The sequence below is a fragment of the Schistocerca nitens genome, chromosome 1 (genome assembly GCF_023898315.1).
Source record: "Schistocerca nitens isolate TAMUIC-IGC-003100 chromosome 1, iqSchNite1.1, whole genome shotgun sequence".
NCBI classification, from domain to species: Eukaryota; Metazoa; Arthropoda; class Insecta; order Orthoptera; family Acrididae; genus Schistocerca; species Schistocerca nitens.
In genome coordinates this window covers 733,384,892-733,506,787 of record NC_064614.1, presented here as the reverse complement: position 1 = coordinate 733,506,787, position 121,896 = coordinate 733,384,892, and the positions used below count along the sequence as shown (strand labels likewise).

Here is a 121,896-nt window from a genome sequence, read left to right as displayed (position 1 = left end):
AAGTTTCTGACTTCCAACCTTGCTTCTCAATCCTTCTTAAAAAACCTTAATCCTACTCTCAACATCACCACTGCTGAAGCCCAAACTATCCGTGATCTGTAGGCTGACCGATCCATTGTCATTCTTCCGGCGGACAAGGCTTCCACGACCGTGGTACTTGATCGTCGGGAGTATGTGACTACGTCAGCTTTCAGACAACACCACATACAAAGTTTGCAAAGGTAATCCCATTCCTGATGTCCAAGTGGAGCTTCAAGGAATCCTCAGAACCTTAGGCTCCCTACAAAACCTTTCACCTGACTCCATCAACCTCCTAATCCCACCGACACCCCGCACCCCTACCTTCCACCTTCTTCCTAAAATTCACAAACCCAATCATCCCGGCCGCCCCATTGTAGCTGGTTACCAAGCCCCCACAGAACGTATCTCTGCCTACATAGATCAACACCTTCAACCCATTACATGCAGTCTTCCATCCTTCATCAAAGACACCAACCACTTTCTCGAACGCCTGGAATCCTTACCCAATCTGTTACCCCCGGAAACCATCCCTGTAACCATTAACCATTGATGCCACTTCCTTATACACAAATATTCCGCACGTCCAGGGCCTCGCTGCGATGGAGCACTTCCTTTCACGCCGATCACCTGCCACCCTACCTAAAACCTCTTTCCTCATTACCTTAGCCAGCTTCATCCTGACCCACAACTTCTTCACTTTTGAAGGCCAGACATACCAACAATTAAAGGGAACAGCCATGGGTACCAGGATGGCCCCCTCGTACGCCAACCTATTCATGGGTCGCTTAGAGGAAGCCTTCTTGGTTACCCATTCCTGCCAACCCAAAGTTTGGTACAGATTTATTGATGACATCTTCATGATCTGGACTCACAGTGAAGAAGAACTCCATAATTTCCTCTCCGACCTCAGCTCCTTTGGTTCCATCAGATTCACCTGGTCTGACTCCAAATCCCATGCCACTTTCCTTGATGTTGTCCTCCATCTGTCCAATGGCCAGCTTCACACGTCCGTCCACATCAAACCCACCAACAAGCAACAGTACCTCCATTATGACAGCTGCCACCCATTCCACATCAAACGGTCTCTTCCCTACAGCCTAGGTCATCGTGGCAAACGAATCTGCTCCAGTCCGGAATCCCTGAACCATTACACCAACAACCTGAAAACAGCTTTCGCATCCCGCAACTACCCTCCCGACCTGGTACAGAAGCAAATAACCAGAGCCACTTCCTCATCCCCTCAAACCCAGAACCTCCCACAGAAGAACCACAAAAGTGCCCTACTTGTGACAGGATACTTTCCGGGACTGGATCAGACTCTGAATGTGGCTCTCCAGCAGGGATACGACTTCCTCAAATCCTGCCCTGAAATGAGATCCATCCTTCATGAAATCCTCCCCACTCCACCTAGACAGTCTTTCCGTCGTCCACCTAACCTTCGTAACCTCTTAGTTCATCCCTATGAAATCCCCAAAGCACCTTCCCTACGCTCTGGCTCCTACCCTTGTAACAGCCCCCGGTGTAAAACCTGTCCCATGCACCCTCCCACCACCACCTACTCCAGTCCTGTAACCCGGAAGGTGTACACGATCAAAGGCAGAGCCACGTGTGAAAGCACCCACGTCACGTGATTTACCAACTGACCTGCCTACACTGTGAAGCTTTCTATGTGGGAATGACCAGCAACAAACTGTCCATTTGCGTGAATGGACACAGGCAGACAGTGTTTGTTGGTAATGAGGATCACCCTGTGGCTAAACATGCCTTGGTGCACAGCCAGCAGATCTTGGCACAGTGTTACACCGTCCGGGTTATCTGGATACTTCCCACTAACACCAACCTGTCAGAACTCCGCAGATGTCTCCCAGGACATTATGTAAATTTTTGAAAATATTGTTGTTCTCTGCATTCTACAATGAAGAATCATTCTTTGATTCTTTTCCCCCGTTTTTGCATTAAAATATCCACTGTCAACATATAGTGTGATCAACTGTCGTCTTAATTTCTGCATCTCTTTGCGGAGCTCTTTTACCTCTTCATCAGTACATTGATGCATGGATTTGATTATTTCAGTGGGTTATCATCAATATATTTTTGTCACAAGTAATAATTGTTTCGTATTCTTTTAATCTACATGTGATTTATACTGGATTATTAATGTACTTTGTATGTGGCTAACAATACATAAAACTAATTCATGGCAGTCTAGTGCTTTGCTGCAATCAGAATCCACCCCATACAAAACTTTTACTCTTGAACAATGGAATTTCACTAGCCGATGACAGACATTGTAACCTGCTATTTGTAATTTATTTTAAGCTTTCGAACTCTGCTTAATCTATGGCCTGTGTCGATAAGATTCAACCAATGTTATTTTGTTCAACTGGAATTCTGAATTTCAGAGTGAAAGCGTAATATGAGCACTATTTTTGGCGTGTTCACATAGGCACAAAGGACAATATTGTTATTGCAACAATCTACATGAAAGGAGATTGACATTTGCATACAGGTAACCAAAAAGTGCAAAGTAAGTAAATGGTTCGATATTACCATGGATGTCAAAACCTGAGCATGTGACTGTGGCAACAATGAAATAACACTTGTAGAGCCCTTTTACAGATATGTTACATCAGGCAAGTGCATTTTCATGCCATAAAATATTTAAAGACTTATTAAAACAGCATAATTTATTTATTTTATAAACACACATCTTTCTTTAAAACATATTTGCTGTTATATGCAACAATTAATATTTATGTGCAGGACCAAAAGTGACCTTTTTCACAGAATTTTTAAAATTGTGTTTCTTGTGATGGAGGAGTTTAACATGTTGCAACATTACTCTTGAATCTACAAAGTCTTTCACGCCTGCAACAGAAGAAAAAACAGAATGAGTATTGAGAACCAGGTAGTTACTGCAATTTGATGCTGCTGATTTCTGTTTTACATGTATTCTTACCTCCAGAGGCATACACCATTAAACAGGATTAGTCGCAGATGTTAAAACTTGCATCTGTAAAACAGAATATATGTGAAATAATCAATATAATAAAATACATTTAACATGTTGAATCCACCTGCATGGGAGGGAAAACAAGTCAAATGGCATGAAAGGAAGGGAGTAAAGCAGGGATAAAGCCTATCCCTGATATAAACAACTTCAGCACTGAGCTCACGATAAAGAAAACCAAAAAGAAACTTGGAAAAGGAATTAAAAGTTCATGAAGAAGTGTTTGCCAATGACACTAATTCTATAAGAGACAGTAAAGGGTGTGAAAGATCAGTTTATAAGAATGTAGTCAAATAAAAAATCATAAAATAAAACAAGTTGTAGATGATAGGTTGCCATATAACTGAGGGGGCTGAAAGAATAGTGGACATAAAATGCAGGCTGGTTAAGCAATTCTCCAAAGGACAAATTTATTGATGTTGAATGTAAGTTTAAGTGTTAGGAAGTCCTTTCTGAAAGTATTTGTAAGGAGTGTAGCATTCTAAAACATGGACGATAAAATTTTGGACAAGAAGAAAATAAAAGTTTTAGAAATATGGTATTATAGAAGAATGACAGGTAATATAGGTATATCTAACAACTAATGAAGAGGTACTTTATGAAACTATGGAGTTCAGAAATTTATAACCCAACTGTGCTAAAGAAGCGGCCCATTCTCAGGCATCAAGGAATCAACAACAATGTAATTGAGGAAAGTTTGGCAGGTAAAAATTTTACAGGGAGACCAATATTTTACTACAGTAAACAGGCTTGACTGAAGTACACCGTTTCAAATGCCTGTACATTGCAGTAGCTATGCAGAGATTAACTGATAGACTAGTTTGAAGAGAGGCATCAAACTAGTCTTGAGACTAACGAGTACCCCAGCACCAACGTACCAATGTGTTACGTGTAACCAGGGCTTGATTTGTAAAAAAGACAAGTCTAGTACTCTGACTTTCCAGGAAGTGTTTGTTTCAATTTAGATGTCTTGAAACATTATTTTAACTTGTTTCGTCAGAAGTACTGGCACGGTGTACAGTCACAAATTAAGCACTAAAAGTCTTTGACAATAGAGCCTTTGGGTAACAAAACAATGTGCCAGGGCAATTGCCACACTTTGTAGGCAACCTGGAAAGCTCCTCTTATCAAAAAATCTTATTTTATTTCAGCACAAAACTATGTTCTGTAAGCACTCCAATGTGTTATTGTGATCATACTGTCCACAAAATTACTTACAGCCTTTACCTAATTTTGGACGGACGGACGGACGGACGGACGCACACGCACACACACACACACACAAAACCTCGTTCTGATACACAATCAGTTAACTATTTGGGTACTGCCTGCCACTGAGAATAACACACAATGGGAACATGGCACCAAGTCTTGTGTGCATTGTGACTTGCTATAGAATAGAACAGCATGTACTGCTTTAAAAATAGTTTTCTGTATTCCAACTATGACTGACTTGGTGAGTTTGACAGAAGCAAATATATTTTATCATCTAAACTCCTCAGTGTACTAGTACTTCTGGAATATTATTGGTCAAATTCTACATATATGTGTACATGCTATCAGTAACTTTTTGAACAAGAAGTAATATTGGAAGAAGAAACAGCATTGGTCGTAATTTTGTTTATAGGCACTGGTATCAACAAGCTTAGAGCGAGGCATCATAGAACTTCCAATTTCACATATGTGATCGCTCTAAGCTTGTTGATACCAGTGCCTATCAATTTTAATTGTATATTACAGCACTGAGGATGGTCACTAAGTGACTGAAAATCGATTTTGCGGATAATAAAACAAACAAAAATATGACCAATGCTGTTTCTTCTTCCAATTATATCCATTATCTGGTCGTGGTGCACAGAACACACCATGGAGTCGCCAATCAATAAGTAATATTGCTACAGTGTACTACACATTTCATTTTATTCGGTTGAAACTGCACTAATGACAGATTCTTTTTGTCAGTTTCTTGCTTATAATGGAGATGTGATGCCTGCATGCATTTCTGACAATTTTTCACTTTGGCACCCGTGCTGTTTGTAAAAAATAAAATAAGTCTTCATAAATAGCGAATACTGGAACAGAAGGCTGACAAACCTAGTAGCAAGGCAATACTTTCTGGACTGCCAGTAACCTAGACCATTGGCAGTCATGGGGCAGAAGGATGTATCCACCACTTACAGGGATTCTTCTGGGGTGTCTACTATACCCAACTAGGCATATATTTTCTTCAGCTGCAGATCCTTGGGAACTTTAGTGCAAACTGGCCTTCACCATATCCACTGCCTATCATCCCAACACATCATCAAAAGTAACTTTTTTTCAAAATTACACATGTATTGATGTAATTAAATTGCCCCCCATTTTGCTCAGTGGTGGGTGTCCAGAATGAGTTTGAATATCTTGAGGCATCATAGAACTTCCAATTTAGAAGAAAGGCACTTATCTCCCAAGGCCTGCTGCAACATAGGATCTGACTCAATTGTTGATCAGAAGAGTTAGTGAACAAAATTTGGAGACAGCATTTTCATGAAAATGCTACCTTCCAAACTTTTACCACACACTATGAAAGGGGTCTAGTTTGTCACTGACCTTTAGCAAATGGGAGCTTAGAAACAATTCCCTATAGGTGCATTTTGCAGCTGCAATCCTTCAACAATCAAATGTAAAGCAAGCACACTGTGGCCACCAGTAGTGAAGAGAGGTTTCATTACTTTCCATTCAGATCTTTTAAATGACTAGGTCATTCTGCAAATTAAAAGTCTCATGGTTCTATCTTCAGAGGGATAATCAGTAATTCTGTCAAAAATTAATACCTTTTCACATTAATCTGTAAAGCATTTTCCTTTGCATCCTGTGCTGTAGTTCTCCTCTGCGAATCATAGTGTGAATGACCTTGAACACTGCTCTCTCTGGGTATTTCTGTAAATTGAGAACAAAAAAATGTGTAATGGAATTGGAACTGCTGAAGCGGAGAAAGAAACACGCCGTTTTAAATCATTTAGAAAAAAATTTGTCTGAGGCCTTTAACATACCTGCCTGAGAAAATCCTGAACAATTGTGTGTTCTGAAACTTGTGAACCAATTGCAAATCTCTTCTTCAGTTGCTTCTCAATTCGTCCCAACATCTCATAATCCTCTTCAGTGGTGAAACCTTCAGCACCTGCAAAAAACAACTCTCTTTCTGATGTTGGCATTCGGTCCACACAAATGTGAAACTGAATTCAGGTTATACAAACCTGCCAAACTTCCTGACATTGCTGCATCTAGTGTTGATACTTGAAAAAGCCTTAATGCTTCATCAACATGTGCTTCTGTTGCAAATGGCTGTAACTGCATTTTTGCTAGAGACTCAGAAATTCGTATAACTGCCTCAAGCTGCCTGCAACATTATATTATCAAACTTATTCTAATATCTGTGGGCTCAATTCAAATCATTCTCCAACTGAGGACATACAACACAAACTGTACAGGGTCCCTTAAAAGGTAAGTAATAAATTTAACAAATTACATTTTAAACCACATTTCAAGAACACACATAGCTAAGCACAATATAAACTGTTTCGTAAATAATCACTTAGGAAAGGCAGGCAGAGAGAGAGAGAGAGAGAGAGAGAGAGAGAGAGAGAGAGAGAGAGAGAGAGAGAGAGAGAGAGAGATTATTAATGACAGTGTCTTTTCTAGATTCTAAAGCTGACATCTCAATACCACCCATGTGACTCATGTTGCAGACTATATTTAATACATAAATACAATTACATTCACATGTTGACCATTTGGCAAATTAATATTTACCAAGACTGTCAATTCAGTGAATGATTTCCTGATGATCAAAAGTGAAGCAAGGTTTCTATATTAAATTACAGTACTGATTTATTTTACCTAACAGTAATAGGAATGGACAATCTCTTCTCCGTTTCAATCTCATGTTCACGAGTTCCACTTCGCATCAGTACGTAACGATTTCTTAATTTCTCACCAGCAGCTTCTGAAAGACGAGGTCCACAGTGCCTGCCAACAGAAAAGCAGGCAGATTTTACACAGAACTCTGCAGGTTTGGACAATGTCTTTAGAAATTTGAGTTTTTCAGTACTAATGCCAAATGAAATTTTTCATTTGTCTTGATGTAACCAGCTAAAAGATAAACTATTTCGACCCAGACACACAGGACCGCCAACTCCAGCATCTCGGCCCAAGATGCTAGAGATGGTGGTTCGTTGTGTGTGTGTGTGTGTGTGTGTGTGTGTGTGTGTGTGTGTGTGTGTGTGTGTGTTTACTGATGAAGGCTGTGGCCACAAGCTATATATGTGGGCCTTTTAATCATGCCTGTCAGCAACTTGATGCATCTTTCTTACGGTAAGTAGCGATTATCTTTGCCTACATTGTTTGTATTCCTACCTGGAGTTTCCATTGTTTGAAACTGTTTCGACCCCTTTTAAATTTCATAATTACAAACAATTCTGTTTTTAAAACATAATGCAAAGGGAGAATAGCAGTGCATTGAATATTTCAAACAAATATACACAACGAAGTAGTAATATAGTTTATTGTAGAACCAACGAACTAATCTCATGTGCTGCTTCATTCTGCAATATGTACATCTATAAATACAAAAGAGGGAGATTTTACACTTTTTGTACAAAGACATTACTTAATAGCCAAAGTACGACACCATTCAGATCCTATGTGCCATGTTTGTCCATTGCTTTCTAAATGGTTTTGTTTTTACAAGTACATACAGAAAAGTTCAATGATTTTGTATCTGAGAAAAACGAATCTCTAACATAGTAAAGGGAAGATAAGCTGCCACTAGTGTAAAGGTCATCACAGATCTGAGTCTCTGGTTTATATGTTTCATAACTTGAAAGCCAGTTTTCTAGGCTCAGCTTTACAAACATTTCCATAGACTGTATCATTGAAACACTATCTTTGAGAACTGACAAGGTTTGGATATTCTGGTGTAAGCCATGATCTGCAACTCTTTGCACCCTGTAACCCCAATTGCAGCTTATATGTTGTCTTTAACATAATATGAATTCTTGAAACACTGAGTGCACTTTGCAGCCATTCTTCATCCATTTCAAATGGATGTGTACTTCACAATATGATTGAACTTCCACTGATGAATACACTTCCCTATTCTGTACCTGCTTTCATCTGATAAAAGGTGCTGAAGCAAGAAATGTGTCACACTTTACAATTTCAAATCTAGTTTTAGACAGCATTTTGTATCTATACATCTGTACATACACAGCATTTTGTATCTATACATCTGTACATAAAGTGTTTGTTTTCCAATAGCCATGGACCTTAATAGCCATGGACCTTCCACTAACGTTCAATTTACAGTCAAACGAGCAGACAGTCTGCTCATATTAGTTTGTATTTCAGTATTCCCTTAAAGTAAAAAAATTGATTAATGCAACTGTTCTGAAATATGCTGAACAATTTCAACCAAATTTTGTACATATATGACTCAGTATCTGGAGAGAGAGAGAGAGAGAGAGAGAGAGAGAGAGAGAGAGAGGAGGGAGGGGGTGTAATCTACAACTAGCTATTCAATGTGTGAAAATTGTGATGGTGTGTAAAAATATTGGAAAACAATCACCATTAGTGATGAATTCATAGTTTCTAGGCATCTAAGCTGAATGTTGGCAGTCCCTATTATCACAGCCAAGGTAGACATGAAGCCGACACCCATCACAATACTGCCAGTTTATATGCTCACTAACCCTGCAGATAAAGGGCCTGAAAGAACATATGATGGATTAAAAAGAAATTATTCAGATCGTTAAAAAAGACTGGAAATTGATGGAATAGGGAGAGAAGGAAAAACATTAGAGCATGGGCTGGGTGAAGGAATCAAAGGGAATGCCACCTGTTGGATTTTGTACAGAGCATGATTTAATCATTGGAACACTTGATTTAAGAATCATGAAAAAAGATAATACATGCGGAACAGGCATGAAGACAACGGGAGGTTTCAGAGAGATTATATAACAGCAAGATAGATTTTGAAACCATAGTTTAAACTGCAGAACATTCTAAGACCGATGTGGTCTCCAACTATACTTTATTGGTAGTGAACTGCAGATTAAAAGAGAAGAAATTGACAGAACCAGAGGTTGGTGAGAGTTTAAAGGCTTAAAATGAAGCATCAGGCAACAACTGACGGAGAAAGGAGAAAGAAACAATAGAAAACAAATGGCATGCTTTGAAATGAAACAGTGAAGGCACCATAACCTGAGATAATGAATTGAGAAAAGGAGAAAATTATAAAGATGCAGCAAGTGAAGTAGGCAAAAGTAAGGCAGACATCTAAGAAGGTACATCTAGAGGAAAAATACAGATGCTGCCTACGAGGTGTGATCGAAAAGTAATGGGAATTCTTTAATTTTGCGAGATTTATACACCTGATTTTCAAATTTTTTTGTCCTGTTGGTACACATGTTGCTGAAGTGTTTTAGCAGTGCCAGCTGTTTTGAATATTTAGTTTATTGTTGACAGTCAAAATAGTTAAATATGTTTTTGAGTGCTCGGGGAATTTTTACTTCTGGAAAAGATGGTTCAAAGAATTTGCATTAAATTTTGCTTGAAATGTTGACTGTGGCTTTTGGTGAATCTACTATGACTAAGACAAGATTTTATGAGTGGTTTAAATGTTTCAAAGAGAGTCAAGAAGATGCTGAAGATGACGACCAACATGGATGCCCCAGCACATCAATTACTGACAACAATGTGGAAGAAGTAAGGAAAATGGTTCTGGAAAATAACCAGATCATCATCAGAGGGGTTGCTGATGATGTCGACATAACCTTTGGTTCACGCCAAGCAATTTTTTCAGATGGTTTGGGCATGTAACGAGTAGCAGAAAAGCTTGTTCCGAAATTGTCTAATTTCGACCAAAAACAATGTTGCACAGACATCGCTCAGATATTGGTGGAATGAAGTCAACAACAATACAGAACTTCTGAAGAAGGTTATAACAGCTGATGAAACATGGGTACACCAGCATAACATTGAAACCAAGGCCCAACTGTCCCAATGGCAACTGCCTGAAAAGCCAACACTGAAAAAAATTTGGCACTTTCGATCACATGTGAAGGTTGTTCTCAATGTTTTCTTTGATTACAATAGAACAGTGCATCATGAGTTCCTGCCTTATGGTCGTACGCTCAATAAGGAATACTACCCTGCAAGTTATGTGCTACTTGCGTGAAGCAATCCAAAGAAAAGACCAGAATTGGGGCAAAACCACTCATTGGAAATTGCATCACCAGGATAATGCTCCTCTCACACCTCAATGCTTCTCGGTTAGGTTAGGTTAACATCTTTCTATTCCCAAGGCTGGAGAGAGCCAGGTGTCATTTAGCCACTATTGATGAGATAAAAACAGAATCACTGACAGAATTGTACACCATAAGAGAAGCGATTTCCCGAAGTGCTTCCGAGAATGGAAAGGGCACAGCTAAAAGTGTACTATATCTGAGGGTGATTGCCTTTTAGGGGACAAAGTCGATGTTAATGAATGGAGATTCTTTAAGAAAAACAATAATTCCCATATCTTTCTGATCTCACCTCATATAGCAAAATTAGAGAAATCTTTGGAGAAGAGAAAAGCATTAGTGTGAATACCATAACTCGTACTCTGTGCCAGTATTAAGCAAATAAGCCGTAGCTGAGAGATGGGAGGAATAAACAGAATGGCTACACAAGGGAAATGAACTTTTAAAACAGTTCAGTACAAGTTGATTAAGTAAATGAAGCACGGATGGGATAAATGACACTGCAAGAAGAATATGACAGAGAACTGACAGACCCAAGTCAAAACATGACCCCTGGAGTTGGTGACATTCCCTTGGAATTGAGTTTCTTGGGTGAGGCAAAAATGAAAAGTATTTCACTTTAAGTGCAAGATACATGCCACAGGGGAGATACCCTCAGACTTCAAGAAGACTGTAATAATTCCTACTAAAAAAAAAAAAAAAAAAGTGTATAATTGCTATTTGATTCTGATTTTCTTTAAAATGTATACTTGGTGTAGGCACAAATCAATCCAATTACTGTTCAAACCCAACTAAATTCGATTTTGTTGCTGCAGTTACAGTCTCAGATCAGATCAGCTGACTGCAAATATTTAAATAGTTTTGTTTAAAACCATGTGTACATAAGTCATGCCTAATTGAAAATTCTACTATAGTATGTAATGAGAAAACATTTAGAGCTAATAGATTTGATAACGATGGCACCACTCACCTGAAAGACAAACTTCTAAACATTATAGTAACATATTTTGATTTCAATTAAATTAGGTCAACAGATAATTACTGCTGAAGTTCAAACACACCCAAATTTTGCAATTCAAATTTAGCCACTGTGCTTGTTATATTCCAACTTTAATCACCATACTTTTACTGTTATATGTGGGCCAAATGCACCCTACACTAAGAAATTAAACTATTAATTAAGAATTTGCTAATAACACTGTATAAAAATAGAGTACCACTATTGTTAAACTCAAGTTATATGTGTGAATCAACATGTTAACTTCGATAAAGTAGATGATTTTGTACAAACTTCTTTCAATGATTCTATTTGGGGCTCTGAACGAGTATTATAACTTTTACTACGGAGATACTTATTCATTTCCGTGCCTTTAACAAAACTAGAGCATCTGCACCATTTCTATACTACATTGCCGCAGAGTTCAAAAAGGGCTGACATCATAGTGAGAGTACCATGTTAATGGAACATCCATGTATAGTAAAGTGGTGGTACCTTCTTGCATAAAATGTTTGATGTTAAACTTTATCTGCTCACTGTAATGTTCTTAGTGATAATAAATGTGGAAGAAACCCACATTACTTGAAAACTTGTGCAGTGTATTTCATTAACCCAATTCATGGAATTCAATTTGCAGCTGTTCTACAAGACTTCAATTCAGTGGGCTTAATGTACATTGGTGGTAAGCACTGTTAGAAGCTGACATGTGTGAATGTTACCAAACTACCAGTTTTACTGGCCATGGCTGCAAAATACCTTATTCTTCACAGCAGAATGGAAGCATTGGTAGAGGCCTACCTCAGGTAAAATCATCTGTGTTCAGGAGATGACTTATCTGAGAACATAACTTGGAGAAACTTTAATCTATGTTTATAGCATTAATAGATTTAGGAAAGACTTCTGGCAATACCAACTGACTAGACTCTTAAAAATTCTGAAGATAGCAGGGGCAAAATATAGGTGCAAATGTTTATTTACAACTTATATACAAAACAAACTGCAGTTTTATGAGTATAAGAACATGTAAGAGATGCAGTAGTTGAGCTGACAAGTGATGGATAGGTTTGTATTCATTCCAAAATTTTATCAACCTGTACATTGAAAAAGCAGTAAAACTTTTGAAGTAATCTGATGACACTGCAATTCTCTCATAGACAGTAAAGCACTTGGAAGCTTGGTCAGTTTAAATCTCAAGTGACGCAGGCCTCACGTTTGGGGCACCAAGCTGATAAGGGCACCAGAGATGTCACAATGGTAAGATTTTTATAGAAGACATATCACACTTATGAGGAGCACTTGGAGCACCAAATTCAGGAGTTGTTGGGGGCACCCAAATGAACAATTGGTTTATAGTGAGTATCACTATCAGTAGTGAAAACTGACACAGGGAAAAGTGAAAAACGAGCAGAGAGCCAAATAAAAAGTCTTTTCTGGGGAAAAACGTTATCGGGCTGGCCTTACTCGAAAGATGAATGGATTGGACAGTGTCTTAATAATAAAAATATCAACAAAGCGAAACAGGAATAATGGAATTAAATCAAATGAGATCAGGTGATGCTGTGCGAATTAGAGTAAGAAATGACATACAAAAAGTGTAGATGAGCTATTCTATTTGGGCAGCAAACTAATTGACACTGACATAAATAGAAATGACACAAAATGCACATAAACAGGAATAAGTGTCACGAGTTTCTCAACAACATACTTGTGTCTGTAATGCCACTATAGAAAGCTCAATGACCACATTTATGCTGACATGAGGTTAACAACTGGCAACAGAGGGCAGTAAGCATATTAGAGGATTTAGCAGTGGTAATTGCGGATAGGGTGGGAGTGAGTGGGAAACACTTATCCACAGCCACAATTTACATTTTTCTAGGACACAATTTTAGTAGTATAGTCTACAGGTACGTGAAGTTCCCCCCCCCCCCCCCTCCCAGATTTTAGGGTGTAGAGTACAACATGGTAATAATGGCAAACACCAGATAGGTGAGTCCACATTTTGTTTTTGTATAATCTGTACAGGTGCATGATCAGTTAGTGAATGGTGAAACTGAAGTATTTTTGCCCAGTTCTCAGTAACATAGCTGTTAAAAGTACTAATTTCTCTGTATTCACATTTTTAAGAATATTTTCACACTCCTGCTCTACAATGAGAAAAGTCTTCTTAGTTAACTTATTTGTGAAGTCATTGCCATAATTTATGTCAGTAAGCAGATATTTCAGTTATCTTTGAAAAGACATTACTTTCGTAACTGGAAAAATTTTTACAGTGCCACTGTTGTCAAAATTAAGTTTTGCCAACCAGTAACATGGATAAAAATATAACATTCTGCACTACTTTGTGAATAGCGAGCATCAATACTTACAGGCGACAGTAATTGATAAATTTCTTCATAAGTGCCAAAGGTATTTCTCCATCTGTGTTGTCCTCAGACGTTTGACCTGCATTCATGTGCACATTCATTATGTGCTTAGCAACAGTCTGCAAATAAAATGTGTTATAAGCACTAATATTAGAGAACTATTCCTAAAAAATTGTTTTAGTCTGTAATAAAAATATACAGCCCTTTAACTACAGACCTGATCTCTTGCTTCATTGTGCTCATCTTTCACAATGAAGATCATATCAAATCTTGACAGAATAGTAGGCATGAAATCAATATTTTCTTCACCTTTGGTTTCATCCCATCTCCCAAAAATGGAGTTCGCAGCTGCAAGTACTGAACACCTAGAATTTAATGTGGTGGTAATTCCAGCCTGAAACAATTCCATTAAACCTTTCAAATGAAATAAACTTCTAATGTGTATGAAAATTACACATGTTCTCAATTGTAAATACTCATCAGCAGCTACCTTTGCAATAGAGATGGTTTGCTGTTCCATGGCCTCGTGAATTGCCACACGATCATCTTCTCTCATTTTGTCAAATTCGTCAATACAAACAACACCACCATCAGCGAGGACCATAGCACCTCCTTCCATAACAAAGTTTCTCTAGAAATTGTAAAGAAAATACAGATATATTGAATGGCAACAAGATAACACCAACCTACAATTTAAGTTTTTCTAGTCACCTATTCAATACGATTTATGTTTTAAGAACAGAAACAGGATAAATAGATTATAGACAAATTCTAGACAGCATTAGTTCATTGCTTAGTTGGGTTCAGAGACCACTCAATTGCATGAACATCCGAAGAGATTGAAAGGTATTTGATTGGGAGAAAGGAAGGGGGGTGACAGAGAGGAAGCAGAAGTATCTACATGTATACTCTGAAATACACTTAATAGCCTGTGGTGAAGGGTGCTTCTTGCTCCACTGTTTCCACCCTTTCCTGTTCACAAATGATGCATAGGAAAAACAGTTGTCATTAAACCTCTAAATGAGCTCTTGTATCTTTGATTTTTTCTGTTGTTGTAACATTGTGAGATGTACGCGTGAGAAAGTACAGTAAAAACCCTGTATTAAAGAACCTGCTTTTTAAGAAATTTCTGCCTGAAATGGATTTCCATCGGCCACGGTGAAATTGCCAGTGTTACTGGAATTTCGTTTTAAAGAACCTCACTTTAAGAAAAAGTCAGCTTTTAAGAAAAAAATGTTAAACAGTTTGTAGACTAATGTAGGTTATAGTTGTTGGTCAATAATTTCAAATACAGATTTTTGCATGTAGAACACATCACAGAAAACGTCACTATTAGGTCCTATCAAACAAATTGACTGCATCATGTTGTTTATCGAAGTGCTGAATTCTACACTGTGGAAGTTTTGTCTAGTAGCAAAAGAAGTCTTAAGATTTGACAGAAGCTGAAAATTATCAATGTGATGTCGAAGACAATTTGAACTTTCACCTCTTCAACATGGGGGTGGGAAGGTGAGGATTATAAAATTTCGTGCTATTTTGTTTGTATATATACACTGAAAAATAAGTGGACCTTCCTGAATCCTGAAACACATGGCCATCTGTATTAAGAAGACAGAAATTGCTTCTGAAGGTGAGCAAGTTCTCTCACATAATCTAAAAAGAATAGTACAGGTATTTCATTAGCTCCAAATGCCTTCCCTCTGTTGCCCAATTACAGTTGATTTTCTACTGTGTGATCAATTATTTCACTATCTGCCATTTCAACATCTGTCTCAAGTGTCACATCCTATTTCTTTCTACCTGTACTCTGTGGTAGCTGGAACATGCCACTAAAATCAAATGTGTTTGTGATCTTACAAGGGAATGGTCCAATAAGACATATCAAAACCTAAGCTAAAAATTTTTACATAGGAAGAAGACAACGAACGAAATGCACTGTCAAAATTTTAGCTGCTAAGAGGCACTTAAAGTATTTAAGAAAAGGCTGAAAACTGCCATAATCATAGCGTGCCAGGCAGTGATAGAAATTACACCCTTACTGGCACTGTAGCAACCGCACATGCATAACTAGGCTCACATACAGCCACGGTCGGTGGTACATATTTTAAATAGGAAACACGACACAACCGGATTGTAATTTGTAAAGGACGTTTCAGGTTACTGTTCATTGATAGTTTCTCTGACACTACAGTACACAGTTACTATTATCTCGAATTAGCCATTCAAGTAACATCTATTCCAAATTATCAGTTGCTTTTTACAGTATTGGTAAGTACTGACATTACAGATAAGTTTGAATTAATATTGATTTTGCTTTTGTAAGGAATGCCTGCTAATAGTACCTTTTTTTTCTTCTAGTTTCACAGTAATGTGGAATCCAATTAACGTTCTCAATCTAGGAATGATTAAATATGAAGAATGTGGTTTCCAGTCGAAATCACCTACTTCTCCTGCAGATGTACAAATGTGTCACTTTTTAGTTGATTTTCTTGACACTCATTCGAATGATATCAACATTTCGTGTGAAATTGTTGATATGTTAGAAGAAATAGGGAATAACTGTTATGATTCGAAGAACTGTGGTTTGGACGATGTCATTTCTGAAGAAGAATACCTACCAAGCTTTATTTTTTAAAAAAACCACCACCACCAACCACACCACATACTGCCACAGCTTTCAGCGGCAAAGAAAAGGCAGTGAAATATTCGTTAAACGTTGCAGGGAAAACACTTTTAAGTTACACAGTGTGCAAAGGAGTTTTCGTTTCGTAAAATTGGAGCATGAACTGTACAAATGGAAAATGAATTACATGAAGAAAGAAACATGCGCCAAACGGAAAACCAAAACCATCTGAACGAAAAACTGTTTGCAAGATTTAGAACCACTCGTGAGAGGGAGATCTACAAGACTGGGCCCTCCGAATTTTATCTGACACGAACACTGCTAATTTCCAGGCTTCGTTGACCTGGCTAAGCAGGCTCAACAAATTGTACAGAATAGGAAGTCACAAATTACCAAGTTTATGTTGCATAAACGGGTGGAGAAACTGCCAGTGATAGATAATGCTATAAAGAAATTCGTAGCTGATGTAAAGATGAAACTTGCTGTTATCTCCACAACTGCTCTTTATAACACTGATCAGTCCGGTTTCATGACAGAACTGTGTACACACCGCACGAAGTCAGCTCCCCATCAGTGAATGCAATAACACATCCACATATGAAAATGCCAGTGAAAAGTATGATTGGTTTACTGTTTCCACAACTGTATCTAAGAACCACAAGGCAAATTAGGACCAAAATTAACTTACAGTGTGTGTTCAAAAACCAACAGGGATGAGCATCAAAATCATGAGTAATCGATAGACCAACGTGCGCTGGATGCTATGCGCTTTGTGAAACAAGGTTTTTTCTCCTAAAGAATATGAATTTGGCGCCCCCCACCCCCTTCCTCATAGATACGGGCCCCCTGCGAATGCATGAATCTGGCATCTTGGGCGCGGCAGTAAAATTTTTCCCGGTTGCTCTAGCTGCGACTGCTTACACAGCCAACAGCCACATTTCTGTAGCCAGAAATGGGAAAAGGTACTACTCATATGCCACTCAACTGCGCGTGTACATGAGCCCACTCGTAACTGCTAAAACGAATCTAATGTAAACAGTTGTGGCCTCACGCTCATCAGAGGCAATTTGTTGTTATGAAGCATCTTCCTAAAGCCTTTGACATATTTTGCTGTTGGCAAACGCTTGTATGAGCACTGTGTTTTGTTGTAGTATATGGCACATTTCCTTGCAATTTATGTTTCTTTTTTCTCATTCACGTTTTATTGTTGCAGTATTATTCTGCAGTAGAGGGGTACAGTAATATCCTTTGTTAAGAGTATCGATTCTTAACAGTCAAAATTACAAAAATTTAACTGAAAACTAAAAACAACGAAAAAGTCCTAGGAATTCTAAAAAATTCCCAGGTTTTTCCTGATCTCCTGGTTGTCCTGGGTCGTATACACCCTGCCAGCTCAAAGTCGACACTAATTTGCACTTGCTCTGTGCAGGCGCATGTGGTGTCAAATAGGAGACTGTGCCTCAGCCAGTAAAATAAGAGACTGTGCCTCAGCCAGTAAAATAAGAGACTGTGCCTCAGCCAGTAACATAAGAGACTGTGCCTCAGCCAGTAACATAAGAGACTGTGCCTCAGCCAGTAACATAAGAGACTGTGCCTCAGCCAGTAACATAAGAGACTGTGCCTCAGCCAGTAACATAAGAGACTGTGCCTCAGCCAGTAACATAAGAGACTGTGCCTCAGCCAGTATTGCTTCAATGAACATTACCCTTTATCAATGTTCACCAGAGAATGTGCAAATATTCACATCAAATTTCATCGAAATCCATGATTGTCAAGCAGGAAAATGTTCCTAAATTATGCAATTTGATATGGTATCTCCAGTGTTCAATATCTTACTATCAGAACTGAAACAAAATATTTGACTGCACTCACTGAGGAAGGGTCCCTGATTACAGATGCTGTGAGCCCAGCAGCAGAGGACCCTTTTCCTGATGTGTAAACAGCAATAGGGGAGACACGTTCCACAAACTTCAGCAACTGAGATTTAGCAGTACCAGGATCACCCAGCAATAGTATATTGATATCTCCACGCCGGGTCAAACCATCAGGCATCCGCTTTCTTGAACCTGTTGAGAAGAAAGGCAATTTTTTGATGAAACAATGTGAACAAGAAAATGAAACATCAGCCGAAACTATATATCCAAAAAACAAAGAGGAAGAGAAGTTAGATAAATAGGCCAACTTGAGACACATGAAATGTTATTTAATCCTTCACTGCTAACCACTAAACATTTACTAACAAGCTCCAACAAAATTTTTGTCTGTATCTATCACGTGAAGCTTCTGAACACCCTTCACTAACTGGATTGAAGCTTCTGACTACAGTTATTTCTTACTTTCCAAATTATTTTTGGAACTATCACATATAGGAAACAGAATCCGATGAAAAATTTCTCAGTCACTGCCTATGACACTTTTCACACAAACAAAGTACCGCTGTATAATCTGAAACGAATGTTTCCAACAATTTATAATTATCTTCATCCATCAAAATATTATACACTCCTGGAAATGGAAAAAAGAACACATTGACACCGGTGTGTCAGACCCACCATACTTGCTCCGGACACTGCGAGAGGGCTGTACAAGCAATGATCACACGCACGGCACAGCGGACACACCAGGAACCGCGGTGTTGGCCGTCGAATGGCGCTAGCTGCGCAGCATTTGTGCACCGCCGCCGTCAGTGTCAGCCAGTTTGCCGTGGCATACGGAGCTCCATCGCAGTCTTTAACACTGGTAGCATGCCGCGACAGCGTGGACGTGAACCGTATGTGCAGTTGACGGACTTTGAGCGAGGGCGTATAGTGGGCATGCGGGAGGCCGGGTGGACGTACCGCCGAATTGCTCAACACGTGGGGCGTGAGGTCTCCACAGTACATCGATGTTGTCGCCAGTGGTCGGCGGAAGGTGCACGTGCCCGTCGACCTGGGACCGGACCGCAGCGACGCACGGATGCACGCCAAGACCGTAGGATCCTACGTAGTGCCGTAGGGGACTGCACCACCACTTCCCAGCAAATTAGGGACACTGTTGCTCCTGGGGTATCGGCGAGGACCATTCGCAACCGTCTCCATGAAGCTGGGCTACGGTCCCGCACACCGTTAGGCCGTCTTCCGCTCACGCCCCAACATCGTGCAGCCCGCCTCCAGTGGTGTCGCGACAGGCGTGAATGGAGGGACGAATGGAGACGTGTCGTCTTCAGCGATGAGAGTCGCTTCTGCCTTGGTGCCAATGATGGTCGTATGCGTGTTTGGCGCCGTGCAGGTGAGCGCCACAATCAGGACTGCATACGACCGAGGCACACAGGGCCAACACCCGGCATCATGGTGTGGGGAGCGATCTCCTACACTGGCCGTACACCACTGGTGATCGTCGAGGGGACACTGAATAGTGCACGGTACATCCAAACCGTCATCGAACTCATCGTTCTACCATTCCTAGACTGGCAAGGGAACTTGCTGTTCCAACAGGACAATGCACGTCCGCATGTATCCCGTGCCACCCAACGTGCTCTAGAAGGTGTAAGTCAACTACCCTGGCCAGCAAGATCTCCGGATCTGTCCCCCATTGAGCATGTTTGGGACTGGATGAAGCGTCGTCTCACGCGGTCTGCACGTTCAGCACAAACGCTGGTCCAACTGAGGCGCCAGGTGGAAATGGCATGGCAAGCCGTTCCACAGGACTACATCCAGCATCTCTACGATCGTCTCCATGGGAGAATAGCAGCCTGCATTGCTGCGAAAGGTGGATATACACTGTACTAGTGCCGACATTGTGCATGCTCTGTTGCCTGTGTCTATGTGCCTGTGGTTCTGTCAGTGTGATCATGTGATGTATCTGACCCCAGGAATGTGTCAATAAAGTTTCCCCTTCCTGGGACAATGAATTCACGGTGTTCTTATTTCAATTTCCAGGAGTGTACACCAGAACTGTAACTTTCTTTGAAACTTTGCACAGAGTGCACAGATTTTGCTGTTATTTATCCCCATCAGAATACTTTAAAATGTGTGTACACACACACACACACACACACACACACACACACGTATTGCCCATCGCTGGCCACTACATTCTCTCATCTTTCGGATAGCATACGAATCCCATGGCGGAAGAACTGGGAGTCTTTTGTGGGGATCCATGAATTGATCAATTTTGCACTTGTTCATATGATCGGAAGTGCTGGCCAGCCAGACTGTACGCCACTGATCGAAAAAGATGGTAGTCAGAGAGAGCAATGTATGGAGAATATGGCGCAGGGGGGAGCGGGAGATAGGACTTCTCATTTCAACGTTTCCATGTAAATTTTGACGGGTTTTGCGGCATGGAGTCGAGCACTGACCTGCTGCAAAATTACCTTTATTTTCACAGATGCCTAAGCTTGTATTACACCTATGACCAACCACCCGATCCCCACTTGCCACTACTGCCGTCTATTACAGAACGACGGAAGCGAAGTTGTAAACCTAATATATAATTCACCAAAATGTAAAGATACTGAGGGTATAAAGAATGTATGAACAATCTGATATAAATGATGAACTTCTTTTCCAGGTTTCCCCACAGTTCGGACGTAATTTCTTGGAAATTTCATTCTCAAATTAAGACCAATTTTGAGACTAGGCAACTACTTTTGGTGCGGAAATGCTCTCTTTGCTTGTGCTAGTCTGCACCTTGTATTTTCCCTTTGTCTGTCATATTATTTTGTTTCCATGTAGCAGAATTCCTTCACTTAGCCTACAAATGTGAAACCAGTTTTCATGGCAAGTTTGTTGCTAATCACATTTCTACTTCTTCTGTATATTTTTGTGATTCTTTGGTTCATTCTTAATATGTATTCTGCACTCAGTAGATGGTTCACTCCATTCAACAGGTCCTGCAGTCCATTCTCACTTTCACGATCACAATATCATCATCAAGTATTATTGTTGATACCCTTCCACTGAAAATTTTTATATCACTTCTGAACCTTTCTTTCATTTTCTTCACTGCTTCTTCAGTATAAGGAGAATGGCTGCATACCTACCTTACACCCTTTTTTGTTGTTGTTGTGGTCTTCAGTCCTGAAACTGGTTTGATGCAGCTGTCCATGCTACTCTATACAGTAAAGCTGCATGCCCTCGGGGAAAATTACGGCTGTAGTTTCCCCTTGCTTTCAGCTGTTCGCAATACCAGCACAGCAAGGCCGTTTTGGTTAGTGTTACAAGGCCACATCAGTCAATCATCCAGACTGTTGCCCCTGCAACTACTGAAAAGGCTGCTGCCCCTCTTCAGGAACCACACATTTGTCTGGCCTCTCAACAGATACCCTTCCGTTGTGGTTGCACCTACTGTACGGCTATCTGTATTGCTGAGGCACGCAAGCCTCCCCACCAACAGCAAGATCCATGGTTCATGGGGGGACACCCTTTGCAATCCAAGTAAATTCTTTGTCTTCCATTTGTATTGTTCCTTCCTGGTTTTTGTGTGTATTGTATATTTCATATCTTTCTCTATGGTGTTTAATTAATTTACTGAGAATTTCAAATGTCTTGCCCATTTAAGATGCTGAAAGCTTGTTGTGATTGACAAGGTGTCTTCACAAGTCGTGCACAACTGTCTTTGTGGTGATTTACTTTCCCTAAAGCCAAACTGATCACCACCACCACCACCACCACCACCACCACGTGTTCTGCCCTAGAGCAAGTCTTCACATGTAGCTCTCCAAGCAGTCTTGTCATTTGCTACCCTCTGTTTTCTCATCATTGTTTTCTATCCTTACGCTATCCACCATCTAGTATCATCATCATCATCTTCTTCTTCCTCCTCCTCCTCCTCCTCCATTCACCATTCCTTCCATAGCATCTATCAGTAAACAATCTATTATCAAAAGTGCAAGCCAATCCTATTTCCTCCTCACAATTACCTTTAAAATTTCTCTCTCTTCCTCCACTCTTCCTGACACCTCGTTTATCACTTTGTCTTGTCATTTTATCCCTTCCATCCTCCTCCAAATCACATCTCATTGCTTCCATTCTCCTTTCTTTCTTTTTCTTCAGTGTGCAAGCCTCAGATCCATATAGTACCAAGCTCCATGTAAAGCACTTTGCCAGTCTCTTCCTCAAGTCCCTGTTCTTGTACCCACATAGAAGCCACCTCTCCTCATATTAAATGCCTCCTTGACAATTTCTGTACATGTTTTCACCTCCTTATTGCATCTTATGCCTTCCATAATTACACTTCCCAGATATTTGAAAGCATTATTTTTTTTCTATATCTTTTTAGTTGTTCTTACTTTTATTGCACTTTTCCCCACATTTTATTGAACAGAGAGAGTGGTCTTACCTCACCCCCCTCTCATCTGTGCTTTCCTCTACCATCTCATCCAATTTGTGCTCTTATGTTCTGTTGTAGGTATAGACTCTTATCAGCCTTTTATCTCCATAGTCGACTGCATTCTTCCTTAGAAAGTCCATTAATTTACTCCACTGTTCTGTATCAAAGACTTACGATCCCCAGAGCATAATGGAGCAGCCAACAGTACTGGTGTCAAGGAGCTGTTCTCCTGGAAGATGACAGATTCGCACCCTCCCATTGGCATGATGAAGAAGGTATCATGATTCGTCAGATAATGCAACACACTGCCACTGCACCGAAATGTCCAGAGCCATTGATCACTTGCCCATTTCAGACCTAGTTGCCAATGTCACGGTACTAACATTGGAACACGCATGTGTCGTCAGTTGCGGAGGCCCATTGTCAGGAGTGTGGTACTCTGTGTGTTCAGACACACTTTTACTCTGCCCAACACTACAATCTGATGTTAGTTCCGCCACACCTCGCTGCCTGTATTCCGTATTTCCAGCTTACGACACCAGACATCTGCAATGAGGGGTGGTCGCACAACCCCACGACGTCTGGATGTGGTTTCGGTTTCGCCAAGTGTTGGAAGAGGCTCTCCACAGCACTGTTCAAACACCCTACAAGTCGCCCAATTTCCGAAATAATGGTGCCAAACCTCTAGGCCATCACAATCTGTCCTCTGTCAAACTCAGATAGATCTCACACTTTTTCCACTCTACACACAGACAGCACACTCACAGATACTAAATGCACTGTGCATACATCTGAGTAGCAGTTGTTCCTTGTCACGTGACACTGCTAGTGCCTGGTAGAGTTTATATCGATAGTAGGTTGGGAGTCATAATATTCTGGCTGATCAGTGTATAAACACTGGAAGAATGTTATATATCCATTCTGCTTTGTTTGACTGGAAGTCTATAAACATTTTTTCAGTCTACGACTTCAATACTTACTTACTTACTTCCTTCTGTCCTCCAAATCAACTCCTACTTCTCTTCTTCCATTGTGTTAGCAGCCAGGTCCTCCCCCTCAGAAAACGTTGTCAATTCTCTTGCCACATACCTGTTCCCCTTCTTGGTTGGCTCTGCAGTCCTTGAAGAACCTTGGCCTCGTGTATCACCTGCCTCCATTCTTCTCTGTCCATCGCCTTCCTTCTCCAATTTCTTATTCCCATCGCCTTTAGATCTTCTTCCACATCGTCCAGCCACCTTTTCCTGGGTCTACCTCTTCTCCTTCTCCTGTCAGGTTTTCCATGAAAGCTTTCTTGACACTCCAAGTTTCTGGCATTCTCTGTACATGTCCTGCCCATCTTATTCTTCCTTGCTTAATTTTAACCACAATATCCATCTGTCCAAAAAGTGTTTGTAGTTCTACATTTGTCCTTACTCTCCAGCCATCTTCCTCTCTCACTTCTCAAAAAATCCTTATCGGTATCTTTCTTTCCCATCTCAATAACCAGTTCTCCTCCTTTAGTGTCAATACCCAGCCTTCTGATCCACATATTACTATAGGTCTTAATATGGTTGTGTATATTTTGATTTTTGTATTCCTACTAACATTATTGGAATTAAATACATTCTGCAAGGCAAAATAGCAACGCTTTCTACTCACTATTCTTTCTTGAATTTCTACTGCTACTTTATTGTCCTCCGTTATTACAGAACCTAAATACTTAAATGTTTTCACTCTTTCATATTCTTTCCCATTCATTACTACTGAATTCTTTTGTCCGTTTATATTGGGCTCCCCCATCACCATATACTTTGTTTTGTTTATGTTTACGTCTAAACCTACTTCTCTTGCTGCTTCCTCTAATGTATCGTAGTTCTCCTTTAGCACCCTAACATTCCTTGCCATTAAAGCTACGTCATATGCTCATATGCTACCACTTGAACTTGTCGATTAAGTATTGTTCCTCCTGGGTTTATCAGCATTTGCCGCATCACCTTTTCAAAAACTAAATTAAATAGCATTGCAAAGATCACATCTCCCTGTCATAGCCCCCTCTGTACTTGGAATTCTATTCTTACTTTACACACTCTTGCTTTCATTGTCATTTCTCTTAAATTGACCAGTTTTAATGGGATTATAAATTCTTTCAGGATCTGTATACTTTTCTTCCTGTGTAGGCTGTCGTACACTTGCTTAAAATCAATGTACAACTGACGTAGTTGCTTGTCATACTCATAAAACTTCTCTAGCACTTGTCTTAATAAAAATATCTTATCCATCATGGATCTGTTCCTCCTAAATCCAGCCTGATAGTCCCCCAATATCCCTTCAAGACTTGAGGCTAAATTTTTACTAAATACCTTATATGTTACTTCCAAGAGAGAGATTCTACAATAATTGCTACATTCTGATTTGTCGCCTTTTTTATGTAACGGGCAGATAAGTCCCATGTTCCAATCCTTGGGCATTACCTACTTTATCCATATTTCCTTTATCAATTCATGGAGTGCCGCCTCCATTTTCTTTCCCCCATATTTTAATAATTTGGCCTCTGTGTCTTCTTCTCCTGCTGTTTTATTATTTTTCAGGCTCTTGATAGCATTCTTCACTTCCTCTAGCTCTGGTACTACTTCCTCTTCCCGATCCTCTACATCTAACTCTGATTCCCATTCTGAGTCCTGTTCCCTTTCATTCTCAATCACGGTTCCTTCTTCTTTATCCCCTTCTTTACCATCAAGCAGTTTGGTAAAATACTTTCGCCACCTTTCCAGGACTTTGCTTTTATCTACAATTATATTTCCATCCTTATCCTTATAGAAAACTGCTCGAGGTTGGAAACCTTTCTTCAAATATCTTTTTCTTTCGTAGAACCTTCTGATCTCTTTATTGTCGCCCATTTCATCCACCTGCTCTATCCTTCTCCTTTCATGCTGCATTTTCTTTACCCTACTAAGCTTATCCACTCTTTTCCTATTTCTCTGTATTCTTCTGCCGCTAACCTCATGTTCCTTTGCAACATTCTCCGTCTCACTTCATTTCTCTTGTGTATTACCATTAAGCATTCCTCATCAAACCACTTAACAACCCTTTTGCGTTGTTCTCTCCCCAGTATCTTTTCTGCAGCTACGCTAACGACTCCCATTTAGTTTCCACATTATCTTCATTCCCAGAGTTTCCCCTGCTTCCAATATCTCTTCTGGTTTCTACCTATATTCTTCCTGTGTTTCCTTCATTTGGAGTCTTTGTATATTATGTTTCATTCTTATCTTATTCCTTTGGTTTCTTACCAAATCTATCTTCTGCCTATATCTAATTCATACTAAGTAGTGGTCTGTGTCTCCACCTACCCCTCTGCAGCTGATAACTTCCATAATATTTGATGCATGCCTTTTGTCTGAGTACGTGATCTATTTGGTTTCTTGTGTTTCCATCTGGTGATACCCATGTATATTTCTTAATATCTTTCCTTGGGTGATAGTTGCTTTTTATTATCATGTTCTTCCCACTGGCAAAGTCTATCAGTTTGAGATCGATTACTGTCATTGTGTTGGCCTTCCTTTCCTATTATGCTTCTATATACCTCTTCTTTCCCTATTTTTGCATTTAGGTCTCCAAGTATTATTTTCACATCGTGTCTTTGAATTTTACCTATTTCTTCTTCCAATTTGGCATAAAATATATCCTTTGCATCTTCATCTGCCTCCTTCGTAGGGGCATAGACATTCACTATTGTAACGTTAAAAATTTTTGCCCTTATCCTTAGAGAACACATTCTGTCACTTATTGCCATAAAACTAATTACATTAGCCTTCATAGACCTATGTAGAAGGAAACCAGTGCCATAAAGGCCTGTATCTCCACCTCTATACATCATTAAATGTTCCCCCAACACTATCATTCCTTGCCCTTTCCATCTAGTTCCTTGTGTTGCTGCTATTTTCCACTTTATACTTATCTAGTTCATTCCCAATTTCTTGTAGTTTGCCAGGCCTCTTGAGCGTCCTCACATTCCAGTTGGCTATCCGAATATCCGTGTTCCTTCTCTTAAACTGCTTTTCTCACCAGGTTGTCAACAGGCAATCCTTGCTGTTCCGAGGCATGTGTATAGTATCTGCAACAGCACTTTTTTCCGGGATGGGGCTGTTAACCTCACGCCCAACCCCCGACTTGGAGGACCTGGATTTTTTTTTAGGGTTTACTCCCCTAGGACAGTTTGCTTCCCTACGCCTAAAGAACCCCCCAGCCCTACGTTGTTGGGGACACTTGGTCTGACTCCTCCATCGATACCAATCCGGCTTACCTGCTCCCCATTGTGTTCAATAGTAGAATCCCTTCTGCATTTACAATGACAACTTTGCTTTTAAATTCTTGGAAAGTTAATTTGACTTTTCAGGGTGCTGAATCCTGCCTTTCGATGATCATTTCCTTTTTTATTTTTTCATATCACACCTGCACAAATTTTCACTTCAACTCCTTTGCATTTTCTAAGTGACTTACATTGCTGCGTTTCCTCCTTTCCTTGTACAGTTTCATATTTCCTTCTTTCACCATTCACCTGAAGTCTTTCTTCTGTCACATGTAATTTCTTCACAATTACCTTTCTTATAAATATAGGTCCACCCAGTATCTATGACTAGTGCTTTTAAAAACGTCTGTTCATTAACGTAGTATCTAAAGCCTTCAAATGTGCACCACAATTGCTCAATAATTCACTGTGCCACTTCCCTGTACCTTGGTTCTTTCTGAGGAGTTTTTTAAACTTCTATTCTTGTTCAACACTAAATTAAAATCAGTATCATCATATCTGCTCCTCGTTATGTCAACCAATCCAACAACAGATTTCAGAATTTCCGTCTCACCATGATGTAATCCAGTTGGTATTTTCCTATGTGCCCTGGACTTTTTGAAGTATACCATCTCCTCTTCAGATTTTTTGAACCGTGTATTTGTTATTGACTGAAGTTTTTGTAGAACTCTCTCATTTCTACTGTCAGATCTGTATTCTCTGTAACTGTGTCCACTATTCCTTCTACCACTATACCGCTCCCCCCCCCCCCCCCACTTTAATTGTTGGTCATCTTCCTTTAAAATCTGAATTATCTACTCAGGTGTCTCATATAATAAATCTCATCATCTGTGTTGATTATGATAAGAATAATCTTATCACTGGAATGTTCACAGTAAACTCACTCTTTGCTCTACTTTCCTGTTCATAACCATTTTCTGCTGCTGTTGGTTATCACCGTACGTTTGCCTTAACAGAAATCTTTATCTTCTTGCCATTTTCCCTAACTGATTCCTACTACATCAAGATTGAGCCTTTGATTTACCTTTACAGATTTTCTAGCTTTCCTAATACATTTAGATTTCTGACAATCCAGGTTCTGACTCCTACAGTGTTATCCTTTAATTCGTTTCTCCATATTTTGCTCAAGGTCACCTCTCCACTAACAGTTCCCTTCCAGAGGTCACTATGAAGGTAATCTGGAATCTTTCATCCATGTAGAGATAATAATGACATTAATCAGATGAGAACAAATCTATAAGCACTGAAAGATTAGGGGTGACTAGTTAAAAGGTGGCCTGTCAAGGGAAGGAAATGTGATTCAAGATACAATAGAGCCGACAACATTTAATTTCACCAGTAATGTCATGCAAGTCATTTATGACAGTAAAATACTGTGAATTGGGATATAAAAATACTTCATGTCATTCCTTTTGAGCAGAATGGAAATGTGACATTTCCGAAGCTTATAACAAAATTAGTCAGACGACTGAACTGCGAGTCCAGAAAGAATAAACTTAAAAACTCAGCAAAAAAGCTAACCTTTGTTTTTCTTTTTAATTAAAGACACTGATAAAATTTCAAGTTTAGCATGTGAATGAAAGGCATTAACAAAGCTTAAAGAATTCTTCTATATATTACACAAATGAAAAGGCCAAAGGGAAAAACCATAAACAAGTAGTCACGATGGTCTGAGGTGGGTCAATATGCAGAAAAAAAGTCAAAAGATAGTAAAACATGGTGGATATTTATTTGCAGGGCATGATGTGTCACTTTGGTTATAGTTTCATAATGAACAACTGCCATGGCACATTACGCAAATCCAATTAAAAACAAAATTAGGTTTTGGAGAAAAAGACCTAAGTTCATTAATAATTAGAAGGGGCTGATTATGATTACGGAAGACAGGAGGTTAAGGCAACCCACCCCTCCCGCACTGACACACATTTCCAATCTCTTACAAATGTTAACTTCTGGTTGGTTGGTTGGTTTAAAAGAGGTCATCAGTCCCTCATTCCAATTAAAATAATTCCATAAGGGTGGGAGTAAAATAATGAAGACATACAAAACACAGCTGGAAGAAAGGAGTAAACCACAACAATGACAGAAGGGCAACAAACGCTAAAAATGGACAACAAAACCACAGAGAGACGCCAAGAAACATGCAGAAGAGATCAAAACAAGAGAGCACATTACCATGGCTGACTGACCATGAGAATAAAATGGAGAAGCCAGCCACTCTGCAACACATTAAAACCTCCACCCTAAAAGCACTAGGGTGGAGGACACAGAGGGACAAAGGACATGCACTAAAACTTACATCAAATGATAAAACCCACCCTCATGAATAAAACGTAAAACTAAAGCTGCTGTTGAGGCACTCTGTCGCCAAACATCGAAGGTAGGGTGCTGGTAAAGTTAAAATTCTACTGCAGAGCGGTTAAAAGTGGGTAGTCCAGCAGGAGGTGGAAAAACGTCATTTGTGAGCCACAGCAACACTAAGGTGGGTCCTTGTGACAAAGGAAGTAATCTTGCGTTAGCCACATATGGCCAACCCTGACCTGGGCCACTGATGCAGTTAACTTCTGCACATTGTTTCTGGTAAGCTGAAATATGTCATATGAACCATCCTTAGGGAAGTTTCAAAGGTTATCATTATGAATGAAGCCCTACCCATCTATTTGGTTTACAACAGAAAGTTGATCAAGCAGCACTTGTATTTTGTCCTATACAATTCTGGGCAATAAGATCATAGACACTTGGCAGAATTTCAGAGGGAAAAATTAAAATATCTTATCTGTCAACTCAAGTTGAGATTACCGGTCACACTTTCAAAACAGATGTTAACACAAGTTTGATAAGATCAAATACACTGCCTTTCAGAAAATTCTTATTTTATTTGGAATGTCTTGTATATTGAGTTTTACAATATCTGTAAACATTTATTAAACTTTGATAAATGTCTGCTATTTGGATCTGCTAACTATATTTCATTTCTTCACACTTACTTGAAACTTAAGATCATCATCACACGACTACCACATTAATGCTAAACTATACTGTGCTTATAACCTGAATTACAAGATCTTAATAATATTTGGCATTCCACAAGCTGATGTTTACTACATACCACCATCTAAAACCTGCAGGAAGTCACAGTACTGGGTTCTTGAAAATGTTAGTTTAAGCATAGTATTAGCATATACTCATATTCTGAATGATTATCTCACATTGTTCAAAATGTGCAGTAACTAATTGAACATTACAATAAAAAAGCAAACAGTGTATATTTAAACCTTGCTTCACAGTTGGTGCCAGCAATATAAAAGAAACGTTTGCTATTATACCACTATGGACTATCAATTGACAGGCTAGCAGATTTATTTATGAATAACTAGAAGTAATGTAGGTTGATTCTTACAAAGAAGGAGACAGCAACCAGCCACTATTAATAATGCTATTTAAGTAAATAGCATTGTAACTGATTTTGAACTTACAAGTTGATCATCAAACGGCTGCCACAAGATTCACAAGATGCACTTTACATAATCGTCAGCTTTCTATTTTTATTCTCCCACTGTAGCAAAATAATTTTGGTGTGCTGGTGCCCTACAGTAGAAAACAATGTTAGAAGCACCGTATGTGAACATAACCAACCTCCAAACGATGTAATACAGAGTAAACAAATATGTGAGGTTAAGTGGTTATAGTACTTACATCGAAAATTCCATGAAACTTTGTTGCAGAGTTGCAGGATTGTATTTCTGAAATATTGCCAAGTATATGCAGAACTTATATGATTTGCATATCACCATATTGTGCAAAGCAACACACACACACACACACACACACACACACACACACACACACACCAAGAAGTATTTGCCACATGTGAAGTTGACACAAAGATGCAGTGTCATAATATTGTGCTATATCCAGGCACAGTGTTTATATAATACCTTGCAAGTAGCATTAACACAAACTGATTACTGCATCTGTCAACTTCATCTGCATTATTATATGCTCATAATGTAAGTTTTATCTGTGTGTTGCAATTGTTCATGATGTTACATTTTTTCTTTATAAACATTCATACTGTGAAATCAAAGTAATCTATATATTGTAATATCTGAGAGAGAACATCTCTGGCACTGTTGTATTTGTGAAACTGCCATCTTTGTGTCAACTTCACATGTGGCAAATACTTTTTAGTGTGTGTGTGTGTGTGTGTGTGTGTGTGTTGATATGCAAATCATGTAAGTGCTGCATATACTTTGCAATATTTCAAAAATACAATCCTGCAACTCTGTAACAAAATTTTGCACAATTTTTGATGTAAGTACTATAACCACTTAACCCCACACATTTGTTTACTCTGTATTACATCATTTGGAGGTTAGTTATGTTCACATAGGGTGCTTCTAACATTGTTTTCTACAGAAGGGCACCAACACACCAAGGATATTTTGCTGCAGTGGGAGGAAAAATCGAAAACTGACAACTATGTAAAGTGCATCTTGTGAATAGCTGTCTGATGATAAATTTGTCAATTCGAAACCTGTTATGGCGCTATTTACTTGAATAGATAGCATTATTAATAGTGGCTAGTTGCTGTCTTCTTCTTTGTAAGAATCAACCTACATTAATTGTACACAACCATGGTCTCACCATGTCAGTTTAGACAAAATAGCAACTAGAAGCTTCTTAATACAGGAAATTCAACTACTATGGAACTAAAAGCAAGCACAAATATGCAGTAAACATGAAAATAAATCTTGAAGTTTTGCAACATTAGATAGTTTTTACACTCACCTCCAAACAGTAAACAAGCTATTGCCTTCTTGATGTCTGCAAACCCAAAGATACTGGGAGCAACACTTCTGGCAATACGCTCATATATATTTGGACTAGCTGCTAAACGGCGGAAGGAGTCTTCTTCCTCTGCTGTCACTGGTTGTGGACTGCTAAAACCAGAACCAGCAGCATCAATCCTGATGCCTACAACACGCAAGTATGGTGTTCTAACACCAACAAGCGCGCGTTCCCTTCCACGACTCTGTCAAAATAAACATACCTACATTTGTACATCATTCATTATCACTTCATTATTGACATATCATTGGAAGATTCCATTAATCTGTATCAGCAAAAATACTGTTGTCAATGAAGGATATTCAATAAATAGTTTTACTACTAATAAATCTCTCTCTCTCTCTCTCTCTCTCTCGTGTGTGCACATGAGAGAGAGAGAGAGAGAGAGAGAGAGAGAGAGAGAGAGAGAGAATCTAAATTAAACTTGTTGGCAGTCTAGTTCCTCCACATTCCACCAGACAGCATTCAATGTCTCTCCTTACCCATACACTACTATCCCTTTTCCTTCCCCACCTCCTCCAGACTGCTGCTTGCATCACAAGTGATACTTGCATTCTAGCTCGAGATGCTGGAGTTCGCAGTCATATGTGCATGAGGTGTGCTTACTTGTGTGTGTGTGTGTGTGTGTGTGTGTGTGTGTGTGTGTGTGAATGGCATGTGTCTCCCTTTTATTGATGAAGGCTGTGGCCGAAAGCTTTACGTAAGTCTCTTAATTCTGCCTGTCTGCAACTTGACGTGTCTCCTTTATAGTAAGTAGACATCTGTCTTTTCCTAGATTGTTAAAAATAGATAATATTGATTTTTGTCAGTCTTCCAGTCACTAAAGCACACATCAAACCTGTTAAGACAATGGTGTGTTGTAGAACAAAAAGAAAGTGTCATCATTAACTGCAAATTAAGAATTATGAAACTGATACAGTTCAGTACAAACAATGCAAGCTCAGAAGTCGCCTTCAACATATAATTTCTTTGAGTACAACAATCCAAGAGTATTTTCCCAAATACATGACCATTTGTCATAAGTAAAACCCTCAAGCAATAGTCTGCAACATGCCACGGTGGAACAAAAATAAGTGATTAAAATGGCATGCACCCGACAGCATCCTCTTGGGTGACTGGATAGTTAAGTGTTACACAATGCTCAGGCAGAGCAGCCATATGAATTGGAAATGTATAACAAAATGCCACACTGCATTGCTGACATCACAGGATGGAATATTGGCGTAGAACTCTTTGAAGTTGCCAAAGTTTTAAAACGGATCTTGTACAACTACTTCATTTTTAATGGAAAAAACTTCAAGCAAAGTAAAGACCTAGCTATGGTTTTTAGCTTGATGCTAAAAACTAAAACATTCTTCTTTATTATTTTGAAAAAAGTTCCTTCCAGAAAATAAAGTTCTGACTAGTCATGAAGTAAAGTATCACAGTTCACAGATGACTACTTTGATGCTACGTAGTCAGTATCCCAACTTGATGGAGTTGAGTCATGGGCACTTACCACAGTATTGCACAAGAAATGTGAAGTATTTCAAAATGTGGCCACACTGAAGGATATTAAGGGTATCACAGGCAGCTAAAGTGATAAATGTGGCAGTGTTTCACTGTATGAACAAAGACTTACAAATTCTAAAAACCATTGCGAGAAGAAAACTCTACTTTGGGCATATAACACACAACAAAAACCACTTATCATAACCAGTACTTGAAATATTACTAGGAAACATGGTCCAGGACACAGAAGATTATCCTGACTAAAAGACTCACACTGGTGGTATGGACTGAGTGCAGAAGTGCTGTCCAGAGAAGGCATGGAAAAAGAGCAGATCACGGTACTTATCGCCAGTGCTCTTGGAGGACCAAGTATTTCAAGAAAAATATGGAAAATAAGCTTTTCATACGGCAATCAATTCTTGTTGACAAGACAGATTACTGGTGTTATGTAGATGACATGATTATTTTGTTCAATGTAACCAAAGAGGAGACGTATGCCCTTCATGGGAAATTCACCGAACAGCATAAAAACATGTAATTCACTACTGAATATGAAAAAGAGTGCGAACTTTATCTGAAATGACAATATGACTCATTCATTTAATGTTTTCCAAAAATGACGGTGGTCGATTTTAAGCTTGTTTTGCGCGTCTACGTCACGCATTCTCCGACAGGCAATGAGCATTCAGAAGTGTTCTGAGCACTCTGCTGTGAAATCCATAGATAATGCGAGCATTAAACATGATCGTAGCAAGTTGTTTAGTGAATTTCTCTTCCATTTGTTGTGAGTTGCCATCACTGATTGTGGTGGTAAGTGATAAATTCTGCATAAGCAAGCGAGGAACACAATTTGCAGGATACACATTTTCTTCAAGCGGAAAGAACACACATGCACATACTGCAAATGTCGCTTGGAATTGCCAACAATGCAATCCCTGTCTGTGCCTCGACATGTGCGAACCACCATCATTCACAGATTGGACTACAGTCTTGTGTTCACAGGCTTTGGAGGGACTCCACCAGATATGACGTGTTAATGGTCAAAGACCACTGTACTCCGCTGCAGAGTGAAAATCTCATTCTACGCAGAGTATAGTTGAGCGGTCGAAAGACACTACCAGGATGGACAATGTTAAACCTTCAGATGAGCTTGTTAACTTTAGTCACTTTCCACAAAGGATTTTCCATTTCCACACCAACAGCCATTAGCATTTTTACCCCATTTATTTTTAAAATTGCTCCAAAAGGATATTAGAATATGAAGAAAACTTATTATTTCCCAGTTATCTTACTCAGCTGGAGTTAAAGACTTACTACATATTTCACATTCATGAAAATGCATTTACAAAAGCCAAACAACTGTCCTTTGTAGTGTAACATTGGATACTTTGGCATAACATGTACCACTCTTCATGTACCACTCTTACTCTCTTAGGCTGATGAAAGGTGCTTGTTTACGTAGTTGGTAAGGATAAAATGTCCCACCCTGGATGTTCTGGTTTTACCTCTGTGCAGATAAAACTTAAGTCACATAAGCTCTGGAAATCAACAAGGCATGACAGCGAATAAGCCTCTCCACCTGCTGTATCAGAGTGCTTGTTCTTTGGATGCCAAAGCTTGGTGGTGCCTTGGAGGTCGCAGAACAATGAGAGGTACTCAAGAATGTAAACCAGCAGAAACAATGAATCATCTTTTTCAAAACTGTCACTCATTTTGATCACTAATGTCATGGTAAGACAAGTGTCTGTCCTCAGCTACAAGATCAGTTCATCCATTATTGTAACTGAAGCTGTGTATGAAAACCAGTGGGCGCAAAATACAGAAGAATTACCGTTAAGCTGTTTACATCATTTAGTAGAGCTCTTTCCCAGCACCAATACAGCACAAGAGAGAGAAGACATCCAAGTGAACTGTCACGTGGTAGTGCACAGCACAACCACACAGGTAATTAACTTAGAGAATGGTGACCAGAAATTACTTACTAAACTGACATACACATATGTTGGGTGACAGATCGTGCTTGAAGAGTAGGACAACATGAGATAGCACCACGAAACACCTCACCAAGTACCATAAGTGTGAATTTTTGCTCTACTAACAATATTTCCTAACACACCAACAAGCAACCATAAAATAATAAGTTACAAATGAATCTCACAAATTTTCTTCACACTTTGGTTTTAGCCTTCAATAGTGTTTACAAATGTTATGCAGTTAACTTTCTTCACACAATGGCAGTCCACTCAACAGATCTGAATGGTAAAAACTGGAACAACTAGGTTCACTCAAATAACGAGTGATCACAAGTTTTGAAACTGTCCCTACTACCATTCGTGATTGTCACGGCACCTTGAACGCATATTTCGCGTGTTTTGTTGTTTGTCCACTTTTACACAGAGAACACACATGCACATATGAAAACCATCACTTATGTAGTATGTGTAGGAAACTTCATAAAAAATGTTTAATGTAAATATTTGCACTTGACAACAAGATAAATTCTCAAAACACTTTTTGCTAAGCTTTGAGTTTTTGCATTGCTAAAATGCTTCTGGTTTAAGTAATGAAACACAGCACAAGTTATAAATTTTGTTTAAATAATAAAACACAGCACCAGTTACGTATTTTTTCACGCGTAGAAAAACGCGTTTTGAGAATTTAACTTCTTGTCAAGTTTATTTACATTACATTTACATTTGAGAAATTTCCTTCACAAACTACGTGAATGATGGTTTTAGGCATAATGGTGGTGGTGACATACCTTATAACCCCAAAAACACTATTACAGAGCGAGAGAGACAGAACAGCACATATGCACACATCACACAAAATACGTGAATATTTGCACTTGACGATGAGAATAAATTCTCAAAAAGCATTGTGCTAAGCATGAAAAAAATAAGTAACTGGTGCAACGTTTCATTCTTAAATAATGAATAACAACTGCATGCTTCCCAAAAACATCAATGACGACGAATGAAATTAGATCAAACATTTCTACTTCCCACACAATTACCAGTTCCAGTTCTGTTAGCAGCAAAGGATGGTGTACAAAATTCAGGTACCCTATACTGCCTAATAAACAAGTCCCTAGGGGGTATTTTGATATCTATTATCTACATATACTACACATACACTACGAAAATGCAAGGCGGGACCAAAAATAACTTTTACCACTTAAAAGTTATTTCTCATATTTTACACCATTTTGAAGTATCTTGAAAAATGTAAAAGTGGTGTTTCCAAGTACGTTTAAAATAATATCCAAAGATTATTTTTGTCTATGTTAGATATTATCACACAACTTCTTATCAGTAACTTACACCTGAATTTTACATTCCAATTTCTTCCATAACTCAGCAAAGAAGCAAGGAATTTAGTACAGACAAAACAAAACATCAACTTTACATAAAATAAGGGAAAGACAACCATTCACCTCTATACCAGACTGAAACGTGGTGCCCAAACACATGTAACAAACAATATTCACACTAGCTTTCGAGGTCTTCTCTTCTATCAAAAGTGAACACATCTAGGCAGACACCAAAATGCAAACTCCTGCGGTGACAGGAGTGTGAGTTTAGGTGTCTGCATCATTGAGTATATGAATATGTGTACTTTTGCTAGAAAAAGAGTAAGAGCTAAAAAGCTAAAGTATCATTTACTTTTACACCTATCAATGCACCACACATCAGTCTGCTGTAGGCGAGTGGCTGTTTTTCCCAAGAATTTACATTATTTTAAAACATCAACTTTCAAACTTAAACTTATACCAGCTTTTGTACATGTACTTGCAACTGTGCAGACACAAATGCAAATATTGCAGCTTTCTAATTTAGATAATTTCAATTTTTTTAATGTTAATGTACAGATTTTCAATGTGAAGAAAGCATGTGGAGTTCAAAGCTGGATGTGATCTTCCACAAATCAAATAATAAGTGTGTGTCCTTTTTGTGACATGATAATTGATAGCACATTATGTGTATTTCCGGTATTTCCGAACAACAGTTCTGAAAGGCAAGCATTAATAAACTTATTAGTTAAACAATAACAAAAAGTTTTTCACGGCAGCCTCAAATTGCACTCAGTAGGTTTTATTGACCAACTTTGCTCTATAATATTGAAAAGCATCACCAGAAACTCTCAAATTTATAGTCTGAACTACAGAGGTTGGCTGATTACATTGCCAACAATGCAATCAGCCAACCACTGCACTTGAAACTGTAAATCCCAAAGATTCTGATGATGCTCTTGCAATATTATAAAGCGAAACCAGTCAATAAAACCTACTGAGTAAGACTTGAGGCTGTCCTGAAAAACTTATTTAAACTGTTGCTGTTTCCCGTGCATGCAATGCCTGCTCTCAATAAATAATAATGAACATCTCCTGTTGTTTCAACAGCAGAGCTAAGAAAGACAGCAGATGCACTTTGTTATCGATGTTATACTGACACATTTAAAAAGCTTGTGGATGTTCCACTACCACAACAGAGATTTGTGCCCTATCAACAAAGCATTTGACAACATTATTTTGTTCACCAGCAATTTAATTTTCTTCTATGGTATTGTAATGATTATACTTAAAGTAATTTTACCTTGGGTTTTGAAACTTTTTTGATGGAGAAGATTCCCAGTACTACGATTCTGTTGCCGGGCACAACTCGCTCACAGAGGTACCTGTATGTGAATTTAGGATAGATTCATTAGTTATAAATACTAACATTGTGTATATTCTATCATTTTAAATTGCCTACACTGCAACATCAGGAAATTCGCATTAAATTGTAAAAGCAAACACAACCTTCCTCTGCAAACAACTGGGGGTACTTGCCACTGTATCAAATGGAGTCATTAAATATGCATCCTGTTTTCTATTATTTCCTCCACCCTTCTGCCACTCATCAAGGCTGTGTCACTAATGTCTACAATATTATTTGGATAGCAAAGTTTTGTTCTGTTCTCTTGTAATAAAATGAGAAGCAAAAACTGCAAAATAAAAATCTATTCACTCGGAGTTGCACATGAAGAGGGAGTGTTTATGCAACATAAATTTGTAAATTCATGCTTTGTTTACATTCTCTGAACAAAAGGTAAATGGCTGAAAAAACATACCACAATAGAACCTACAATCTGGAGTACATGTTCACGTCTCATGGTACTTGTCATTGTAAAACTTTTGAAAACTATAAAGAGACATTGCATGCATCACTTTGTGTATGAGTGGTGTGTGTATGCATTGTATCAATCTGCTTCCTATTCCGGACCCAATAACAGACATTACCATGAAGTTCTTAAATCAAAATTCCAATAATTTCCAGGACTATTATGCTGGTCCTCACTTTGGCTTTCACTTCTACCACGATATCCACATGAAGTATGTGTTAATGGCGTTATGATTCCAAACTTACATAAAAACGAGTCATCACATTCACACTATGATTACTTCTAGTTGAGTCATCACATTCACACTATGATTACTTCTAGTTAACTATTATGATATTCAAAACAAGCTCAAGTTGATGGCTAATCTGCTGTGTGTTCCATACCGAGGCAAGCAAAAGTTGATAGATTCAGCTTCCTAACTTAGTTAAACATGTTCATGTCAAAAAATAAGAAACAATGTGTAGGATAAACAAAATTGACATTTTTTCCAATTTTTCCTTTACATACATGTGCAACTATTTAGCTTATTCTTTTCCACAGCAAGAACTAATGTGCTACAGAATGCAAATATTCATCTCTGTAGTACACACTAACTCCAGAAATATAAAGAAAGTTAATAAATGGAAGCAGCTATGTCCTAAGGTAATAATTCCTCCTCGTGGTCAATCAGATGGCCCCTCGCTCAATTGTCATCAAGATGACAGAATAACAATGGCGATCATCATTTGACCAGGGCAATAATGATATTTGTTTATTGTGGTCAATGCTGTCTTCATGAATTAACTCATCAGTATGAGAGAAAAGACTGCTATGCAATTAAACTAACATAGCTGCAATGCATACCTGTCACAGTAAAGTTCAAGGTGACGTGGCATCTCTCCTTGTGGAATATAATCAGGCAACTCTTGTAATTTCAGAACTTGAAAGTCTACACAGGTGCACTTGTCAGGGACAATGAAGAAAGGATCCAAAGGACACTTTGGACGACCTGCCTGCTCCCTGAAAAAATAATTAGCAACAGATAAGACATATGGCTTAACCCCATAAATGTACAACTTCGGTAGTATTCAACATAAAAGCCTGTCAAGTATATGAACAAACCCACAACAGAACATAGCCATGAAACAATCCTAACAGTACATGTTTAGCCAACTAGCACTCACATGAGACATCTGTGATAGCAACAGACAATTAGATATCACAACATAAAAAACATAATTAAGGTAAATTCACAAAGCACTACATGGCATTTATAGACTTTCTGCAGTGAATGAACGAAAAGTTAAAAAAAAGCAGGAATTTAAAAGGTGTATGAATGAACGAAATGAGAAGAGCACTGGAAAGCTTAACATTAGGGTAAAAAATCATGTTGAACAAGCAAATGACACTCTAGAAAACCACACATTAACAGCTAACTTGGTCCCAATATCCCCAGTTCCACAGAGTAAAATCGCACCAAATTAATTGAAAAAGCTAATTTATCAAAAATTTGAAAGATACTCTCCAGAAGGGTTGACATATATTCACAGAATACGGGCAGTGACATATCAACATTCTTGAACCGAAACTGAATGGATGCAATGGGATTTTCTCACCTCATCTTCCGGCCAATTACAACATATATCTTGCATCAATGCAGAATGCAAATAGTCAGTCTATGCCCACTGGTATCACTCAGATTTACTGAAACTATTCCACACAAATTTTGCAAAGAAAATTGTGGTATCTGTGCTTAAAAAATACATGAAAAATGTCTACTTCACATGTGTAAATTTCTATCCACATTGTTCAGTAAGTTGGAATTGCACTCTATGCAGAGAATTCTAAAAATGCTAGCCCATGGTACATTTGGTTGGACAATAATGGCGAGAATGTAGAAAAACTGGCAAAACATACATGTGTATATCTACTGATAATGTTCTGATATGCATCCAATGTCATCTTTTCTAGCTAATTTGCCTTTACATGTGACACAATGTCTCCACTATCACACACAATACAAATGCTTCATGATTTGCAAAGGGCAACTAACAATAATAATGAATTATAGTGCCAACAGCAAAATTTTAAGACATTCGTAAGCTTTTACCCTACCTATGGTCAGAAGTTTTTAAGCAGTCACCGTCAAGAGTTTTAGAAAGTTCAAATCTGGGGAGAAAATCACCAGGGGCCTGACTGACCTGCCCCTCCTTCCCAAGGCTATCAATCTTCCATCTTCCAAACCCCTGCCCTTTCCAACTACCATGAAGAACTAAAACTTTTAATGTGTCTACATAACATCAAAATTTTCACCTCCTGAAGCTAAGTACTGGCCAGTCGTTCTGGGTGTTTGCAATTTTACAGGTATATACAAACCAGCAAGTCAGCCAAACAACTACATATGTACAAACATATGAAACTTCAAGACCTAAATATTATCACATAAAAAAAATGTCATTTGTGAAAATAAAATAGTTGCATAAACTCACGTATTGCACCGCCGAGGCAATGCATAACCCTCAAGACCTGGTTTAACAGCCAAATGAGTTGTAATACTCTTGCAGGAACGGCACTGTATAGCTATTTGTGTTGCTTTTGCACGAACACCAGATGCCGACACAACAATTCCTGGAATTTTCACCAGCCGTGACACTGTTTCAGACTACAGAAAACAGAAAACATAACATAAAAAGTTATTCACAGCGTAACATAAGATCAAAGTTTTCTTCTCAATCACAACAATAAAAAAGTGCTGGAAAAAGAAACTGTAGATTACAGCAAATAATAAGGGTAACGTGTGTACCGCATATCAAGCATTTTTTTATGGCAGAACCCATGGACTACAATGTTTATTGATTTTATCTTGGAAGTGATAGATGTTGTAAGTATTAAATAACTCAATACTTTAGTTATTTACATATTTATTTATTTGTAATGATAATGGGTACTATAAGCACTCATACACAGTTAGTGATAAATGTTCAGTGCGGTATTCAAACAACAACAGGCATAAATATACAAAGAACAAAGTCCTACACTATAATCTGTAAGACGTGATTGGTACTGACAGTTCACGGAGGCAGACTGCAATGTTGCTGAATGTGGCTTACAGGACTCGCACCCAGTCAGTGACAACTTACAAACTTTCTCTAGCACAAGAAACGAAAGCACTGACAACATGCAGGTCATATTTGTACACACGAATGTATTCACAATTGCTACCTGTAATATATGATCTCAAAAAATTGGGAACTACTTAGTATATAATATGCTGAAATATCAAAAGTTATTTTTAAATTTATCCCTGTTATATGGATGTTCTTTGAGGTCTGAGACTGTATTTATAAGATTATGTGGAATAATTTAAACATAACCTATCAGCTGATGTATAAGTAACTGTATAATGCACCTGATGATGGCAGCATGCTGCCGAAATACATCGGACTAATAAGAGTAAAAAGTTACTGCAGCAGTATAAATTATTCCACATTTATTTGTCAAACTATACAATTGAAATGAAAACCAATTTTGCAAATCATTGAATATTTGCAGTTGTTTCTGTTGTAAAATATTAGCCATATTAATCAGATCTACAAACCTGACAGAATAATTTACCAGTATATTAACAGTTATAATCTGAAGGTGGTACTCACAATATGATAATAGGTCGATGGCATGCTCCCTCCTAAAATTCTTGTGTGGTGTTGTTATGCTAATAGGAAAACACAATCCTCATTACTGTCAGAATAGCATTCAAAATTGTCTTCTTCAGTACAGCTCAAACTATCACTGCTCCCTCCCATATGTATGATTCAATTTTCTAAGCATTCTTCCACTATGCCTTCATTTTTGGCTGTCTCTCTGAGAATACTTGCAGTACTGTTTACAATTTTTGTCCAGGTCTCGCTTACTTGACTGACTGCTGCTAAAAGATTTTCAACTTTGGAGACCATGAATTTTTTATTGTTTGCACCAATGTAATTTTTTATTTGCACCCATAACCCTTTAATGGCACTTATGTGACAACAGTATGGAGGAAGCCCAACAACTTCATGCCTGTGCCTTTTAACAATTTCACCAATTATGTGTACATTGGAAATAATAGTTTCTTTTGTGCCACAATTTCGAGAAATTCTGCCTTCTTCAAACCTCTGAAATCCACTTTTCATCATTTTAGCCACTGAATACTATCACCTTTTTTCATTGCCAAAGTTGGTGTCATCATGAACAATGGAATGATAAGGAAAACTGTCCATGATGATCACTGATGGACTTGTCAGATTCATCATAAGCGGCATCTCTATCCGCTTCTGAAAACCACACTGTTCATCTCTCTGTCGTAATCACCTGAATTTTTTTAGAATGAAACATTAATAGGCACTTCGGCACAAAATTGTCCACTATATCTGCATGTAAAACAATTATTTGGCTCTCTTTTCAAACAGGCACTGCCATGGTCCCCTCAGGTGTTTCATCACTCCAGCCTCTAAGTAATGAATGCCAAGGGTTTATCTATCCACAGTATATTTTTGAATCTCACATCATGATACTGCACAGAAATCTGCACCACACAACTAAGTCTATCCTTTCCATCAATATTTTACGTCTGTTAAACACAGAATAGCTAAAGCTTATGTCTTTCGGCACTGTGCATAATGAAAATTTGTTTCCTTTAGAAAGACCGTCTTTCTGAAGTGACACGAGTAATTTAGACAGAGTGGGATGTTCCCTTTTCTTACAATAGTTATGTATATGACAATGAATAGTGTCATTCTCAAAATTGGCCGAAGCTGCCAGTTGCTTCTTTCTCGGCCGCTTCTTTCCTGGTGTGCTGAACCTTGTTGTACCTCTCTCACTGCCATCTACAATGTATTGTTCTTTCCCTATTGTTAGGAAATGGCTTTTATCTTATTTTCAATGCTACTGCAATCATCTTAACAACTCGAGCAAAAAGTAATAAGGGGAAAAGATAGGGGGCGGAGGGGGGAGAGGGGAAAAGAGAGGGCGCGGCGGGGTGGAGGGGAAAAGAGAGGGCGCGGCGGGGTGGAGGGGAAAAGAGAGGGCGCGGCGGGGGGGAGGGGAAAAGAGAGGGCGCGGCGGGGGGGAGGGGAAAAGTGACGGGGCGGCGGGGGGGAGGGGAAAAGAGACGGGGCGGCGGGGGGAGGGGGTAAAAGAGAGGGGTCGGCGGGGGGAGGGGGTAAAAGAGAGGGGGCAGTGGGGGGAGGGGGAAGAGAGAGGGGGCGGTGGGGGGAGGGGGAAGAGAGAGGGGGCGGTGGGGGGAGGGGGAAGAGAGAGGGGGCGGTGGGGGGAGGGGGAAGAGAGAGGGGGCGGTGGGGGGAGGGGGAAGAGAGAGGGGGCGGTGGGGGGAGGGGGGAAGAGAGAGGGGGCGGTGGGGGGAGGGGGGAAGAGAGAGGGGGCGGTGGGGGGAGGGGGGAAAGAGAGGGGGCGGTGGGGGGAGGGGGGAAAGAGAGGGGGTGGAGGGGGAAAGAGGGGAGGCGGTGGGGGAGGGGGAGAGGGGGTGGGGGAGGGGGAAAAGAGAGGGGGTGGGGGAGGGGGAAAAGAGGGGGGTGGGGGGGAAAGAGGGGGGAGGGGGAAAAGAGGGGGTGGGGGAGGGGGAAAGAGGGGGGTGGGGGAGGGGGAACAGAGGGGGTGGGGGAGGAGAAAAGAGGGGGGAGGGGGAAAGAGAGGGGGTGGGGGAGGGGGGGAAGAGAGGGGGCGGTGGGAATAGAGAGGGGGCGGTGGGGAGGGGGAAAACAGGTGGCGGTGGGGGAGGGGGAATAGAGAGGGGGCGGTGAGGGAATAGAGAGGGGGCGGTGGGGGAGGGGGGAAAACAGAGGGGGCGGTGGGGGAGGGGGGAAAACAGAGGGGGCGGTGGGGGAGGGGGGAAAACAGAGGGGGCGGTGGGGGAGGGGGGAAAACAGAGGGGGCGGTGGGGGAGGGGGGAAAACAGAGGGGGCGGTGGGGGAGGGGGGAAAACAGAGGGGGCGGTGGGGGAGGGGGGAAAACAGAGGGGGCGGTGGGGGAGGGGTGAAAAGAGAGGGGGCGGTGGGGGAGGGGGAAAAAGAGAGGGGCGGTGGGGGAGGGGGGAAAGAGGGGGCGGTGGGTTGGTTGGTTGGTTTGGTGAAGGAGACCAGACAGCGTGGTCATCGGTCTCATCGGATTAGGGAAGAATGGGGAAGGAAGTCGGCCGTGCCCTTTCAGAGGAACCATCCCGGCATTTACCTGGAGTGATTTAGGGAAATCACGGAAAACCTAAATCTGGATGGCCGGGCGCGGGATTGAACCGTCGTCCTCCCGAATGCGAGTCCAGTGTGAGGGGGCGGTGGGGGAGTGGGGGAAAGAGAGGGGGCGGTGGGGGAGTGGTGGAAAGAGAGGGGCGGTGGGGGAGTGGGGGAAAGAGAGGGGCGGTGGGGGAGTGGGGGAAAGAGAGGGGCGGTGAGGGAGTGGGGGAAAGAGAGGGGCGGTGAGGGAGTGGGGGAAAGAGAGGGGCGGTGAGGGAGTGGGGGAAAGAGAGGGGCGGTGAGGGAGTGGGGGAAGAGAGGGGCGGTGAGGGAGTGGGTGAACTTGAGGGGCGGTGGGGGAGTGGGGGAAAGAGGGGGCGGTGGGGGAGTGGGGAAAAGGGGGGGGAGCGGCGGGGGGAGTGGGGAAAAGGGGGGGAGCGGCGGGGGGAGTGGGGAAAAGGGAGATGAGCGGCGGGGGGAGTGGGGAAAAGGGAGATGAGCGGCGGGGGGAGTGGGGAAAAGGGAGGGGAGCGGCGGGGGGAGTGGGGAAAAGGGAGGGGAGCGGCGGGGGGAGTGGGGAAAAGGGAGGGGAGCGGCGGGGGGAGTGGGGAAAAGGGAGTGGGGAAAAGGGAGGGGAGCGGCGGGGGGAGTGGGGAAAAGGGAGGGGAGCGGCGGGAGGAGTGGGGAAAAGGGCGGGGGGAGTGGGGAAAAGGGAGGGGGCGGCGGGGGGAGTGGGGAAAAGGGAGGGGGCGGCGGTGGGAGTGAGGAAAAGGGAGGGGAGCGGTGGGGGGAGTGGGGAAAAGGAAGGGGAGCGGTGGGAAAAAGGGAGGGGGCGGCGGGGGAGTGGGGATAAGGGAGGGGGCGGCGGGGGGAGAGGGGAAACGAAAGAGGGGCGGCGGGGGGAGAGGGGAAATGAAAGAGGGGCGGCGGGAGGAGAGGGGAAACGAAAGAGGGGCGGCGGGGGGAGAGGGGAAACGAAAGAGGGGCGGCGGGGGGAGAGTGGAAAAGAAAGAGGGGCGGCGGGGGGAGAGTGGAAAAGAAAGAGGGGCGGCGGGGGGAGAGGGGAAAAGAGAGAGGGGGCGGCGGGGGGAGAGGGGAAAAGAGAGAGGGGGCGGCGGGGGGAGAGGGGAAAAGAGAGAGGGGGCAGCGGGGGGAGAGGGGAAAAGAGAGAGGGGCGGCGGGGGTGAGAGGGGAAAAGAGAGAGGGGCGGCGGGGGTGAGAGGGGAAAAGAGAGAGGGGCGGCGGGGGTGAGAGGGGAAAAGAGAGGGGTGGCGGGGGTGAGAGGGGAAGAGAGAGGGGCGGCGGGGGTGAGAGGGGAAGAGAGAGGGGGCGGCGGGGGTGAGAGGGGAAGAGAGAGGGGGCGGCGGGGGGAGAGGGGAAGAGAGAGGGGGCGGCGGGGGGAGAGGGGAAGAGAGAGGGGGCGGCGGGGGGAGAGGGGAGGAGAGAGGGGGCGGCGGGGGGAGAGGGGAGGAGAGAGGGGGCGGCGGGGGGAGAGGGGAGGAGAGAGGGGGCGGCGGGGGGAGAGGGGAGGAGAGAGGGGGCGGCGGGGGGAGAGGGGAGGAGAGAGGGGGCGGCGGGGGGAGAGGGGAAAAGAGAGAGGGGCGGCGGGGGGAGAGGGGAAAAGAGAGAGGGGAAAAGAGAGAGGGGCGGCGGGGGGAGAGGGGAAAAGAGAGGGGCGGCGGGGGATAGGGGAAAAGAGAGAGGGGCGGCGGGGGATAGGGGAAAAGAGAGGGGCGGCGGGGGGAGAGGGGAAAAGAGAGGGGCGGCGGGGGGAGAGGGGAAAAGGGAGAGGGGCGGCGGGGGGAGAGGGGAAAAGAGAGAGGGGCGGCGGGGGGAGAGGGGAAAAGAGAGGGGGCGGTGGGGGGAAGGGGTGCGGTGGGAAGTGGGAAAAGAGGGGCGGCGGGGGGAGTGGGGGTGAGGTCATGCATGATGTGGACGGGGGAGGAGTGGTGTGGACAGAAGAGGGGAGATGGGAAAATTCAGTGGGAAAAGGTTAGTGTAAGTTCAGGCAGGGGGATTGTGTGAGCACAGGATATGTTGATGAGAGAATTTCCATCTGTGTAGTTCTGAAGTTCAAAGAAACTTGTGCTGGGAGGGAGTGAAGCACCTGTGGAACTCATTTGTGTTGTGTGCTACATGTTTGGCAAATGGATGTCAAATTTTAGTTTGCCTCAGTTTGGCGGTGGCCACTCATGCAGACGGTTGATTAGATGTCTTGCCCAATAGAATGGTGTACATTAAATTCAGTGTAGTTGGCATTTAACAAGGTTGCTTTCACACTTGGTCCTGCCTGTGATTGGACTGCAGAAAGTGGTGGCTATGGGTGTATGGGTTTTGCACCTGGGATGACAACAAGGATACGACCTATTAGGTGCAGGATTGGGAGTAGGATTGGAATAGCCAAAGGCAATGGAACTCTACTTTGGGGGATGTGGATAGGATATCCCTCATCTTCTCAGGGCACAAGAGGTAATCGAAGCCCTGGTGAACGATGTAGTTGAGCTTTTAGTGCAGAAGCATTTTACTGCACGAGCTACAGAGCCTCCAGATTATTACAAAGTAAGTCTACTTTCCATTAAATTTGTTGTTCGCTTTTACGACTTGTTTAAAAGGAACAACAGCATCCAGTTAACACAGGACAGAGAAACTGACTCTGACCTGCACGCCATTTCATAAAGGAAGTGCATTCCTTAGCAATATATAGAGCACATGACTGTTCTACAGTGGATTGTTTGTCCATGCCACTGAGTCAATCAGAGTTAATTCAACTCAGCATAACATGGTCGAAAAAGAAGCACTATGGAGCTCCACCAACCTTCGGCTTCATGACGACTTTACCTTTCTAAATAACATATTTTATTCATAAATACCTGAAGTGGGACATGTCAAACTGAAAGGAATGCAGGATAGAATGTTCTTGAGTTTGGAGTCAGGATTGTTCCTGAGTCAGCCAATTCACAGTTTCACTGTTCCTACATAGTATTGTGTTTAGAGTTTTCTTCTCACATGCTTCTGTTAAGAAGTGAATAGTATCTGTGTATAACTGTTTGACAAGAGCCTATTATGTCATTGAAAGTGCGTGTGTTATTTATGGAGCATTAGTGACAATGTGGGAAACAGATAGGTTAAAGTTAGATAGAGTGGGAATTAGTGAAGTTCGGTGGCAGGGGGAACAAGAATTTTGGTCAGGTGAATACAGGGTTATAAATACAAAATCAAATAGGGGTAATGCAGGAGTAGGTTTAATAATGAATAAAAAAAAAAAAAAAAAAAGAAAAAAAAAAGTAATTTGGGTCAGCTACTACAAAGAGCATAGTGAACACATTACTGTGGCCAAGATAGACACGAAGCCCACGCCTACTACAGTAGTACAAGTTTATATGCCAACTAGCTCAGCAGATGATGAAGAAATTGAAGAAATGTATGATGAGATAAAAGAAATTATTCAGATAGTGAAGGGAGACGAAAGTTTAATAGTCATGGGTGACTGGAATTCGATAGTAGGAAAAGGAAGAGAAGGAAACATAGTAGGTGAATATGGATTCGGGGTAAGAAATTAAAGAGGAAGCCGCCTGGTAGAATTTTGCACAGAGCATAAATTAATCATAGCTAACACTTGGTTCAAGAATCATGAAAGGAGGTTGTATACATGGAAGAACCCTGGAGATACTGACAGGTTTCAGATACATTATATAATGGTAAGACAGAGATTTTAGGAACCAGTTTTTAAATTGTAAGACATTTCCAGGGGCAGATGTGGACTCTTCCCACAATCTATTGGTTATAAACTGTAGATTAAAACTGAAAAAACTGCAAAAAGGTGGGAATTTAAGAAGATGGGGCCTTGATAATCTCACTAAACCAGAGGTTGTACAGAGTTTCAGGAAGAGCATAAGGGAACAATTGACAGGAATGGGGGAAAGAAATACAGTAGAAAAAGAATGGGTAGCTCTGAGGGATGAAGTAGTGAAGGCAGCAGAGGATCGAGTAGTCAAAAACATGAGGGCTAGTTGAAATCCTTGGGTAACAGAAGAAATATTGAATTCAATTGATGAAAGGAGAAAATATAAAAATGAAGTAAATGAAGCAGGCAAAAAGGAATACAAACGTCTGAAAAATGAGATCGACAGGAAGTGCAAAATGGCTAAGCAAGCATAGCTGGAGGACAAATGTAAGGATGTAGAGGCTTATCTCACTAGGGGTAAGGTAGATACTGCCTACAGGAAAGTTAAAGAGACATTTGGAGAAAAGAGAACCTCTTGTATGAATATCAAGAGCTCAGATGGAAACCCAGTTCTAAGCAAAGAAGGGAAAGCAGAAAGGTGGAAGGAGTATATAGAGGGTCTATACAGCACTGAAAGACCTGAGTCGAAACAAGGCCCCGGGAGTAGACAACATTCCATTCATGCATGGCTGTCACATTTAGCAGCTGCAGCTACGTAAGGCGGGTGACCTTGAACGAGGTTCGCCTGGCTGCCGCTAGGGCTCGCCGGATCGCGCTATAGTTTTAACTAAGCGCGATCCGCTGGTAAGCTCTGTTTCCCGTACCGCCATTGCGGTTTATCAGGGCGCTACTTCCTGCCGCGCCCAGTTAGCTGTTTATTATCTGTAGGAAGTGTGACGTATGGCGCGGCTCTTATCAGTACTTGCAGGCAGCTGAGCCATGTTCTGACGACTATTAGTAGTCTTATATTACGAAGCAGCAGCATTTAATTTAAGTCGAGGCAACTGCATGTTCTAGACAGCCATGCAGCGTTCTTATTCATTATTAATGATTAAAATCATATGTTTATGTGGTTCTGCAGGAGTTCCGACTCCTGGGGAGGTGGGTGGGTAATCTTTTTATTTATTTAATTTTTTAACATAAGTTGGTGGGGGGATCGAGCTATAGTTTTAACTAAGCGCGATCCGCTGGAAAGGTCTGCTTCCGGTGCCGCCATTGCGGTTTATCGTCGGGCTACTTCCTGCCTCGCCCAGTTCTTATCAGTACCAACATCCGCTACTGAGGCAGCTGCAGGCTCATTCGACTCGAGGCAGCCGCATGATACACACAGCCATGCGGTACAGGAGGAGAATGTATAGAAGAAGGAATAGAGTGCCAGTATACTAGAGTGTTGATACGTTTTCAATTACTCCAAATGAAACTGGACAGCAAGAATTACTACAAGGACCCATCACTTTTGTTGCTTGCAAGATCCAATTTTCTTGTACTACAACAGAAGTAGTTAGTGGCAATTCATGGTTAACAACTGCCATCTTAAGAGGTAGTGACAAACCTCTTGAAGGATTGGAGTCCTACAATGAGAGAGACATTATTAGTTATCGCACGTTTGCAGTTGGAGTTATACCCAACAGGAATTATGGAACATGTGTGGTTACAACTGACAAGCCATTTTCACTCTACACAAGGAATCGCAGGAGGATTACTGCAAATGAGAAGTTAAATGTATGGTGCAAGCTTTCTGGAGTGTTAACTAAATATATTGTTGTACAAGGAGGCACTGTCTTATTATTTCTGTTTCATATATTCATGTTTACATGTGTACTTGACGACAATATTATGGAAATGGAAGAGGATGTAGATGAAAATGAAATGGGAGATACGATACTGCGTGCAGAGTTTGACAGAGCACTGAAAGACCTGAGTCGAAACAAGGCCCCGGGAGTAGACAACATTCCATTAGAACTACTGACGGCCTTGGGAGAGCCAGTCCTGACAAAACTCTACCATCTGGTGAGCAAGATGTATGAGACAGGCGAAATACCCTCAGACTTCAAGAAGAATATAATAATTCCAATCCCAAAGAAAGCAGGTTTTGACAGATGTGAAAATTACCGAACTATCAGTTTCATAAGTCACAGCTGCAAAATACTAACGCGAATTCTTTACAGCTGAATGGAAAAACTGGTAGAAGCCGACCTCGGGGAAGATCAGTTTGGATTCCGTAGAAATGTTGGAACACATGAGGCAATACTGACCATATGCCTTATCTTAGAAGAAAGATTAAGGAAAGGCAAACCTACGTTTCTAGCATTTGTAGACTTAGAGAAAGCTTTTGACAATGTTGACTGGAATACTCTCTTTCAAATTCTGAAGGTGGCAGGGGTAAAGTACAGGGAGCGAAAGGCTATTTACAAATTGTACAGAAACCAGATGGCAGTTTAAGAGTCGAGGTACATGAAAGGGAAGCAGTGGTTGGGAAGGGAGTGAGACAGGGTTGTAGCCTGTCCCCGATGTTATTCAATCTGTATATTGAGCAAGCAGTAAAGGAAACAAAAGAAAAATTCGGAGTAGGTATTAAAATCCACGGAGAAGAAATAAAAACTTTAAAGTTCGCCGATGACATTGTATTCTGTCAGAGACAGCAAAGGACTTGGAAGAGCAGTTGAACAGAATGAACAGTGTCTTGAAAGGAGGATATAAGATGAACACCAACAAAAGCAAAACGAGGATCATGGAATGTAGTCGAATTAAATCGTGTGATGCTGAGGGAATTAGATTAGGAAATGAGACACTTAAAGTAGTAAAGGAGTTTTGCTACTTGGGGAGCAAAATAACTGATGATGGTTGAAGTAGAGAGGATATAAAATGTAGACTGGCAATGGCAAGGAATGAGTTTCTGAAGAAGAGAAATTTGTTAACATCGAGTATGGATTTAAGTGTCAGGAAGTCTTTTCTGAAAGTATTTGTATGGAGTGTAGCCATGTGTGGAAGTGAAACATGGATGATAAATAGTTTGGACAAGAAGAGAATAGAAGCTTTCGAAATGTGGTGCTACAGAAGAATGCTGAAGATTAGATGGGTAGATCACATAACTAATGAGGAGGTATTGAATAGAATTGGGGAGAAGAGGAGTTTGTGGCACAAATTGACTAGAAGAAGGGATCAGTTGCTAAGACATGTTCTGAGGCATCAAGGGATCACAAATTTAGTATTGGAGGGCAGCATGGAGGGTAAAAATCTTAGAGGGAGACCAAGAGATGAATATACTTTGCAGATTCAGAAGGATGTATGTAGGCTGTAGTAGGTACTGGGAGATTAATCAGCTTGCACAGGATATAGTAGCATGGAGAGCTGCATCAAACCAGCCTCAGGACTGAAGACCACAACAACAACAGTGACAATGTTATGAAAAGCATAGATTGCTACTTACCATATAGTGCTGATGTTGCATCACAGACATGCATACCGGAAAGGCCAAACAAATAAGCTTTTGGCCAAACAGCCTTCTGTTCATATGCACACATTCATGCAAACACAACTCGCACACACAGTAACTATCTCTAGTCTCAGCAGCCAGAGACACTGGTCATGTGTGCGAGTAGTGTTTGTGTGAATGAATGCATGTGTTGTCTACTTCAGAAGGAGGCCTTTTAACTGAAAGCTTACTTGTTTAGCAGTCTTTTTGATGTGCTTGTCTGTGACTCAACATACACACTATTTGGTGTGTAGCACTCTATCCTTTGTATAATATCATAATATTGTCATTATTACATCCCATATTTTCCATTGTTTGATATCAAGCATTGGTATCGCAGGGCCTGAGTTTGTACTGTAGTGATAACCAGAGGCAGTGTAGCAGGAATACTCAATGTTTCATCTAACAATTCCTTGAGTGACAGTTATATTATTACAAAATTGTTTTAAAACAGATAAAAGACTGTTAGGTACTGTGCATTTGTGTATGGATGCAGGGAGAATTGGCCACTGTCTGAAATCAGATGGAAGCTATGTTGGCCATGGGTTGACAGACTTCAGGCTGCTGCCCTTGGCTGCAGTGGCCTTAGGTGCCCAAGACAGATGCTTTCACACTTTTGGTGCCTTTAGCATTGTCTTGGATCAGTGATTTTGCAGGGACTTCGGATACCAATTTGGTCACCTCACACAGACAGACAATGGTGAACCTTGTCTATTGGGATTGGGTCACACCTTCCCATAAGCTCTGGACAAGCACAGAGGGTGGATTTACTGTGCCCACTCTGATTGCTGAGTCTTGTCTGAGATGTGGAAGAGGCTCCACTGGTGGCAAATGAAGGCACTGGTTGCACCCAGCTGCAAATAGTGGCCGATGTCATCATGAATGATGCCTGCCGCCTTGGTTCAGAGACAATCCTTGGTTCCAACTGGCAGTGAACTACCTTGGTGAAGACAGCTAGCCTCGTGTACATGTTGGCAACAGAGCTAGTGTTTTACAGCATCATTCACAGAATCAATCACAATTCTCTGCTTTCAAGTCAAGTGGAAGGTATAAATGAAAGGCTTAGTTGATTCTGTGACGAGCGTGGGAGTGAATTTCTCAACCTTTTGTTACTTAGTGGAATTGTTGGATCCTCCTTAATATGTCACATGCCACTACACAGGAAGTGGCTACCAGGGTAGCAGAGTACATATGATGTGCACGTGTGGTTTTTAGGATAGGGAAATCTATTCAAAGGCCCAATAAGTTATGATTTCAGACAGGGAAGAATATCTTCCCCATTCATGAAAAAAGCAGCATTCAACATGACAGATCGCAGAAAGAAATGTTAATACATTATTAGTTAACTGCAGGCATATCCACTAAAAGGTTCCACAACTAGTCTCACTTAATGGTAATAACGTCCAAACAGTACAAGGGACAGAAATCTGGCTGAAACAGGATGTTATTAGCACTGAAATTCTGAAGTGGTAAAGTACCAGTAGTTACAAGTGACAAATCAGCAGTTTTTTTTAGGGTAGGGAGGGCAGAAACAAAAATATTCAGAGAAAGGCTGAAAATGGCATTCACATTGATAAAACAGGCAGCAAGAAAGCAAATTTTAATGTACACAATTCATGCAGGCAGCCTCTGACTGAAGCTAGACTCAAAAATTGAGTGGGAAAATTAGGTTCATCCAGTTGTAATTCAGCCAGTGCACAAAATCACTTATCACTATTGCATCAGAATATCCACGTACTAAGGGGTACGCTTCATGAGTTGCTTATTTGCATTGAAGAATTAGAGTTGAGCAAACCAGTTGATATTATCTTCCTCTCTGAACATCTTGCGACCACTGGTATAGATACATTAAATGTTACAGGATTCAAGTTAGCTTCTTATTTCAGTAGAGAAAATATGGAGAAAGGACAAGTTGCCACAATGTCAGAAACTGTTTTTATTTCAAGAATATTGGTATTAATGAACTCTGATAAGAGCTGCAGTTGGTAGCTTGTGCAACAGAAGTAGTACTTCATAATAAGTCCTTAATAATAGCAGGTATATACAGACCGCCTTAGGAAATTTTATCCCCTTCATAAAAAATCTGGAAGCTCTGTTGTCCCATCTCATGATGAAAAACAAGGAAATAGTGGTTGCTGGTGACTAATGTGGATTTATTGAAAAGCTCTGTCACTGAACAATTACTGCCGTCAGTAACAATATCACTCAATCTAGTTCATACTGTGAACTTTGCTACTGTTGTTGTTGTGGTCTTCAGTCCTGAGACTGGTTTGATGCACCTCTCCATGCTACTCCATCCTGGGCAAGCTCCTTCATCTCCCAATACTTACTGCAACATACATCCTCCTGAATCTGCAAAGTGTATTCATCTCTTGGTCTCCCTCTGCGATTTTTACCCGCCACCTTGATGCCTCAGAACATGTCCTACCAACCGGTCCCCCCTCCTTGTCAAGTTGTGCCACAAACTCATCTTCTCCTTAATTCTGTTCAATACCTCCTCATTAGTAACATGATCTACCCATCTAATCTTCAGCATTCTTCTGTAGCACCACATTTCGAAAGCTTCTATTCTCTTCTTGTCCAAACTATTTATCGTCCATGTTTCACTTCCAAACATGGCTACACCCCATACAAATACTTTCAGAAAAGACTTCCTGACACTTAAATCCATACTCGATGTTAACAAATTTCTCTTCTTCAGAAACTCATTCCTTGCCATTGCCAGTCCACATTTTATATCCTCTCTACTTCAACCATCATCAGTTATTTTGCTCCCCAAGTAGCAAAACTCCTTTACTACCTTAAGTGTCTCATTTCCTAATCCAATTCCCTCAGCATCACCCGATTTAATTAGACTACATTCCATGATCCTCGTTTTGCTTTTGTTGATGTTCATCTTATATCCTCCTTTCAAGACACTGTTCATTCCGTTCAACTGCTCTTCCAAGTCCTTTGCTGTCTCTGACAGAATTACAATGTCATCGGCGAACCTCAAAGTTTTTATTTCTTCTCCGTGGATTTTAATACCTACTCCGAATTTTTCTTTTGTTTCCTTTACTGCTTGCTCAATATATAGATTGAATAACATCGGGGACAGGCTACAACCCTGTCTCACTCCCTTCCCAACCACTGCTTCCCTTTCATGTACCTCGACTCTTAAACTGCCATTTGGTTTCTGTACAATTTGTAAATAGCCTTTCGCTCCCTGTATTTTACCCCTGCCACCTTCAGAACTTGAAAGAGAGTATTCCAGTCAACATTGTCAAAAGCTTTCTCTAAGTCTACAAATGCTAGAAACGTAGGTTTGCCTTTCCTTAATCTTTCTTCTAAGATAAGGCATATGGTCAGTATTGCCTCATGTGTTCCAACATTTCTACGGAATCCAAACTGATCTTCCCCGAGGTCGGCTTCTACCAGTTTTTCCATTCAGCTGTAAAGAATTCGCGTTAGTATTTTGCAGCTGTGACTTATGAAACTGATAGTTCGGTAATTTTCACATCTGTCAAAACCTGCTTTCTTTGGGATTGGAATTATTATATTCTTCTTGAAGTCTGAGGGTATTTCGCCTGTCTCATACATCTTGCTCACCAGATGGTAGAGTTTTGTCAGGACTGGCTCTCCCAAGGCCGTCAGTAGTTCTAATGGAATGTTGTCTACTCCCGGGGCCTTGTTTCGACTCAGGTCTTTCAGTGCTCTGTCAAACTCTTCACGCAGTATCGTATCTCCCATTTCATTTTCATCTACATCCTCTTCCATTTCCATAATATTGTCGTCAAGTACTTCACCCTTGTATAGACCCTCTATATACTCCTTCCACCTTTCTGCTTTCCCTTCTTTGCTTAGAACTGGGTTTCCATCTGAGCTCTTGATATTCATACAAGAGGTTCTCTTTCCTCCAAAGGTCTCTTTAACTTTCCTGTAGGCAGTATCTACCTTACCCCTAGTGAGATAAGCCTCTAAATCCTTACATTTGTCCTCTAGCCATCCCTGCTTAGCAGTTTTGCACTTCCTGTCGATCTCATTTTTCAGACTTTTGTATTCCTTTTTGCCTGCTTCATTTACTGCAGTTTTATATTTTCTCCTTTCATCAATTAAATTCAATATATCTTCTGTTACCCATGGATTTCTACTATCCCTCGTCTTTTGTACCTACTTGATCGTCTGCTGCCTTCACTACATCCCTCAGAGCTACCCATTCTTTTCCTACTGTACTTCTTTCCCCCATTCCTGTCAATTGTTCCCTTATGCTCTCCCTGAAACTCTCTACAACCTCTTGTTTAGTCAGTTTATCCAGGTCCCATCTTCTTAAATTCCCACCTTTTTGCAGTTTCTTCAGTTTTAATCTACAGTTCATAACCAATAGATTGTGGTCATAGTCCACATCTGCCCCTGGAAATGTGTTACAATAAAACCTGGTTCCTAAATCTCTGTCTTACCATTATATAATGTATCTGAAACGTGTCAGTATCGCCAGGGTTCTTCCATGTATACAACCTTCTTTCATGTTTCTTGAACCAAGTGTTAGCTGTGATTAATTTATGCTCTGTGCAAAATTCTACCAGACGGCTTCCTCTTTCATATCTTATCCCCAATCCATATTCACCTAACATGTTTCCTTCTCTCCTTTTCCTACTCTCGAATTCCAGTCACCCATGACTATTAAATTTTCGTCTCCCTTCACTATCTGAATAATTTCTTTCATCTCATCATACATCTCTTCAATTTCTTCATCATCATCTGCCGAGCTAGTTGGCACATAAACTTGTACTACTGTAGTAGGCATGGGCTTCGTGTGTATCTTGGCCACAATAATGTGTTCACTATGCTGTTTGTAGTAGCTTACCCGCACTCCTATTTTTTTATTCATTATTAAACCTACTCCTGCATTACCCCTATTTGATTTTGTATTTATAACCCTGTATTCACCTTACCAAAAGTCTTGTTCTCCTGCCACCGAACTTCACTATATCTAAATTTAACCTATCCATTTCCCTCTTTAAATTTTTAACCTGCCTGCCCAATTAAGGGATCTGACATTCCACGCTCCAATCCGTAGAACGCCAGTTTTCTTTCACCTGATAACAACATCGTCCTGAGAAGTCCACGCCCTGAGATCCGTATGGGGGACTATTTTACCTCCGGAATATTTTACCCAAGAGGATGCCATCGTCATTTAACCATACAGTAAAGCTGTGGTTTCCCCTTGCTTTCAGCCGTTCGCAGTACTAGCACAGCAAGGCCGTTTTTGTTAGCGTTACAAGGCCAGATCAGTCGATCATCCAGACTGTTGCCCCTCAACTACTGAAAAGGCTGCTGCCCATCTTCAGGAACCTGGCCTCCTAACAGATACCCCTCTGTTGTGGTTGCACCTATGGTACAGCCGTCTGTATCGCTGAAGCACACAAGCCTCCCCACCAATGGCAAGGTCCATGGCTCATGGGGGGACTTTGCTACTAGGATGTGTAAATGCTCTGAGACTGCTATTGATAGTATTTTTGTAGACAAATCTAGGGAAAAAAAGTCATATCACAAAACCAATAGTAAATGGGCTATCTGATCATGTTTGCAGCACTGCGCCGATGTGGACTCTTCAAGTATTTGCTGCAATAAATAATTATAAAAAGCGTTGTCATTAAGCTGTTTTGAAACATTTACAGTTGTTATAAATATAATCTAAATGTTGTTAAATTAGAGGAAGTGTTAGTGAAGTATAAAATAAGATTAAACGAGGTAAGAAGCGTATTTTTCTTCTCGCGCCTGTAGCACGAATCCTAGGCCAAATTTCACGTGCACGAATCTTAAGTAAGCAGTGAATTGAACTTGTAGGTAAACGTTTCCGGTTGGTATAAATGTAAGTGTTGTTACATTAGTGGAAGTGTTAGTGACGTGTTAAAGAAGATTAAATGGGTAAGAAGTTTATTTTTTTTCTTGTGCCTATAGCACGAATTTTAGGCTTAATTTCACGTGCGCGTATCGTAAGTAAACAGTAACTTCAACTTATATGTAATCACCAGTTTTTTTTTTATTCAGTACTCTTTCAATTTATTTGTATCTGCCTGAATAGTTTCTAGGGTCCTTTGTTTACATTTTAGTCAGTACTTAAATCAGTTTATATGATTTCTGTTTTTACCATGAGTGAGAAGTGTGTGACATGCCGTAGGATCATTAGTTCCAGGGTGTGGTGTGATGGGTGCTGTAGTTTCTTTCCTTGGGGCGAATTTAGTGGCATGGGAAATGGGGACATAACCGAGGCTCACCAGTGGTATTGTAGGATCTGCAGCAGAGATAGGAAAATACTGGAACAGGAAGGGAAAATTGCAGCTCTTCAAGCTGACTTAAGACAAGGCAAGGGAGGATCTGGACATGTTAAAGAGGGAGAAGGGTGAACAGAGGTGGGAAGTGGCAACAGGTAATAGGGGGAACAGTGTCTTAGAGTCCATCAACTGGATAATGTCTTAAGTTCCATGAGGTTTTCTGGAAATGATTATGTATTCACAGAAGTCTCAACACTAGAAAGTTTCAGTGAAATGCAGAACAACCTGCGGAGGATTGATGCTTTGTTTGGGGATTGGCAGCTGATCCTAAACACAAGTAAGTGTAACATGTTGCACATAAGTGGGCAGAAACACCCATTATTGCATATTATGTGATTGCAGAACAGTCAATGGAAGTAGTCACACTCATTAAATATCTGGAAGTGTGCATATAGAGTGATTGAAAACAACCACCATAAAGGCCAGACAGTCTCATTGGAAGAATTGTAGTCAACCTACAAAGACGGTAGCTCACAAAACCATTGTTCATATATGATGATGCATGTGGTTAGGCCAGAAGCCCCATGTGCGAGGAATCCAGCTGCCTAGTCGAAGTCTTTTCAGTTGACTCCACTTCGGTGACTCGTGTATTGATGAGAATGAAACCCTTGTTCATGAAATCTTTCATATTGCTGAGCAGTATCGACAGAGGAAACAGGAGAGCAGTGTGTTTCATTCCACGTTAATATTGTAAGTGCAAAAGCATCAGAGATGTTCATTAAATTCAAGTAGTAGAGACTACAAGAGAGGCATTGTGCATTGTAGTGTAATTTACTGTTGAAAAATGTACATATCCAGAAGATTCCACCAATATACTGTTTCATTCTACGTATGTCTTGCATCACAACTATGAAGATAAAAAAGCTCATACAGAGGCTTACCAACAATTGTTCTCGTGGACCATTTACATGTGGCACAGGCAAATGGAGAAGTGACAGCGGTACACAGAATACCCTGCTACACACCAACAAGTAGCTTGCAGAGCATGTACACTGATGAGCCAGAACATTATACCACCTGCTTAACAGCTTGTTTGTCCGTCTTTGGAACAAAATACATCACTGATTCTGCATATCAGGGATCCGACAGTTTGTTGCTAGGTTTGTGGAGGTACGTGTCATTAGATGTCTATGCACAGGTCATGTAATTGGTGTAAATAACAGGCCACTGATTTGTGTACGTGGTGGTGATGTCCAATAATGACCCAGATGAGTTCAATAGGATTTACATCAGGCAAATTTGGTCACTGAGACATCAAAATGAGTTCATTATAATGCTCCTCAAACCACTTTAGCATGATTCTGTGTCTGAGACATGGACAATTATACTGTTGAAAGATGACATCACTGTTGGGTAAGACATCAAGCATGAAGGTATGCAAGCCATTCGCAGCTGTCAGCATGTCCTCGATTACTACCACCCCTATGCAAACACAGGAATGTCTCCCATATCTTAATACTGCACCCACCAGCCTGCACCCGTGGTGAGCTGCATGTTTTGAGCAGCCATTTGCCTCAATGATGGCATTTGTGCAGATGGCCAATGACTTAGTGAGGGAAAATGAGATCCGCATGAAAAGCCAACAAGTTTTCATTGATCGACTGTCAAATGCCAATGGTCCTGTGCCTGGTGCAATCAAAACAATGTCATTGGCTCAACATGTGAGCATGTATGGGTAGCCTGATGCAGAGTTCCATGTTAAACAATGAATGGTGTGCTCCAAAATACTTATGCGTGCACCACCATTGGGCCCTTTCGGCAGAAATACCAGAGATCACCATCTAGCCTACTTTACAGAGCAGACAAGCCTCCAAACCCCACGTCTGAAGAGCCGTGAACATCCAACCATTTAGCATCTACTGGTAGTTTCTATGTCCTCCTACTTCTTTCTGTAGATGCTCTCAATAGCAGCACACAAACATTCGACCAGCTTTGCCGTTTTTGAGATACTTGTTCTCAAGCTCTGTGCAATAATAATAATCTACCCTAGTCAAACTTTCTTATCTCAATGGATTTTTCCATTTGCAGCCCTTACTTTTGCTAGCATGATCCCCAGTCCATGTTTGCTCCACTTACACACTTTTGTTACCACTTCACATGCCCACAACACCAGCATGCAGCAACCAACGTCGTGTCGGGCAGTGGTCATAATGTACTGTATCGGTGTATGTAGATGTAATAGCAAATAAATTCTGGAATGAAAACTTCCTGGCAGATTAAAACTGTGTGCCGGACCGAGATTCGAACTCGGGATCTTTGCGTTTCGCGGGCACGTGCTCTGCTAGGAAGTTTCATATCGGCGCACACTCCGCTGCACAGAGAAAATCTCATTCTGGAAACACCCCCCAGGCTGTGGCTAAGCTATGTCTCCACAATATCCTTTCTTGCAGAACTAGCACTCCTGAAAGAAAGGATATTGCGGAGACATGGCTTAGCCACAGCCTGGGAGATGTTTCCAGAATGAGATTTTCACTCTGCAGCGGAGTGTGCGCTGATATTAAACTACCTGGCAAATTAAAACTGTGTGCCGGACCGAGACTCGAACTCGGGACCTTTGCCTTTCGCGGGCAAGTGCTCTATCAACTGAGCTACCCAAGCACGACTCACGCCCCGTCCTCACAGCTTTACTTCTGCCAGTACCTAGTCTCCAACCTTCCAAACTTTATAGAAGCTCTCCTGTGAAACTTGCAGAACTAGCACTCCTGAAAGAAAGTTTGGAAGGTGGGAGACGAGGTACTGGCAGAAGTAAGGCTGTGAGGACAGGACGGGAGTCGTGCTTGGGTAACTCAGTTGGTAGAGCACTTGCCCGAAAAAGGCAAAGGTCCCGACTTCGAGTCTCGGTCGAGATAACCCATGCAGCATCGTGCACAAGAGGGTTTAAAGGCACAACAAGGTGGGGGGGGGGGAGTACAGAATTCATATGAGGCATGAGGCTCAGTCAGTGTTCAGATGAAGGTAGTCAGTTTTCAGAGCTGCAGTGGTCAACCAGTTGGTCACGGAAGTTGGTGACAAAAAGATTTTTGGGGTAACACATGGATATGCCTTTCAAGCAGCTCAGGGAATTGCTACAGATTAGAAAGTTCATTATGACCAGGGATTTGACATACCACAGGACTTGAGATATGGCAACCAACACACTGCCGACATTTGGCAGAGCGTGCTTCTAATGTCCCCTTGCATGTGCAAAAGCGTAATCAACCCTGTCATTGACTTTTGACCCACCCGTGTACATGCATAGTGAATTAGATTAATCGTGGAGGATCGAATGATACAGGAGTCAGAAAAGTGTAGGATCAGTGTCATCCTTGTGGCCACAAAAGGGGACCATCCATATCACAGGACAGGGCACAGATCATGGGAGATGTGATGAGGGAGCCCCAGGAAAACAGACTAAAGGAGGCTGTAGGAGGTCCATCAGTAGATTATTGAGTCGGATCCCTGTAATCTACCCAGTTTTGGGCAATGCACAAACAGTCTGAACTGTTGGTTACGGAAAAGAATTGAGTGACACGGGTGAGTAGACATCTGACAGATTGTGCCTGCATAATTAGCCAGAAACTGCTGTGTTCTAACCCATTGCGGTGGGATACCGGCTTCTGCCAGAAGGATGTCAACATGGCTTGTACAGAAGGCCAGTGTGGTTAACAGGATCCAGCAAGGTCATTATGGACAGTGGTGCCAACCCATAGGGAACACATCCATAGTCCAAGTGGGATAAAATCAGCTCTCAGATTTTACAAAAATGCAGTGTGCGCCCCATGAGACATTAATAAAGAAAACTGTGTGCACTTGACTTCTTCATGCAAGCTGCCTTGAGCCGGCAGACATGTGGTAGCTAAGTTAGCTTGTTGTCAAATAAAATAATTACGAACTGAAAAGTTTCAACGACTTCAAGTAACTGATCACCAATATAAATTTCTGGGGGAAGATTCACAGTCCACGATCGGCAAAAATGCACGACTCGTGATTTTGCAGGATAAAACTGATAATCGTGATTCATGGCCTAGTCATGTACTCTCCAGACAGGCCCCCCCCCCCCCCCCCCCAAAGTTGGCGCTAAGAGGTGCAGTGACGCAGAGCCATGGTAAAAAGATAATCCACATATAGAGACGCAGAGACTGCAGAGCCCACTGTATTTATGATGAAATTGATGGTGACAGCAAACAGGGTAATGCTCAGAATCCACCCCTGAGGGGCTCCAATTTTCTGTACATGTTCGTTGCTGACAGTCTAACCTATCCGGGCACAAAGAAGTCAGAGATACGAAATTCTGGATAAAAATGGGTAAACTGCCCCAAAAACCCCACTCATGTGGTGTAGACAGTATCTGATGTCACCAAGTGGTATTGTATGCCTTCAGTATGCTAAAGAACACAGCAATCAGATGTTAGCAATGCGTAAAAGTATTGCGCACTGGATACCAGACAAACCAGATGATATGTGGTGAACCAGAAAACCCGAAACCACTTTGGAGTCATGATGTATGCCCTCTGTCTTCAAGGTACCAACAAATATGGCAGTTGACTATACATTCGAACAGCTTACACAGCCCATTAGTCAAGGAGATTGGCCGGTAGATAATTAACGTATGTGGATCCTTTTCCCAGTTTCAGGGCACGAATAATACCATCCCACCATTGAGAGGGAAATTCTCCTTCCCACCAAATATCATTAAAAAGCCTGAGGATATATTTCATGCTGTCAGTACGAAGATGTTTCAGCATTTGGTTGTAAATTTTGTTGGATCCAGGGGGCATATGTCGATACTCTGCCAAAGTGCTTGGAAACTTCCATTCACTAGAACGGATGTTGTACGACAGAATCGTGTCCATGGAAGGAGTGATGTGAGATGTTTATGGATCAGACAATGAGGATGGTAATTACTGCAAATGGACATTTCGGTGAAGTGTGCTGTAAAACATTCGGCAAGTGTCATGGGATCACTGACAATGATGCCAGGAACCAGCGTGGGTGGAGGATAACCACAAATGCAACGGAGCTCAGTCCATACTTGGGATGATGGGGAGTAGGATCACAAAGATAATACATATTGCTTCCAAAACTCCTGCTTCCTTTTCTCCATGAAAAAAAAAGGCACCTTCGTCCAGAGTCTCTTGAATGCTATTAGAATTATCTGTGCCACTGAAGTGCCCAAGCACTGAAGCTTTCCGAAGGACCAATGTGGACCATATTCCAAATGTCCAAGTGGAGAGTGAGAGAATAACAGGAAAATGGTCACTGTCATACAGATTGCCTTGGACGTGCCACTAAATCAAGGTAAGATACTTGGGCTGCAAACTGTGAGATCAATAGTTCAGTATGTTCCATGGGACACACTGAAATGTGCTGCAGCACCGGTGTTGAGCAGGCAGATGTCCAGTACTCCGAAAGGAGATGTTCTAGCACCCAGCCTCTGCAATACATAGTGTCGCCACCCCACAGAGGTTTATAGGAATTGAAGTCCCCAGTAACTAGAAGGGGGGAGGTAGCTGTACCACTAGCAGCTCATGATAATGGAAAGATCCATCTGGGGTAGATAAACATTACAGATCATCATCTGAACTGAGAGGTAGACACCAACAGCCATGGTCCCTAGTTTAGTGGTAAGAGATACCTGTTCAGTGAAAATATCAGAGCATACAAGGGTACAAACACCACCGGATACTCTCTCAACATTAACACAACTGATACAGTACAGTTTGTAGTTTTTATGAGCAGGGAGATGTGTTGCGGTAAACTGAGTTTCCTGAAGTGCTATGCCAATTACAGCCAGTAAATGAATGAGTTCGGGCAGATGGCAATAGTAGCCGTTACAATTCCACTGAAGGAGCACTGGATTCAGGTCTGAGAAGAAAGTGGCTAATAAAAAAGCTGGATGTGACTGCTTTGTTACCAGGTTGCAGTGCGCCTGATTGTGTAACACATTGTCAAGGTGCACAGGTTCAACCTCTTCAGCAATGAAGCGGAACATCTGAAGCCTCAAGAAGTAGTTTATCTTTCTGTTCGCCCTTCTTAGCCTTGTAAGACTTCGATTTCTGTGAAGATTTCCCCATTTTATATTCCGGGAGTGAAGAGGACTGTCCTTTTCTTGGGCCCGTGGCCTGTGGCTGCTGGTCCTTCTCTTTAGAGGGGGCCATCTTGACAGGTAGCCTCATCCCTGACAATGCTAGATGATGACTAGGACCTCTGGCTACACCGATGGTGTGAGAACCACAGGTGCTACAGGAGCAGGGGGTGTGAGAGCTGACATTCCCTCCCCCAACTGTGGTGCCCTGGAATACAACCAGGGCCAGGAGGTGTCGTGTGATATCTTGTTACCGCATGAGCTACGGACTGTGACACAACAGTCTCATGATTGAGACTGTATTAGTTGAATGAAGTATTTCAAACTTTTTCTTTGCATCTCGATAAGACAGGTGGTCACGTGTTTGATACTCTTGAATTTTCTTCTCCCTCTTAAACAATGAGTATTACAGTGAATGACGAGTGGGCAGTTCTGGACAGTTGACACAATGAGGGGCTGGTCACAAGGGCTACGTTCACGGAATGCCTGTCCCCATGCCCAACAGCTATCCAGACAGTAAGAGGACATATGTCTGTACCTCTGGCACCTAAAACATCTCATCGGAGGAGGAAAATAAGGGCTGACATTATACCTATAAACCATACCTCAACCTTCTCAGGCAAAATGTTGCCATCAAAGGCCAAGATAAAAGCTCCAGTGTCCAAGCCATTATCTTTTGGTCCCTTCTGGATGAGGCGAAAAAAATGTACCCGACTCTGCACTAAATTAATACGAAGCTCTTCATCAGTTTGTAGTGTTAGATCCTGATGGAAGACAAAAATCTTGAATTCAACTGAGCTTGTTAAGAAAAGAAATGGCGACAGGTCTATCTCCTATCTTTACAAAGGTCTAAAGTGCCCAGGATTGGTAGACATGCAACATGTTGATCAACAAACATCCATTTCTCATCTTTTCTATTGCTGCAACCTCCCCAAACTGATCTTCAATATGTTCAACAAAAAACAGTGGCTTCGTTGTAGTGAAAGATCCACTGTCAGTTTGAGTACAAACCAAAAACTCGACAAACTGTCCACTTCCATTTCTCCTTACCAGGCACTTGTCTAAAAGCATGGTCAAAGATGGAAATGATATAAGATTGTAAATCCCTGCTTTAAAAGCACTATTCCTGATTGTTGAGAGAGACATGTTTGTTGGCTACAGTCATGTCTGATCCATATTATTGTGGACCAACCACCCTGATATCACTCACTCCAACTGGAATCTCGCCCTGTGGGTGCCACCTCGCCAAGGCAAAGACCACCTCGCAAATCTACCCAATGCCCAGAGTCTCACATACACTGAAGTTGATAGACGCCTACTCCTCAATTGACATGGGGAGTTTGCAACCCAGGCACCGGCAGTATGGTGATCCCTGCACTGTCAGGAGGCTGCCACCGAGAGGGTACACGATAACCCCACTGTGCTGGATTTCGGGTGCAAACATAGATCCACTCCATTGGTATGGTCAAAATACCAGGTAAAAATGTGACCAATTAAAGAGATTCCTATTGGTCTCCTCTTAAGACAGGCAAGGAAGGACCACTGGTCTATTCCAGCCCCCGACACCGCAGGAGGAAATGTCTTTGAAGCTGCCAGATAATTCGTAAAGGTAGTTCCCTTCTTTTACAGTCCTAACTCTGCCCAGGACATACTCACCTTTTTTGTGCTGTGACAGGAGCATCTTTCATTCTGGTTACCAACTGTTACTCTACCATAATTCTGACAAGATTGTCATAGCTTGGCAGCCAACGTAGATTTTTGTTGACTTGGGCATGACAGGTCCGGTATAGGTTTTATATTGTCTTTCGAACCATGTTGCTTACATCGTGGCAATGGATAAAGCTTTCACAAAACTACACGATGAGCTTTAATTACACGTATTTGTCTGCCTTCTTACAAAATTTGAATCACCCAATTTCGAAACATATAGTGGTGCATGTAAAAAAAAAAAGTGTTTTTTAGTATTTAAAATGTAAAAGATGGTAATTTTTGAAAACAAGTTTTCAATTTTAAAATCCAAATAATACTAGATTTTTGAAAGCAAGTTTTCGATTTTATCATAAGTATGCAATTTTTATTTATTTCAATCACTTAACTGTTTCTGCATATTCAGTTCATGTAAGAATGAATTTTACGTGCTACATTTACCTAGAATTTGAGCTATCACATCTGAACAATAGATAGAGATTCTTAGATAAAAAAATAAAAACATTTCTGTTTATCCTACCTCAGTGCAAAGTTTACACAGATTCATACACGTTTTAATTATAGAAAAGGCATACTTCAGAAACCTTCCAGAAAAATGTTTTTCACGTAAAATCCAAACAGTGCACATACAGATTTTGCCATTAGAGGAGCATTAATTTCAGACAAACATCTTTTGCAGAGGAATTTGCACGATTTGCCTGGGCACCAGTTCTGGTCCACTGCTCAAATCTTGCTTGATATATTGTAAAAAGGCTACAGCACTCCGGTGCTATGATAATTATTACTATCATTTTTTGTAGCAGTAGTAGCAGCAGCAGCCACCAATATGTCTAAGTAATCTATGGAACAAAAAATTCATATTCAATAACCAACAGTCTACTAAGGTCAGAACATTTATTTCCTAGTACCTTCATGTCACGCATGCTAGCAGGATTTGCATCAGAGGACAGTAATATCTGAATATCTTGCACTGCTTCTTCTCCAAGGGGTCTTGGAGCCGTTACTTCATCTGCAATTTCTTTCGCCGCTTCCTCGAACTAAAAATCAAAATACATCTAATACACAGTTTTATGAAAGAAAGAATCACAAAAATGAAAATTATCAACAGTGTACATACAATGGGAAGATGTTCTGTTGGCTGCTTGTACATTTTCTCCGCCAGGGTTTCATCGAAACTTGCTAGATCTTCCAAATTAACCTGGAGCCAGTACTGTCCCAAGTTGTATTGTCTTTTCAATGTGTCTCTGTAGGAAACAAATTTTACTGTACAGCAGGATACAAACAATTATTTTTATTTTAGTAAAAACAACTTTTAAATTATTATTTGGATTCTTCTCTTTGATCCGAATGAACCCAACAGGTTTTATGGGAGGGAGTGAAGGAAATAGAGAGAGAGAGAGAGAGAGAGAGAGAGAGAGAGAGAGAGAGAGAGAGAAGGTGTGCCATATTTAGCAAAACATACTTTGGTGGTTGGAGAGTCAGAAGTTATTCTTCTACATACTGATAGTCTTACAAGGGGTCTCTAACATAAACTGACATCACCAATGGTAGTTGAACTCAAAAACAAGTTGTCCGTAGCTGTTGCACAACAGCCTTCAATCCTTGTTGGAAATTTTACTATGCCTAATAAACCAAACTTGAACAATTCTGCAATTTTGGTTGTCCTTGATCACAACTATCTGAGACAGAAGTATCAACAATGATTTTCAGTCAAGTCTGCATGAATGTATTCAAACTATTTCAAACCGCTTTACGAAACTTCAGATATTTACTGCCAGTGGCAAGTCAGTGGGGTTAACTGTTATCTTCCGAGTTTCCTCTGGAACACTATTATTGTGAATCATTAAAACAGCTATTCAATAGAATATTAACTACATGAAAAGGTCGAAACATAATTATTTGTGTAAACAGCAAGTCCCTCTTTCCTCTAACTGGTTTTGCATTAGACTCGTATTAGCCGATGTTCATTAAGACCACTGCAGGCTACTTCTGCAGTGTCCTTACAACAAATTATGACCAATGTTAATCTACTCACACTGAAGATAAATTATAAGCATTATGTCTACATTATTTTCTAATGAGTATGTTTTAGTGCTTACGGGTGCTCAAAAGCGAGGTTATCAGAGGGTCCTCTTGCCAGAACAAAAAATTATGCATCATACGGCAGTGGCCTATGTGAAGGCGAGTGAGGAGGATCTCGTCCCGTCAACGTGGTTGGAAGGAGGTATGCCATGGCCAAGTTGTGGGCTTTACGACATGGAGCTTAGTGTCAGTTACTTCCAGTCACTCATCCTCCCACTGATGCAAGACAATGGAGCTCAACAGCAACATCATAGCACACAGGGGGATGGCACCCTGAATGACCTGAGGATCCAGACACGCCTCCTTGGCAGCTAGATCCACCCTTTCATTTCCCACAATTCCATGGTGCCCTGGTACCCAGCAGGAAGACATCTCCCTCCCCAGTCATTGCGCGCGCGTGCGTGCACACACACTTATCCACAGAAAACTGAAAATCTGTCTGCAGCCCACTCCTCTAACCACTGTACTATTAGTTGCAACTGATGGAATAAGGATCACTGTACAGGACTCCTTACTGTAGATGTGATACTGTTTATGACTATGACAAAGAGGGTAACACTTACAACACTGCCTGAGGAACACCATTCTCCTGTTCAAATCAATCTGACAGCAAAGCACCAACGCGGGTCCTAAAAACCCAGTGAGACAGGAAAGACCCTTGCACACATAACGAATGCCATCCTACAACACCAACACTTCCCTGACTTTTGGAAGGCAGCCAAGGTCCTGATGTTCAGAAAGCCAGGGAAAGACAACTACCTCCCACAAAATTACTGACCCATCAGTCTGCTGTGCGACCAGAGCAATTCGGCTTTAGGAATCACCACTAAACACTGCTACAACACGAACAAAGCCACAGGGGCCATGTTCCTGGACATTGAAAAAGTTTTCGCCGTCTTTGGCACATCGGCCTTATACGCAAACTAAGTGTAGCTGGTTTCTGGGACGGACTCGTACATCTCATATCTCAAGAACAGATGTTTCAACACTGACATGCAGGGCAAACGTGGTATCCAAGCTGGAGTACCCCAGGGAAGCATCCTAGGGCCAATCTTGTTCAACCTGTACATTAACGAATTCCCAGCAACATAAAACACAACATTAGCCATCTACGCAGATGACACAGCCATCCTTGCGCAAGATTGGAAACCATCGAACATTAATTCACGAATACAGACAGCACTCAGAACTGCCGAGCCTTGGTTGGAATGACGGCGTATTAAAGTAAACGTCAAAAAGTGCGAAGCAGTTCTGTTTACACGCAGACCAAAACTACTGTGCAAACATCAACACAGTAGACAGATAACACTACATACACGCCCAATACGTTTCCGAGATATCTCTGTGTCTAGCCGGACTGGAAACTTACATCAAATAAGTTGCCAACAGAGCGCATGCAAGGCTCAAACTCTACCCAATGCTCAACAGGGAAAGCACAGGGTGTCAAGGTCCATATACATGACACTGATTAGACCTCTGATGACGTACACACCTCCTGTCGGGGGATATGCAGCTTCTACACGCCAGTGCCGCCTACAGATCATAGAGAACACAGTGCTACGAAATCGTTAGCAACACTCCACACTACACACACACACACCATAGATCTTCACAATGAATACCACCTTGAAATCCTCAAGGAAGTATTCAATAAAACACACCTCACGACTATACAGGAACTCAAGACACTCAAACAATCCTTTCATCCTTACTCTGGGAAACAACGATTACAACCACAGGTGGAAGCATAAGTGGCCAAAGACACTACTAGCTAGCAAGCTAACATACACCAACAAGCAACAAACACTGGAAAGCCCCTGCATATCAGCGATGTTGACTGGATATACCAGCTATTATTAAAGCCGACCAACAAGCCACAGCAGGGAAACCGACAAGATCACTCACTGACGCACAAACAAGTCACCAACATCACCCAACACTGCATCCGACATATGACCTATCAGACACAAAAAAAATGATGAACCTAACTATTACAGGTATGCTGATGCTGACCGACAGATCAACACCGGCACCCAGCGACAGCCACCGAGTAACATCACCGCACAACGCCAAAGGGATCGACATGCATGATACCCACTACTAACAAAACCTACCCTTGCATGACCTGTCACAGGCAGCAAGACATCCGCTACTGCTCTTACTACCTGACCTAACTATTGCAGAGATTATTTTCCCTTGGCTCTTGCCTTGGCACTATTTTCCTCTGCCCTTCAAACCACTACACTTCATTCAACTTTTGACTATCTACCTCCAGATGAGTGCGTATTAATGGTTAACCCTAACCAGACGTACGCAAACATCACAGTACCCACATCCTGTGACACCTCACTTTAGTGAGAACTAACCCTTGTGCAGACTCTCCGGGGGACACAACCTTGACGAAGCACTGTCTATGCGGGTGGAGAGGCTTGCGTATCCGGGTGAAGCTGAGGGCAATGTTGTAGGTGGAGGACCTGCTGCCGGAAAGGCCTCAGTTGATGGATCAGACTAAGAGTATCCCATAACGTTCCATCTTCACTATCCACTCCTAGTCCTACACAATTCCCTGTCCCAACCCAAGGTGTGATGCAATCCATGCCAAGGGGTGTGTGGCACATGGGAAGATGTGTCACAAACAGAGCCTCAGGGATACCGGGTGACCTCCTTGAGTAAGTAGCCTTACACCGCGCGGGGTATTCGTGGTGTGGACCTTGCAGATCCTCAAATTGTGTGGGACCAATATGGACATGACTAAAGAAAACAAAGAAAAACAAAGTGAAGGGCAAATTGAGACTTCAGATATCCAAACAATGGGGTCAGTACTGATGGAAGGCATCCCCACAACTGAATCAGGATCTAGACCTGAGCCAGAAGTGGGAACTGTAACTGCGAAGCTAGACCAGATTAAGATCAAAGGCTTGTCTGGGGCCCAGAGGAGGAAACTACTCAGGGAACAGAGGAAAGAGGAAGGGACAGAACGGTTTCCTAAAGACAAGTGGAGGGAATTAAAGGGACTTGAACCTAAGACCCCAGGAAGAAACTGTCTCAGGTTGAAGGGGATACGCAGCAAGGATACCAACACTAGAGGTGAGTATCTTCTTGAATTTCTTTTAACAGACACCCTCTACTTCAAAGACAGGTAGCAAGCGGATAAGGGAGGAATCAAAGAGTCCCTCCACCCTGGTAAGCGAGTCCAGAAAAAACCAAGGCAAGAAATAGGGAAACAGACCTACAATACTGCAGTCTCGATTTTTAGGATGGCAGTTATCCAGGAAGGCTGTCCACTGATGGCCATCACCTCGTAGTAGGAGGAACATGTGGCCCCCTTTGAAAAGAATGGGGGGGGGGGGGGGCACTGGCCCAGGACCGAACTTCAGGAGGGTCTATCTAGATCATGGTGCCCTCATTTTTGTCTGTGAGGGGGTGCACACGGGGCAATGGTTCAAGGACAAGGTGCCCATAATATCCCTGTGGGAAGTTGTGAAGCTGCTGGTTAAGACGGCAGCAGAGCTTCTTCAGAGAGCAAAGATATCAATACGGGTACCAAAGATCCTTAAGGAAGTCTCTCCTATGACTCTGTTCGGGAAAATAGGGGCCCAGAACCCAAAAGTCTCGACAGAAGATTGGAGAATGATCAACCAGAAGGTTGCAGCGGAAGGATGAACCCTGGTAGTGGAGGTTGGAGAGTCCCTGAAGGTGATGCGGGAGCAGGACCTGAAATTGTTTTTAGGGTTCTCGCAGGTCACCAACAGGGTTCTTACAGACCTCAAAGATGGCAACAAGACAGACTGGAGATGCTGCAGATTAATCTGCAGTATAGTAAAGGGGCCTCTGCTGCCCTGAGTCACTGCCTGGGCAGGCAGGAGGTGGACGTGGCCCTGATACAAGAACCTTATTTATAAAGTGGGTGTATCGGGCCTCGGTGGCACTGGAGGTAAGCTGATTTATGCTAGAAATCTAAGAAACTCCAGACCATACATCCATGTAAGAAATAACCAACTGCTGGTGGGATGCGACGCCAATGCCCACAACCTAGTGCAGGGCATCAAGGACACCAACAGTAGAGGTGAGTACCTTCTTGAACTTCTTTCAGATAACAACTTAGAGGTCCTGAATAGGGGCAATGAACCAACATTCCGGAACAGTAGAAGGGAAGAAGTAATTGACATAACCTTTAGTTCCATTTGTTGGGCAGCTATGTCAAACAATGGCATGTGTTGTTGGAGCCATCCTCATCAGACCAAATGTACATTAAATTCAAGGTTGAAATGGTAATCAGACAGACCATGACCTATAGGAATCCCAGGAAAACAGACTGGGAGACATATAGGATGGACCTTGATTTAGGCTTATCGGAAATTAAATCCTCGATAAGGAAGCCAGTAGAATTTGAGGAAGTAGCCATAGTGACCTCATATCAGGACACTGCACAATCACCAAGAAGTGCACAAATAGAAGTGTGCCTTGGTGGAACAACAACTTGAAAATTCAAAGAAAACAAGTTCGGAGACTGTTTAATATTGTGAGACAAAGGACACTGGGCTAAATATCATGAGGCCCTTGTCAATTACAACCTTGCAATCAGACAAGCAAAGAAGGCATCCTGGAAGGCATTCTGTGAGGAAGTGGAGAGTACGGCTGCACAAGCTAGACTTCACAGGATTCTCACTAGAATACCAATCAATCCAGGAGGTATGCTGAGGAAGGAGGATGGGGAATATACGAAGACAGCACATGAGACACTGGAACTGCTCCTCAAAACTCACTTTCCTCAATATGCTCTGCCGGACAACACAGATCAGAATGTGATCCCGGAGAGACAACGGTTCTCAGGCATTCAAAGAGAGGACTGGGAATCGGCCAAGGAGTGTGTGAACTTTAATAAAATCCAATGGGTGGTGGGATCATTCCAACCGTTCAAGTCACCTGGCCCAGATGGAATTTTTCCAGCTCTCCTCCAACAGGCAGGAGAGAAGCTCATAAGAGTCCTATTCAGGCTGTTCAGGGTTAGCCTAGCAGTAGGAATCATTCCCAATGCTTGGAGGGCAGTGAAGGTTGCTTTCATTCCAAAGTCAGGGAGAAATGATCATACCAAGGCTAAGGCTATGAGACCAATCAGTCTGTCCTCCTCCATTCTCAAAACATTGGAAAAATTGTTTAATGTATATGTTGGGGAGAGGAGGCTAAGTAGCGCCCCTCTACATTCAAACGAACAAGCATATCAACCAGGTAAATCATGTGAGACAGCTCTCCACCAACTCGGGAAGGTGGAGAAAGCAATTCACTTCCAAGAAATAGACCTCTGCATCTTCCTGGATATCGAGGGGGCTTTCAGTAACACGACCCACAATTCCATGGTAAGAGCAGCAGAGGTGCATGACCTGGGGACCACTATATGCAGGTGGACCAGGGCCATGCTTAGTGGAAGGAAGGTAGAGGCTACCATGATGAATGAAAATATGGTAATTAACACCACTAGAGGCTGCCCACAAGGAGGAGTTTTGTCCCCTTTATTGTGTATTGTGGAATCCAGTGGTGAACGAACTCATTGAGGAATTAAATTCCAGACAATGCTTCTGCCAAGGATACGCAGATGACCTTGTCATAGTTATACTTGGCAAATTTACTGACACAGTTAGAAATATGGCACAAGGAGGTTTGGACACTGTGCAAAATTGGCGCATTAAACAGGATCTGAGGGTTAATTCTAAGAAGACTGTTGTGGTGCTATTTACCAAGAGAGATATTCAACACTCAAGTTGGAATCTAAAGCTCTTCGATGAAACTATCTGTGAATGGGATAGTGAAATATTGAGGGGTAACCTTAAATGAGAAGTTAATGTGGACCCCTCACATTAAGAGTATCTGCTCCAAGGCAAAAGTACTCTAGTGAGTACTAGAAGGGCTTGTGGCAAAAACTGGGACCTAAGCCCCAGGGGTATGCACTGGATGTACACCACAGTGGTCAGACCTAGGATTTCCTACTGGGCCGTAGTGTGGTGGAAGAAGGTAGAACAGCGGGTTGCAGCTAAAGGTACGTTGTCCAAGACGCGACGCACACTAGCGACTGCGACGGGTCGCTACGTGACGTCAGAAGTTGCCTGCTGGCGCATGCGCAGTTCGAGTTTGGGATGCGACGCGCGACTGTTGCGGCAGCTGTCGCAGCACTGCACCAGTGAGCAGTGTTGCGACGGAAGTCGCACGACACAAAGACGTACGGCTGCCAGAAAGCCACTCAAGGAAAACTGAAATGAGCCACTCACAGGATGTGATGCTCTGTGAGCTGGTCTCGCAACATCCTTGCCTTTACGATTTGAAGAACCCTAAATATAGAGACTATGTTCAGAGACAGAATTTGGGAAGAAATTGGTGCACAGTTGAAACTGGCAGGTGAGTGAAATATATAATATTTTCCCATTAATGCAAATTTTTCAGGCCTGTTATGAAAATCATATAATCCATGCAGATGTAGAATTAGAATGATGAAAATGAAGGTCAATTTTCGCATTACTCTTTTTTGTGACGATAAAAATTGAAAACAGCAAGTACATTATAAAATGAACAATCTAAAGTATAACGAGAAAGTTACATTTTACAATACCTTCACTTCGAAAGTAAACGGTAGATTGGTGTCTTGATGATACCTTCTAGTTGTGAAAAACCACCACCAGATTGTACAGCTTTCTGTAATCAATAGATGTTCGTTTTTGAGGAAGGCGTTTCTCAACAGATTGCGCAAACAGTTTGCTGTAATAAGTAATTTGTCACATTCACTTCAATTCATTGGCAGAAGGTGGTGCTCAAAAAACTTGTGCCAAAAGTGCACTACTGTTTTACAAGGCCCTTCTGGTCTGACACAGTTCACAATTGAAATTCGTCTTTTGTAAATCCTGGAGTCATCTTTTGAGTGCAGCTTGGCAAGATTAAATGTTCATGTCATCCATAACGATGTATGCTGTCAGAATATAAGAATATGGAAGTTCATTTGGATGGGAATAAAGAGTCAGTCGGCTATGAAAGTTGCCTTAGCTTGTTCCAAAAGTTTCTGCATGGGAGAAACTGACAAGTATAATTTGGGGAAATTTTGTGAACAAGCACGGACATTATTTCTTTCACATTTCTGCTAGTGTATACTGTAGACGTTCAGAATGAACATTCTAGAGATGTTTAAGGTGAAACCCTGTCTTGTTGTCAAGAACTTGAAACAATGCAATGACGCTAGCGTGCGCTTATTGTTAATAAACTTATCTTTCATTGGAATTTTAGGTGAAATGTGCAAAAACACATGGAGGAATATTCGGGACTCGTATCAGAGAAATAAACGAGAAAGAAAGCTTGGAACAGGTTCAGATGCCTCAGCAAAACCAAGAAAATGGGTTCTGCTTGATCACTTGGCTTTAAGAAACCTACATTTCGTGGCATTTTAAATGAAATTGTCAAGAGCATATGGAGAAATATTAGTAACTCATACCGGAGAAATATATGACATAAAATCGTTTCATTAGGTCCAAATGTGTCAGCGAAACAAAACAAATGCATTCTCTATCGTGTGATGACCACACGATTCTCGTTGCGCGTCGACAGAACTGGCGGCTAGTCGCGACGCTCCCGGAGATATATGAGCCCAAATCTCGGAAACGGAGATCGATATCATTCTGATCTCAACTTTAAAAATAATTTCGATATGTTAGCTTCTTTTCATCGGCAACGATGTATGACCTAACGTGAACCATACGTAAAGTAGCCAGCGACCACATTTTTCACTGTACACAATTCAAATTTTATGCAGTAGGTTACTTGTAAATTAAGTATCGGAATAACTGTGACGAATATCGGAAAAATAGACACCTCATTATCAAGCTGTGATGTGAAACTGTAAGATATGCAAACATCAATTTTTTGTGCCTTTTACTTTCCTCACAATTGATAGAGAAGTAATATACAGCGAAAAAAACACGCAAAACCGGAAGAGATACTTTTCAATTTTTTAAAGTAAAAGGAGAATCTGTATCGAAAAAGTAACTCTGGGAGCCGATGTAACTTTGTTGCATTAACATACAGTATTTTTTACAGCAAGAAAATCGGAATTCTTATTTTTCTTATGTATTTGAATCCGCCGCCGCCGACCGGGGCTTGGGAAACGGCGACGACTCCAGTCGTGTTGCGGCCGTGTCGCCGTCTGCCAGGGTGGGAAAAGAGGAGGGGGCAGCGTCGCAGTCGCAGCCAACTGTCGCGTCTTGCACAACGTAACTTAAGGAGCTTGCTAAGGTGCAGAGATTGGCCTGCTTAGCCATAACAGGCAGAATTAGCAGCACACCAACTGCTGGAATGGAAGCCATGCTGGACATGCCTCCACTACACCTTTGGGCCAAGGTGGAGGCAGCAGCTGGGGCACACAGACTTAAAACTGGCAAAAACTGGGTTTCATTCGGATATCGAGAATCTCACACTAAGATAGTGAGTGAGGTAAATACAGGAATGGCTGGGGAAATGCCTGCCGACTATATAGTAACTTCCAACTGCTTTGACAAGCCATACAATATAACAACTGGAAGCAGTGAGCAATGGGAAAAAACAGTTTGACACCGTACGGGGGACATCATTTGGTTCACTGATGGGTCGAAAATAGACCAAGGCGTTGGGGCAGGGGTGTACAGAGTTCAGCCAAGACCAGAGGGCAACATCTCTCTAAGAAAACTGGCTTGCATATTCCAGGTTGAAATTACTGTAATCAGGGCATGTGTGGAGGAGAATATGTGTAGGTGCTACAAGGATCATAGCATCTACATCTATTCAGACAGCCAGACAGCCGTGAAATCATTGGCAGCTCCTGCAACTAGATCTAAGATTGTTGCAGAATGCCACAGGACTCTGGTGGAGCTAGGGGGAAGCAATAGGGTAAACCTAGTGCGGGTCCCTGGCCACTCCGGGATCTGTGGCAATGAACAAGCCGACATATTGGCTAGGATGGGGGCAACAACTCCATTTATTGGACCAGGACCTGTCCTGACAATCACGAAGGCTATGATAAAATTAGAACTACGGAACTGGCTTCTGGCTTAGTAAACAGCACGTAGGATATTGGACCAAGGTCCATAAACAAAAACATGGTAAGGTAATGATACCCAAGACGCATTTTAAAAGTAGCTCTGTAATCCTGGTATTGAACAGGAAAGTGATCAAACTCATGACTGGACTGATGACCGGCCATTGGAATTTCAAAAAACACCTACACACAATGGGTATAATGGAAGAGGACCCCTACATGCAGGATCTGTGATGAGGGTGAAGAAACTGCATCACACCTAATCTTCGAATGCATGGCACTGGAGAGTGAAGGATACAGAATCTTCGGGACAACTAGACCTGAAGAAATTTTGTCTAACAAAAAACTGGTAGAGGGATTCTTTGCACTATTTAAGGGCACTGGTTGGATTCACTAAATATACAGGGAGCGATACAGCACAATAAACTTAGTTTTGGTGCGGGCAGTGGCAGGTTAAACCTAAGCTGTTATAGCTTCCCTGTTAAAATCAAATCAAACCCTTATGCAGAGATGGCAGTAGACCTCTTGAGTTAGCCATCATGTCGGTGTGGGTGTGGAGGGGCTCCACCTCTTTTTTTTAAAAAAGGAGACCATATGAAAATGGGGAGGTGGCCATGAAAGCTCCATTAACGCAATTGTGTGAGAATGCAGTATCTCCAAGTGGTATCATATGCCTTACTGATATAAAAGAATATACCAATGCAATGATGGTTGCATAGGAAAGCATACTGAATAGCTGCCTGTAGCAGGGTCAGGTTGTTAACAGTGGACCAAACTCTCCGAAAGCCAGACAGAGCAGCTAAGGACTGGTCTGGTCTTTTAACAATCAGACCACGTGATTAATCATTCGCTCCAGGGTCTTTCCTATGCAGCCCGTTAAGGCAATACTGCTGAAACTACTGGGAGACGAACGGTCCTGTCCTGGTTTCAGGAGAGTTATCAGAACCACCTCCCTCCATGAGTTCGGGAAGTTGCCTGTCTGCCATATAAGGCTAGAACATTTAAGGAGGATTTCCTTTGATGCTGCAGGACTGTTGAGGCTTAAAAAGGGATGGAGTTCAGAAAAATTTCCCAGAACCCTGCATCAGGGGACACTTACTGTACGGGATGGCAGGGAAAGACTGAGTCAGCCCTGATATTGAGCCCTTTGCAGAACCATTCATGCAGTCTCTAAGTTAATGATTCCTAAAGCAGAATGGAAATATATTAACTTCGGGTCCTACCATGTGGCCACAAAGGAGCATTCCCCACATAACTCAGTGCCACCCATAACTGGAGCAACTGAATTACATTCTCTGCCAGGGTTTCCACTACCTTTTGTTGCGCACTGAAATGACAAATGTTCTGCCCACTATCCTTCCCACACCTCCCACAGTGGCATTCTGCTGTCCAGTAAACCTACACAATATCCATCCTTATCAACCCCTGCTCCCAAACCCTTACCCCTTACCTAATGGTTCATACTCCTGTAATAGACCTAGATTCAAGACCTGTCCCATACATCCTCCCACCACCACCTACTCCAGTCCGGTCATGAACATCACCTATCCTACCAAAGGCAGGGCTACCTGCGAAACCAGTCATGTGATCTACAAGATAAGCTGCAACCACTGTGCTGTATTCTATGTGGGCGTGACAACCAACAAGCTGTCTGTCCGCATGAATGGCCACCGACAAACTGGGTCCAAGAAACAAGTGGACCACCCTGTTGCTGAACACACTGCCAAACATGACATCCTTCATTTCAATGACTGCTTCAGCTTTTCTGAATTGCTTAGATGGAAACTCTCACTGCAATACATCCTACATTCCTGTAACCCTCCTGGCCTCAACCGTTGTTAGTCACTATTCTTACCCGACCAGACCCTTCTCTGCTCCCATTCCAGCACTACACAGCTGTCATTCCACAATCACACTCAGTCTTTTTATTTCTCTCCTTTTCCACTACTTCTGCCCCCCCCCACCCCCATGCCTTCCATCTAATCTCCAGCACTTTGCTGTCCACCACCCCCAGCATACTATCCCTACCCCTCCCCATATCCTCCTTACCCCCACCCAGTTACCACTCCCATCACACACTGGTGCTACTGCTTCCAGTGTAGTTTCAGTTGCCCGAGACTGTGTGTGTGTGTGTGTGTGTGTTTATCTTCTGTTGATGAAGTCCTTAATGGTCGAAAGCTTTATTTATTTGTGATAATCTTTTTGTTGTGCCTATCTGCGACTCAACATTTCCACTATATGGTAGGAAGCTTAACTTTCCTTTTCATAATGTGGTTTGGTTACATCTCATGTATTATGCAAAAACACCTACCAGCAGTGACAGGACTAGACAGCAGCAGGATTGTGGCTTATCAAGACCATGTTTATCATTCTGTAACATTTCGATCATGTTGAATGGGATTCCATGAACATCATGTGAATACAAAATGTGTCAGTTAAGGAGGACCACATTCGCTGCTGTGCAGCATCTTTACAACCCAATGCAACCAGCATCCGAGTAAAAATTATATTGTTCCCTCAGTTGTGCACTCTCATGCAGCCACATCATTTATCTTGAGTCAAACAATGACATTGTTCAAGTATCCACACAGACAGCATGATCATGCATCGAATACTATATACTTAGTATAAGTAGTGTTGGGGCTTCCTTTTTTGTAGCGACTATGAAGAGGAAAGCCAATCCAACAATAACAATGGGCTTAAGCTTGAAGTCACATCTTTTCCAATATGTACCAGCTCTGTGTACAGCGTCAGAATAGACGTGTGAGGAGGCTCTGAGAGTGAACATTCCCAGTTTGCATTCGTCACTGTCATATGGAACAGCAACTTGTGTGGCAGTATGATGTGCCATCAGGTACTCAACACTATCATCTCTGGCTCAATTGTATCTTTAAAGTCTTTCAACAAGATAACATCTACATCAATGTTCTGCAAACCACTATGAGGTGCATAGCAGAGGGGCACGTCCCACTGTATCAGTTTATTAAAGTTGCATTCACGTATGGAATGCAGGAAGAACGATTGATTGAATGTCTCGTGCAATAATTATTCTAATCTTATCCTCAAGATCCCTATGTCAGTAATATATAGGGGGGTGTAGTATATGCATTGAGTAATCATTTAAAGCCAATTCTTGAAACTTTTAATAGACTTACTAGGCATAGTTTACATCTATCTTCACAAGTCTTCCAGTTCAGTTCGTTCAGTATCGCTGTGAAACTCTCCCATGGATTAAATAAACCTGTGACCATTCGTGCTGCCCTTCTCTGTATACCTTCAATATCCCACTACTCCTATCTGGTACGCGTCCCACACAATTGAGTAATATTCTAGAACTGGTCGAACGACTGATTTGTAAGCAATCTCCTTAGTAAACTGATTGCACTTCCCCAATATTCTACCAACAAACCAAAGTCTACCACCTGCTTTACCCACAACTGAACCTATGTGATCATTCCATTTCATTTAAGTGTTACACAAAAAGTATTCGTATGAGTTGGCAGATTCCAATAGTGACTCACCGATGTTATAGTCATAGGACACTACATTTTTTTCATTTTGTGACGTGTACAATTCTACATTTCTGAACATTTAGAGCAAGCTGCCAATCTCTGCACCACATTGAAATCTTACCAATTATTATGCAGCTTCTTTCACATAGTACTTCGTTATAGATAACTGCATCATCTGCAAAAAGCCTGAGGTTACTAATAATATTGCCTGCAAGATCATTAATATAAAATATGAGCAGCAAGGGTTCCAACACACTTCCATGAGGCACACCTGAAGTTACTGCTACATCTGATGATGACTTTCCACCCAAGATAACATTCTGTATCCTTCCTACCAAAAAGGCCTCAACCTAGACACAAATTTCACTTGATAGCCCATATAATCATACTTTTTACAATAAGTGTAGGCTTGGAATCGAGTCAAACGCTTTTTGGAAATAAGAAATACAGCATCTACCAGATCCAAAGGTTTCAGTATATCGTGTGAGAAAAGTGCAACTTGGGTTTCACATGATTGATGTATTCAAAATCCATGCTGGCTGGCACTGAGGAGGTTGTTCTGTTCAAGATACCTCGCATTATGTTTGATCTCAGAATATGTTCTAAGATTCTACAACAAATCAATATCAAGATATTTAACATTAGTTTTGTGAATCACATCTACTACCCTTCTTGTAGACAGGTGTAACCTGTGCCTTTATCCACGAACTGTGCATGGTTTTTTGTTCAAGAGATCTGTGATAGGTTATAGTTAGAAGAGGGGCAATGTCAGCCACAAATTCAGTATAGAATCTGACAGGGTTTCCATTGGGGCCTGGAGCTTTGTTTAGTTTTAATTATTTCAGCTATTTCTCAACACCACTGACACTATTACTTATTTCATTCATATTTTCAGTGGTACGAGGATTAAAACTGGGCAATTCTCCTCAGTTTTCCAATGGAAGGACCCTTTCAAAGCAGAGTCAACCATTTCAGCTTTTGATTTGCTACCCTAAATTTCAGTTCCTGCCTCATTTGCTAAGGACTGGACACTAACTTTGCTGCCACTAATAGTCTTTCTATATGCCAGAATTTCTTTGGGTGCTTTGAAAGATTACTTGACAGTGATCTGCTGCTAATAAGCCCAATTTGTCCAAGACGTCCTAACTTATCTCAATAGTGTGTTCAAGGTTTAACAGAGGATCAATTGGAAGCCTAATCCATTATTCTCCTGCTGTGTCTGGTATGGACGAATTACGGCATTTTACACAAGAATCAACAAACAACACAGCTTTGGGCAAGAGTACTGCAATGTCACAGATAAATCATTTCTGATGGATTTCATCAAATTTCCACTGATGATCTCATAAGAACAAAACATCTGCTGACATTCTATATGCCCTTCCTTTAATTTCCTGTGTCAACAGTAGTTCATTCCAATTTACTAATGAGGCCTCAAGTAAAAAAAAAAAAAAAAAAAAAAAAAAAAAAAGCTACAGATTAGGGACCAAAGGCCAATTCCCTACTATACGAAGTTAACAAGTCCTAGACATAAAGGGAGGGGGGGGGCGGCAGTGATCTAAATTAGCATATTAGGAGAGACAGGTGAGCTGGTAATATTAATTTCATAGATACAATCATGAAGCAGAACAGTATGAGATGTACAGTAAATCAAGTCTTACATTAAAAAATATTGTGTTCGTACAGAAGAACGAAGCAAAATCTTACATGCCCAACAAATACTATTCAGTGTGTGTGTGTGTGTGTGTGTGTGTGTGTGTGTGTAAAAATCACGGCGCCTCGTGAACGAGACATGCACTTAAAAGTGCAGCCTAGAGATTGGCAACATCAATCACAAGCTCATTCACGCTGAACTTAGGAGAAGAAAACAAAAGGAAATGTGTAGCACGGCAGTACTCAAATTTTACCATATTCACAACAAATCAGTCAACTTTTTATGGTATTCATAACACCTACGCATTTTCTGTTAGTTTATAGTACAACAGAAGTTCTTAATGAGACGTTTGTATTTTTATAAACATGTTACGATCAAACCGCACTGTACCTGCCGTCTAATGGTTTTCGTTATACAGTCGTCTGTTAGCATAATTTCATTAACCAAATTCTCCTTCGACACTTAAAATATCATAGTTTTTATGAGGTTTGGTAACTTCCTTTGTACATCTACGCCATTCACTCTACAATGAAGAACTATCGTTCTTGCATAAATGATAATAAAACCGCGAATTTCGAGGAACAAACTGCGAACACGTATATAACGAAGATCAAAACAAGATCTTTTATTGCACGCAAATGAGCTAAATGATTCCTTCCACAACGTATACCATGCTGTCTTTGGTTTCAATGCCAATAGCAGTATATGAGTAAAACGACAGCACAAAATTTATCTTATTCCATCAAAACGTATTTATAACATTCGTCATCAATTACAAAAGCACACAAAACTGAAAACATTACCTGTATTTATAATTAAAATTTCCTTCGTGAAATTGCTTCAAAAATTGTTTAAATTTCTTCTTAGTACTTTGCAGCGTGAGACGCGATTCACTAGCCTGATCATCACCGCCAAAATTATCCGAAAAAAATATACCGGGATCATCAAAACCTTCCATTTTCCAGTTTTCACACAACTCACACCGTTCTGATCACAACGCTCCCACTTCGGCAGCTTTGGCGGCAAAATTTTCCCGCCCAATCTACGCTCAAAGGTACATATCTTTGGCAACCAGCATTTATTCCCGTTCAAAAGTAAAGATCTGGCTGCGCAAATAAATGCATACAAATCGTCTGCGCAGCAAGATCGTTGCGTGCTACAGGAGATTTGTTGAGATATGACATGTGTGTAAACCTGGAAGTTGGGGTTAGACGTTTGAGTGCGATTTCTCAGATCTATGGGTTCAAATCACATCAACCATTGTTCTTGGCTAAGCATTGCGCAGACAAGGTGGAGCGAATGTACAGGTGACTGCCGCACATCTGACTCTAAAGGCCCGTCTACACGCAACGATCTGTCTGCGCAAATGTCTGCGCAGATCACATCTGAGCAGACAGATCGTTGCGTGTGGACAGAAGATTTGCACCAACCTGAGGTGTGTGCAAACCTGGAAGTTGGAGTTGGAGGTTTGAGCGAAACCTCTCAAATCTGTGGGTTCAAACCACATCTGCGCAGACAAGTTGGAGCGTGTGGACAGGAGATCGCCGCAAATCTGGCGCGAAACAGCTGTTTGCTCAGTCTAGTGTTTGTATTTGTGCGCACAGGGCATTAAAATGGCTGATACTCTTTAGTGTTCTCGAGAGCTTGTAAGTGAATTCATTGAAATATATAGAAACCACCCATTTTTGTGGAAGATTTAAAGTAAAAAATATAGTGCCCGAGACAGCAGCATACAATGTTCTAATTGAAAAATTGCGGGCAGTTGACGCCTCGGCAAACAGAGAAACAGTAATATATATTTTAAAAAAATTCGTTGCGAACTGTTTACAGAAAAGAGTTATCCAAAGTTCAGAAATCTAGAAGATCTGTTGTAGGAGTAGATCAAGTATACCAGCCAACATTATGGTATTTTGATCTGCTTGGCAAGCCGTTCGTGAGGAGAAATTGTCCTTCTCATACACGTATTTTTTCTCATAATATGAGGGGTTACAAGTGTCGACGTCCATCCGCAAATAATTTCGCCAGTCGTTAGGTTCGCCCAGCAACTCTCGCAGTAAATTTACGTGAGAAAACTGCTTTCGCTTTACCAGCCACTGTCTACACCATTTTGACCGCTTTCTCTGTTTCCTGCGGTTGGTCTGAATGTTTTTTCCAACACAAGTTGCGAACACAGACCACAACAGAACTTTCTCCATTTCTATAATTCAAAATAACTGAATTAAATTTTTGACGTTTACTGGGAGCGTAGTCGCTTGCCACTGATATTTCTTTTCTACATCGACAGATGGCGGGCGAGTAGTAGACTGGGGTTTGTGTCGTGTGAACACACCACATTTGCAGCGATCTTTTGCATGTACAGACATCTGCACCGATGTCTCCGCAGACAGATCGTTGCGTGTGGACCGGGCTTAAAACTAAGGTGTCTCTCGTCTGTGTGCGCACTGTGAATTTTAAAATGGCAGATACATGCCAGTGTTCTAGATAGTTAATTCCCGAATTTTCTTTATAAGAGTCATACATTTTTGTGGAAAATTAAAAGCAGCGAATACGGCGATATGGACAAGAAGGCAGCTGCTTACAATTCTTTAACAAAGAAAGTAAGAGCGGGTGACACTACAGCGAACACGGAAACAGTACATAATAAAAAAAATATTCATTACGGACTGTTTACGGAAAAAAGCAAAGCAGCGAAATCTATTCGATCTGGTGCCAGGGAATTCACTCAGTACTGTCCTATACCATAATGTAACATCAGTTGTGACAGGGTAGCAACAAAAAGTAGGCTATATTTGTTCTAAACAACAGTAAACTCAAAGTATTGCGTTACCAGTAAGCTAATAATAGAAGACTTTGGAACAAGATACATACTTGTTATTACACTTCCACTTATTATTATACTTCGCTTACTTCCCAATATAATTTGCTGTTCATAACAAGAACGATTTAGCGGTAACTGTAGGATTCACTACCACAAGTAAAAGTTTCCAGATGTATAATGATCCCTGACTAGAGTTCTAGAATGGAATTTTCTATTCTAGTGCAAAAGTTGCTGGTAGACTTCAGGCAGGAAATCGGAAATCTTGACTTAGAAACAAACTGAACTATACCTCATTGCCCACATATATAACTTCTAAGAATATACTGTGTCTCAAACACATACAAAACTGAAGATAAGTACTTTAATTGTCTTCATCGAATCATCCTTCAGAATACCGTAAATAGCTCGTACATGTCAAGTATGATTTCAGTCAATGCTTGTTTTGAAATTTCAGTAGCAAGTTCTAGATCCTTGTAGCTCCTGTTGGCAGGAATCTTAACATCACCTCAATCATCCGTGTGAAGAAATTGCTCTTCTCACACAAGGTTCCTTTCGTATTATACTAGGAGTTATGGGCGCCAAGAGATAATTATATGTTTCTAAACCCATCCTCAAATAATTAAGCCAGTCTTCGAATTCACCCTGCAATTCCCGAAGTAAATTTATGTGCGAAAACTGCATTTGCTTAATCAACCACTATGTACATAATTTTGATCTGTCTTTCTGTTTGTAGCATTTTGTTTCCTATTCGTTTTTTTTCTTTTTTTTTTAACACAAGTTGAGAATTATCTCGATTTTTAAATAAATGAAGTAAACTTCGATGTTACAGTATGAGGAGAGGTCGCTTGTCACTGAAATTTCTTTTCTACACCGACAGAAGGAGGGCGAGCACTAGATTCGAACATGCGTAATGTGAACATACCACATTTGCAGTGATCTGCATGCATAGATATCTGCACACACAGATCTTTGAGTGAGGACATGCCATACAAACTTCCAGGGGGAATGGGAAAACTGTAAATCCATAGAAAATAGAAATCATTTGGGAGTAATAGGGCATTTACAAACAACAAACACAAATCACCATAATGGGTACTGATACAGTTTGTAATTAATCATTGTGCAGGAATAGCTCACTGTTGGCTATGGTGCAGTAAATTAGCTCTTTATCCTCGTTCTGTGTTTGTTTGCTTGTTGGATATAAAAAAAACTGTTTCAATGACGAATAAATATCTATTTTGTCTTAAGAATAAATACTAATTTTTATGGAAGTCATTGTGTCACCAAGTTGTCACTGATAAAACGAGTACCAGCAGGCCATTTTTTTAAAATTTGTTTATACATTCCATACCATTGCGAGTTTCCAAAAATATGAACTACTAGATGTGAAAAACACCTAAATTAAACTATTAATGTGTAAACCAAAACACCTGTTTTCGAGTATACGAAGATTAATGTTGTGTTCTGCTGTTGTTCTCGAATTTTATAAGTTATAATTGTGACTCAAAGGTAACACCAAATACACATGAAGAAGAACCTCAATTCTTCATAAGACTCACTGCAATGATTTTTCATTTGTTTGCACTTAATATTTAATGTACTTGATATTTTACCCACCGTATTATTTGTTTGAATTTTTGCAAGTAGGGTACAAATACTCGCTATCATGTCAAAATCCCTGTTTACCTGAACTGAGTGAGTCAGGCTTATCTTGGTGATTGTGGCACCTAATACGAAAAATAACATTTACCTTTTCTGAAGACCAGTTCACACTGGTTGTCATGGCAGAATCACGTCAGATAACAGTACCGTCATGCCAGGCTGCATTCACACTGTCCATCACGTCAAGTCACAATAACCTACAGTTCACAAGACTTGATGCAAATGCGACATCATTTTGACCCAGAAGTATCAGTGTAAGATCCAAAGAAATGCCCTCCAGAGATGAGAGTATAACAACTCACATGTTTAAGTGCTGAAGCATTCGTAATAAAGTGCCAGAGTTTTTAGCACTCTTAAAAACCACTGTAGCTCACATAATATTAGGCTCAGAAAGCTGGTTATGACCTTATTTTGACAGAAATGCAAGCTTTGAACAAGATTAAGCATACACCAACAGGATAGGGAAATGTATACAGGGTGTTACAAAAAGGTACGGCCAAACTTTGAGGAAACATTCCACACACAGAGAGAAAGAAAATATGTTATGTGGACATGTGTCAATGTTCAAAATGTCCTCCATTAGCGAGGATACATGCATCCACCCTCCGTCGCATGGAATCCCTGATGTGCTGATGCAGCCCTGGAGAATGGCGTATTGTATCACAGCCGTCCACAATACGAGCACGAAGAGTCTCTACATTTGGTAGCGGGGTCGCGTAGACAAGAGCTTTCAAATGCCCCCATAAATGAGTCAAGAAGGTTGAGGTCAGGAGAGCGTGGAGGACATGGAATTGGTCTGCCTCTACCAATCCATCGGTAACCGAATCTGTTGTTGAGAAGCGTACGAACACTTCGCAGGAGCTCCATCGTTCATGAACCACATGTTGTGTCGTACTTGTAAAGGCTCATGTTCTAGCAGCACAGGTAGAGTATCCCGTATGAAATCATGATAACGTGCTCCATTGAGCGTAGGTGGAAGAACATGGGGCCCAATCAAGACATCACCGACAATGCCTGCCCAAACGTTCACAGAAAATCTGTGTTGATGACGTGATTGCACAATTGCGTGCGAATTCTCGTCAGCTCACACGTGTTGATTGTGAAAATTTACAATTTGATCACGTTGGAATGAAGCCTCATTCGTAAAGAGAACATTTGCACTGAAATGAGGATTGACACATTGTTGGATGAACCATTCGCAGAAGTGTACCCGTGGAGGCCAATCAGCTGCTGATAGCGCCTGCACACGCTGTACATGGTACAGAAACAACTGGTTCTCCCGTAGCACTCTCCATACAGTAACGTGGTCAACGTTACTTTGTACAACAGCAACTTAGGCCAATCAGCTGCTGATAGCGCCTGCACACGCTGTACATGGTACAGAAACAACTGGTTCTCCCGTAGCACTCTCCATACAGTGACGTGGTCAACGTTACTTTGTACAACAGCAACTTCTCTGACGCTGACATTAGGGTTATCGTCAACTGCACGAAGAATTGCCTCGTCCATTGCAGGTGTCCTCGTCGTTCTAGGTCTTCCACAGTCGCGAGTCATAGGCTGGAATGTTCCGTGCTCCCTAAGACGCCGATCAATTGCTTCGAACGTCTTCCTGTCGGGACACCTTCGTTCTGGCAATCTGTCTCGATACAAACGTACCGCGCCACGGCTATTGCCCCGTGCTAATCCATACATCAAATTGGCATCTGCCAACTCCGCATTTGTAGACATTGCACTGACTGCAAAACTACGTTCGTGATGAACACTAACCTGTTGATGCTACGTACTGATGTGCTTGATGCTAGTACTGTAGAGCAATGAGTCGCATGTCAACACAGGCACCGAAGTCAACATTACCTTCCTTCAATTGGGCCAACTGGCGGTGAATCGAGGAAGTACAGTACATACTGACGAAACTAAAATGAGCTCTAACGTGGAAATTAAGCGTTTCCGGACACATGTCCACATAACATCTTTTCTTTGTTTGTGTGTGAGGAATGTTTCCTGAAAGTTTGGCGGTACCTTTTGGAAACACCCTGTATGTCACAGTAGACAAGAAACTTAGGTCCACCAAGAGGACATTGAAGCTGCATGTGAGATGAAATGATTGAATGGCATTGATGGCTGTAAGTCCCCTCCTGGGGTAGTTCAGCTGCCGAGCTGCGAGTCGTTTCAGGTGATGCCACACTGGACGAGTTGCATGTAGATGATGAAGACAGAACAACACAGCACCTAGGCCCTGAGTGGAGAAAATCTCCGACTCCTCTGGGAATCAAACCCGGTCCTGCTGTATGGTACGGTTAAAGGCGCTGCAGTCTGGAACCGCAAGACCGCTACGGTCGCAGGTTCGAATCCTGCCTCGGGCATGGGTGTTTGTGATGTCCTTAGGTTAGTTAGGTTTAACTAGTTCTCAGTTCTAGGGGACTAATGACCTCAGCAGTTGAGTCCCATAGTGCTCAGAGCCATTGCTGTATGGTAGTCGGATGTGCTCCCCAGTCAGGCAAGGGGGTGCAGTGTTTGGACATGACTAAGTACAAAGGGTGGGCGTAAAATTATAGTAGCATCCTTCTATCAGCCACCAGATGCATCTTCTGATGTAACTGAAAACTTTAAAGAAAACCTCCATTTAGCTGGTACAAAGTTCCCTAATCATACTGTAATCATTGGAGTAGACTTTAATGATCCAACAGTCAAGTGGGCTAATTATAGTTTTGTTAGTGTGTTAGTGTGGGTGTGACAAGGCATCTTGTAAAACATTATGAAATGGCTTCTCTGCAAAATACCTAGAACAGATAGTTTAGAACCTCACCCACAATAGAAATAAATTAGATGTAATGGTAACAAACACACCTGACCAATTTGAGCAAGTCCACATTGTGACCATTTGTATTGCCCTTCTCTGTATACGTTCAATTGTTGAGCTAAGTTCTTCTTGATGTTTCTGCCCATTGGTAAATATTTCCAGCCCCCCCCCCCTTGCAAGATATGTTCTGACTGTCTGTTTATCTATATTTCTGAACACATAAAAATGTTTGAAATCATTTTTACTTTAACTGTATTAACTATATATTCTTTTCAACATGATTTAGTTATTTTTACGAATGAAGCACAGTTTATAGAAATAAATACTCATTTATTTTCACTTTTATATCCTGGTTTAACATAGTATGGCACAGAAACAAATATAAATATGCACATAATTATATAGCAATGTCAGGTAATGAAGAGCAGTTACTTTGTATATACTGCATACTAAAGCACAGTATGCACTGAAATTCATACCAAAGGCTTCCTCTCAAAAGTTCTGACGTGTAAGCTCTTCAAGTGCATGCCAGGCTTCTTCAAAAAATTCATGTACATATGGGCTCTTTTCGCCATGGTCATACACTGCACTCTAGATGACTGAACTAGTGCACATCAAGTTTCTGAATTTTGGCCCCCAGCAGTGAATGCACTGTGTGGTATTCTGGTTGTATGTTTTCAGTGTTCTTGGATAGTCACCCACACATGTTGTATAACAAACCAGTAACGCTGTAGTTTTTGAACGTTGAACATAGCTTTTATTTGCATTGAAATCTGACATAACTGATACCATACATAATCTGAAAGCACTATTTTCATGTCAATAAGCCGTGGATTTCCAAAAATTACTATTAAGTTTAATTCATGATTTGAGAAGATGCCAACAACTATCCATTTATTGTCATTCTCATCCAACTTGTATGTTGCAGCGAATAGTATCACTTCCATAGCTGCATTAAACTGTGGTAGTGAGTTGAGAAATGGTTCATATGATAGTGGAAACTGGAAGACTGGAAGCTATTTATTTTTTCATGCTGACTTAATTACCAGTCCAGCATGGCAGGAGCTGTCCATTCCCAGTAGTTGTGTGGTCAGTGCAACAGAATGTCTATCCTAAGGGCCCGGGTTCGACTCCACTCTGGGTCAGAGATTTTCTCTGCTCAGGGACTCCGTGTTTTGTTGTCCTAATCATCATCATTTCATCTAGTCCCTGAAGTGGCATCAAATCGAAAGACTTGCACCCGGCGAATGGTCTACCCGACGGGAGGCCCTAGTCACATGCCACTTACATTTTTTATGCCAGGAGCTACACCAGAGAGCTTGTGTCCAGGCTGACTTCTTTCTACTTCTGTGGCTGCTTAAACATATTGATTTCCACCCCAATGTGTTGGGAGCTGCAAGCTGGCTTGATATCTCGTGTTGCTGCTGCTCCTCACATGTAGTAGGCACTGCATCCTCCATCCCTCCCCCCTCTCTCTCTCACTCTCTCTCTCTCTCTCTCTCTCTCTGTCTCTCTCACTCTCTGGAGGTGGAATATCTCTGATGACATTTCATCACGATGATGACTGGCCTTTCACTATGGGGTGTATAGCTTAAGTGGTGGGTTCGCTTGATGACAAGTAACCCTGTACTGAGGATGGGTGGTGGGGGTACACAACTACAGTGCCACAAGAATTGGAACAACTATTTGGGACTGCATTCATATCCCCATGTCAGCCATCTTGGGGATACTGACACCATCATAAACATAATGTATTCTAAACTTAGAACCATTGAAACGTGTACGTTTTCATTACCAGCAATGGCGAGGCATGACAGAATCTCTGACCAGAGAGTTATTTATCGTTGCTAGTCTGCGCTTGACCGCACGAGTGTTCAGTTGCATGTAGGGAGTCGGTAGTTGCAGTTGCGAGTTGGACTCGGTCGGAGTAGTGTGTGAGGAGTCGGCGGGCGTCGACATGGGTCTCTGGTCAAGGTTAGGGACGAGGTATATTGTTAAGTAAGGTAATGAAGCAGCATTGCGCACATCTGATAATGTAATGTATGTTAATTGTAATTAATTTGTTCAAGAAATGCCCCAATAATAATTTTGTTTACAAAGCAATCATTTTTAAAGGAAAGATTCATTCCAATTTAAACAATATTTCCTATGTTTTTCCTCCCAGAATCAATTTATCAGATTAAATATTGCACAGGGCCTAAGGTCAGCGCAGCTGCCCTTATAAAATTTATCAGGTTGATCTTAACGTTAATTTTGTGGGGACTTAACATTTTTGCACATTTTTATTATCATTGACTTTTATTACTGTGGGAAGCTAACATTTGGCACTATTTGCAATTTAATTCAATTCTTTTCATTTTCATATTTTTGTGGGAAGGTTACACTTGGCTCTATTCATTTTAACATTTAATTATTGTCTTATCAAAATTCACCGGGGAGGTTACACTTGGCGACATCCGGACCAGGATCGTATTTCTTTGAGAATCTTTTGAGAAGTAGCCAGATATCTGCTTTTATTTACTAAAATATAATTAGCATTTGGCGCAACGCTTTTACTAATTTTGTGACTTTCTTTCCTCAGATCATCGGCAATTCGTTGCTCTCTGTTGTATTTGTGTTTTTTGCTTTTTGCATTGTGTTTATTTCATTTGTGAATAGTTGTGACTATTGTAAAAATGCCGCGAAAGACTGTGAATAGTGCATCGCGAGATATAATGAGTGAAATAACCGAATTAAACAACTTGACCGATAGTAATTGTGACACACAATGTAATGATGACAATCCTGCGTTTACTGACAGTCAGTGCGTTCCAACCACTAATGATGATTTTTATCTTAATGATGAACAAACGAACTCAATTGTCTCCTCTGTTAATTTGACGACAATTGATGACGCGGGGCGCCCTATTGTAATGAGCGCTGCCCAGCTTAACACACCCAGATTGGAAAATTCAAGTAACGTACAGACAAATTTTTCTAATGAAAATGGACAGTGTACTGAAAGTACGACGGAATTATTTAATTCCGAAATAGTGACTGACAGTGTACATTTGACTGGCAAACCTTTTTGTACATTACAGAATGGCCAAATGGTCGCACAAAACGCGACAATTGTAGGTACGCAATCAAACAGCACAGATAATAGAGTAGGTAATAATGGCTGGGATCAAATTATGGCATTTTTACGACAAATTAATGAAAAACAAGACAGCCTTAAAGAAGATTTCAAACAACAACTTCGTGAACAGAACAAACAACAGAATGAAAAACAAGACAACCTTAAAGAAGATCTCAAACTACACTTTAATGAAAAATTAGACAATAATTCCAGACAGTTTAGTGAACAGATTAAAGCCGTTGCCGCACAGTGTCATGATACTAAAGAACAGTTACGCGAGGAAATTGAGGCTTGTGCTAGGAAAAGTAGTGAGGAAATTAGATCTGTTGCTCAAGAATTAAGGGATATGCAAACAGCTACAACAGAAACACTTAGAGACGAAATTAATGCAGTCGGTAAACAATGCTCTGAAAAAGCAACACAATTACGCGACGAGTTTAAAGTAATGACAGCAGAACTTTCGCGCACACTGGATGCAAAAGTAGACGAGAAATTCGAACAACAGAACACTCAGATTGACGAACGTTTTAATCACCACATACAAAACAGTGATACGCGTTTCCGCAAATTTATACAGGATCAAAATAAAGTAGAACGTCAAGTCATGGAAACAATCACTGCACAGAGACAGGAAGACAAACGTAAAATGTTTGCGAAGGCAAAAACATACGTAGACAAAAATATTGCTACAGTATCGGACAAAATTAATACCATCGAACAGTTGAACACAGAATTATGTGATGAGATTTCTGACCTTAAATCAAAAACAGATACACACACAGTAGATTTTCAAACAGTGACCGACAGACTCGAACAATTAGAACTAACACAGGATTGCGATGTCATCAAAGCTGACGTTAAAAAATTGAACGAAACCACATGTAAATTACAAAAACAGATTAATACTTCTGACACTAAAAACGATGATCAGGTAAAAATACTGACTGAAAAATGTGATGAATTGGCCAGTCGTATTGACGTTATTGAAAGTAATAATGACAGCAAATCAGACGATACCTCACCGGTTTCATTTAATCAAATACCTGAATTTCAAAATCTACAACAGACAATCAATGAGATCGATTCATCTAATAACACCTTACGTAGAAAATTGTCATGTTTACAGCAAGAAGTAACAGAGATAAAAAATGTTTCAGGGTTTAACACATCACAGCAGACGCCACTTTGCGAACATTTGTCAGACTCACGCAGCGCGTATAATTTGGGTAATCTACAAAGAGTACGGGACTTAGATTCCGAACAGACACAGACAAATAGATTCTCTTACAATCCTGAACCTGTTCCATCATACAGAGACGATAATTTTGATTACAAACATTTTCTGTCAGTGAGAAAATTTAAAGTGTTTAAAAATGACAGGACACAGATTCACCCACTGGATTTGATACAACAAAAAAACTCTTTAGCTTTGCTTTCCCACCGACTTGGCCCGTAACGCATAAACTTGAATTTATTTGCAGTTTTTTGGAAGGCGAACCGGCAACTCGTATGAGACCGATCGCGAGACAATGCTATTCGGCAGAAGAGTTTCAGAATGCTTTTCTGTCAGTGTATTGGTCGAAGACGACACAGCGCGGAATTAAAGATCAACTAATTAGTTTACCGAATTATGAGAACTCGAATTTTCCCAGTGTCATGCAATTTTTTGAGCACATGGTCCAACAAAACCAGTACTTAAGTGAACCATATAGTGAATCTGCACTCATACAACTATGTATCTCTAAATTACCACGATCATTACGTGTGTCTATTTTAACGGGTCAGCAAAAGGAAAATATTTCAGCATTCAGGGATCTGCTGCAGCTTTCAGAAGTGCAGCAATCAGATTATTCCTTCATAAACAAAAATTTTTCATACAACAACCAAGGCCAACAAACTTACAGTAATTACGATCAACCACGCAATTTCAATAGCAAATCTAATAGACGCTTTAGGAACGACAACCACCAGAACTTTAATAGCAGACAAAATTTTGATTATCAGTATCGACAAAATTATCAGCAGGAAGAACCACATTTTAATAACAATAGACTTTTTCTCCGCAACAGCATCAAAGCCAGCCGGTTAGCATACCTAACCAACAATGCAGTGTGCAAGGTCAGCCAGGCTTTAATGTTTCGCCGCGTGGACGTATAGTCCCTGGTACAACAAATAGTAATGCACGGCAGCAAAGAAACAACTACGTACAGAAAACACAGTATTTCAATTCCTATCGCAATGCACCATATAGAAATGACTATCACGACAGACGTAAAAACAATGAGCATAATTATCAACATACGTTTACTAACAGTCGATTTTTCAGCAGCAAAGTGATCAGCAACAACATATTCTCATGAATGAACCCGACAGTAGATATCATCCAGAACGTAATACGTCTGGAAGAAATAACAGAACAGTTCAAATAGTCGAAATGCCACAGAATCGTCCTGAAAATAATAACACGTCAGATAGAATCTGACTAGATACTGTACAGGTCGCATCTTCCAGTAACACAAGCACTACTTTTGACACGCAGAATGTTGTTCACGAAAATGTTATTACCTTTGACGACATCAGAGACACTCTCTTACAAGAAAGACCAGTTGTTCAAAAAACCATTTCACACCCTGTTATCGAAATTAAAATTGGTTCATCGAAATTCTCAGCAGTAATCGATTCTGGATCACCTATGTCAATTATAAATGAAGAAACTTTCAACGAGTGTAACAAAGAGAATACATATCCTACATTACCATTAGGCAAAACGAAAGTGAAAGGGGGTCAACAGAAAGGTCCGATCTTACTCGTCAGCTTTGACCCGTGACGTAAGCGTGTTGTGGTGTGTGACGTCATTACGGCGCGGAAAACCTAATACATGGTTTGATGTACTCTTGTTTAAAGAACATGTATACGTAATATGAAGCAATTTGATGAACATATTGATCTGTAGCGTAGCCCACTTGAGGTTAGGTTGGGAGTTTTTTTTTTGGAATGCGGCCGCGGCAGCGGCCGCCTATGATTCGAAAATATTGATTTGACACTAATGAAGCCTGTGGGGGGATGGGGGGGCACTGCATACTCCCCCCACCGCATAACGACATATTTAGTTTCTCCCCACCCAAAAACCCCCAATTTCCCACGCTTGTCCCGTTACAGTCATTAGGCTTTTTGTGAAACTTATATATTTCAGTGTTTACAATACGTATTCGATGTTTTTATATCCGCCATATTGGAATTGTTGTTTATGGTCGTTTCCGCGGTATTTGTGACGTCATGGGTCAAAGCCGACGGGTAAGATCGGACGCTTCTGTATTTCCGTGAAAGGAGCAGTATCGAATAAAGGAGTAGATGTGAAATTACAGACGCATTTATCATTTTGTATTGCAGGGGAAATACGGAAGCGTCCGATCTAACCCGTCGGCTTTGACCCATGACGTCACAAATATAGCGGAAACGACAATTCCAATATGGCGGATATAGAAACGTTGCATATGTATCACAAAGACGAAAACACATAGAAAAACAACACACACACAAAGGTTTCACAAGAACAATCTGCTAACATTGATAGCAAACAAAGATAATAATAAACAAGTGGTACTCAAGGCCAGGCAGGGGGGGGCTGCGCCCCCCCTGACCCCCCCCCCCGCCTAAAAAAAACTCCCAACCTAACCTCGTATTCAGGGCTACGCTACAGATCAATGTGTAGGTCAATCAAAAGATAACACAGCACAACACCCTTACGTCACGGGTCAAAGCCGACGCGTGAGATCGGATGTTTCTGTTGACCCATTGCGGGTCATACTTTTCACTCAAATTTTTGGATTGTTCCTTTATTGACAACAGACGTTATTTTAGGTACTAATTTTCTGGTACAACACGACGCAGTTATTGATTTTCAGAATTCCTATTTAATGTTGAAGGATGAAAATGTACAATTGGCTTTAGAATTTCAGCACTCTTTATCTGCGGAAGAACAATCAATTAATCGTACAGAGGTCATTTCCGCATCACGTAACATAGACTGTGATTCCACATTGTTCACAGATACGTACGTACACAAATATAATACTCCAGATGAAGCCGACTATGATGTAATGCAGATGATTTCTGATAAAGTTAAGCAGAGCTGTGCAAATACAGACGACGAACACACGCAACTACACAAAATTCTTTTACAGGAAGCTCCAGTTTTTGACAGCATTCCTGGTACTATGTCCGGTTTTATGTATGAATTTCAAGTCAAACAGCACGACACATTTAAAGCAAAGCATTACCCCATTCCATATATCCACAGAGAACAAGTTAAGAAAGAATTGCAGGATATGCTTGACCAAGGAATTATTGAACCGGCAGTTAGTCCGTACATAAACCCGCTACATATTGTTAAGAAAAAAGATGGCTCACTTCGCCTCGTACTTGATTCACGTCACATCAATGACATAATTATTAATGAAACAGATCGACTACAGACACTAGAGGAACTACTACAGAAATTTCACGGTACTGCTATTTATTCTACATTAGATCTAAAATCGGGATTTTGGCAAATTCAGCTCCATCCGAATTGCAGAAAGTACACAGCATTTCTCTGTTTTGGCGACTGTTATCAATTTTGCGGAAATACAGAAGCGTCCGATCTTACCCGTCGGCTTTGACCCATGACGTCACAAATACCGCGGAAACGACCATAAACAACAATTCCAATATGGCGGATATAAAAACATCGAATACGTATTGTAAACACTGAAATACACAAGTTTCACAAAAAGCCTAATGACTGTAACGGGACAAGCGTTGGAAATTGGGGGTTTTTGGGTGGGGAGAAACTAAATATGTCGTTATGCGGTGGGGGGAGTCTGCAGTGCCCCCCCATCCCCCCACAGGCTTCATTAGTGTCGAATCAATATTTTCGAATCATAGGCGGCCGCTGCCGCGGCCGCATTCCAAAAAAAAAACTCCCAACCTAACCTCAAGTGGGCTACGCTACAGATCAATATGTTCATCAAATTGCTTCATATTACGTATACATGTTCTTTAAACAAGAGTACATCAAACCATGTATTAGGTTTTCCGCGCCGTAATGACGTCACACACCACAACACGCTTACGTCACGGGTCAAAGCCGACGAGTAAGATCGGACCTTTCTGTTGACCCAATTTTGCAAATTACCATTCGGTTTAACTATTTCCTCAGCAGCTTTTATTCGCGGTTTGAATACAATACTTCCGACAGAACTTAAAGACAGAATCACGAGGTACGTAGACGACATTCTTATCGCAGAAGCTAACTGGTCTGAACACAATATGATTCTTGAACGACTGTTACAAACTTTTCATGCACAAGGACTCACAGTTAATCTCAGTAAATCGCACTTTGGTAAAACTTCTATAAAATTTCTTGGACATGTAATTTCAGCAGAAGGCATTGCGCCTGATCCGGAAAAACTTCAAGCTCTACGTGATATTACTGTTCCTACAACGAAGAAGCAACTACGCAGTTTTTTGGGTTTAATTAACTTTTTTCGTAAATTTATTCACCACTCTGCTTTAGACACACCTAGATTATGTCAACTGACAGGTAAAAACACTATTTGGTCCTGGGATAAGCAAGCACATTCTGAATTTATGAACTTGAAACGTGCTTTGTTGAATGCACCACTTTTATCGCACCTAGATCTTACCAGAAATTTTTCCATTGCCACCGACAGTTCTAACACCGCTTTAGGCGTACATATTTTCCAGGAAATTGAAGAAGATGGCTCTACAATAATTAAAAACATCGCATTTGCAAGCCGCATTCTGTCACCTGCTGAACGAAATTATTCCGTTACACAACTGGAAACATTAAGTGTTGTATGGGCTTTTACGAGATTTCGGCACTTTCTTTATGGCAGACATACCATCGTATACACAGACCACAAAGCGATACAATTCTTACTTTCAGCTAAATTCACACACGACAGATTAAGCAGATGGAAGCTATATTTACAGGAATTTAATTTTACAATAGTTCACATTTCCGGCACACAAAATGTTGTAGCAGACGCACTATCTCGTTCTCTCAGAAACAATCAGCAAGACATCGCAACCAACTTCTGCAAAGGAAATTTCAGCGTCATGTACATTCAGCAAGTTGCATTTGAAAATTTTATTTCGTCGTCATTACAGGACATAGCATAAGAGCAAAGTAAAGACAACGTGTGGAAAGAGATTAAACACCTCTGGCAAGATAGGAATAATGTTACGATTAGGAATCATTACACTGTACGCAATGACATTCTGTTTCGCCGCTCTCATCCTTACAGCAACAATTGGTTATTATGCATTCCTGACGAGCTTGTTAACAAATTAATCTGGTATACTCATTTAAGGTACGCACATTACGGAGCCAGAAAATGTTTTCTTATACTGAGACAGAACTGTTATTTTGCCAACATGGAGAAACGTATACGACGAGTTTTAGCGTCATGTAAAATCTGCCAGAAAGCTAAGTCAGACACAACTTCACATATTCCTCCATTACATCCAATTGTACCTGTTAAATTAAGGCCGGTATTACACTATCAAATTTCTTTGTCAAAGATTTGATCAAAGATGTGATCCAATAATCCGTCAAATATATTTGACAAAGATCTTTGACGTAGCGCTACAAGGGGTATTACACTGTCATCAAATTTTTCGTCAAAGTTAAAGATGGCTGACAACAACTTGTTATTAACCGCAGCAGTTCTACGTACTCCAATTGCATTGTGTGCACATGCGGAAAAGAAGTGGGGGGAAAAATGGAACCATACATACGAGGTCGACAGTCTTAAAAGTCCTGGGATTACAACTTGATAATAAATTCAGTTGGGAGGAGCACACCACAGAACTGCAGAAACGCCTTAACAAATCTGTATTTGCAATTCGAGTGTTAGCAGACATAGGCAACATAAAAATGAAAAAGCTTGCATACTTTCATTCCATAATGTCATATGGGATAATATTTTGGGGTAAATCTTCAAGTCAAACAAAAGTTTTCAAGGTCCAAAAGCGTGTAATACGTATTATTTGTGGTGTAAATTCACGGACCTCCTGCAGAAACCTCTTCAAAGAACTGTGTATACTAACTACTGCCTCTCAGTATATTTACTTCTTAATAAAATTTGTCGTAAATAATATATCTCTTTTTCCAACAAACAACTCAGTTTATACATACAATACCAGGAACAAAAATGATCTGCACAAGGACTTAAAAGCACTTACTTTAGTTCAAAAAGGGGTCCACTACTCAGGAACACTCATCTTCAATAATTTGCCAGGAAACATAAAACATTTAGATAGAAATAAAGATCAGTTTATCAGTTTAAAAGGAGCCTGAAAGACTTACTACTGGCCAACTCCTTCTACTCCATTGGCGAAATTTTTAATAGAAACAAATGATGTATTGTATTTATTCATACTATTAGTATTTTTATTTCAGCTTAAAAAAAATCGACATGTTCCACATCCACGAGGATCTCCTCAGCACGGATCTATGGAACGAAAAACTAATCTAATCTGGGTGAAGCCGTGGGTTTTACGACGACACGATAAAAGCATTCAACAAAACTTGTTACGTGAGCTTACAGTGGAAGACGTCAAGTCGTACATCAATTACTTAAGAATGGATGAGCATACATTACTGTATGTGCTCAATGAAGTGTATCCTCATATCACAAAGCACAATTTTCACTTAAGAACTGCTACATCTTCAGAAGACAGGCTCACTAGAGGTGGCAAAAAATAACGTAACTGATAGAAATAACCGGTTACTGAGAAGTAACGGTTACTGCGATAACCGTTCCTCTGATTCTGGCAGTTATTTCAATAACTGTTTAGTGTCAACAGTGCCTCGCGCCATCTGTTGACCGAAGATCGTACTGCGCATTTGGAAGGCGTTCTATAGACCATGGGAATAACTGTGAGACTGCGCGCCATCTGTTGATAAGAACTGTGTACTATTTCGTGGGCCTTCGTTACTTTTAGCATAAACAATTAAATAAAGTTAATGTCCGAGCCGTGGCTGATAGGAGCTGCAGTACAGGCATTAACAAGTACAGTCGATCCCTTGATCCACCGCCTTACGTGTTAATTTAGCTTGGACGGGTAGTACAAGGAGAGTTACTAAGGAATTCGAGCGACTATGGAAATAACTGTCAGAGAACGGTATTCTGCTCTGGCAGTTATCGTTATTGGCTCGCAGTTCTAGTTCTCTGGCAGTTATCGGGCTACCACCACAGGTAACGTGGAAGCTGGTAACGGAATAACTGTGTGTCTAGACGTTCCTGACTCGGTGACTTCAGTTAAAGGTCGTAGATCCCGGTGTTATTTCCAGAGAGGGTAGTAACTGGAGCGAACAAATATTTTCGTACTGCTACGGGCCATCGGGGAGAGGGGATGGCAAATAACTGGAATCTGACAAGCGAAATGTGGTCATATTTCGAAACTCTTGATCGAGAGTTTGCGAAATGTACTTTGTGCGGTAAGAAATTATCGTACAAATCGACGACGACGAATTTAAAGAAACATCTCCAGAAATCACATTTAATTGTGAATTTCTCTTCACAAAGACCTTCGGAGCTAGATTTGGGTGAGTAATGAAATAAATATATTTATTGCAATTACGGTTATTTCAGTGCATGCATAATCATTTATTTTTTTATTTTATTAATTTTTTTAAGATAAGAGCATGCTATACAGTGTGATGCTTTGTGAATTTTTACACACAAGTTTTCATTTGTCGTGATTACTTAAGCTGTCGATACCACCGCACCTGTTTGCCTTGACATTTTCAAACATTAAATTATGTTGCATATGGTGCCGGAATACTTAATTATTTAATTCGAAGTTATTGTTACAGGTGTAATAACGATAGTGCTAATAAAATGCCACTGTGTGGTATATGAACTGTCGTCTCGCAATTATTAGTAACTAATCGGATAGCGGATTGTATCAGTGCTCATTCCTGTGTATCATTTGTTTGTAACCCTGACGATGCGGGGGGGGGGGGGGAGGAATTAGATACTGTTTCATATTTTAAAATTTTGAAAAGGATAATTGTTTTTAATGGAGTCTTCAACTGAATTCCATAAATGTTTTAAATTTTGTGGTGAAACTTAACCCAAAAATTTGACACGTTAATCGTACATGTGACTTTCCACCGTGACAGTGATATTGAATATTTTGAAGTTCAGGGCCCTACTTATACATCAGTATTTGTTTAAAATATGATATGTCAACAACAATTAAGATATTTTTTTAGGGTGGAAATACAGTACCCTCCCTTCCCCCCAATACACATTATTGAAAATGTGTTGGTGTTGCTAGGATTTAAGAAGAAACTTGAAGCTATAGTCATTACTAAAACTGAGTCAATTGTCAACTTGTATGAAGTAAATATTCAAGCTGCAAGTACTATGTAGAATACTGTACGCAAACAATGTAATATATATCAACAAAAATATGGCATCATTTCTATTGTGCTTATGCTGATATGAAACCTATTTTTCTGTAGGTGAAACCCTTCCTGTAGAGGTGATCCTTGGCACCAGTAGTGTGGAAGAGGAGCGAGCTGCTCCAGCCCCCTCAATGCAGCAAGGTGTTCAAAGTTCTATGACATCGTACCTCTCCAAAAGGATCGGAGTGAACCAGAAAAAGAAGATAGATGGGCAACTTCTTCAGCTCTTCACTAAAGACTTCCAACCATTTTCAGTCGTTGAAGATTCGGGGTTTTGTGCGGGCCCTTAATCCTGGTTATGAGTTACCAAGCAGGAAGCATATTTCAGATGTAATGCTGCAAGCAGCATACACAGCAGCAAAGGAGAAAGTGGTAGACAAACTGTCAGCTGCGAAGACAGTTTGTTTGACCACAGATTGCTGGACATCGGCAGCAAATGAAGGTTACATGGCGGTGACAGGGCATTTTGTGTCTGAAGATTTCACCTTGCAATCTGTGTTGTTAGGATGTTCCCAATTCTCTGGTGCACACACTGCTCCGAATCTGTCGGTATCTCTAATAGGCATGACAGATAACTTCAGGCTGACAGACAAAGTTTTGCCGGTTGTGACGGATAATGCACCAAATATTAAAAATGCAGTATCCATTTTAAAGTGGAAACACTTTGGGTGCTATGCACATACACTAAATCTTATTGTTCAGAATGCACTAAAACATTTTGTGTCAATTCAGCAGAAAGTGAAAACTATTGTAGCATTCTTCAAGAGAAGCTGCAAGGCAACAGAAAGACTGCTGACATACCAACAAAATAATGGGGCAGGTCATGTTAAGAAACTGGTGCAGGAGGTGCCAACAAGGTGGAACTCTACTCTGTGTATGTTGGAGCGAATAGTTGAAATTAAAGATGCGGTGAAGACTTCACTTGTACTATGCACAGTTGATTTTGAACAACTGACAGACGAGGAATGGAACATCTGCTCAGAACTCTGCTCTGTGTTGAAGCCATTTGCACAGGTTTCAACACAGCTTAGTGCTGAGTCATATCCTACTGGCAGCCAAGTAAGTTAAGCAGCTTTTTTCTTGCTAAAATGTTAGCTGTGGTATTATGGCATAATCATTTCTGAGATATTGTACTGTTTGTGTTATATTGAACTTATTCCAATTTTCAGGTTATTGTTCTGACAAGGGGATTATTATCAGTGTGTGCAGAACTTTTGAAAAGGCCATTTAACAGTGTGACAAGGACTATCATTGAAGAATTAACAAAAGGCCTGAAGGACCGTTTCCACAATGTAGAGATGAGCAAATCTATAGGAGTAGCCACTCTACTAGATCCACGCTTTAAATCTCTTGTGTTTGAAAGCCGAGTTGCAGCAGATAATGCAAAGAAACAGCTTATTGAACTAGTAGCACAAAAGATGGGTAACAGAAGACTGACAAACACAGGCCAGAGCCATGAAACTGTGTCAACTTCAACCACCACTGATCCCTTGTCAGTATGGGGTGTCTATGATGCAATTATAAAATCAACACAGCCCCAGGGCACTCCTCAGTCAGCTGCTATTGTGGAAGTACAAAGGTACATGGACAGCCCAGTTATTAGTAGAAGTGAGGATCCACTGGCATGGTGGCGTGAAAATCAATATATTTTCCCAAATGTTGCTAAAGTGGTGAGGGAAAAATTCAATATAGTGGCCACTTCTGTGCCGTGCGAAAGAATATTTTCTAAAACTGGTATCATTATAAATGAAAGGCGAACACGGCTGAAGGCGTCCAAAGTTGAAAAACTTATATTTCTAAATATGAACAGCACTAACTCCTGAATTTCCTGTTACAGGGTACGTGTTATTTATTGTATTTAATGAGAGATTACTGGTCCCAAAATATGCTTTTCTTATCTTAGATGTTTGTTTCAGTAGTGGATTCGAGAGGCACACCAACACCAGCAGATGAGTCTCCGTTTAATACTTGGGATATTATAACAGTAAGGTAATTCTAGTTTGGGTACATTTTTGGCAGATTTGATCTCTCCCTTAAAATGGAGATATAACTGTAGGGCATAGCATATATTTGTTATGCTACATTAAAAGAGTACTAGTGGTTTTGTGTTGAAGTGTTTAATGTATATTGTCAGTCAGTAAGTCGGAGCACTTTGTTCCAGTTATAGCTCCAGAAGTCAGTCACCAGCAGCAGATGTCACACATTTATAAAATGGGAAACTTGAAGAATAAGGTACTAGTGGTTTGGATACATGAGTGGGAAATTCAACTTCCACTTAAAATGCAGATACATTTGAAGTGTGTAATGTAGTTTGGCAGTCAGTAACACACAGAACTTTGTTCCAGTTATAGCTCCAGAAGTCAGTCACCAGCAGCAGATGTCACACATTTATAAAATGGGAAACTTGAAGTATAAGGTACTAGTGGTTTGGACACGTGTGGGAAATTCAACTTCCACTTAAAATGCAGATACATTTGAAGTGTGTAATATAGTTTGGCAGTCAGTAACACACAGAACTTTGTTCCAGTTATAGCTCCAGAAAACCGCCACCAGCAGCAGATGTCACACAGTTATAAAACGGGAAACTTGAAGAATAAGGTACTAGTGGTTTGGATACATGTGTGGGAAATTTCACCTTTCACTTAAAATGAAGGTACAGTACAGTCCTTAAGAGTAAACTGGCAAATGGTAACTCAAAGCTCTTTGTTCCTGTTACAGCTCCAGAAGTCAGCAGCAGCACACAGCCATAATGCGAGAAGCTTGAAGAATAATGTGGTAGTGGTTTGAATACATATGACATATTTCACCTTCAGTTTAAAATTGAAGTTTGTTTATATTGGCAGGTGGTAACTCGGAGCTCTTTGTTCCAGTTATGGCTCCGATAGTCTTCCAGCAGCAGCAAATGTTACACAGTCCTATAGAGGCAAACTTGAAGTATGAGGTAATAGTGTTTTGCATAGAATGGCAAACTTGACCTTTCACTTAAAATGGAGGTACATTTGCACTGAGTTTAATGTTATGACACGTGAATGGATTACCAGTGATGTATATGTAAATACTGGAATTTGTAACTTAGAACTTAATTTCAGTATCGGCTTTGAAATTTGGTCACTGGATACAACTATATTATCTTTCATGTTGATAGCAGCAATCATCAGATTGCAATCCAGTTTAGTACCTGTGAGGCATGAGATGTCAAAAATACTTGTGGGTTATTGGTAGCCTGTGTCGAGGCACGTGGCACCTCAAAGTTTGTAAGTACAGTAGCATTTTGTTTTCTGCTTTACTTAAAAATTGTTAGCTGTAGCACCCATTCTGACATTTAATTATTTTGAATTTCAAGTTTCTTAAAATAATACTGACATCAGTTTCATGTGTGTTAACACTAAGCCATATATTATTGTTAATATATGCTATTTTCCTCAGATGTTAACTGAAATTGTTTTATTGTAATGATAACAACACTTCAGCCTTTGTAGACTTGCAGTATATGTTACCTGCTGAGAAATATTTACTGGAAGAAATGGTTTCTTTGAATAGGACCGAAAGGAATACCACTGAAAATGCCAAACGTGAATTGGTGAAACCTCTTGTGCTCAATACTAATTTCATTTGGAAAACACAGAAGTTTTTTGGTGGAACACAACAAATTCTCATAATTTTGCTAGTTTGTATTCTAGAAAGGGTGCCAGAAATGGAAGAGTATAATTTTTATTAAATCGGGCATTAAATGTAAGTAGGTTGGAGTACAGAAAGGGTGCAACTGGCCTTTCCCACTGTAGCCTGATGTGCTCCAACATGCATTTGTACTGATGTGCAGGTGGTTATAACACTAGTATCAAACTGCATGGTACCCACTTACTAATGTGACCTACCCTTGCATGATCTGCTGCAGACAGCAAGATATCCGCTACTGCTCTTACTACCTGTCCAACAGTTGTGGAGGATTTTTTCCCCTTGGTGCTTGCCATGACATGTTTTGCCCTCTGCCCTTAAAATCTCAATTCTTGTTACATTTTTCATCCATTTTCTATCTCCTGATGGACCTGTATTGATTAAAAAGCTAATCTATGTAGAGGTGATTGTAGAACTTTTGCTAGTGGCAGTGTGGAGGGGCTCCACTCTTTAAAAAATGAAATTACATTGTGGGACATGGAATTATTATTAGAGGCTTTCATGGACATTTTGTTTACTGAAAAAGTCAGTCATTATCTGAGGTATTTAAATGTTAACTTCAAATATAAAACTGCATCAAAAGATAAATTTCAGTAAGTCTTTAACAAGTTTCAGTATCTTGCTTCACATGCTGGACCCTCCAACTATAAAAAAGTGTTTTGCAGAGAACAGCTATTCAGATGTTAACATCCCAGAATTTGTGTAAAAGATATCCCTTACATTGTTAGTTTCATTGTGGTCACACTCTACAGTGTAGTTTTATCAGCATACATATAGAAGTTTGAAGAACATATTAAATTAATTGCTAGACATGCCTTAAGTGAATATGTTTACTACTAATGTGAGTCAGCTAAGTAGTTGCTGCAAGTTTTTATGTTGTTTCTAAAGTGTCTTTAGACAAGGATATTTCTGCTGTTTGTTTCCTGCTCTTCTGTTTCAGATAACTTCTCATATATGCAGCAACTGCTGAAGCAGCCTCTGGCAGTTTATTGAAGTTCCGTGAACAAAGTGTTGTGTGGTCTGTTTGTGTAAAGTGATAAAGAAAAATGTTAAAGTGTAATTGCATATATATTTAATCATTATTTTTGCTAGTGGTAAGATCTATTTTCATGTAAATCAGAACATTGTACAATAGGTAACAACCGAATGAGGCAGTGTAGCTATTAACAGCACTGACCTCATATTCGGGAGGATGGGGTTCGCTCTGTCTGGCCATCCTGATTCGGGTTTTCCTGGATCGCTAAGGCAAATGCCGGGATGGTTCCTTCATCAAGGCCACGGCTGACCACCTGTCCCAACCTTAAAGAGATCCTTTAAACATTGTGTGTATTCCCAAATTTTGAATTATTGATGTTTGTTGTATTATGTTGAGATGTTCTTGGATGAAATAAAAAAGTTTATACATTTGTATTTGTGGTCACATGTTAAATTACTGAGAAAATTGCAGTGTGGTTATGGCACCGAATTTGCATTCAGGTGCATTGGGATCCTTCACCTGTTTGAACATCCAGATTTACATTTTATGTGGGTTCCCTAAATTCCTTTAGGCAAATACTTTTGTTGGTTCCACTGAATAGGCCATGGCAGATTACCTGCCATTTCCAATCTGAGTTTCTGCTCAGTCTCTGACATGTTAAATATTTATTCATTCTCTTTATAATGCTGCAATGTTTTAAGTGTTCCATATCATTGTGGAAAAGTCAGAATAAAATTGATCTCACATGTACATACATTTGTGTTGGTTACCATTTTTTGTTTTAACTTATCTTACTTCCTTTTGTTCCCTGTACTCTTTAAGTAATTTGTTGAAAACCCATGAGCTCAAAGACGAGCACTTACTACCATTTTAGGATATATTTTATGTACAAATATGGTAATCTGTCTTTGTTGAGGTGATATTACTGTCTCATGAACATAGGTGTCTTACATAGAACATACAGAAATTAAACAGCTGTGCAGTAATCTTGTAAGAATATATTTTAATTTTGGGGCAGGATAGGAAACTTATCTCAAGTGATACATGTATCACATCTCCTACCTTCTCAAGAAATGTCAATTTGTGGCACTACTGTGAGCACAAATACTTGCTGTCTCATACATAGTATGGAAAGCTATGAAGTGTAGTAGTGTGTATGCAACATGTTAATACTTTCTAGGGATTTTAAACTTACTGAAATGCCTTGAGTATTGGCGGTGATCTAAAAATGGAACATAGTTGAGTGTCTTCTCCAAGTATACACCATCACTAATGCTTGGTAGCATCATGATGAAAAAGTGCCAGTGCTGTATCAGGTCAACTTGAATACAAAGAAACTTAAGTAATTTGGTGAGACTTAGCTTTGTGGCATTAGTGAGAGAAAAATGAGTTTCCTCAATTTGTACACATCCATTGCAAATAGGCTTTTTTTCATTTAATTAGTTTTTGGCCATTGAGTTTGAAGCATTTTATACATAGTTTGGAGCACATCACTTTTATGCAGGAACATTGTCCAGTGTACACTTCAAACACATGTATTGCAATTGAAGCATTTCACGGAGGTATATTTGGCATGAATACAATATGCTTACAATAATCACGTCAGATACTTTGTCAGTGTATTTAAATAAAAGTATAGATTTACTTACATTTGGGCCTATTAGCACTTGTGCATACTACATGAACATTTTTGAATAAAATATGCTATTTTGTTTTCAAAGAGCTCAAGTCAGTTTATTTTCTATTATGTTAAGCAACACTGAAAAACTGTTAGGTGCACTCATGCTACGTTGAGGTTGTTATATGCAAGACTTTGCCCTTCATTTTGAGTGCTCATCTTGTCTTGTTCATGAATTAGTCTTACCTATTCAGACAGTTAACTGTCATGATATTAAACTGCAAAAAGATCAAAGCAGGCAGCTGGCATTGACAGATGAAGTGTTTCGAAAGGATTCGTGTTATTGCCTCGTGTGAGACAGAAAAAAAGCAAAACGTGGAATCCACAGGTAAAGCATTCCCCAGGAAAGGAAATTTTGTATTTCCTGTAGATCAATATTTTAACAGGGTCTGGTAGAGTAACTTAAGTAAAAAGTATTATTTCAGTTTTGACAGCACTTTACTGCAACAGTCAATATCAGATTTCTGAAAACTTACTGCAAATTTGTATTACCTACACAATACCATTAATTCATACTCTCACAATCTGGATATCCAAAGAAGAATTGTATAAAAGAGTGAAAATGTATTGTAATGACATCTGATACATTAAGCCTTATGAGATGTTAATCATTCAGAACTGGAATTCTGTATACAATAATGCCAAACATGAGAGATACACAACAAACTGAAGGCTTGGACATACACATTAGTCATTCTCCCACCACAAAATCAAAACCCTCACTGTAGATTAGATTAACCTGTTTTTGTCCCAGGGACCCAAAAATGAGATGATTCTCATGGATGTGCAACATGTCAAAGTATAACATAAAGCATTTGAATATAATACTTACCACCATCATCATCTGTCACGAGATTGTCAAAATATGTGAATATATTGCAGTAAACTGGAGTTGCTAATATGTACAGTATTAATACACTGCCAGAACAAAACATAGTTATGCACATTTAATAAATTTATCACACACAGAATACCTGATCTTGACTGTTGTGACCAAGTGCTGTCAAAACTGAAATATGCTGGTAACAGAATTTTTACTTAAGCTGGTCTAACAGTCCCTGTTAAGATATTCATCTATAGAGTAGGAGTTGCCTACCAAAAAGTCTTTCAAACTCTCAGTAAACCGTGCTTTATCTGAAACCAAGTTTTTAATGGTTGCTGGCAGTTTATTGAAAATGTGTGTTCTTGAATATTGAACCCCTTTCTGGTCCAAGGTAAGTGATTTTAGATCTTTATGTAGATAGCTGTTCTTATTCCTAGTATTGATACGATGTATTGTGCTATTGTTTGGAAATACTTGCAACAAATTTTATTAAAGAATAAATATACTATAAAGCAGTGGTTAGAATATGAAGTTCCTTGAACAGAACATGGTGTTCTTTTATTTATACCACAAACGATTTTTATTAGGCCTACACGCTTTTACATGCTAAAAACTTTTGCTCCGTTGATGAGTTACCCCAGAAAATGATCCCTTATGACATAACAATAAAAGTATGTTAACTTTTTTACATTTGTGTCTCCTACATCTGACACCATTCTAACTGCAAATACAGATTTGTGTAGGAGCTTTAGCAATTCTGTGGTAAGCCCTTCCCAACTGAATTTATTATCGAGCTATAATCCCAGAAATTTAACACTGTAAATCTTTTCGATCTGCATGTCTTTATATGTTATGGGATTACAGAACCTTACGTCACAGGTCAAAGCAGACGGGTGGAATCGGACGCTTTCATTCATCCTATGTTATACACATGCTGCAGCTGGAGAAATCGTGCAGTTTTCCAACTAGCGTACTCACACTTTCAACCATATGACTATCTTGTAGAGGAGTAAACGAATCTTTCACATTACGTATATTTTTGTGTTTTATTACAAGGCAGTACACTTATTCTATTAAGTAAACATCACAAGAAATTAAGCTTCGAATTTAACCTAAAGTATTCAGTTTACATATTTCTTCAAACTTAAAAACGCACGTTGTTAACATTTTACTTAAACAGCGCTGTGGCGAAGTTCCGCGTACTTTCTGTTGCAGCTGCGAGGATAATATTTCTAATAGCGACCGATAACCTACATACATATAATCTGAAACACTAATAATCGTTCTAACATCAACTAAAATGTACCCGGAGTTAATAAGCTGAGGTTATGACACGATTCATACGACATTCCTGCTATTTCACACCACTCGGCACTCGCAGTTATACTGATAACCAAACTGATGGATTCCAACTATGTCGTTATTTAACTGTCGCAGTTATCGGTATTCGCTAGCGAAAAATAACTTGGCAGTTATTAATAACGGTTAACGATAACGGTTATCAAACAATAACTGGAACTGTGATAACGGTTACTCCAGAATAACCGTTTGGCCCACCTCTAAGGCTCATTATAACACTCCGATTCCTTGCTACAGGAGAGCGTTATGTTAGGTTAGGTTAGGTTACGTCAGGTTAGGCCTCCAATCTTCTTAATCTATTTTTGTATTCAGGGTGCCTCACGTTGTAAAGCGCCTCATCAGCTTCAGACATCTCTATTAATTCTGTAGTTGTCGGCACACACCAATTGTATTTAATACCGGCAATGGTTATAAAAACACTACAGACGACAGAACGCTGCAGCGATGCTAGCGCTCCGCGTGGTAACATATCGCATTGCAGTGAACAGAAGACAAGCGATTTCTTTGATCAAATATACGGCCTAGGCCTAGATTTGATCAAATATTGGACGACATTTGTCAAAGATCCCTATTACACTATCAAATATCTTTGACAAAGATATTGGACAAAGATATTTGACAAAGAAATTTGATAGTGTAATACCGGCCTAAGACATATGGCCGCTGTAGACATTTTTGGTCCGATACCCAGAACTAATAGAGGTTTTTGCTACATCTTTGTCGCTGTTGAACTCACTTCAAAATTTGTTACCTTCACTCCGTTACGCAAAGCTACTGCTAAAACCGTTTCGAAAGCATTTGTAAAGCATTTTCTATTTCATGTAGGGCATGTGTTGAAAGTAATTTCAGACAATGGATCACAATTTCGTTCTGCTATATGGACACGCATGTTAAGAGGTAGAAACATTTCTCCGATCTATATATCCAAGTACCATGATTCTTCGAACCCTTGTGAACGATTAATGAAAGAAATTGGTAAACTGTGTAGAATATACTGCGATAAAAGACATATTGATTGGGACACACACATACACTCATTCCAGGATGTAATTAATTCCATACCAAATGAATCTACTATGCTATCTCCGTCTGTTATATTGAACAATGTTGAACCACCTAACAAAATTAAAGAATTAGTAATATTTCCTACATCTCGTCGATTACGACACCACGAAATAATTGACATTGCGCTGAACAACATCAAACGTGCCGCAGAGCGCCGGAGAAGACAGCAAAAACAGGTTTGTACACGCCGTGACTTTCACATTGGACAGAAAATATTAGTACGTACACACTATTTATCTAACAAAGGAAAAGGTAGGTGCAGTAAATTTGAACTTCTATATGCAGGTCCATATCGGATTCGCAGCATTCCTCACCCCAATGTTGTACGTGTCGAAACTTTGAGAACCAGAAAATCCAAAGGCAACCACCATTGGTCAAACATCAAACCTTTTGTTAAATGAAGACACTTTATGATTTAACATGCTATAATGCCATTTTGCTATTTTTATGATCACCTATGCAATTATATTCACATGACTACTTATTGATGATTATCGTATTTTTTCTTGGCAAGTGCCCGGCAAGGTAAGGTTAGCAGGTCGCTCTTCTTGTCGTTACACACCAGACTATGCATATTTTTCCAGATGAATTTACACATTTTATGACCATTTATGCAATTACATTTATGTGATTACTTACTGATGACTGTCGTATTTTTTCTTGGCAAGTGCCCGGCAAGGTAAGGTTAGCAGGTCGCTCTTCTTGTCGTTACATATCAGACTGTGCACATTTTTCCAGATAAACTTACGTATCGTATGAGTAATTATGCAATGTTATCTAGTGACATATTAACTTTATTAAATTTTCTCTCCATTAAAGTCTTTAATGCACTATGAAATAGTTAAGATATAGCAAACACCAGTTTGACATTTTGCCTTATGATATCTCAACATCATGACTACTTTACTGTTACATTGTGATAAACTGAGTACATTTTTGCCTCTGAACACTATCTATGTTTTTTTCACATATTACGTTTTTTGTCATGTTATGCTGTATGCTTAATTATGTTACCATAAACCAGTCATTATTTAGTGAGTATATGATGTAAATGCAAGATATTAATCTTTGTTCATCAATTTCAGAAAGAAATGATGCGTGAAAGAAATAAATTAAACAGAAATGGGAATTTTCACCTTCGGAATGAACGAAAGAGAATGCAAAACTTCGTGATGAAGAGTAAATGGATCAGAATTAGCAAGCCTTAACAAGAATATACTATACACATCATAGAATAGCAGTCTTAACTAATTTTTTCTTTCAGAATACAAGGTGATTGATGCAGGCTGTCAGACAGAATTACACATTTTAGTTTTAGTGATGAAATATGATAGAGATAAGGAATAGTTGTATAATGTGTAATGAAGTGATTTTTTGCAGATGATAATGAATGCTGGTGAATAATGATGAATAATATGCTACTATGGATAATGAAGTTTTTCTTTACAGATGAAGTTTTTCTTTACAGGTGATGATAATAATGGAGTTATGATAATATAGATAATGAAGTGATGGATAATGAAGTTTTTCTTTACAGATGAGGATAATGTTGAAGTTATGTATTTATGCTATGTAGTTATTTAAGTATTTGTTGCAGTTCGCTTTGACAGCAGGTGTTATATTGCATGGTATAATGACTGAAGGTTTTGGAAAGGACAGCTATGGAACATTTTTTATACACATTTCACTACCTGTTAATTCGAAGTTCACTACTTTTCACCATAAAATGCGTTTCTTCTTTCAGCTTAATAATCCTTTTTTTTTGTATATTTTTGCAGGAGAAATTATTTATGAAATTAATGTGTTATAAGCAGTTGTTCATTAAATATATGTCATTTATGAATGTGATTACATATACTCTACTTGTTTCATAACCTTGCTACAGCTGACTCATGACGAATGACGTTACACATTTTCATTTACAGGAACAACCCAGAAGCAATTTTTTTCTTTTTCTCTTCTTGCTTTCCCCTAACAATACCCAAAGCAATCCATTGCTAACAAAAAAATGTATTACCAGTCCCAAATAATGATACCAGTTTAAGAGAGTTCTGAGTAATTCTGATTAGCTCTGAATAGTATGTCACTTGAATAATGAATGCTACTAATAACTGTATTGAGATGACCAATGATTAATTAATAATGCTTTGTAACTGGGAAATGAATGCTACTGATTACTGTATTGAGATGACCAATGATTAATTAATAATGCTTTGTAACTGGGAAATGAATGCTACTGATTACTGTATTGGGATGACCAATGATTAATTAATAATACTTTGTAACTGGGAAACGAATGCTACTGATTACTGTATTGAGATGACCAATGATTAATTAATGATGCTTTGTAACTGGGAAATGAATGCTACCAATGATTAATTAATAAATGAATGCTACTAATTATGCTTTGTAACTGGGAAATGAATGCTACTGATTACTGTATTGAGATAACCAATGATTAATTAATAATGCTTTGTAACTGGGAAATGAATGCTACTGATTACTGTATTGAGATGACCAATGATTAATTAATAATGCTTTGTAACTGGGAAATGAATGCTACTAATTACTGTATTGAGATGACCAATGATTAATTAATAATGCTTTGTAACTGGGAAATGAATGCTACTAATTACTGTATTGAGATGACCAATGATTAATTAATAATGCTTTTTAACTGGGAAATGAATGCTACTGATTACTGTATTGGGATGACCAATGATTAATTAATAATGCTTTGTAACTGGAAAATGAATGCTACTAATTACTGTATTGGAATGACCAATGATTAATTAATAATGCTTTGTAACTGGCAAATGAATGCTACTGATTACTGTATTGAGATGACCAATGATTAATTAATAATGCTTTGTAACTGGGAAATGAATGCTACTGATTACTGTATTGAGATGACCAATGATTAATTAATAATGCTTTGTAACTGGGAAATGAATGCTACTAATTACTGTATTGGGATGACCAATGATTAATTATCAACATTATTCTGTAATACTATGTTATTGACTACCTCCTGTTTTAAATAATGACTTCTGATGATTTGTAATTAGGCAACGAATTTCCATGTTCTCTGTAAAACTAATGACTTCTGATGATTTGTAATTAGACAACGAATTTCAATGTTCTCTGTAAAACTAATGACTTCTGATGATTTGTAATTAGGCAACGAATTTCAATGTTCTCTGTAAAACTAATGACTTCTGGTGATTTGTAATTAGGCAACGAATTTCAATGTTCTCTGTAAAACGAATGACTACTGATGATTTGTAATTAGGTAATGAATGCCAATGTTATTTGTAAAACAATTAATGAACATTTTTCTGTAATACTACATACATGGTACAGAAATGTTCAATAACTGGGCTATGAATGCCGCAAACTACTAATGTAATTCCCAATGAAGACTAGTATGTGACTTAATGTCCTTCACCTTCTGACCTAACTACCCTGAATTACTGCAATATCCATTTGCCCTGTATATCCTCTTGATCATGGAGCACTATATTTGGTTTTTGCACTAATTCTATTTTGGTGTTCCTTGTAAGAATGTGGTGTTGACACGACATGCTGTCCACCACCGTGAGCGATGGAGACGTTATTATGGTCCCACTGTTTGGTGTACCTGATGTACTGCCAAAATGATAACATGGAATATTACTACGACATTCAGTGTCTTGGCTATGCTGATAAACACTTCTGGGAAAAGAACTTCAGATTGTCTCACTTGGCGTTGTACTTCTGTGGAAAGATATGGACTTTCAGTGGAGCTGCGTGCAACCTAAAGTGCTACAACCATGATGCAATCCTTCCCTTTCCTATCCTAATTCTTGTAACATAGTGAAATTCATTTTTGCTAACATGATTTATATTGATGGCCTACACATTTTTTCGATTTGCTGATATATTCTGAACTACAGTGCGAGTGCACTTTTGTCATTTTATAACATGATTACTACTCATTGTATGTACATTTTGATTTGCTGATATGTTCTGAACTGCAGTGCATGTGCACTTATGTCACTTGTCAACATGATTTTTTGCCATTATGTTTATATGTTGTGAAAATGCTAAAGAGTTTTTCAGTGCGTAGGCACTTATGTCATTTGTTAATATGTTTTGTGCTCATTGTATATACATTTTGTTATTGCCTAATATGTTTTGTACTCGGTACATGTGCACCACATTTACTTCATGTTCTACATCTGTATATTCTGTGGTTGTAAAGTTAATTAGTCAAAAAAAAAATTTTGTTGCTCATGGCAAGTCCAAATGACTCACCATCGCTGCCAAATTTTTGCCCCCCCAGTGGAGGGTTATGAAACGCATACGTTTTCATTACCAGCGATGGCGAGGCATGACAGAATCTCTGACCAGAGAGTTATTTATCGTTGCTAGTCTGCGCTTGACCGCGCGAGTGTTCAGTTGCATGTAGGGAGTCGGTAGTTGCAGTTGCGAGTTGGACTCGGTCGGAGTAGTGTGTGAGGAGTCGGCGGGCGTCGACATGGGTCTCTGGTCAAGGTTAGGGACGAGGTATATTGTTAAGTAAGGTAATGAAGCAGCATTGTGCACATCTGATAATGTAATGTATGTTAATTGTAATTAATTTGTTCAAGAAATGCCCCAATAATAATTTTGTTTACAAAGCAATCATTTTTAAAGAAAAGATTCATTCCAATTTAAACAATATTTCCTATGTTTTTCCTCCCAGAATCAATTTATCAGATTAAATATTGCACAGGGCCTAAGGTCAGCGCAGCTGCCCTTATAAAATTTATCAGGTTGATCTTAACGTTAATTTTGTGGGGACTTAACATTTTTGCACATTTTTATTATCATTGACTTTTATTACTGTGGGAAGCTAACATTTGGCACTATTTGCAATTTAATTCAATTCTTTTCATTTTCATATTTTTGTGGGAAGGTTACACTTGGCTCTATTCATTTTAACATTTAATTATTGTCTTTTCAAAATTCACCGGGGAGGTTACACCATGCAGGGTGATGTCACAGAGATAACGTTACCATGCTCAGTGGTTTACAGTGTTGGAATGTCAGATGTAAACAACATGTTAGAAATTCATACACGAGACTTTATTCTTGATGCGTAGTAAGCCTGGATAGATTTTATGTGAGGAATCACTTAAAAATGAAGTGCCAAGTTGGGCATTCACAATGTAAAACACTCAAATTTTTTGTGAGAAATCACATAAAATGCAGTGCCAGTCAGGGAATTAGATCACATTCTTATTATAGGAAGGAGGGTTGGAGTTTAACGTTTTGTTTACATCTATATCAAATTTCCATCTCACCAAACGATGTCTACAACGAAAATCGGCGTTAGTTTAAAAGTTATAGTGCTGCCAACCATAAAAAAAGTGGAGTTATACCATAGCCTCCAGAAAAAAGTAATGTAAATTAACTTATCGATAGTCCTCAACAATGGAAGCGCTCTCTGCACCCTTAGATGTGCAATAATTACGGTCTGTAAATAATTAATATAATTATCTGTAGCGTTATTATCAATTTTGTCAAATATATATGCAATTATATATGGTGAATGTGTTTTTTGTTGGTAGCAAAAAGTACCTTCTCTGACCCATGATTCATTTACATAATAATTAAATGTTGCCAGGGCCATTTTGTATAAGTTAATAGTTGTAGCGACACCATTAATAATAAAATGATACAAATGCTTTTAATAGTCATTTCTTGCAAGAAATATTAAAGATAATACTCTTAATAAGTACAGAACGGCGTCTTGTAATAGTTTGCATTTCATTTTTTAGGCCAGAGGTACAGTTTTATGAATAATAATTTTTATTAGTGTATACGTTGCCATTGCACATAGGCAGCTATACTGGAGGATCAAGCCTCACAGGAAAAAATAATTAAGCAATTTATTTAACTGGTTTATCGTGTAACATAAAAGAAAGATTTTTTTCTAAATCCATTGTGTGTAAGACGGATGTCTTCACGCTGGAATACATAATATGATATTTCTGGCGATAGGGGCCTGAGAAACAATTAGCCGTAGGTTTTAATCAACATAAAAGAGAATTTTTAACAAAACATTTTCATTTCCAATTATCAGAATAATTTATTTTTTTCTCTTTTGAAAATAGGTTATGTGATAACTGGCGCCCAACGTGGAGCTCAATGTTCCAGAAAATTTATGTATATGTAAATAATATATTTTTAAGATAAGAAAATAAATGCTGGTACATGTAAACTGTTTCATGTGTACGAGGATTATTAATTTCGATGTAATGAGAAAACTGAAGACCTGGAACCTAGCTACATACCAGATCTGAATAATAAGAATAAAGCCGACAGTAAAAACGAAGGTAAGGGCTTCTGAAAATATCTCTTGCTTTCGTGTGCCGTGTTGTATGCCAGTATTCATGGTTCGAACCGAGTTGTAGTGTTTGTCCAATAGTAATTGCAGTAAGCAAGGAAATTTATATTTGTTGTAGATTTTGTGTATTAGGAATTGTAGATTGTATTATTATTATTATTATTATTGTGGTGATTACCGCGCGATGATAGTTGTCCTGTTGAGAATCCGTGAGATTACGTAGCAAGGCTAGGAGGGAGATCGAAATAGAGGCAGATTCACGAAAGAATAGTGATAACAAATTAGAGGAAATTCCCATGGGATCTACTTCGCATAGAAATATGCAATACAGTATTACTAATCATGAAACCGAGACTGCACATTAGCGCGCAGAGATCGAGCATAGCTCTGATGACAGTGTGTTCCCAACTGTTGCAGGTGAAACTTCCGCGCCCGCGAGTAAACAAAAAGTTACGTGCGCCGCACAGGGTTACGACGCCGTAACTGCTATTTTGATGAAATTAGATCAGTTCCAAAACCAACTGGAGGAGAGAGAAAGAGAGAGACAAGAAAGGGAAAACAGAATATGCAAAAAACTGAAAAATTTCGAAGTGATGAAAGCAGACATAGCCAGCTTAAAACAAGCGTACCAAGAATTACCAGATTTGGTAACCAGTCTAACGACAGATGTACAAAATCTGCAGATAGAACAAAACAACATTAAGGAAGATATCCAAAACATAACCGAAAGGGTAGAAAACACAGAAATAGGAAAGGAAGGAAATATACAGAATTGCTTAGCGGAACACACAAAAAAGGTCGTAGAAAAAGTAGAAAAACGGGTAGATGACAAAGAGAAACAAATAGACGAAAAAATACATACAGAAGTGACACGCACTATTCATGCAGTTCACTCAACTGCTCCAATCAATCAGACACAACAGGAAAGGGTAAACAACATGAGAACGGAGAGCAATTATATACCCACTTATCATGTTTCACACGATAATCCGCTGTTCGCTGCCACCTATCATAATCCACTTTATGGGGTACAGGCAGGAACGTATAGTTCTAGCAGTGAATTATTGAATCGTGCAGGGGCTTCGCTTACTGTATCTTCAATAATAATGGAGGACAGTTTAATCAAACACCGCCAGTTTCAAACCTTCGCCACCGATAAGAAAAACATTCACCCTCTAGTATTCATAAAGAGTTTTCGAAATATACTGCCCAGAGCATTGATTGTGAAACAAAAGATACGGTTGTTTCGCACATAGTAGGACATGCTGCTCTATGGGCAACAGATGCAGCTGACACTAGCTACTCCTGTGAACAGTTTGAAAAAGCATTTCTAAACTAATACTGGTCACCCTGTATTTAGGAAAGACTTAGAAAAGACGTATACAGTCCAGAGGCATATAATCCTGAACAAGGAAGCTTAAGGAAGTATTTCAAAAAAATATATTAACAAAACGCGATATTGGGACGAACCGATCTCAAATTGTGATGTGATCATACTATGAAAATCCAGACTTCCACCCAATATGAGAGAAAAACTAATCCATGTACCAGACAATGATTTGGATAACTTCTTGCCTGCCTTGGATTCAATAGATCTAATCCAGGCAGACTTAAAGTTGCAAAGTAGCAATGGAAATGGTTACGAGTTTGAAGAAATAATAACAATAGGCAAAATAGTTGGAATAATTGTGGCAATTGTTCTAATGGTCGAAACCTCAATGGTAAAACTATGAATGGAAATCAGTCATTTAACAGCCATACGAATGATGACAAAGCTAATAACAATAGACTGGCTTGGGGAAACAGTTCACCTCAATATAGACGAAAACGACGATATAAGGAAAGATTTTGCCCAGGGGGTGGCAATCAACAGCAAATGCGAGACGCAGGGCCACAGGGAATGAATAGGTTTGCAATGCCATGGTATCCAAGACAGGATAATCAGAATAACAACGAAAGATACTCAAACAATTGTAACAATAGGAACGAACATGATCAAACAGGTACTTAAAACAACTTTGCTTGTCAGAACCAGAATCAAAGTGTGAGAATCGTTGATGCGACGAATGACAATCGTCCTACATCAACTGATTCGACAAACTAAAGACGGCCCCAAATAGCTCTCCGTTGCTGGCCATGGGACAGGGGGGAGAGCTCACAAAAGAGTAAGGAGAAACAGGATATAGTCAATATGTTAAGATATAACGATGGTGTTGGAATGAAGAAGGAACTTTTAGCAGAGAATAAGAGATGTAACCAAGTAGATAGCGAGTTGATACAGGCTGTGGTTCAAGCTAAAGTTCTTAGTATACTTGTCAATATCATAATAGATACAGGAGCCACTGTTAATGTGATGAGTTATGATTTCTATAAGAAATTGTGCCAATTGCATTAAGTGCCAGAGTTGCCAGTTCAGAATTGCAAAGTATCAGGTGCTGTTGGTGCCCAGGCACAGGTAGTTAAGAGCCAGGTACAGGTGGACGTATTTATGGGATTGTAGGGTGACCAGACGTCCGGATTAATCCGGACATGTCCTCCTTTTTAACTCTTTGTCCGGTGTCCGGGCGGATTTTTACTGTGCCCCGCTTTTCCGCAACGTTGAGCGTAATACAGTTAAATTTACAATTCGTCCCGTTCTACTGCTCTTTTCTTAAATACTTTAACTATTGGTACAGCTATCGTGATAAACACGCACGAAGGCGGTGTTAGTAGGTGGCACCAGGTTCGTCGATGTTATCGTTGATCGACCTATAAGCGAATGCAAATATCGATTATTTAAAATTTTCGTTTCGTATCTTCGCTTTGTATTGGCTTGGCTTCCTGTAGTGCACGTGTGATTTGTGAACGTAATTTAGTAAGCCTAAACTCCTGTAAAAAATTGGTTCCTCCGAGAAGTATCAATAACTGTTAAGGAATGTATGTATGTTATGTATATAAATAATAAACTCATTTATTAAAATTGAATGTATGTTTGGTGGGGAATACTGCAGATGAGGATACCATACATCAGCTTTGGACAAGTCACCTGAAAGTAGCCAATCAGGAGTGACGTTTAGGCAGCCATCTCTGTTAAATCTTAAAACTACGCATAAATATAAAAACAGTTGATGCCACATTGTCACCACTATCAATGTTATTAATTTAAAATAAAAAATATTGCTCTGGGAATCACCCACCAGTAACAATTAACTACTAGTTTTCTCCAATAATACCCGGTAGTCACGTGACTTTTCCAAATTTAACGGGTGGATCCTCATCTGCAATTGACCCGTTTGATGCGTCCTCTTTTTTTCTTCCTTTGTCCTCTTTTGAAGCTGTTTGTCCTCCTTTTTATACAATTGCATCTGGTCACTCTAGGGAAATGGAGCATTTAATTTCATGTTCCTAGTAGTAAAGGGATTGAGAGTCATCTGTATTCGGGGTTGGGAATTTTTGACAGAAAGGAATGCCTATGTGGACCTCTCTCAAGGTATTTGCAGTCTAGAGAATGGAGAAGTAAGAGTGCAACTGGAACTGCTACCCACAAAAGCTGTACATGGCAAATATTGTCACAATGTCAAAGTAAACTGTAACCTGCAAAAAATACTGCATATGCAGCAGTGTTTTGGGGGACGAGATTATAACTGTTACAGTGGAGAGAATGTTGGTACCACAGAAGCCTGTCAATCAACAAAAAGATAAAGTAGAGAAATCCACATATCTGACACCAGAGCAACAATTACAGTTATCTCAGCTATTAACAGAACAAATAAAAATATTCTCTGAGAGACCAGGGGTCATCAGAGTTTTTATGTACAACATTGATGTAATACCACATAAAACATTTTGTAATGCTACTTACTCTGTTCTATGGCCGAAAAAGGAGGCAGTAAAATTAGAAAT

The 121,896-nt window shown here is 40.4% G+C and overlaps 2 protein-coding genes across 17 annotated transcripts; one reads left to right on the top strand and one right to left on the bottom strand.

The window, feature by feature from the left end:
* Positions 1–2,687: 2,687 nt before the first annotated feature.
* Positions 2,688–83,220, bottom strand: LOC126260018 (DNA replication licensing factor mcm5). 2 transcript variants are annotated; one of them, XM_049957185.1, is made up of 17 exons: positions 82,987–83,220; positions 67,007–67,133; positions 66,798–66,926; positions 40,874–41,046; positions 39,249–39,404; positions 37,838–37,919; positions 31,692–31,935; positions 18,173–18,366; positions 14,168–14,308; positions 13,895–14,071; positions 13,681–13,796; positions 6,911–7,039; positions 6,268–6,410; positions 6,064–6,191; positions 5,845–5,950; positions 2,981–3,034; positions 2,688–2,889 (listed from the first exon to the last, which is right to left on the bottom strand). In XM_049957185.1, exons 1-15 carry the CDS (start codon positions 83,139–83,141, stop codon positions 5,849–5,851), a joined length of 2,196 nt encoding a protein of 731 aa, XP_049813142.1. In that variant the 5' UTR covers positions 83,142–83,220; the 3' UTR covers positions 2,688–2,889; positions 2,981–3,034; positions 5,845–5,848. The 2 variants fall into 2 exon arrangements, with proteins under 2 accessions (XP_049813142.1, XP_049813150.1); XM_049957193.1 differs by lacking the exon at positions 82,987–83,220 and adding an exon at positions 82,574–82,710.
* Positions 83,221–100,704: 17,484 nt separating this feature from the next.
* On the top strand, positions 100,705–107,150 carry LOC126260030 (E3 SUMO-protein ligase ZBED1-like). 15 transcript variants are annotated; one of them, XM_049957307.1, is made up of 10 exons: positions 100,705–101,198; positions 102,123–103,124; positions 103,235–103,903; positions 103,982–104,054; positions 104,227–104,297; positions 104,411–104,481; positions 104,593–104,663; positions 104,784–104,837; positions 104,936–105,006; positions 105,211–107,150. In XM_049957307.1, the coding sequence occupies exons 2-3, from the start codon at positions 102,273–102,275 to the stop codon at positions 103,886–103,888; spliced, it is 1,506 nt and encodes a 501-aa protein (XP_049813264.1). In that variant the 5' UTR covers positions 100,705–101,198; positions 102,123–102,272; the 3' UTR covers positions 103,889–103,903; positions 103,982–104,054; positions 104,227–104,297; positions 104,411–104,481; positions 104,593–104,663; positions 104,784–104,837; positions 104,936–105,006; positions 105,211–107,150. The 15 variants fall into 15 exon arrangements, with proteins under 15 accessions (XP_049813264.1, XP_049813260.1, XP_049813234.1 ...); XM_049957303.1 differs by having other exon boundaries at positions 105,155–107,150; XM_049957277.1 differs by having other exon boundaries at positions 104,784–104,840; positions 105,214–107,150.
* The last annotated feature ends 14,746 nt before the right edge of the window (positions 107,151–121,896 follow it).

Coding starts and splice junctions, on each gene's coding strand:
- LOC126260018 (XM_049957185.1), bottom strand. CDS start 83,141: ATGGAAGGTTTTGATGATCCCGGTATATTTTTTTCGGATAATTTTGGC. Junction 14,072..14,167: donor AAACCATCTCTATTGCAAAG/GTAGCTGCTGAT, acceptor GAATTGTTTCAG/GCTGGAATTACCACCACATT. Junction 7,040..13,680: donor TTTATCAATTACTGTCGCCT/GTAAGTATTGAT, acceptor TTCTGTTGGCAG/GCACTGTGGACCTCGTCTTT.
- LOC126260030 (XM_049957253.1), top strand. CDS start 102,273: ATGGGCAACTTCTTCAGCTCTTCACTAAAGACTTCCAACCATTTTCAG. Junction 103,125..103,234: donor CATATCCTACTGGCAGCCAA/GTAAGTTAAGCA, acceptor TCCAATTTTCAG/GTTATTGTTCTGACAAGGGG.